The sequence below is a fragment of the Crotalus tigris genome, unplaced genomic scaffold (assembly GCF_016545835.1).
Source record: "Crotalus tigris isolate CLP2741 ecotype Arizona unplaced genomic scaffold, ASM1654583v1 scf7180000017753.6788120, whole genome shotgun sequence".
In the NCBI taxonomy this organism is placed as follows: domain Eukaryota; kingdom Metazoa; phylum Chordata; class Lepidosauria; order Squamata; family Viperidae; genus Crotalus; species Crotalus tigris.
In genome coordinates this window covers 2,683,433-2,825,000 of record NW_024096615.1, presented here as the reverse complement: position 1 = coordinate 2,825,000, position 141,568 = coordinate 2,683,433, and the positions used below count along the sequence as shown (strand labels likewise).

The 141,568-nt window shown below is 41.5% G+C and overlaps 2 protein-coding genes across 9 annotated transcripts in view; both read left to right on the top strand.

Moving 5' to 3' along the window:
• YAF2 (YY1 associated factor 2) overlaps positions 1-4,159 on the top strand; it is a 64,850-nt gene extending 60,691 nt beyond the window's left edge. For all 3 annotated transcript variants that reach the window (XM_039340687.1, XM_039340685.1, XM_039340686.1), the window contains exon 4: positions 1,249-4,159. In XM_039340687.1, the coding sequence (XP_039196621.1) occupies positions 1,249-1,486 (238 nt within the window). In that variant the 3' untranslated portion in view covers positions 1,487-4,159. The remainder of the gene's footprint in view (positions 1-1,248) is intronic.
• A 36,518-nt stretch (positions 4,160-40,677) lies between these two features.
• GXYLT1 (glucoside xylosyltransferase 1) lies at positions 40,678-104,813 on the top strand. Of its 6 annotated transcripts, none has more exons than XR_005556391.1 (10): positions 40,678-41,294; positions 41,584-41,658; positions 68,882-68,974; positions 77,738-77,912; positions 83,208-83,333; positions 97,790-98,041; positions 99,171-99,294; positions 100,787-100,959; positions 102,720-102,970; positions 104,150-104,813. XR_005556391.1 is itself a non-coding variant. In XM_039340680.1 (10 exons), the coding sequence occupies exons 1-10, from the start codon at positions 41,068-41,070 to the stop codon at positions 104,223-104,225; spliced, it is 1,479 nt and encodes a 492-aa protein (XP_039196614.1). In that variant the 5' UTR covers positions 40,682-41,067; the 3' UTR covers positions 104,226-104,813. The 6 variants fall into 6 exon arrangements, 5 of the variants coding, with proteins under 5 accessions (XP_039196614.1, XP_039196616.1, XP_039196615.1 ...); XM_039340680.1 differs by having other exon boundaries at positions 40,682-41,294; positions 102,720-102,877; XM_039340682.1 differs by lacking the exon at positions 68,882-68,974 and having other exon boundaries at positions 40,684-41,294; positions 102,720-102,877.
• The last annotated feature ends 36,755 nt before the right edge of the window (positions 104,814-141,568 follow it).

Sequence of the window (141,568 nt, the reverse complement as noted above, 5' to 3'; positions counted from 1 at the left end):
GGAGAAATCCCTCAATGGGCTGGAGGAATGAACCTCAATTCTAATATCACCACCACTTGAAAACTTTCTTGCTGGATTCTCCATTGACATTTTGGAAAAATGAGCAGAGAAGATTGCACACTTGACAACTGGTCATAAATGCCCAAATTGCGATCATATGGGTGGGTGGGGAAACAGTATGTTGCTTTATAATGCTGGAAGTGCTTTATGGGCTGTAAAGCCCATTCCAAGGTTGTCATGACTGTGAGCTGTCAGTTAAACAACAGGTGATAAATTAAGGATTACCTGTAATTTATCAATGCCTGGACCCAACCACATATCATCTCCCAGGAGGGACATAGATCTAATATACAGATTGCTGAGCTTATATCTGTCTACTTGTTTATGACCAACAGGCTGAAACTCTTGCCTAGTCAAACCATACTTCTATTCACTTCACAGGAACTGCCCATCCAGAGTTCAGATCAGAACAGTTCTGAACTACTTTATCTGTCAAATGCTTCAAATAGTCCTCATAGAAGTTTTGCATATGTTCTTCTGGCCTCTCCTTTCCCAGTGAAATTTTGCCTATATTGTATTCCATAGTATCAGTGAGCAGAATGGTTAAGGCATCAGGTTAGAAACCAGGAAACTCTGAGTTCTAATGCCACTTTAGGCATGACAGCTGGCTGGGTGACTTTGGGCCAGTCACTCTCTTTCAGCCAACTCACCTCACATGGTTACTGTTGTAGGAAAGATAAGAGGAAGGAGGAGTATTTGGTATGTTTGCCATCTTGAGTTATTTATATAAATAATAAAGGTGAAATATAAATAAACAGATCATAGGTCAGAAGCATAACACATACCTATTATATCTAAAATCTCAGATTTAATATTTAGCATTTTTATTTTAAATATTCAAGGATCAGTTCTCAACCTGTGGGTCGGGACCCCATTTGGGGTCGAACGACCATTTCACGGGGGTCGCCAAACAAGGCTGTCCGCCATTTTTTCCCCCTTTCCTTTGGCCACGCCCCTGGCACCCGGTGATGTATAAGTGGTTGGGGGTCACCACAACATGGGGAACTGTATTATGGGGTCGCGGCATTAGAAAGGTTGAGAACCACTGTTTTAGACGATCTTGCTAATGAATTGTATCATAATGTGGGAGGTTCAAGTACTCTTTGTGATTCCAGAAAAATCTTTGAAGTAAAAGACTGGAACATTTTCTGAGTTTCCTCTTTCATTTGATTATTTATATTATTTTAGGCCCAGATTGAAAAATGTGGATCGAAGTAGTGCTCAACATTTGGAAGTTACTGTTGGTGATCTGACAGTCATTATTACAGACTTTAAAGAAAAAACTAAGTCGCCACCTGCTTCTAGTGCAGCTTCTGCAGACCAGCACAGTCAAAGTGGTTCTAGTTCTGACAATACAGAGAGAGGAATGTCCAGGTCATCTTCACCTAGAGGAGAAGCCTCATCATTGAATGGAGAATCTCATTAAAGTTTATTTACTTCAGTTTATTTAGTCTTTCCTTTCAAAAAATTATATATATACAACTTCTGCTAACAGTTACCACATTTTCATGACTTATCACCGTGCATGATTACGTTTACTCAAATATGATTTATGCCGTTTTTTATAAGCAGTTCTGCAGTGCAATTAAATTGCACTGCAATCTACAAAACATTTTTAGATCAATTTTTTAATCTTCATATACAATAGTGCCATGAAAATGTGGTTTGAATGTTCTTGATGCAGTGTTAACTGGTAAGTCCATTTCCTCTCTTACTTTAGTGAATTTTAACAGAACTCAGATTCTGTGCTATTGGCATGTACTGAATGAATTAAAAAAATAGTTCAAGCTGCATAAATATGCATTATTTGAGAATTGTGAATCATAGTTATATATGTATGCAAGTCAAAGATCAACTTAATCAGCAATTGCTGCAAAAAACTTTTCGTAATGATTACCTTTAAAACACCTGCTGGTACTTGGTGTGGTTGAATAGGAAAATGTTATTAAATAAAACATTTGTATGAATTTTTGCCAATGTCCAACACATTTTACTGGATTATTGTAATTGAATAATGTTGCTAGCTTCTCCAAACTGTTAGAACATTTATTGTTAATGTTTACAAGCAAAAAAGTAAATCTGTTACAAACATTGTTTAGCTTTATAATTCAAATATAGTATTATCTTGTCCTTATACACTGGTATTCTCTGTTATAGAACATAAATTTATTCTGAAATTATTAATCATTTTCTGGTTTTCTTAATTCCATATCTTAAAATTACTGGTGATAGCTTTAAAATCCCAAACATGATGCCATCATAATTGGTATTGTCCACTTACTTTCTCCAAGATTTGCTCAGTGTTATAGTGATATACTGTTCAGGAGGCTGGAATCCAAAGAGGCTTTTAAGTTTGTGTATGAGTTTAGTGGTTTATTTTGTTTTTTAGCCATAGTTCTTTGCACTGCACCAGAGAGCATTCCCAAAGATCTCCCAAGAAAATGGGTAGCGCAGGGGACTGCAGTTGGAGGAGGTGAACTTTAAAAGCAATGGTGCCTGTGTATGTTTGTATGTATGGATGTGAAAAGAACCTGTGCAGCCTTTAGGATTCAGCCAGTGATATTAAATGTTGCACCAGAATAAATAACTAAGCAAATGTGGTATGTATTACATTTGTTCCTGTATCAGCCTTTTGCTTTTTTTAAAAAAAAAAGAACTTTTATTAAATAATATAGAGTAAATCATAGGAAAAATGCAATTCTTTGTTTTTGATATAGTGGTGGATATTTATGCATTTAGCAATATAGAAACACAGAACAAAAAGATTTATAGTCCCATTCAGTATTATGTAAACTTTTCAATAAAATATTTTTATGAGTATAGGTTTTGCAATTTTGTTTACAATCAGTTAAGTGTTTTAATGTACAAATTAATGATTAACTCTTTCACCTGTACTGTAGAATTAGAAATATAGTGGGAGGGAAGATGATTTATAACTTCTAAGGGTGTTTTTATATATGATTGTCCACTTAAATGAAGGACATTCACTGATCAGAATGTAAACCCAATCTAAAAAATATTTTAATTTAATAAGACAATTAGCAAATCAGAACTTATACATTATAATTGACAGCACAAAAGTCTATACATTTCTACTCAGAAATGTCTCATTGAGTTCATAGTTTATAGCACTACAGCATCCTTAATCCTTGCATTTTTACTCAGCAGCCCAAACATGAGTGGGGGAAGAAGGTTCATGACATGTGCACAATGATGTCATCATAATAATATCTTAAGCTGCTTATTTGTGTCACTTATCAGGTCACAAAGTACATCATGGTAACTTTTGTATGATGACATCACCAACCATATTATTTTGGTATCTTCATAATTTACTGCAAATGCTTCTGGGCCTGAGGCTGTTTCCCTACGGAATTAAGAGGCACTGTGCTATTTGGAATTTACTTCCAAATAAACATGCATAGAGTTGCATTGCACAAAGTAAACAGTAGTAAAAGCATTCTAATTCATTTTTCCAAATTTATTGTATTTTTCTGTTGCTTGGACTAGTTGCCAATATTAGCATTTTTGTACCCACAAACATCCTCATGAAAATGTCCTTCAGATGCAGAGTTACTAAAAATGAAGGTTCTCATAGTGATGGATTTTAAAATAATGAACTAGAAGAGAAAGTCTAGTCAATGTATATATTTGTGTTTTCTGTGTTAGATTAATCTTATGCACACTTACTTGGATAGATCTCACTGAATTCAATGAAACTTAACTCTGGGAAAATATACATAGAATCAGGCTGTTAATCTTATTTGTTTTGGTAAAAAGTCCAGTTGTGTATTGTTGAAGGGAACGCTTCACAAAGTAGCTAGGAATTAACTGTTTTTCACCTAAAATAAATATTTTAAGTGAACTATGAAAAATTAAATAGGATTTTGGTAATAATTCTAACCAAAAATATTAAATATGTATAATGACAGCCTTTCAGCTAGAATTGAATTTTGTAGCTCTGCTAATGGTGATGTTTGTTGGTCTCTTGCAGTATTGTATTTTTCTGTTTTTAACTCCAGTACTTCTACAGGCACAATAGTACTGTCTATTTTGTACCATGTTAGATGTGAAATACAGTCTGATGTGAAATGTAAAACTTGCATATGTCATTTCTTACTTTTGCTGTCTAACAAGTTAACGTTAACTCTGTTCCCTAAATGAATAAGAACTAAAAAGGCTGAAAATAGGATAATTATTTTATTGTATTTTTTATTTATCTCATTTTTGAACCACCCATCTCCCTCATAGACTACTTTTATGTTACAAAGTACTGCTTGGTCATTTATTGGCCTCTAAACAGAAATTAATGGGGAACAATGCAGTTAATTTCTCTGCAACCTTTAATATTTTTTTCCAATTTTTAAAATAAACTTCTAGAGGTAATTTCCCAATAAATAAACAATATAAAGGTGGTATCCACTTGGGGGGGGGCACTAAAATCTACAAGTGATATAACTACATAATTGGCATATCTGGTTATTCATTTTGTCACAAATATTTAGGAAGTTACAGTGGGGCAAAAAAGTATTTAGTCAGCCACCAATTGTGCAACTTCTCCCACTTAAAAAGATGAGAGAGGCCTGTAATTGTCATCATAGGTAGACCTCAACTATGAGAGACAAAATGAGAAAACAAATCCAGACAATCATATTGTCTGATTTGGAAATAATTTATTTGCAAATTATGGTGGAAAATAAGTATATGATCAATATCAAAAGTTCATCTCAATACTTTGTTATATAGCCTTTGTTGGCAATGACAGAGGTCAAACGTTTTCTGTAAGTCTTCACAAGGTTGGCGCACACTGTTGCTGGTATGTTGGCCCATTCCTCCATGCAGATCTCCTCTAGAGCAGTGATGTTTTGGGGCTGTCGCTGGGCAACATGGACTTTCAACTCCCTCCAAAGGTTTTCTATGGGGTTAGATCTGGAGACTGGCTAGGCCACTCCAGGACCTTGAAATGCTTCTTACGAAGCCACTCCTTCGTTGCCCGGGTGGTGTGTTTGGGATCATTGTCATGCTGAAAGACCGAGCCACGTTTCATCTTCAATGCCCTTGCTGATGGAAGGAGGTTTGCACTCAAAATCTCACGATACATGGCCCCATTCATTCTTTCCTGTACACGGATCAGTCGTCCTGGTCCCTTTGCAGAGAAACAGCCCCAAAGCATGATGTTGCCACCCCCATGCTTCACAGTAGGTATGGTGTTCTTTGGATGCAACTCAGCATTCTCTCTCCCCCAAACACGACGAGTTGTGTTTCTACCAAACAGTTCTACTTTGGTTTCATCTGACCATATGACATTTTCCCAATCCTCTTCTGGATCATCCAAATGCTCTGTAGCAAACTTCAGATGGGCCTGGACATGTACTGGCTTAAGCAGGGGGACACGTCTGGCACTGCAGGATCTGAGTCCCTGGCGGCGTAGTGTGTTACTGATGGTTGCCTTTGTTACATTGGTCCCAGCTCTCTGCAGGTCATTCACTAGGTCCCCCTGTGTGGTTCTGGGATTTTTGCTCACCGTTCTTTTGATCATGTTGACCCCACGGGGTGAGCTCTTGCGTGGAGCCTCAGATCGAGGGAGATTATCAATGGTCTTGTATGTCTTCCATTTTCTAATTATTGCTCCCACAGTTGATTTCTTCACACCAAGCTGCTTGCCTATTGCAGGTTCAGTCTTCCCAGCCTGGTGCAGGTCTACAATTTTGTTTCTGGTGTCCTTCGACAGCTCTTTGGTCTTCACCATAGTGGAGTTTGGAGTGTGACTGTTTAAGGTTGTGGACAGGTGTCTTTTATACTGATAACAAGTTCAAACAGGTGCCATTAATACAGGTAAATGAGTGGAGGACAGAGGAGCCTCTTAAAGAAGAAGTTACAAGTCTGTGAGAGCCAGAAATCTTGCTTGTTTGTAGGTGACCACATACATTTTCCACCATAATTTGCAAATACATTCTTTCCAAATCAGACAATGTGATTGTCTGGATTTGTTTTCTCATTTTGTCTCTCATAGTTGAGGTCTACCTATGATGACAATTACAGGCCTCTCTCATCTTTTTAAGTGGGAGAACTTGCACAATTGGTGGCTGACTAAATACTTTTTTGCCCCACTGTACTTTAAACACCCAATCAGTCCATATGATTCAGTCATCTTGACAGTGAGTGGCAGCAACTCTCAAGGGTTGCTGGCTCAGTTTGTGGATGGCAGGAACTGGATTCTTTCATGCAAAGTATGTGTTTCAAAACTTTTACATAATTTCTTTACAAGAATCCATCTTTAGAGTATTTTCTTTTGTAATATCCATCTTTATAAATGGATATAAATACATTTTATTTATAAATATCAGTAACATATTATTTAAGATGTATGACATCTGTATCAAATTAAGCTTGAAAATGATCATAAAACATCATTTCTTAGGAGTGCCTTTTCATTAAATCAGAATACAATCCTAAAAAATTCCATGGGCTATTCCAATGAGTTATTACTATATAGAAGCACTGGATTGCTTTGTTAATTACAGAAATGGATATACTATCTGATTTATTACAGATAGTATATTTGACTTAGGTCGAGAAAAGTAAATTAGAGAAATAAATTTCTCTTAACATATCTCAAATATCGCTATCAACAATTAAAAATTATGCAAACACTGTATAGAATAGTACCGTTTTTGCTGTTCTAAAACAGGGGTCCCCAACCCCTGGTCCGTGGACTAGTACCGGGCTGCAGCATGCCAGCAACCAGTCAGCACAAACAAGCAAAGCCCCATCCGTGGGATGAAGGCAGCACACAAAACCATGCATCCTCTGGTCCATGGAAAAACCTCCCTCCACGGAATTGGTCCCTGGTGCCAAAAAGGTTGGGGACCTCTGTTCTAAAAGTTAACAAGGGAGTGATCAACCTAATTTGGCGGGAGATACGGTGTAATGGAGAGCTGTCACAGCAAACACTATTTTCTGAGTTCCTATCCCATTGAATGAATTATGATCCAATACTGTGCCGTGTAAAAGTCTGTTGCTCTCCATGTAACCTAAGATACAAAATACATACAGAATATCATTTGAAAATGCAGGGGAGAAGAGACATTGTTTCCCTCCTGGTTGCAGAAAGAAAGCATTTCCATCACCGGAAAATTCCTGGATTTCCCTTGGGCTCTGGGAGGATAGGTAGGATATTAATCTCACAAACAAATACATTTCATTCTGTATCCCATGCATTCAGATTTCATGATCCAATTACAGCAGTTCTGAAAAAAAGCAACTTACAGCTGGTCCTCACACTTAGCAACTGTCCCACCCTTAGGAGGAAAATAATGGCAAATCACTTCCAAAATCTTTCCAAAAACACTGCAACGACTAGTTCAGGCTGTCACTAAAAGTCAACATTAACTCAAAAGGAACCAAAAATTAATGAATCATTTAAAATGATTATTTCAGGATCTAAATAATTTTATTATTAGAAATGAGTATATTTAAAATGGTTAACTGATATGGTAAGTACTGAGACTTATAAATGATCACTAATAATATCTGAAACATTTTGCTATATCAAAAAAAGTTGAATATAGCTGAGTCCATTTACTGTCAAGCTATGAACCTTATTGTCCTTATAACCACTGTAGTGCCGCTAGCTTGCCAACAAGTACGGGGGAGGAGGAAGGAAGAGTTTGGGATTCACAGATGCTCCCTATCAGCGTGAGAGCCGAAACAGTTGAGAGAATGTTTTGATGGAATAAAGTTTCTTCTCATAACAATTGCTGGAAGATTTATTGGACAATATGACCTGAACTGTTGGGGGGCAGATTTTACTCTTTTAATTATCTGTTTCCCACCATAGTTTCAGAGTTAGTTTTCATTCTATCTTGCCGGATTAATTATGCCTAATAAAGTTAACATTGGAGTTCATAATGTCTTTGGTGTTTTGCTTGGTTGGGTTTTTCAGCCAGAATATGACACTAAGCTAACTCACCAAAAATTCCTAAATTAATTAATTTAATTTAGGCCTCCAGAGGGGTGGTGAAACTCAGGGGAATATGCCTGAAATGAAGAGGCTGGCTGAAGCTGGGTTGGGATCAACCAGTAGGACTCCGGCTGGGGCCAAAAGCAGTTTCATAACCACACCGGCCTCAACAAGCCTAAGAAGTGAGTTGAACATAAGGAGACGACCCCGACCCTGGAATGGATGGGTGAAACAGTCGTGTTCAACCGGCCTGAGTTGGAAAAGTAGCAAGAAGAGTTACGGAGAGCTGCTGAAGCCGAATTCTTGTACTGCCCTCAGCCAGAAAGCTGGAGTGGTGGGAGCAAGGAACCTCAGAGTGGACAGCCCCCAAGGAGTGCTACTGGCCAAGGTACAGCAGCCAGTCAGTGGAGCAACTGAGGCAGAAGTTTAGCAGCCTAGAGGTTCATGGAGGAGAGCCAGTCCCACGGCTGGATCCTAGACCCCGAAGGGGTTTCGGGCCTGTTTCTGGCATCAGCACCAACCCTTTCACCCCAGCACTCAGCAGGAGCAGCAGCTGCGGTAGCTGGGAGATCTGTTAGACCACAGCCAGGGCCATTTCCCCAGTCCGTTCTCCAGGACTGGAGATGTAGAATCCACCAATGGGTTTAGACTGTATTCCTGCCCAATCAGATCAAGTCAGCCAAAGTTGCCACACCCGTCCTGGACCATAGAGATCCCAGTCTTGACTTGATCTTGCCCAGGACAGACGTGTGCAGGTTGGCTCTAGGCAGCTACAGTCTGCATTGGTGGATTTTCTTTTCCAGTAGCTGTGCAGGGTTGTAGTTAGCTAATTTGAATTTATTCCCATTTAAAATTTGATTGCCCTTACCAAATTCTCCACTCCTTCCCATTCAGGAACTTGGAGTTTGCTCTTAATTTCTTCTGATTGGGAGCTATACATCTAGCTCTTATTAAGGAAGGGGCTCCTTCCTCCCTTCCTTCCCCCCCCCCATCCAAATTTTCTCTACTCACTGGAGTGATTGGGACTAACGGCTGTTAGCCCTAGCCAGCTGAGGAGATTACTTGAATTCCAACGGAGCTTGCGGCTGCGGCTCCAGTGGCCATTTTCACAGAGCAGACTGCCAGGCCGAAAATACTCCTCACAGGCATTAGAACTCAGCTCGTTTGCAGTCCGTTGGAGCTCTACCGGCTGATCAAAGACAGCCGAGCAAATTTCAGCCCGTTTTTGCGCTATTCTAACGATTGCCGTTTTTCAGCCTGAGAGGGGGTATGCACGCACGGGAACAGTGCGAATCAGCTGGACTGCTGCTATTTGGTGGGCCTGATTCGGCCATTTATTTCTGCCTCTCGCCCACCATCTGTGCTCTCTTCCCAGGCTTGATTTCGGGTAGGCCTCGCTTCTAGGAATTGGCCCTCACGTGCAGCCGCCATTTTGGGACCGCATAGTCTCAGCGGGCCATCTCAAAGTGGGAGTCTGAGGAGGAAGGGGATCCTTCCTCTTCTCCACTGTAATTGACTTTGGAGCGAGGGCTCTCGCTGGGGGAGGGGGTGGTGTTCAAAGGCTCAATCTAGATTAGCAAGCTGCCATTTTGTAGACGGCCGCCATTTTGTCTGCAGGTTAGGCCATTAGAACTGAGGTCTAATTTCAGGACAAGGGCCTAGAGGCCCCCCAGAGCACATTTCTCTTGTCTCCAATCCTACAGGACTTCATTCCATCTGTATTTGATTGCATTATTCAGCAAATCCAGGTTTCCCTGGGTTCCCCCCTTTTCAGGTTCTGTTGTCTCCTGTTTTCCCTCATTGTCACCATTCACACAATTTGGCTCCATCCGGATTCCAGGCACCCCTTGTAGTGTGTCTGTCCTTATCCGTGTGATAACTATACTTGGATTCCAGGCGCCCCCAGTAGTATGCCTGTCCTTATCCATAGTACTTCAGGCCGGATTCCAGACCCCCCCAGTAGTGTGTCTGTCCTTATCCATGCACAGCCATAGTTGGGTTCCAGGTGTCCCCAGTCATGCGCCTGTCCTTATCCATGCAGAGGCTGTACCTGGGTTCCAGACGTCCCCTGTAGTATGTCTGTCCTTACCCAGCGTGTAATACTCTCCAGATACCAGGGGCCCCCCATTGTGTTCCTGTGATATCAGAGAATGGAGGAATCTACTCTTTCCTCGAAGGGAGCCTTGCCACCCTCATCGGGTACACCTGGTCTGGAAGGCATTGATAAAACGGCTGCCACCAAGGTCAGATCTACCAAATCTTCCAAAAGAACAGGCAAACAGGCCAACAGGAGACACCAAGCCTTAGAAAAGTTCTCCAAGGCTCAGAAAAGAGCCAGGTTGGAGACACCTCAGACCGGAGGGTTAGCCTTTGACTTACCCCTCAGGGCTTCAACCTTCCCTCTGGGGATCTGGTCTATGGGGGAATCCTCACATTCCCCAGCACAGTGCAGGACAGGCGAATTTCTTTCCGTTTCCCAATCCTCTACTGCACGGGTGCCTCAGGGGGCTCCCGAGGCCACATTCACCCCTACTGCAGCAGGGCTCCGCCCTAGCGAGCCGGTCGCCTTCCCTACGGAGGACCGCCTAGCCTTATTGATCGCATAAGCAGTAGACTGAGCTCTTGATGCTAGGGCTCAGGCTCCCAGACCAGTGACTACCATTCCCCGTCCTATTCAACAATCGGGGACTGAGGCCTATTACAATCCCTCCTCTCCATCTGGGTCATCAGTTTCTGAGGATTCATACCTCAACCAACCCGCCACAGAACAGGAGGTTCAAATGTCTGAGGAGGAGGAAATTCCTCCAGAGGCTCCTTCATTTAGTGGCCTCTTTAATCCTTCTTTCTTTATCACCTTACTACGTAAGGCTACATCCACTGCCCACCTTGGGCCAGGAACTTCATCGACAACAACTCCCATTCCCTCAGATTCGGAGGCAGACCCAAACTTCGTCAAACCGGTCGTGGCTCAACAACGCATCCCTTGCCCTTCTTTATTCCTGAATGCGATCTGGAAACAGTGGGCTTCCCCGGTTTCTCTTCCCCTACCAGGTAACACTGACAAGAGGTTGTACAATGTTGCCAAGGATCTGGAAGAGGCTCTGGAGATACCGGCCGTGGACGAGCCCTTAGGGCCCCTAGTATCGGCCACAGCCATCTCTGGGGATTTTTCTGAGGCCCTTAAGGCTGAGGATCGCAAGTGCGAGTCCACTTACCGCAGAACACACCAAGCGGCTCCATGGGCAATCAGGGCAGCAACCTCCGCCTCATTTTTCAACAGGGCCATCCTCTGCTGGCTCCGGCAACTTCAAGCCCGGGTTCCAGTGGAGGATATTCGCACACACCAGGACCTTAGTAAGATGGTGGCAGCCACTGAGTGTGCATCAGACGCAACCCTCCAGGCCGCCAGGTTTTCATCCAGAGCTATGGCGTCTAGTATCACTGGCTGCCGCATGCTTTAGTTGAAACACTGGCAAGCCAATGCTAAGTCGAAGTGGAAGCTGGCAGCAGCCCCATACCAGGGAACTAAATTATTTGGGGATGCCCTAAATCCCTACTTAACTGAAAATAAGGATAAACGCAAGGTTCTTAATCATCTCCTCAAAAAATCGGACAAACCCTCCAGTTATTTTCCACGAAGACAGTCCTTTCGTGCAGGAGCTAGATACAATTACACCCAGCCCTTCCACCCCTTCCCGGCAAGGCAAGATAGGCAGGAGAGACAGCCTGATAGGCAAACTCCCAGACCCAGACAACAATCGCAGGGCAAGTGGCTCTTTTGAGGGAATAGCAGGCCATTCCGCCATTCCAGGTGACTCCCCATCAGTACCTCCCATTGGGGGCAGACTCTCCCTATTTGCCCACCAGTGGGAGGCCACCACTACGGACGCATGGGTGCTCAACACCGTTCATCATGGTCTTTCTCTGGAGTTTATCTCCAACCCCCCAAATCGGTTCTCTCTTGTCCATACCCACAGAACCGAACAAAGAAAAGGCTAATGAACGAAGCCGTCCAACATTTATTACACATATGGGCCATAGAACTGGTACCACTGGACCAGAGAGGTCAGGGATTTTACTCCATCCTCTTCGTCATTCCCAAGGCGTCGGGGGTGGAGAGCCATTCTAGATCTCAAAGGCTTGAATTTTCATCTTGCATACCGCAAATTCAAGATGCAAACGCTCCGCTCCATCTTGGGAAGTGTAAGAAAGGGGGACCTCCTGACGTCTATCGACCTCACGAAGGCATACTTTCATATCCATATCTCTCTGGCCCACCACAGGTTTCTACGGTTCGCATACAAGGGACACCACTTCCAGTACAGGGCACTCCCTTTGGCCTATCATCGGCTCCCAGGGTGTTTACCAAGATCCTGGCAGTTCTGGCAGCTCATTTAAGGATGATACCAGTCAGAGTCCAATGCTATCTGGACGACATATTGATCTAGTCATCGTCCACCCAGTCTACCATGTCGGACCTCGAACTGATGGTAAAGCTGCTCCAGGACCACGGGTTCTCGGTAAACTTCCCCAAAAGCCACTTGGTCCCCACAACAAGGCTGTTACACCTCAGGGCAATCATAGACACGGTGGAGTGCCAGGTGTACCTATCTCAGGAACACCGGGACAGCATAAGAGAGTCAGTCCTCCAAATGTGCAGGGATCGGTCGGTAACATTGGCCAGCCTCTCCCAGTTATTAGGGAAGATGATTTCGGCCATAGCAATCATCCTGTGGTCCAGGCTCCACTCCAGGGAACTACAATGGTTCATCTTCCCTTTCAGAGGCAGAACCTCAGTGCCTCCAAACAAAGGGTAAGCTTCACACAACAGGTGTTGCACTCCCTCATATGGTGGCTATCACCAGCCATACTCAGAGGGCCATGCTTCAAGGAGCCGGACCGGATTGTGCTCACGACAGACGCCAGCCTGTTTGGCTGGGGAGCACACCTTCGGTCGCATTGGGCACAGGGCCGTTGGTCCAAATCAGACGTCCGGCACAAAATAGATTGGCTCGAACTGCAGGCCATCCATCTAGCCCTGTGTCAATTTCACAAACTGGTGGCACGGCGTTACGTACTGGTCCTCACGGACAATGTGGCAGCCAAGGCTCACGTAAACCGCCAAGGGGGTACCCGCTCTCAGACTCTTTTGACCGAGTCTCTCCTACTGGGATCCTGGGCAGAACACAATCTGGCCTCCATCAAGGCCGATCATTTTTCAGGGGAAGCGAATACCCAGGCCGACCTTCTCAGCAGACAACGGTAGATCACTCGGAATGGCGCTTTGTTGGAATATTCATGAACAGGAAGAGTCATGTGGTAACTCAGTCAGCCAATGTGAGGAAAGTGCTACTGAGTCTGTGCAAAAAGAGTATTGAGTTAGGAGCTGGATTTCCAGTCTCAAGGTTTTGTCTCTGGTCTGTCTCTGTAAGAAATCTTCATTAATCTATGTTGCTGTAAAGAAGAATGGTATTGTAAATATTTTTATATAAATATAAAGTTATTTGAATCAGCTAAATGCAGTCAACTGTGAGAACTTCTGATTTATTTTTTCACCAATAGAGAAATTAAAATTCTCTAACAGGTTATGGGCCCAGAGCTTACTAAGGACTGAATTGTAATTTAAAGCTGGAAGAAATTGCCTGTGTTTAGAAAGTGTAAAAACAAGGCAGAATTAGCAAAATGGCTGCAATGGAATTTAAGGAAAGCTGTGTGCCTTGTTTGGACCAGAAGAATTACATTGTGTGGGCTGCTAAAATGGAATGTTTGCTCAAAGCAAAAGAGCTGTGGTATATTGTTGAAAATCCACCACAAGTATTTGTAGCTGCTGATCAGAAAAGTCATGATCAAGCAATGGCTTATCTCATCTTGAATTTAGATGATGAACAATTTCCAAATGTTGCAAATTTAAAGACTGCAAAGGAGATTTGGTTGAAATTGAGAGCTGTGCACGTGAATGTTTCTGCATGCAATATAGTGCAATTGTCAAGAAAACTTTACAGGGCCTGTTTGCAACCAGGTGAATCTGTGGAACAGCATTTAAATAAAATGCAAAGTTTATTTTTGGACTTAGAACAACATGGGATTAAATTCCCTGAGTCCCAGAAGGTTTTATTGGTGTTGAACAGTTTAGATAAAACCTGGGACGCAGTTTCTGCAATATTTGAGTGCAAAGAAGAGCAAGACTTAAAGTTTGAGGCTTTAAAGGCATGTTTGCTTAATGAAGAGGAAAAACACCATTTTAGAAGCAGCCATGAGGAGGAGAAATTCCTGAGGAGGGGGTCCAGACTGCAAGTCTCCAGAGAAGAAACAAGCAGATCAGACCCGGACCAAATTGCAACAAAGGAGAGATTTTGTAAGCAGAGAGCTGCTCGGCGGGAAAAGACTTGCTACATTTGTGGAGCAAACAACCATCTGCAAAGGAACTGTTTGCAGAGGAACAATTTGCAGAAAAAGACACTTGTGCAACCAAAAAGAACTGCTTTGCAAAAGGAACATTTTGGTGTTGCAAAAGTTTGCTATAGCAACAACAGAGACAAGTGGCTAATAGATAGTGGGGCAAGTCAAACAATTGTTAATGACTCTGAATTATTTTGCAGGTTTGTTCCAGTAGCACAAGAAGCTGTGGCTTTGGCAAATGGCCAGAAAGCAAAAGTCATCGGAAGAGGCGATGTAAAAAGTCCATATTTGGAATCAAAGTTTACCAATGTGCTTTGTGTACCTGAGATGGAACATAATTTGTTAAGTGTGTCTAATTTAGACAAACAAGGTTTTGAGGTCATTTTTGTAAATGGGAAATGTCTCATCAAAAGTAATGGAAATATTTGTGCAGAAGGCATAAAGGAAGATAATCTATATGTATTGCAGGGACAAAAGGCTCAATGTTCCCATATATTTAAGAATGTTGCAGAACATGATTCATGTGTTCATCTTCTACATAGAAGACTTGGTCATGCAAGCTTTAAAGTTCTGCAGCAAATGCAAGATTTTGCAGAAGGGTTAAATTTGAAGGGATGCAAAACATATTTGGACTATGCAGTATGCAAAGCATCAAAGTGAAAGGCATTCCCAGTTAGTAAATGTAGCACAAGACAAACAAAAAGAGTTCTAGAGCTGGTCCATGGGACCTATGCCAGCCAGTTTGGGAGGAGCAAAATATGCACTGGTAATTGTTGATGATTATAGCAGGTATTCATTTTGCTACTTGCTTAGAGCAAAGACAGAGGTGCTACAACAATTCAAACAGTGGGTAAGTTTTGTAGAGAGAAGGTACAGACAACAAGTGTGTCAGTTGCAAACTGACAGAGGTACTGAATTTATGTCAATTAAATTCCAAACATGGTTGGGGCAGTTGGGGATAAGACACAGACGTACAAATCCTTACACAGCAGCAGAGAATGGTGTAGCTGAAAGAAGGAATGGTGTTTTGCAAACAATGAAAGATTCATTGTTAGAGGATTCTGGTATGAGCAGGTCATATTGGGGAGAAGCCATATTGACTGCTAATTATATAGTTAACAGGCTTTGGAGTTCCTCCATTAATAATACTCCATATGCCATTCTATATGGGAGAAAGCCATCACTGGCACATTTGAGAATTTTGGGAAGTACTGCATGGTACATATTCCAAAAGCAATTAGAAGAAAGGGACAGCAAAAGGCAAGAAAGCTCAGGTTTGTGGGCTATGAGCCAGGGTCAAAAGGATATCGCTTTAGCGATGGAAGTAAAAGAATTATAATTTCAAGGTCTGCTAATTTTGCAGAACAAAATTGGGACAGAATTAATGCAAATTCTGGGTATGTCTCACTTAATGACAGTGATCTATTTAATGACAATAACTCATCTAATGATGAAAAAATCATTATTGAAGATGTCAATGTTCAGGGAGCAGAGGCTGAACAAGACATGAAGCCAGAAATACTTGAGACACAGGAGCAGTTAATACCACGTAGGTCAGAGCGATGTAATAAAGGAATTCCGCCTGACAGGTATTCTGCCAGCAAGGTAAAGATTTGCAATGTGTGGTATGAGCCAAGAAGTTATAAAGAAGTGTTGGCATTACCAAAGTCTGAACAAGAAAAATGGAAGGAGGCCATGCATAAAGAGATGAAATCCATGGGGGACCATGAAGTATTTAAATCAGTGACTTTGCCACAGGGAACCAAAGCTGTGGGTTGTAAATGGGTATATAAGAAAAAGGTATTGCCAAATAATGATATACAGTATAAGGCCAGTTTAGTGGCACAAGGTTTTTCACAATTAAAGAATGTGCACTACGATGAAGTATTTGCGCCAACTGTGAAAAGTGAGAGTATAAGATTAGCACTGGCGTTGGCAGCGGCATATAAGCATAAAATCTGGCACTTTAATATCACAACTGCATTCCTCAATGCTGAGTTAGAGGAAGAAATTTATATGATCCAAGCACCAGGATATGAAATTGCAAAACCTAACATCATATATAAATTAAACAAGGCTATTTATGGGCTGAAGCAGTCAGCCAGAAACTGGAATATCTGTTTAGATACTGCTTTAAAGGATCTTGGATTTAAAAGTTGCAAAGCTGATAACTGTATATATACTGGACAGTTACAAGGATGGAATTGTCTACTGTTATCATTTGTGGATGATCTTTGCTTCATCGCAAAGGATGCATCACAAGTCAAAGAATTTGCTGATAAATTAGGAAAGAAATTTGAATTAAAGAATTTGGGAGAAATAAAAAATTATCTTGGTGTAGAGATACAGAAAAATGAAAAAGGTGGTTATATTCTCAGTCAAAGGAGAAAAATTGAGCAGTTATTGGAGAAATACAATATGAAGAATTGCAATACTGCTCCCACACCCATGAGTGCAGATTTTTATAATAGTTTAAGTGCCGACAAAGGTGAAACCTGTGATCAAGAGATATATCACTCAGCAATAGGGAGTTTGTTATATCTATCACAGTGGTCCAGACCAGACATAGCTTGCGCAGTAAGCATTTTGAGTCGTTTTACTGCTGCACCTACAAAGTTACATTGGATGGGTGTAAAAAGGGTTCTCAGATATTTAAAGGGAACTATAAATTTGGGTCTTCAAATACAGATTACTGAGGAATTGAAATTAAAGTGTTATGTCGATAATGACTATGCAAATGACATAAACACAAGAAAATCAAATTCTGGGATTATAATATTGTTTGGAGGGACTCTGATTGGATGGAAGTCCAGAAAACAAACAACTGTTGCTATTTCAACAGTGGAAGCAGAGTTTATTGCTTTATCTGAATTGTGTTCTGAAGTAACATGGTATGTACAGTTGTTGCAAGATTTAAATATTAATGTAAAAGAATCTGTAAAGGTATTTGAAGACAATGCTGCCTATATAAAAATGGCAACTAGTGACAGGGTGAAGAACAGAAGTAAACATGTAGACATTAAGTATTGTAATGTCAGGGAAGCTGTAAAAGGAAAATTGATTAGTTTACATCATTGCTCTTCTGAGGATAATTTGGCAGACATGATGACTAAACCACTGGGTAATGTTCACTATGGAAAATGTGTCAAGTCAATAGGTCTGATGTCTCTTCCTGTCATGAAGGGAGGAGTGTTGGAATATTCATGAACAGGAAGAGTCATGTGGTAACTCAGTCAGCCAATGTGAGGAAAGTGCTACTGAGTCTGTGCAAAAAGAGTATTGAGTTAGGAGCTGGATTTCCAGTCTCAAGGTTTTGTCTCTGGTCTGTCTCTGTAAGAAATCTTCATCAAGCTATGTTGCTGTAAAGAATGGTTTTGTAAATATTTTTATATAAATATAAAGTTATTTGAATCAGCTAAATGCAGTCAACTGTGAGAGCTTCTGATTTATTTTTTCACCAATAGAGAAATTAAAATTCTCTAACACGCCTCCACCCGAGGGTCTTCAGAGAAATTTGTCACCGTTTCGGTCTCCCACTTGTGGACCGCTTCGCATCCCCATCCAACGCCCAGCTAACTTGCTTCTTTTCCTGGTTCCCATCTGCAGGAGCAGAACAGATGGATGCCCTTCGGACCCCATGGCTGCAGTGTCTGCTTTACACCTTTCCCCCTCTCCCTCTTCTCCCGACGGTAATCCGCAAGCTTCTTCAGGAGCGAGTGGAGATAATCCTGGTGGCCCCTTACTGGCGAAGGAGACCTTGGTTCACCGATCTGATGAGCCTTTCCCTTGCAGACCCTTGGCGGATTCCTCCAGAATGGGTCTCTCTCAGCCAGGGGGCTATTGTCCATCCAGAATCCCAATAGCTCCAGTTAGCCATCTGGCACTTGAGCGCTCAATATTAACAAGGGAGCTTTGCTTGTCAGGCGTCATCACGGTAATCCAGGCCTCCCGCCGCCCTTCCACTAACTGTATATATGAGGCCACGTGGAAAAGCTTCTGATCATGGTGCTCCGGACATCAGTTGTCCCTCTCGGAACTTACAGTTCCACATATCTTGGACTACTTGTTAGACGGCCTGGAGAGGGGTTTGGCCCCAAACACATTGCACAGACAGGTTGCCGCTCTTTCCATGGTTCTCACATGCAACTCAGCGGGGTCATTGGGCCATCACCCCTTAATCTGCTCATTCCTTAAAGGGGCCGCTAACACCAGACCCCCTACCGTACATAGGTACCCTTCATGGGAATTGTCTCGGGTCCTGCGGGCTCTTACTAAGCCACCCTTTGAGCCCGAGGATGTGCGACATTCACTACCTGTCACACAAGGTGGCATTTCTAGTGGCAATTACGTCTGCATGACACATCTCCGAATTGGCAGCCCTCTCGATCCGGGATGACTTGTGTGTTTTCCACCAGGATCGGGTGATCCTTCAACTTGACCCTACCTTCGTTCCGAAGGTCAATTCCCTGTTCCATAGATCACAGGCGATTGTGCTGCTGGATTTTTGCCCTAATCCATCGCATGCGTTGGAATGGCAATTGCATAGTTTAGATGTCCGTAGAGCACTTCGGTATTATATTTCATGGACAGCGGAATTCCGCAAATCAGAAGCCCTCTTTATATCTTTCTACTCCTCCGCCAGAGGTTGGAAGGTTTCCTCTTCCACAGTTGGTAGGTGGATACGGGCATGCATCGCTGGAGCATATCAGGCTGAGTCATTGCCGGTTCCACGACGGATTACTGCCCACTCCACATGGAGTGCAGCTACTTCTGCGGCATGGGCCACCCAGGCTTCCAACGAAGGTCTGCAGGGCGGCCACATGGGCTTTGCCATCTCCTTTCATTTGGCACTACATAATTGATAGGTTTGCCTCAGCAGAGGCTTCCTTTGGTAGGAGAGTTCTCCAACAAGTTTTACATCAAAGTGCCACACCAGACCAGTCTACTACCCACCCTCAGGGACAGTAGGCTTTGGTATGTCCCATTGGTGGATTCTCCATCTCCAGTGCTGGAGAAGGGGCGTTGTCTTATCTGAACGGTTTGTCTCAGCATGGAGATGGAGAATCCACTCCCGCCCTTGTAGGTCATCAGGCCTAGGGTTAGTTAATTTTGTGAGCCACAATGTCTGCTGACAGTCAATGGCTATGCTTGCGTCAAGACTGGGATCTCTATGGTCCAGGACGGGCATGGCAACTTTGGCTGACTTGATCTGATTGGGCAGGAATACAGTCTAAACCCATTGGTGGATTCTCCATCTCCATGCTGAGAAAAGGTGTTCAGGTAAGACAACGCCCCATCTCAGTCCAGGACACAAAGCCCACAGTCCTCCACCGGTGCCTGCTCCTCAACCTGGAAGGGCAGATTGGAGACTGCCACCAGATCTCAGGAATGGAGTTCACCTGTGGAAGTACCCATATGGTGGGAGCTGGATGCTGAGACCCGGGCCAGCACCAAGACCACCTATGCCCCCACCGCTGAGGGCAACATTTGACAGGAACCCCAGGAAGCTGGTGTTCTTTCTCAATCAAGTCTAGACCCACCTTAACCGACATGGAGCAGAATAACCTGATGACGAGGCCCAAGTGGATGTCATAGTGGCCAACCTCACAGGAGAAGCGGAGTGGTGACAATTTTCCAGACCGAGACATATTTTTCTGTGGCGGCAGAGACGATTTGGGGACCCCACCCAGACCCAATGGGCGGAGGTGGAGGTTCAGAAGATGAAGCAGGGGAGTAGACCTGTGACCGAATACATTAGACACTTCAGGAGGATTGCAGGGAGGCTGAGGCACTGGCCAGAGCAGTTCTTGACCCAATACTTCCGAGAGGGTCTGAGCTGCAACCTATTTCACATGTGCCTGGCCTGAGGGATCCTGAATCGGCTTAGTGATTGATACCACTAGTCACCACATAGAGCTATACTTGGAGGTATACAAAGACCGGGAGAGCTTTGGACTGTGATCGAAGAGCCAGGAGAGGTGTGTGTTGGGGAGAAAACAGCCAGCAGCAGTATCCCCAGTTTATGCAGGGCTGTCCGACCACGTTCCCATCATGTGCTTTTGCTGTAGCCACAAAGGATACTGGGCAGCCCGGCACTGACTCTTCAGATGGCTGTCACGGTACTGACCCCCTATAAGCTGAAGCCACCGAAGGGGAAAGAGAAGTCACCCAGGTCATTGAGGTCTCCCCTCCAGAGCGCGAATGGGATGGAACTCCAACCAAAGAGGAGCCACTGATGACCCTTTCCGACAGCAAGTGCGAGGGAGAAGATGACCTGATGGCGAGTGGACCTGTCAACCACCTTGAAGTTAGGGTAGACATCAAGGCATCCTGTGAGGGGGCAAGGGGGATGGTTATGGCCCTCATATACTCTGGCTTCTCCCATTGCCTAATTAGTCAAGCCACAGTGCAGAGACTAGGACTACATTTGAGGAAGCTCAAGAAACCTGTGAAGTTTGAGACTTCCGGTGGTTAAAGCGGTGGAAATGGCGGCTACTTTGTAGCTGTCCTCCTGAGATGGTGTCAGATCCGCGGAGCACAGCGTTCATCAGCTGGCCCGCGGCTCGCAATCCCCTTCCCGGGCGAAGGGAAGGGGTAGAGATCGCATGAATAGAGGTAGAACCTCTTAACCCTCCCTGGATTTTTATTTTAGGGGGGTAGAAAGAGTGCTCCCTCGGAGTTCATTGCCTTCTCCGCCTCTCAGCTGTCTTTGTTTCTTTGGAAACAAAGCGAAACGCCGCTACCATCTCCGTATCTAAAGTAACTGTGAGTAATCTTAAACCGGACAGAACTGTTTAAAGGATTTTATTTATAGTTTAGTTTTATTTTATTTTTTTTAGTTTATTTAGTTTATTTAGCATGTGTTGATTTTTTCTTATTTTTTGAGCTTTCCCTTTTTTTTTTTTTTTCCCGGGCGGAAAAGTGAGAGTGAAAGTAAAATGGCGTTTTGAAAGTTTTTTTTTCTTTTGAAAGACGGACTGGCTGAACTGTTGTTTAATACTGCTTTCCTTTTTAAGTTTTTCTTTATCTTTTGGGAGCTTTTAAATTGATTCCATTTTATCCTATTTTACCTTATTTTTAACTTTTGGACTATTTATTTTTTATTGGTATTTTTATGAAGAAAGAAAGATAAATTGAAATGGCTTCAAAACGACAACCAGCTACTACAGCTCCTAAGGTAACTTCTTCTCCTGCTACCTCTACTGTGCAACAACAACTTAAAATAATACCCTCAGTGCAGCAACCTAAAACTACTCCACCCTCACCTCCCCCATCTGGCACATCAGCACAAGACATTAAAGAAATAATGGTAAGTGCTGTGTCACAGTTTAGGGAGGAAATGAAGCAACTTTTGGAACAGAATAAATCTGAAAGCAAGGAAGAAATGAAGAAAGAGATGAAGGAGCTTTTAGAACAGAATAATACTATATTGAGGGATGATATACTTCTAGCTTTATCTGGAGTGGCCTCAGTGGTTGTGAAGCTGGACTCTAGAGTGGAGGAAATTGAAGAAACAGTAGAACTTTTGGACTATAAATTCCAAGATATGGAGAAAAAAGTGGAAACTTCACAAGATGATATTCTTATGTTCCAGTATAGACAGATGGAATATGCTTTGAGAATAAGGGGCCTGAAAGAAGATAAAACTCAAGATCTGATGGAAATGGTGATTAATGATTTGGCTGTTATTTTGAATATAGACAAAGATGAGTTACGTGGGGAAGTGGAAAGAATTTATAGAGTTAATTCTTGGATTGCAAAACAGAGGAATCTGCCTAGAGATGTGGTGATATATTTTGCTAAGAAGTCCTTGCGAAATCAGATTCTGCAAACTTTTTACAATAAAAGATTCCAGATTGCTGCTCAAGATATTATTATTTTAAAGGAAATTCCACCTAAAATTTTAAGAAGCAGAAAAGATTTTGCTTTTCTAGCAAATGAACTTAAAGCAAGACAAATGCCATTTAGATGGGAGATTCCGATGGGCATTGTTTTGAGCCATGCGGGGACACGTTATAGACTTAATACAGTTGCTAAAGCTAAGGAATTTTATAAAACGGTCCTGGATGCAGGCTCACCCTTGCCCATGATGCACAAAGTCCTGAGTGATAAAGAGATGGAACAGAAATCTGAAGATACAGGTGCGATGACTGCTGGACAGGTGGTATGGATGTCTCAAGTAGAGGTTAAAGAACAGAGAATGACCCGTGCAGCACACAAACGTAAAGAAAAAGAACAACAGAAAAAAGAAAAAGAAATCAAAGAATCTACTCAGCAAATTGTTTCAGTGCCGGTGGGAGGAGCAAGACCCAAAAGCTCTGCAACATATTCTTCAGTAGCAGAATTTGAGGGGATCTTCTCCAGGCTTAAGGCCAAGGGAGATGGCAAAGCTCCTGACCTGGAATGTTAATGGATTAAATATTCCTCAAAAGAGAAAAAAAATCTACCATTATTTGAAACAACACAACAATGATGTTATCTGTTTGCAAGAAACTCATATTACATCTAAAGACCAAAAATACTTAAACAATCCTCGTTTGGGATCTCATTTTGTATCTCCCGCCCCTGGGAAAAAAGGGGGTGTGGTAATTTATGTTAAACAGAACTTATCTGCTACCCTGTTAGAATCAGATCCTCATGGAAGATATGTTATGCTTGAACTTGGTTTATATGGCAAGAAAATTCTTATTGTGGGGTTGTATGCACCAAACCAGCAACAGGAGCAATTCTATAGGTTGCTACATCAGAAAATAACTTTGTTGGACTATAGATCTGTGATTTTAATGGGAGACTGGAATGGTGTCTTAGACATACAAAAGGACAAAAAAGGCTCTTCTACCTTTTTTAAACAGGCTAAACTACCTAAAGCCTTCTTTGACATGAAAGAAGATTGGGAATTGAGGGATTATTGGCGTGAACGTAATCAAGAAGAAAGGGACTTTACCTTCTTCTCAGATAGACACCAATCTCTTTCAAGAATTGATTTCTTTTTGATTACAACAGACTTATACAACAGGGTGAAGAATGTAAAAATTTTTCCTAGGACATTGTCTGACCATAGTCCAGTATGGATGGAACTGTTTGCTGAGAAAGAAGACAGGAGATCCTGGAGGGTGAATGAGAATTTATTCAAACAAGAAAAAAATGTTCATAAATTAAAGGAATGTTTAAAGGAATATTTTGCTTTAAATATGAATAAGGGAACATCAATGTCAATGGTGTGGGATGCAAGTAAAGCTTTTATGCGTGGTATCTTGATAAAAATGAATAACTTGCATAGACAGAAACAGACTCAGAAACGTAAAGATTTAGAAGAGGAGATTAAATTAAAAGAGAAACTTTTAATTTCAAATCCTTTAGACGAAAAGGTGAAAGGAGCTTTAAAACTGTTAAAAACACAATTTAACATGTTGATGGCTGATCAAGCTGCAACCAATTTATTATTTATGAAACAAAATATATTTTGTAATGCTAATAAACCAGGGAGATGGCTGGCTTATCAGTTAAGAAAGAAACAGAAACAGAGGAATATAGATAAAATAAATTATAATGGTAAATTGGTTTATCAGAAAGAATTGATTAAGAAATCCTTTTTAGAATACTATCAAAAATTATATAAGAGTGCCAATATTCAAACTACAGATATAAACAATTATTTAGGTAAAGTTAACTTTCCTAAATTAACAGAAGATCAGGAAAAAGAGATTAATGGCTTAATTACTAAAGAAGAAATTGTTACAGCTATTAAACAATTGAAATTGGGCAAAGCGCCGGGTACGGATGGGTTGACATCTATTTATTACAAAACTTTAGTAGAAGAGATGACTCAACCATTGTGTGAATTGTTTAATAACTTATTACAGGGTTTAGAGATCCCTCCATCTTGGCGTAATGCATTTATATCATTGATTCCAAAAGATAATCAAGATCTTACATTGCCTAAAAATTACAGGCCTATATCTCTTTTAAACGTGGATTATAAAATCTTTGCAAAAATTTTAGCTAATAGGTTTATGGGGATCTTGCAGCAGTTTATACATAAGGATCAATCGGGTTTTATAACTGGAAGGTATATGAAAAATAATGTTAGACAAATTATTAACTTATTAGAGTATCTAGAAAAGAATAACCAAGTCTCTGCAGGCCTGATATTTTTGGATGCTGAAAAAGCCTTTGACCAAGTGAATTGGCAGTTTATGTTATGTTTAATTAAGGAGATGAATTTTGGACAAAATATATTACAAGTATTATCTAATATATATCAAAAACAGACTGCTCAACTTATTGTAAATGGGGGTTTGTCAGAGGCTTTTGTAATAGAAAAAGGAACAAGACAGGGATGCCCGTTATCTCCGTTATTGTTTGTTTTAACATTGGAAATTTTGTTGATTAAAATTCGGGAGTCTCAAGAAATAAAAGGAATAGAAATTAATAAAAAAGAATATAAATTAAGAGCCTTTGCAGATGACTTGGTTGTTACTCTGTCTCAACCTACCTGTTCGGTGGTAAAATTATTACAATTGATTCAACAATATGGATGTGTTTCTGGTTTTAAAATTAATAATAATAAGACCAAAATATTAGCTAAAAATATGACTAATGGTGATAAACAGGTTTTAGTTAACTTAACAGATTTTGAAATTGTTGATAAGGTAAAATATTTGGGGGTCACATTATCTGCTTCTAATGCAAAACTGTATAAAAATAATTATGAAAAGCTGTGGATGGAGGTACAGAAGGATTTAAAAAACTGGAACAATCTACAGTTATCCCTTATGGGTAGAATTGCAGTTATCAAAATGAATGTCCTGCCAAAGTTTATTTTTTTGTTTCAAATGTTACCTATTTTAAAGAATGAACGTAATTTAGATGAATGGCAAAAAGGTATTAATAAATTTGTTTGGGCAGGGAAAAAACCAAGGGTGAAACTTAAAATAATGCAAGATTTTCGTGAGAGAGGAGGACTCAAGGTACCAAATATGAAATTGTATTATGATGCTGTAGTATTAACATTGATCAGCGACTGGGTGAATTTAACAAATATAGAAATACTTCATTTGGAAGGTTGGGACTTACTTTTTGGATGGCATGCCTATTTAATATTTAATAAAAAAGTGGATTGGGTTTTTAAGTCTCATATTATAAGAATCTCTTTGCTTAGAGTGTGGAGAAAGTATTATAAAAGTGACTTCAAAATACCATTATGGGCTATACCTCGGCATGCCATAGAAGGCATAAGGAAAGGGGTTAATATGGATATGGTCTCTTATGCACAGTTACTTAGATGGGATGGCCAAGATTGGCAGTTAAAATCTTTGGAAGAATTAACGCATGAAAATTTAACTTATTCATGGTTCCAATACAGACAAATAGTGGACAGATGGAAGATGGATTGTAAAATGGGCTGGCTTAGAGAAGATGAAGCTCTTTTAAAACAAGTAAGAGATCAAAGGCCAACCCATATTAAGAGAGTTTATGGGGTTTTAGTGGAATTGGACTCAGAACCTGAATTAGTTAAAGATTGTATGATTAAATGGGCACAGAATATTGGTGAAACGATTTCAATGGATACCTGGGAACTTATTTGGATAAGAAATGTTAAATTCACACAAGCGCAAAATTTAAGAGAGAATTTTTATAAGATGTTTTATAGATGGCACCTTGACCCAAAGAAAATGTCCATTATGTACCCTAATCTGCAGCCGAAATGCTGGAGATGTGGACATTTGGATGCTACTTATTATCATACTTGGTGGACGTGTAAGCATATAAAAGCTTTTTGGATTAAGATATGGTGGAATATCCAAAGAATTTTTAAACGGAGGGTAAAATTTACTCCGCAATTATTTTTACTAGGTATTGTTACTGATTGTGATGCTAAGGAGGTTATATTGATGTTAAATTTGATTACAGCCGCTAGGCTGTTAATAGGGCAATATTGGAAGAAGGAATCCTTGCCTACTTTGCAAGAGTGGTTTCACAAAGTTTCGTATCTGGCAGAAATGGCAAAGATTTCGGCTTTTTTAAAGGAGCAATCTCAAGAGAAATTCTTTGCAGTATGGGAAAAATGGATAAATTTCATACAATATAATTTGGATATGGAAAAATACCATTTAGCTTTTTTATAATTTGTAATGATTGTTTTTTCCTTCTTTCTTTCTTCCTTTTTTCTTTACGTATTATTACTTATATATATATTTTTTATATATATGTTCTATTTTTCGTCTACTTTTTTCTTTTTTCTTTCTCTCTTTCTTTTCTTTTCCCTTTTTTTCTTTCTTTTTTAGTATATATTATTCATTTTAAAGTTTATGTTATGCATATTATTATTACATATATTATTATATATATTATTATTATGACCTTTATTATTTTTATTAATTACTTTATAAATTGTAAATGTTATTTTTTAAAATTTGTTAAATAATCCTATATTCAGTTCTGGGAAGTCGGGGGGGGAGGGTGGGGTGGTTTGGGAGGGGGGGGGATGTTTATTTGTAAAATTTTTGAAAAATTTCAATAAAAAAAAAAAAAAGAAAAAGAAACCTGTGAAGTTTGAACAGGTTGATGGCACGCTGATAGGAGGCAAGGCCGCTTCCCATCTGATGGAGCCGATGCAAAGAAGGCATTGAATAAGGCAGTAGAAAGCCAGAAAAAATAAGCTGATAAGAAACAAGCTCCACAGGAGATGCTCCATATAAGAGATAAATTGTATCTGTCTATTAAATATCTTACATTGAAACAAACTTGCAAAAAATTAGGGCTGAAGTTTGTAGGTCCTTTCCTTATCATAAAAATCATAAACCCAGTGACAGTAGAATTAAAACTACCGAGGTTATTAGGTAAAGTGCACCCAGTACTCCATTGCAGCTTACTGAAGCTATACGGGGGATCCACAATGAGACCAGTAGGGGAAGCAGCCCCAGCCCCAATAGTGGTAGAAGGGGAAATGCACTATGAGGTCAAGCAAATCCTTGATTCTAGAATCCACAAGGGAAAGCTGCAGTACTTAATCCAATGGCAGGGTTACCTGATATCAGAAACTAGATGGGTGAAAGCCCAGCATGTACAAGTGGATCATTTGGTGAAGCAATTCCACATTAGGTACCCCAGGAAGCAGGGGCCAATGCAAGGGGAAACTAACAAGTAATAATAAAACACATAGTTTTTCATTATTACAGAGAGAGGAAGAGAAAAACAGAAAGATGTTTAACAATTTTGTACAATAGGTGTCAGGTTCAACATATTTCAGAGACAGATGTTGATTGTAATCAGTAATCATCCTCTCCTTTAAAGTTTACTGTTAATGTTCAACAAAGGTTGCAACTTTCTACTTATCAGTTCTTGTAATGCCAAGGAAGCCAGTTTATGTAGCTCCCCTCCTTCCAAGGATTAAAGGTTTTCAAGCAAATTACTAATTTACAAAAAATAATTTAAGATATTGTAGTTTATAATTGTATGATAAAATGGGCTCAAAATTTTCAAGAGCCGATTTTATTAGATACATGGGAGGCAATTTGGGTTGGGAATGTGAAGTTTACTCAGGCTCAAAATTTACGAGAAAATTTTTATAAAATGTTTTATAGGTGGCATTTGGATCCACAAAAGTTGTCTCGCATGTATTCCAATTTACAGCCTAAGTGTTGGAGATGTGGATGCTTCGATGCAACTTATTATCATATTTGGTGGACGTGTAGAAATATAAAAGCCTTTTGGATTAAGATTTGGTGGAACATTCAGAAGATTTTTACTAGAAAGATAAAATTTTTCACCACGATTATTTTTGTTAGGTATTATTGTAGATTGTGATGTTAAAGAAACTATTTTAATGTTGAATCTTATTACGACGGCAAGGTTATTGGTTGGGCAATATTGGAAGAAAGACTCCTTGCCTACTATAGAAGATTGGTTGCTTAAAGTTTCTAATTTAGCAGGAATGGCTAAAATTTCTACTTATTTGAAGGATCATTCACAAGAAAGATACATCTTGGTGTGGAGAAGATGGATAAATTTTGTACAGAACAAATATGGGATTAGAAAGTATCATTTAGCTTTTGAATAATTTAAAGTTTAAAGTTAAAATTATTTATATTGTTATTTATGTTTCTGCTTGGAATTTTTTTTCTTTTTGTATTAGAGTTAAAGTATTTTAGGGATTTTATTATTTGTATAGTTGGATACGTTTAGTTAGAATTTGTTTATTTTTTTTAACCCTGTAATCAGCTCTGGGAAGTGAGGGGGGGAGGGTTGGGGTGAGGGGGGTGGGATGGGGGGATGTTGTATTAAAAAACTTGTATAAAACTTTTCAATAAAAAAAGATATTGTGGTTTATCATAAAATATAAAACAGCCATCCAGAGATGTTAGGCAGTGGCCTCATATTGTATTTTACTGTCTTTTGTTAACTTATGTTCTTATCTTCCAGATAGATTATGTGTGGCACAAGAGCATCTTGATAACAATAATTTTCTTCACAATTTTGTTTGGAGCATTTCTTATTGCCTGATGCATGTGTACAGAATATAAAAATGCCACAACATGTTAAAGTAAGACTTAGTTAGACAGGAGGTCCTATTTCAAGAGTACAGCACGTTTTGCATGCAAGCGATCTAAACTCAATCTTTGCCACCTGGAAAGAAAAAAATAATCCTACCAGAAATTCTAGAGCTGTTGCTGATCAGGTTGAAAATACTAGAACTAGATCAAAAGCAACCCACTATGAGACTTCCGGTTTTGCGTCATGGCAAGACAGGACAAAAGGAAGACAGAGCTTCGATTTCGCCCTGCTAGGGGCCCTGAAAAGGGCCTAAAGTCGCTCCAAAGAGGTGATGGAGGGGTGCCTTGTCGATCACAGAGAAACAGCAGTATCTTCATTCAATCTAAGGAAAGACCTCTAAACTGGCAGGGGAAAGACCGGACATACCTCTGCAGCCGGCCATTAGCTGCTGAGGACCGAAGAATAAAAGCTTTAATTAGCACACCGTAAACAGCATGTTTGGACTGGATGAGAATATTGATCCTTTCTTTACTATTTTACAACTGAATTTCCTGGGGGAGGGTCCCAAGAAGCTTAAAACCTCCGGATGTGAACGAAAGCAGTGTTTTAAATTTTTTATGGGGGACAAAAATACACAATACTGAAGTGAAAGTAATACAAAGCTATAATTTTGATGAATCTGAGAACTGAGATAATTGTTAAGATTTTTTGGAAAAAAAACTATTGAGGTGAAATATAAGAAATCAACCCTTTGTTTTAAGAATGGAAAATGGACTTTGAATGACATCTAGTAGTGGATTTGAGTACAGCACTACAACTAGCTCCTTGGCTGCTTGATGACTTTCAGCTTAAGGGAGAACAGCTGGCAATAAAGGAAAATATTTTGGGATATTTATCATCTTTTTTTAAAAAAAAATTTTTAAGTTTTACAAAAAAAATTTCCCTCCCCCACACCCTCCCACCCCTCCCCTACCCTCCCCCAATCTTCCCAGAGCTGAATACAGGCTTAATTAAAAAAAATTTAAAAGAATCTTAAAACACATATAAACCATAAACAAATCTAAATACATTAATTAAACAAATTATAAAATAATTAACAACAATATGTAAAAAAAATACAAGAAGAAAAGAAAAAACAGAAAAAGAAAAAATAAAAAAGATAAAAAAAATATCTATGAAATATCTTAAACTTTAATTATAAATTATTCAAAAACTAAATAATATTTTCTTATATCCAACTTATATTGTATAAAATCTATCCATCTTTTCCATACCAGGAGGTACTTCTCCTGCGATTGATCTTTCAAGAAAGCCGAAATCTTTGCCATTTCCACCAAATAAGAAACTTTAAAAAACCATTCTTGCAAAGTAGGCAAAGATTCCTTCTTCCAACATTGCCCTACTAACAACCTGGCCGCTGTAATTAAATTTAACATCAATATAGTCTCTTTACTGTTCCAATCAGAAACAATACCTAACAAAAACAATTGTGAGGTAAATTTTATCCTTCTTCTGAAAATTCTTTGAATATTCCACCAAATCTTAATCCAAAAAGCTTTTATATTTTTACATGACCACCAGATATGGTAATAAGTAGCATCCAAACATCCACATCTCCAACATTTAGGCTGCAAGTCAGGATACATACGAGACATTTTTTGTGGATCAAGGTGCCATCTGTAAAACATTTTATAAAAATTTTCCCTTAGATTTTGGGCTTGTGTAAATTTAACATTCCTCACCCAAATAATCTCCCAGGTATCTAATAAAACCGGTTCATCAAAATTTTGTGCCCATTTAACCATACATTCTTTAACTAATTCTGCTTCTGAATCCAATTCTACTAACACCCCATAGATTCTCTTAATGTGAGTTCGTCTTTGATCTTTTATTTGTTTTAACAAATTCTCATCTTCTCTAAGCAAACCCAAATTACGATCTATCTTCCACCTCTCAACTATTTGTCTATACTGAAACCATGAATAAATAATGTTTTCTTGTGTTAAATCTTCCAAAGATTTTAATTGTCAATTTTTAACATCCCATCTAAGTAATTGTGCATAAGAAACATTATCCATCTTGACTCCTCTCCTTATCCCTTCTATCGCATGCCATGGTATAGCCCATAATGGAATTTTAAAATCACTTCTATAATATTTCTTCCAAACCCAAAGTAAAGAAGTCCTTATAATATGAGATTTAAAAACCCTATCAACCTTTTTATTGAAAATTAAATAGGCATGCCATCCAAAAAGCAAATCCCAACCCTCTAAGAGGAGTACTTCTACATTTGTTAAATTAACCCAATCACTAATTAATGTTAAAGCCACAGCATCATAATACAATTTCAAATTCGGTACCTTGAGTCCACCTCTCTCACGAATATCTTGTATAATTTTAAGTTTTACTCTTGGTTTTTTCCCTGCCCAGATAAATTTATTGATACCTTTCTGCCATTCATTTAAATTAACCTCATTCTTTAAGATGGGTATCATTTGAAATAAAAAAGAAACTTTGGCAGAACATTCATTTTAATCGCTGCAATTCTCCCCAAAAGAGATAATTGCAGCTTCTCCCAATTTTCCAAATCTCTTTGTATTTTGACCCACAGCCTTTCATAATTATTTTTATACAATTTTGCATTAGAAACAGATAAAATAACCCCCAGATATTTTACCTTATTGACAACCTCAAAATCTGTCAACCTAACCAGGGTCTCCTTATCCAAGTTAGTCATGTTTTTAGGCAATATTTTAGTCTTATTATTATTAATTTTAAAACCTGAAACCTGTCCATACTGATATATCAATTGTAATAACTCTGTTACAGAATAAGTAGGTTGAGATAAAGTAACAACCAAGTCATCTGCAAAAGCCCTTAATTTATATTCTTTTTTATTAACTTCTATTCCTTTTATTTGCTGTGATTCTCGAATTTTAATCAACAAAATTTCCAAAGTTAAAACAAACAGCAATGGTGACAATGGACAACCCTGTCTAGTCCCCTTCTCTATTAAAAACACCTCTGACAAACCCCCATTAACTATAAGTTGTGCCGTTTGTTTTTGATAAATAACACAAAGAGCTTGTAAAATTTTTTCTCCAAAATTCATTTTCTCAATTAATCTTAACATAAATTGCCAGTTCAGCTGGTCAAAAGCTTTTTCAGCATCTAAAAATATCAATCCTGCCGAAACTTGATTGTTTTTGTCTAAATATTCTAATAAGTTAATAATTTGTCTAACATTATTCTTCATATACCTTCCAGTTATAAAACCCGTTTGATCCATATGTATTACATGATGCAAGACCCTCATAAGTCTATTAGCTAAAATTTTCGAAAAAATCTTATAATCTACATTTAAAAGAGATATAGGTCTATAATTCTTTGGTAAAGTGAGATCTTGGTCTTCTTTTGGAATCAAGGATATAAAAGCTCTGCCCCATGACGAGGGGATCTTTGAACCCTGTAATATATTATTAAAAAGCTCCCTTAAAGGTTGAATCATCTTTTGTACCAAAGTTTTATAATAAATAGATGTCAATCCATCAGTACCCGGTGCTTTACCTAATTTTAATTCTTTAATTACTATCTCAATTTCCTCACTAGTAATCAGACCATTAATTTCTTGTTTCTGATCTTCTGTTAGTTTAGGAAAATTAGCATCTTTTAAATAATTATCCATATCTAAAGCCTGTACTTTAGTACTCATATATAATTTTTGATAATAATCTAAAAAAGATTTCTTAATCAACTCCTTCTGATATACCAATTTACCATTATAATTTATTTTATCTATAGTTCTCTGTCTCTGCTTCTTTCTCAATTGATAAGCCAACCATCTCCCTGGTTTATTGGCATTACAAAATGTATTTTGTTTCATATACAATAAATTAGTTGCAGTTTGATCAGCCATCAACATATTAAATTGTGATTTAAGCAATTTTATAAATTCCTTAATCTTCTCATCTGTGGGGTTTAAGATCAGAGCTTTTTCTTTTAATTTAATCTCGTCTTCCAACTCCTTACGTTTCTGCACCTGCTTCTGTCTACGAACCTTATTCATTTGTATCAAAATCCCCTGCATATAAGCTTTACCTGCATCCCAAACCATTGACATTGAAGTTCCCTTATACATATTTAAAGCAAAATAATCCTTTAATTGCTCGTTTAATTTTTGAACATTCTTTTCTTGTCTAAATAAATTTTCATTCATCCTCCAAGATCTCTTCTCCTCTTTTTCATTAACCAATTCCATCCAAACTGGACTATGATCCGTCAATGTCCTAGGAAAAATCTTAACATTCTTTACCCTAAAATATAAATCCATTGTAATCAAGAAAAAGTCAATTCTTGAAAAAGATTGATGTCTGTCCGAAAAGAAGGTAAAGTCTCTCTCCTCCAAATTATGTTCACGCCAATAATCTCGCAGCTCCCAATCCTCTTTCAAGTCAAAAAAAGCTTTAGGTAATTTAGCCTGTTTAAAAGAAATAGAGGGTCCTTTTTTGTCTCTTTGTGTATCTAAAACACCATTCCAGTCTCCCATTAATATAACAGATCTATAATCCAACAAAGTTAGTTTTTGATGTAGGAATCTGTAAAATTGTTCCTGTTGTTGATTTGGTGCATACAATCCCACTATAAGTACTTTCTTACCATACAAACCCACTTCAATCATAACATATCTCCCTTGAGAATCAGATTCTACTAAACAGGCTGATAAATTTTGCTTAACATAAATAACTACTCCCCCTTTTTTCCCAGGAGCAGAAGATACAAAATGAGATCCCAGTCGAGCGTTAACTAGATATTTTTGATCCTTAGAAATAATGTGTGTTTCCTGCAAACAAATAATATCATTGTTACGTTGCTTTAAGTAATGAAATATTTTCTTTCTCTTTTGAGGGGAGTTGAGGCCATTAGCATTCCATGTCAGGAGCTTTACCATCTCCCTTGACCAAAAGCCTGGAGAAGACTGCTTGAAGATCTGCCATTGAAAGAATGTACTGCAGAGCTCTTAGGTCTTGCTCCTCCCACAGGCACCGAAGCAATTTCTTGTAAAACTTTAACATTTTTCTTCTGTTGCTCCTTTTCCTTACGTCTATGGGCTTCCCGGGTCATTCTTTGCTCTTTCATCTCTGCTTGTTGCAACCACCCAGCCTGTAATTTTCCACTATCCATTAATACTACTTCTTCAGACTGCTGTTCCGCCTCCTTACCATCCAAAACTTTCTGCATCATAGGTGGTGGTGAGCATGCTCCCAGGACCGACTTGTAAAACTCCTTTGCTTTAGAAACAGTATTAAGTCTATAACGTATCCCCGCATGACTCACCACGATGCCAATCGGAATCTCCCATCTGAATGGCATCAATCTTTTTTTAAGTTCATCGGCTAAGAAAGCAAACTCTTTTCTTCTTCTTAAAATTTTAGATGGAATCTCCTTTAAAATAATAACATCTTGAGCAGCAATCTGAAACCTCGTGTTATAAAAAGCTTGTATAATTTCATTACGCAGAGATCTCTTCCCAAAATAGATTACCACATCTCTTGGCAGATTTCTTTGCTTTGCAATCCAAGAATTGACTCTAAATATTTTTTCAATTTCTCTAAATATTTCCTCCTTCTCTCTATCCAAAATGACAGCAAAGTCATTTGCTACAATCTCTCTCAAATCTTGTTGCATGTCTTCTCTCAGCCCCGATTCTTAAAGCGAACTCCATTTCTCTATATTGAGACATAACAATATAATCTTGTGAAATTTCCATCTTTTTTTCCATACCTTCAAATCTATCTTCCAGAACCTCCACCTTGTCTGCAACTTCTTCCACTCTAGAGTCCAACTTCTCAACCACAGAAGCAAGTCCTGTTAAAGCCATAACTATATCTTGCCTCAAAATAATATTATTCTCCACTAAGAGCTCTTTCACTTCCCCTCTGATTTGAGATATAGCATTTCCCATTATATTTTGCATGTCTTTTACCGTTACTGCTGGCAAGGGGGGAGAGGGTGGTGGTGTAGCTTTAGGTTGTTGTGCTGGTAGAATCGCAGGAGAAGAAGCCACCTTAGGTACTGTAGATGTTGCTTGCCACTTTGAAGCCATTTTCAAAAAGAAAGTTTTGTTTCTTCTTTCCTCCTTCTTAAAAAAAAGGAAATGAAAAAAAAAATACAAAGAAAAAGTCCCTTAAAAAAGAAAAATAGCAAAAGAGAGTTTAGCAAAAAGGAATCTTCCTAAAACACAAATCCACCTTAAGAAAAAATTTAAAAAAAAAAACAGTTTAATCCATTACAATCCGTTCCACTCAGTTTTTTTTTTTAAAAAAAACAACTTTCCGATCGCCATTTTACTTTCACTCTCAGTACTTGGCGTAATTCAGTTTAGTTATGTGACCACTTTCCTTTCTCCACGCCCAAAATATTATCGCACCAACTTGACCTTTATAATATTTCTCAGACCACTTTATTTTGCAATCGATGTGGGACTCCCCCTCCCATTCCTTCCCCCAACGATTCTAAGAGGAAAAAATGGGGGCACATCCTGGCGGCGACAGCCTATGTCCCCCCTTGAACCTCGCGAGGAAGAGTGCTTGCAGTTTGGTGTGTAAAGTACAGCCTAAGAGCCTGGACCCTGGGGGCACCTTCCTTCTTAGCTCTGCCTTGTGTGCGTGTGTGTCTCGTCTCGTCTCTCTGTCTCTCTCTCTCCTCCCTCCCCAGCCTGTGTGTGAGCTGCGAGCACTGCCGCCGCCACTGCCCTTTGATCCCTGCATTAATGTTAGTTAGGGGCTTGGAGACACACAGGGAGCAGCCATAGACACCGCCGCACCAGCCCTCATTATTGACACCGCATATGAGCACACACTCTCCCTCGTCTATTAGATCCATTTCCATTGAGGAATATTGCAAATGGGGACAAACCAGGTGCACGACCGGGGGGCAGAGAAAGAAAAGGTGGGAGAGGGAGGGCAAGGAAAAGGGGAGCGGGGAATCCCTTTTCCTTGGCTCCAGGAAAAGCAGCTTTCTAACCACCTCCCCCCCACTTGCCCACGAGAAAAGCAACCTCTGTTGGGCAGTTTCCCTTGCCCCTTTCCTTCTCCTCTCTCCCTCTCTCTGTTTCTGTGTCTGAGTGCATCTGTGTGAGCTCGAGAGAGGGAGAGCATGTGTATGTGTGTGTGTGTCTTTCCCTCCTCTTTCTTCGCTCTTCTAGCTCTTTCCCCTCCTTTTTCTTTTGATTGTGCATTTGTGTGCATGAATGGGCGGCTTTCTCATTTTAGTTTGAAGGGGGTCTTTTTTTTATTGGGTGGGGAGTCGCAATTGGAAGGGTTTCTGGTGTCTTGTGCAGAATCGGTTGCGAGGTCCATCTCCGGCTAAAGGTTGCGGCTGGGCTGGTCGGCCTCGGAGCTGGGGAAGAGGCAGGAGAAGGTGAAGAGCAGCGGGGAGGGCGAGACAGCGGCCGGGTGAGGGAGGGATAGGAGGGACACGGGACTCCAGGTCTGCCGCTTTGCCGCCGCTGAGAAGTGCAGGGAGGGTGAGAGTGAGATCGTGGCATGTGAGTCCTTGCAGAACAGAGGAGGTGGCGGAGGCGGTGGCATAGCAGCGGCAGTGGCAGGCGAGCTGGAGTCTGCTTCGCCCCCTCGCTGCAATAAAATGAAGCCTCAGATGGAGCCTCAGATGGAGCCTCAGCGAGCCAAAGGTTTACGTGTCTCTGCCCCAGACCAGAAGGAAGGACTGAGGCAGGAAGGGCTGAAAGCGCGGATCACCCCCACGTCCCCCACCTGCTTTCGGGGTTTTTCTCGCCTGCGGCCGGGGAAAGAAGGCCGGCCCCAAGCCTGTCTGGAGGACTTTTTAGGCCCCGGATACCCCCCACCCCCTCCCCCGTCAGCCCAGGACCAGGCACTGCAGCTCCGCATCAGGAGGGAACCCTCCAGACCTTCGGTTTTCCCAGCTTGCCAACGAGGCTTGCAAACTCGGCTCCTGCAGGGAAGCTCCTTCCCCGAAGCATGCAATTGCTCAGAGCCCGTCCCAAAGGGTGCCGCTTCCCTGGCAGGAGCCAAGTTTGCAAGCCTCTGTCGAGGCAGAATTGGGGGAACACAAATCACAGCGGAGGTTTCATCTTGTGCTGTTGCCAAAGTGAAGCGGCAAAACCCCGCTTGGCCTCATCCTGCAATAAGTCTTCCCTGGGCGGCCCTTTATCCGTGTTCTGCGCTGGCAAGACTGTCAAGAGGGGATGAAGTACCATTCTGTGATTGTTGGGGAGGGAAGTGTCATTCATTTCCCATATTTTTACCTCACTTTTTGGTCAGTGCACTCAATTCAGAATCAAGCCCCGTTATGTGTGTGCGCATACATGTGCATGCGCACGCGCACATTTTGCGGCTCCCAGGTTTTTTTTTTGTGAGGGAAACGGGTCCAAGTGGCTCTTTCACTGTTTTAGGTTGCCGACCCCTGTACTAGAGGAGTTTCTAGGAATGATGCCCCAAGAAAAAATAAATACCTTTCAGAAGGAAATACTCCCTACGCTGCAGCAAATTCATCAAACAATTCTTGCACACAAAGAGGACATAAACAGAAACCATAATGAGACTAAAAATAATCTAGGTGATATAAAGGACCAAATCTCCAAATTGAAGCTACAACTGGAAAGCTCCCAGACAATGACTACAAATATAAACTAATAAACCAGAAATAAGAGAGTGAAGCAGAAGAAATGAACCTAGAGATGGAGGAGATAGAAGAAGGGAAATATGGACTGCCATACACAAATAAAATTCTCCAAGACCTATCTATAACAATGAAAATACAAAAGATCCTTTACTCCTTTCTCCAAAATACACCTGATGACAAGGAAGAAGATTCTAGAAAATGGAACATAGAGTGGGCAGGGAAAATGTCTAGGGAATGTGGATGGGCAGATTCCCCCCCCCCAATACTCTATCTAAATTGTCTTTCTCATGTCAAACAATTTTCACAAAAAAAGAAAGAATTTTTTTGGGGGTGATTTAATTGCCCTAGCCTGAAAAACTGTTTGGTGAAGAAAGAAAGCGAGTGTTAGAGTTAAAAAATAGAGAATTTGATCTATCAGAGGGGGCACTATCTGTTTAATATACTTGTTTGAATATGATTAAAAGAACAGATGGCCCTTAGATATAACTAGATTTTTATAATGGAAGATATGGTTTAGACTTTAAAATAGCATTTTTTTCTACTCTAGATATGGGAAATTTGAAAATAAGAGGAGGATTGGTATGAATAAAATTTTTAGCTATATAAATGTAATTAATATTGAGAAAATCATAACTGACAAAGATACTTTAAATATGGAAAATCAAACTTTAACAACAGCACAAGATAAGGTAAGTTGTAAGGTAAGATAAGGTAAGGTAAGATAAGATAGATAACTTTATTATTTTTTTTTACTGTGGGCACAACAGCACACATCAAAAATGAAATTTAGTTGCCCGCTCTCAAAGTGAAACATACATGACACACACCTAAAACACACTATATACAACATATGTATAGACCCACACCCCTACATGTACATAGCAAATAAATATTAAATACTGTCCATCTTGAGTCTATAACGGAAGGAGGAAGCTTGAGAGTTCACAAGGTTAATGCTGTATGGAATGAAACAGGATATTGACTTATGAATTGATATTATTATTACTTCGATAATAAATATGAAGATGTCTATATCTAATTTTGTATACATCTAAGAATTGTAATTGTTTAATAAGGGGAAAAGGGAAAAATATGGGGAAGAAAGAAAGATCAAGGAAAAAATACAGGATTGTGCAGTACTGAATAGATTTATATTGAAGTTAATGGTAAAAATGTGAACCCGAACAACATGTTGTTTACTAAGCTTTAAAGGTTGTAATTCTTAAAAATTAATAAAACCTATAACAAAAACAAAAGCAACCCACTATAAACGCTGTAATATAGCATCTCCCCTAATTTCAGGGCCTTTTTTGTCATAGAATGCACTGGAAGAGTTCCGGCACCTTTTTTCAATGTATTTTCCAGAGTTGCCTTCTTTTCCTATTGTTTCCCTTCCTATCCTCATTTGCTTTTGAAAATGCCCTGCTTGCGGTACAGTGCAAGGGGTCCCCTCCGACACTGTCTGCCTCCTCTAGGAGTCATGAGATGCCGGAGCACCACAGCCAGAGCATGGCTTGATTGGCTGAGTTGGACCATGTGGTGTGGAAGCCGATGGTGGCAGTGGGAGACACATAAACATGGAGGCCGTCTTTCATGAGAGGGTGAGTTGAACCTTTTGCCTTCCCTTACAGAAGGTGGGGTGTGAGGTTAAAAAAAGGCAAAGTGAGAGAAAAGAAAGGTGGCTAGTGTGGAAGCTTGCCCGACAGTGAAACTTTGCTGTTTCAGTTTCTTGGGTAGTTCAAAGGCTTGGATGTCTACAAAAATCTCTTTTTAGTCTTTTATAATTTATATTCAAACTGCAGAGGGGAAGAATAAAGCCAATGTCTTGTGATTTGGAGGTATTAATAATATATATTATGTATTGGTCAGATATAAAGGTTGACCTACAATATGAGGTTTAATCAGATCTATTTATTAAATTGGGTTTAAGTTAAAGGTAAATTAAAAGTAATCTGTTCACTGACAAAGTTTCCTCTTTAAAATGTTTCAAGTCAATATCCATCTTAAACTCCAAATGTAAATTTTTCCACTTTGTTTGACAACTTTTTAAAAATAATTCAATCTTTTACAAGCAACCAAATTTTGTTTTATTGGGCCAATTTCATTTCACATAGAAAGCTGACATTTCCACTCATTAAACTAAATGGGTACACCAATGGTAAATGTCCCAAAAGATTAATAAAATGCCTTCTTGTAATTTAAAGCCACACAGTGCTTGGTAACATTAATAGTATTAACTTACCTTGAACAAAATCCTATCTTTAGATACACTAAAAATTTAAGGGTTTTTTTTTCAACTACAAAGGTAAACCTTGTAGGGTAGACAAGGCAGGTTGTATGATGTGTGTGTTCCAGCACCTTTTTTCTTTAACACAAAAAAAGCCCCAGCCAACCCCGGTGCTCCCCCTGGGCGTCGGGCGTGGGGGGGGGCAGGCAATGGCCAGCAGCAGCTCGTTGGCCCCTCTGCCGCTCGTTGGCTGGCAGTGATGGGCAGCTGGATGTGAGCACGAGGCATCCAATAAGCCGCGCTCGGCCCTGTCCCACTTGCACCACACTTGCGCACCTCGGGGCTCCCCAGCCAGGCCACACTGCCCAGCCACCTGCCTCGCCCTACACACATTCCTACAACAGTGGTTCTCAACCTGTGGGTCGGGACCCCATTTGGGGTCGAGCAACCATTTAACGGGGGTCGCCAAACAATGCAGTCCGCCATTTCCCCCCCCCCCTTTTCCTTAGCTGTGCTACTCCCTTTTATTCTATTGGCTTTCAAAAGCCAACAGGAATTGTCCAGGCTACCTCTGCCCTGCTGAGCCCGCCAAAAGTCCCATTCTGCAAAGGGTGCTGCACCAGTTGAGTAGTCCTCGACTTACAACCAGTTGAGTAGTCCTCGACTTACGACCGGTTGGGGGTCGCGGCATTAAAAAGGTTGAGAACCACTGCCCTACAAAGACACAGCGCCGGAATTGGCAGCAACACCAGCCCCGTCCAGCAGGAGTCCTGCCGGCCCTCGGCTCTCCTCCAGCCACGCCCATCTGGCCCTTTGAGGGCAATCATAATGCTGATGCCGCCCTCAATGAAATTTGAGTTTCCTATCCCTGCTCTAGGTCAACGTCTCCGCTCCAGGAGGGGCCTTCGGCAGCCTTCCTGACTCTATTCAAGCAGCCAGACACAAGGCCCAGCGGACCCCACCCACTGCCACCGCCTCCAAACCACCTTAGGCGCTCGGTTCTCCTCGCTTATGTCGAGCCACCTAACTGGCGCCGCCATCCTCCATCACGGAGTGCTATCCACTCTTCCTCCTCCTCTAGCGTCGGGGAACGAAGTGGCGCCGTCGTCGTTCTTGCTGCGTCGGCCCCCTTTCCCGCGTTTCTCAAAGCGGCTGGCGACGCGCCGTCGCTCTGCGGCGGAACTCCCGCTGCCGGCCGCAGCTGGGATTGGCACTTCCTGGCGAGGCCCCGGCTGCAGCTGGCTGCTGGGGCCGCGGGAGAATGCGGCGGCTGGCGCGAGTGGTGTTGCTGTGTCTGGGCTGCGGTTTGTGCTCGCTGCTGTACGCGTTTAGCCAACTGGCTCTGTCGCTGGAACAGGAGGTGCATTGGCGCCATGGGGATTCTGCCTTTCCAGTCCGGAGACAACTAAGTGGCGGCGACACACGCTGGGGAGCTGTGGCGGAAAGCGCAGGCCGCGGCGAGAGAGAGCGGCGGTCGGGGCCGGAGAGGTATATAGCTCGGCTCTTAAGCTTGGGGAGGGAAGAAAGGATCTCTTCCCCCGAGAGGCTCTTCCTAAATGGGGGGTTTTCCCTCTTTTATGAGCGGTGGGCTGCTGGCTGGGTACCTAAGAAAAAGGAAAGCTCTTAAAGTGGTCCCTTACTAAGAGTTGCTATTACAGTAATAGATCCTAGCAAAGATGTCCTATCGACCCCTTCATGAAGATCCCCAAACATTATATGAAAATAATTTAATAAATACTACTATAACTAATAGAACTACGAATAATAATATTAACAGGAACATTATCAACTTTTGGGGTCTCCCATCGACCTTGGGAATCGATATTAAACATTTTGAGGAATCCTACCTAAGGTGAGCATTTGGCAGGGTTCTTGCTTGATTTGGTGGCATTGATAAAATGAGATAGAAATCTTCCTAGTCAGGATTTCATCATAACATTCTCCAATTTTTTTAATCTTATTTCCTCTTCCTCCTTAGTATTTTTTCCTTCTGAGCGCAATGAAAAGAGCCTCTTTTTTCGTCACTCTCAGCAGGAAATACTTTGTTCATAGTTCATAGTTCCATTTTGTCTATATAAGGATTTGCAAAAGGATCAATGGAAAATTGAGATAGGAATTAGTATAGGTGGCAAAATCATGAATGGCAAGTGTTCTGTACATTTCTATGTACACTTGGCAGATCTGCATGTATATGATTGTAGCTTTACTACAAACTCTTATGCAAAGAATAATTCCTCAGGTAATATGAAATGCCATAAAAGTCAGATATGTTTTTGACTCATTTGAAAAGCTAGGGAGGGGTCAGATGGATGGGAGGCCATTAGGAAACTTAAATTGAAACATGAAAAAACATGCTAGAAGAAGGCAGTGTCTATGGAGATAGTCATCCTGGTCATAGTTGTCCCATAGGTGCTTTTTTCAAAAGGCATCTGGACTTGGTTTTTTCTTGAAGACATTTTGCTTCTTGGATGAGAAGCAAAAGGTCTTCAAAGAAAAACAAAGTTCAGTTGCCTTTTGAAAAAGCACCTTTGGGAAGAAGGCAATGGGAAATTACCTTAAAAACTACTTCAGATTTGAAGCAGATTGTCTTTTTAATGTTTTACTTTTCTTTAAATAAACTTTATTTTGGTTTTGAACAAGCTTCACAAGTGATAAGTTGTGAGCAGAGTTGCTGAATTGCTACTTTTATTTATTGATGTTCCATGTTTAAAATAATATTCCAATCTAGCATCTTTGAATTACAATTTTGGTAGGAAAGAACTTGGCACCAGTTTCAGTAATTCTTTCATTAAAACCCGGGCAGTAGGATAGGATGGTATAAATAATTCAGCAAAGCCATTAGTTTTTGATCAATTCCTTGAAGCAACCTCAACCACTTGAATGTTTGTTTAGACTGCTTCAAGGCACACACCCCTCCCCCAGGTCTTCTGGGTAGACTGTCAGAATGCATACAGTGTTATCCAAAGCTGTAGTACACATATAGTGGCCACAAAACCACATGCATATTCTTCCAACTTGCTTTTAAAATGTAGCTTTAAATATGACTTAAAAGGACATTTTACAGTGATATAATCATATGTCCAAGGAAAATACATGATACCTGATCCCTCCCTTTGTGTGATTGCTGCTGCATTATATAAAAATCTCATATAGTCTTGTCTGAAAATAATTATGCTTCTTGATTTAATCAGTGAAAAAGATTACAGCCTTCCAAATTAAAGGATCCTAATACAGAAAAAATGTTTTTAATATTACACATTATCCCTTCTCCTGTGTATCTGTAAATTAATGCAAATATTCTTGTCTATGGTTGAAGTATAGTTTTGGTACTGTTGTAAAATGCAAAATGACTTTTGTTCATAATGTAAAATTAATAATATATGACAAGTGGGTTAGACAGTATTATCAAATATATGCCTCTCTTTTTTTCCAACACCATTTCTACTTCTCACACAAAAGTATTTCATGCTGAAGAAAAACACAGTCAGGTCATTAATGGCTAATTGTGAATTAATGCATGTTTTTTTGTTCTGTCAAAGTACATGCCAACCTAAGAAAACATATACTCAAAACCTTTTCTGTATGTTATGACTTGTGTCTAAAAAATTATTCCATCATTTTCATTCCTTTACTGAGCTGGATGCTGAACTCAAAGACCTAAATGCACTCCCTTTCAGATATAATTCAGTATACCTGAATCCATTCACAGTTTGTTCCTAGGTCCATTTTTGGTCAGGTTATTTATTAATATATAATCAATGATCAGATTTAACTAAGATATGTTTATAACATACTTATGACATAATAAATGTATTTTTTAACTTACAAAACAGTTGCTATGTGATCTGAATATGACTTTAGATGGTATAGTACAATACTAGAATCTCAAACTTGTAGCTGTCAACCTGAAGTTTGGAATCATTCAAAGGAGGTATTATGACACAATACTTTATTTGTAGTCTGGATTCTGCATTGCAGATAGCAGTTGGACTATTTACATCTTAAATTTCAATAATTATAAACAAGTTCTCATCATGTAACATGGGTCCCCAACCCCCGGTCCGTGAACCGGTACCGGGCCGCAGCATACCAGCAACCGGTCCACACAAACAAGCAAAGCCCCATCCATGGGATGCAGGCAGCACACAAGCCATGTACTCTCCAGTCCGTGAAAAAACCCTTCTCTGCAGAACCGGTCCCTGGTGCCCAAAAGATTGGAGACCTCTGATACAACAGGACAAGGAATAAGTGAACTGAAGAAACAGAAAATCAGGTTGAGACAGAACTCTAGTATAGTTTGGTCTAGTAGTTAAGACACCAAGCTGAGTTCAGGTTCCTCCTTAACCATGAAAGCCAGTTAAGTGTCACTCTCAGCCCAATCAACCTCATAGGGTTCTTGTGGGAAAATAGGAGGATATGTTGGATATGTTCACTGCTTTGAATTATTTTCTAAAAATAATAAAGGTGGGATACTAATAAATAAATGTATGTTGTTAAGTGGAATAAAGGACAGCATAATACAGGTAGTTCTTGACTTATGACCAGTCACTTAACAACTGTTTAATGTTATGACAGCCTTAAAAAAAGTTATTTATAACCCATCCTTGAAATTATGACTGCCACGCCACCCCTGCACTCATGGGATTGCATTTCAGGCGTTTGGCATTTACACCAGTTGCAGTGTCTGTTACTAAAATTTGCCCTGCTTTCTATTAATGTTGGAAAAACATTACAGGTAATCCCCAAGTTACGAGCATTCACTTAACACTCATTCAAAGTTACGTGATGAGCGCCCCTTAATGCTTGCGAGCAAGTCCCAAAGTTATCAATATTGCAGCACCACAGCAGTTCGCCCTTACGAGCGACCGCATTGGCTCTGCAACATTCATCTTGGTTATTCCCTCCCTCCCCACCCTCACCCCGGGTCTCCCTAGGCACCAAGCCTGCAATACTCACCCTACAAAGATCGAGATCCTTCACTTTCTTGGCTGCTCCAGGCCTTCGGTGTGTTCACAGAGAATGGAGGCCTAAAGTAACGCAAGATTATATGAGATCAGTGGGGCGAGATCTCACGCTACTGATCTTGCATGATCTCATGATACTTTAGGCCTCTGTTTTCTGCAACAGAGCATGGGGCCAAAGCTGGGGGATGGTTCCACGTCCCTCCAGAGGCTGGATCAGAGTTTGGAGGTCTTTTCCAGGCCACTGCCACTCGGATTTAAGGCTGGGGAACGCTTCTATGCCCCACAGTGGTCCAATCCGGGCGCTGGAGGCCTTTTCCAGGCCACTGCTGAGACCAGGGAATGCTTCCGTGCACCCCCAGGCAGACCAATCCGGGCTTCGGAGGTGTCTTTCAGGCCTGATTGAGCCGTGGGGGGGGGTTGTGGAAGCATTCTCCGGCCTCAGATCCAGGCGGCAGCGGCCTGGAAAAAGTCTCTAGAGACCGGATTGGGCTGCAGGGGGTGGGGCGCGGAAGCATCCTCCAGCCTCAGATCTGGGCAGCAACAGGAACCACAGCAGAGAGGAGACGGATCTTTTCCAGGTGAGTCTGGCGTGGCAGGAAGGGTGGGGAAGCATGCGGTATCTTAGTGGGTCAGAGAGGACTTGGGGGCCTGTTCCATCACTCAGCCCTCCATGGCCTTCCCCACCCTGAGATACCTCATGTTCGCTTAACGAGCTGTGTGCATTTTAACGAGCAAGGGAGTAATTTCGTTTGAGGTACGAGATTCACTCTACAAGTTTTTGAGTTACAAGTGCAATGGGCAGGCTCCATTACACTCGTAACTCAAGGACTACCTGTATTTTTATCTTTTCTATGACATGGGTTTCTGACATCTGAAAATGATAATTGTTCCTGATAGTAAAATCGAGCAGGATTGGCATGAATAACATTTAATTGATCATTTCTGCCTTAATTTATACATTTTGTAATACTTTCTTCTCACATATAAGACCAAATTGTGAAAGATATTGCTACCAAAATACAGTTGCTACCTTAATTTTTCCACCATAATTGCACCAAGACACAAAAGCAAAAATACATCTTTTTACAAAAAATTGGTAAAGCACACTAAATAAAGTAGCTGTGGCAAATTGGAAAAGAATCAACTTAATTATATTATCTAATCAAGACATAATAAATGTCAAGCATAATGAGTCTTAGTTTTTCGTAGTTCTTCCTAGCCCAATTTCAGTTATGTTGGAAATGGAATTAATGAAGATCCAGATACAATATCACATCTTTCTTATTTCTTGCAACATCCCAGGATCAAACTGTCCTATCTAGTAGTAGAAATGAATTTGGTATTCTGCCTTAATATTTGAAGTAGGACTTGTGTAGCATTTGTCCAGTGCTTTTAGCAATTTAGAATGCATTGATAATTATAATAACCCTCTAATTATAGAGTGGGAGAGAATGAAGGAGAAATACTTGCTTACGGCTACTGCCAGGTTGTTTGAACCAAGAGCTTCCTAGGCCCTCTCCTACATCAGTATGTCTTTTACAGTGGGGGAAAAAATTATTTGATCCCCTGATGACTTTGTACGTTTACCCACTGACAAAGAAATGATCAGTCTATAATTTTAATGGTAGATTTATTTTAACAGTGAGAGACACAATAGCAACAAAAAATCCAGAAAATGCATTTCAAAAAAGTTATAAATTGATTTGCATTTTAATGAGTGAAATAAGTATTTGACCCCTTCGCAAAACCCTTGTTGGCAATCACAGAGGTCAGACATTTCTTGTAGTTGACTACCAGGTTTGCACACATCTCAGGAGGGATTTTGTCCCACTCCTCTTTGCAGATCCTCTCCAAGTCATTAAGGTTTCAAGACTGACGTTGGCAGCTGGAACCTTCAGCTCCCTCCAGAGACTTTCTATGGGATTAAGATCTGAAGATTGGCTAGACCATTCCAGGACCTTAATGTGCTTCTTCCTGAGCCACTCCTTTGTTGCCTTGGCCGTGTGTTTTCAGTCACTGTCATGCTGGAATACCCATCCACAACCCATTTTCAATGCCCTGGCTGAGGGAAGGAGGTTCTCACCCAAGATTTGATGGTATACGGCCCTGTCCATCGTCCCTTTGATGTGTTGAAGTTGTCCTGTCCCCTTAGCAGAAAAACACCCCCAAAGTATAACGTTTCCACCTCCAGGTTTGACGGTGAGGATGGTGTTTTTGGGTCACAGGCAGCATTCCTCCTCCTCCTAACACGGCGAGTTGAGTTGATGCCAAAGAGCTCGCCCGGTCTCATCTGACCACAACACTTTCACCCAGTTCTCCTCTGAATCATTCAGACATTCATTGGCAAACTTCAGGCGGGCCTGTACATGTGCTTTCTTGAACAGAGATACCTTGCGGGCGCTGCAGGATTCCAGTCCTTGGCGGCGTAGTGTATTACCAATTGTTTTCTTGGTGACTATGGTCCCAGTTGCCTTGAGATCATTGACAAGATCCTCTTCTGTAGTTCTGGACTGATTCCTCACCGTTCTCATGATCATTGAAACTCCACGAGGTGAGATCTTGCATGGAGCCCCAGACCGAGGGAGATTGACAGTTATTTTGTGTTTCTTCCATTTACGAATAATCCCAGCAACTGTTGTCGCCTTCTCACCAAGCTGCTTAGTGATAATCTTGTAGCCCATTCCAGCCTTGTGTAGGTCTATAATCTTGTCCCTGACATCCTCGGACAGCTCTTTAGTCTTGGCCCTGGTGGAGAGTTTGGAATCTGATTGATTGATTGCTTCTGTGGACAGGTGTCTTTTATACAGGTAACAAACTGAGATTAGGAGCATTCTCTTTAAGAGAGTGCGCCTAATCTCTGCTCGTTATCTGAATAAAAGACACCTGGGAGCCAGAAATGTTGCCAATTGATAGGGGATCAAATACTTATTTCACTTATTAAAATGTAAATCAATGTATAACTTTTGAAATGTGTTTTTCTGGATTTTTTGTTGTTATTCTGTCTCTCACTGTTAAAATAAACCTACCATTAAAATTATAGACTGATTATTTCTTTGTCAGTGGGCAAATGTACAAAATCAGCATGGGATCAAATACTTTTCCCAAGTGTAATTGCCAATGTGCTCACAGTATTATCCCAAGCCAGTTAATTTATGTCCTATATTTCATATAAAGATTGTTTTATTAGAATTTACAGTTTTATCTGTAATTGTTAATCGGTACAATGTTATATCTTCCACAAATAATATTCAGTAGCATCATTGTCTATAGCAAAGTTGAATATGAAAAATACAAATGATTACAAATTTGTTCTGATTAATATGAAGAATTATCAGTAATCATTCTCTCGCCCTCTCTTGATCCCTTTATTTATTTATAGTTCATATGCCACCCATCTCACCAAAGCTTACTAGGCAGCTTACAATCAATAAAACATCAATATAAAACATTAAAACATTAAATCTGATTTAAAATTGACAGAACTGGGGAAGAAGAAAGCAAGATGCACGTGGAGAAAGGTGGAGTCTTATCTAGTTCTTAACTACTTCCCGAATGACACACCACCACCGGAGTCCTTGACCACTTGGCAGAGCCAAGTCTTCAGGCCTTTTTGCAAGGCTAAAAGGGTGGCTGCAGATCTTACATTGGGGGCACAATGTTCCAGTACAGGTAGCCCTTGATTTATAACTATTCATTTAGTGGCCATTTGAAGTTACAATGGCTTTGAAAAAAGTGATTTTACAACCGGTCCTCGTGCTTACAACATCACAGCATCCCCATGGTCAAGTAATCAAAACTCAAGTGCTTGGCAACCAACATATATTTATGACAGTTGCAGTCTCCCAGGGTCTTGTGATCCGCCATTTGGATCTTCCCAGCAGCTTTCAACGAACAAAGTCAATGGGGGAAGCCAGATATGACAGAAATACATTTTATTTGATTAAAGGGTTCCTGTGGATAAATGAAGCTTGGTGTCGCTACTTAAGTATAACTATATAATGGGAGGGAAAAAAACTCCATATAGATTTCTCAGCACTATTTCTTGTAGAGCAGTGGTGGCGAACCTATGGCACGGGTGCCAGAGGTGGCACTCAGAGCCGTCTCTGTGGGCACGCGCGCTGTCACCCCAGTCCTAGGCCTTCAGGTGAGATTTATAAAACCTTTTCGCTTTAGGCCTCCGCTGCCGTGTGCAAAAACAAAAAAGGTTCAATCAATCAGTCAATTTTAACTTCTCGCGGGGGAAAAAAAGATATTGCAAAGTTAGAATTGATTGATTGAACTTTTTAGTCCCACCCAATTTGCTGTTACACTGCAGCCACACCCACCCAATGGGCCACACCTACCCGGCACCTGACGATGCATAAGTGGGTTTGGGGTTGCAGTTTGGGCACTCGGTCTCTAAAAGGTTCGCCATCACTGTTGTAGAGTATGTAATTCTGGTATTAATTAGTGGAAGCACAGTTGTTTTACATCACAGAAATTGTCATCTATAATAAACCATATGCAGCTGCTTTCTGCTTACACAGGGATGAATTTTAAAATTCTCTGTGAAATACTGAGAATTTAAATTATATTTTTAGTGCCTGTGTTCCTGTTAGCATTTTTTATAAAGTACGGTTTGACAGTGTATAGTCTATTGCGACTGCATTTCTAAATATTTAAAATGCGTTTCGGAAGTGAATGTAGAAACCATCTGTAGAAAGCTACATTTCCTGATGAATTACACTACTAAAGATCAGCTTCACTGATTTTAATGCATATTACCAATTCCTAATGAATGTAGGGATTTTTTGTATGTCTCCATATTCCATGTGATTCACTTTTTAAAACTTTTTTATTAGTATCATATGATGTACTTTTGTATGAAAAGCACTAAGGAATTAAGTGTGTTGATCATAAAAACAAAATATATCTTTCTTTTAATAATTTGATTATGCTTCCCCTTTATGGATTACTGCCTTGTCGTGGCGAAGGGGCTTGCGTAACTCAATGAAGCTATAAGCTATGCCGTGCAGGGCCACCCAAGATGGACAGGTTATAGCAGAGAGTTCTGACAAAATGTGATCCACTGGAGAAGGAAATGGCAAACCACTCCAGTATCTTTGCCATGAAAACCCCATGGACAGTACTAAAAGGCAAAAAGATATGACGCTGGAAGATGAGCCCCTCAGGTCGGAAGGTGTCCAATATGCTACTGGGGAAGAGCAGAGGGCTAGTACTAGTAGCGCCAGAAAGAATGAAGCGACTGGGCCAAAGCCGAAAGGACGCTCAGCTGTGGATATATCTGGTGGTGAAAGGAAAGTCCGATGCTGTAAAGATTTTTTCTCCATAGGAACCTGGAATGTAAGATCCATGAATCAAGGCAAGCTAGACGTAGTCAAAAAAGAGATGACAAGACTGAACATCGACATCTTAGGAATCAGTGAACTAAAATGGACAGGAATGAGTGAATTTAACTCAGATGACCATCAGGTATACTACTGTGGGCAAGAATCCCTCAGACGAAATGGAGTAGCCTTCATAGTCAATAAAAGAATAGGAAAAGCAATACTGGGATACAATCCCCAAAATGACAGAATGATCTCAATTCGAATCCAAGGCAAACCATTCAATATCACAATAGTCCAAATCTATGCTCCAACCACTGGTGCTGAAGAGGATGAAATTAACCAGTTTTATGAAGCCCTACAGCACCTTATAGAATTAACACCAAAAAATGATGTCCTTATCATCATGGGGGATTGGAATGCTAAGGTAGGAAGCCAAAAGATAACCAGAATAACAGGCAAGTTTGGCCTTGGATTACAAAATGAAGCAGGGCACAGGCTAATAGAATTTTGTCAAGAGAATACGATGGTCATAACAAACACTCTTTTCCAACAACCCAAGAGACGGCTCTACACATGGACATCACCAGACGGTCAACATAGAAATCAGATTGAGTATGTGCTCTGCAGCCAAAGATGGAGAAGCTGTATACAGTCAGTAAAAACAAGACCAGGAGCTGACTGTGGCTCAGATCATGAGCTTCTCGTTGCAAAATTTAGGCTTAAATTGAAAAAAGTAGGGAAAAGCACTAGGCCACTCAAGTATGAACTAAATCATATTCTGATGAATATACAGTAGAGGTGACAAATAGATTTAAGGAATTAGATCTGATAGACAGAGTGCCTGAAGAACTATGGATGGAAGTTCGCAACATTGTACAAGAGGTAGCAACTAAAACCATCCCAAAGAAAAAGAAATGCAAGAAAGCAAAATGGCTGTCTGAGGAAGCTTTGCAAATAGCTGAGGAAAGAAGGGAAGCGAAAGGCAAAGGAGAAAGAGAAAGATACACCCAATTGAATGCAGAATTCCAGAGAGTATCTAGAAGAGATAAGAATGCCTTCTTAAATGAACAGTGCAAAGAAATAGAAGAAAACAACAGAATAGGGAGGACCAGAGATCTCTTCAAGAAAATTGGAGATATGAAGGGAACGTTTCATGCAAAGATGGGCATGATAAAGGACCAAAATGGCAGAGACCTAACAGAGGCAGAAGAGATTAAGAAGAGATGGCAAAACTACACAGAAGAACTATACAAGAATGAGCTTAACATCCCAGATAACCACAATGAGATGGTCACTGACCTCGAACCAGACATCCTAGAATGTGAAGTGAAATGGGCCTTAGAAAATCTGAGCAACAAGAAAGCTAGTGGAGGTGACAGTATTCCAGCTGAGCTATTCAAAATCTTAAAAGACGATGCAGTAAAAGTGCTACACTCAATTTGCCAGCAAATTTGGAAAACTCAACAGTGGCCACAGGATTGGAAAAGGCCAGTTTACATTCCAATTCCAAAGAAAGGCAATGCCAAAGAATGTTCAAACTATCGCACCATTGCACTCATTTCACATGCTAGTAAAGTTATGCTTAAAATCCTACAAGCTAGACTCCAGCAGTATGTGGATCGAGAACTACCAGAAGTACAGGCAGGATTTCGAAGAGGCAGAGGAACTAGAGATCAAATTGCCAACATACGCTGGATCATGGAGAAAGCTCGGGAGTTCCAGAAAAACATCTACTTCTGCTTCATTGACTATGCAAAAGCCTTTGATTGTGTGGATCACAACAAATTGTGGCAAGTTCTTAAAGAGATGGGAGTACCAGACCATCTCATTTGTCTCTTGAGAAACCTATATGCGGGTCAAGAAGCAACAGTGAGAACCGAACACGGAACCACTGATTGGTTCAAAATTGGAAAAGGAGTCCGGCAAGGCTGTATACTGTCGCCCTGCCTATTTAACTTATATGCAGAGCACATCATGAGAAAGGCAGGGCTAGATGAATCAAACGTTGGAATTAAGATTGCCGGGAGAAATATCAACAACCTAAGATATGCAGATGATACCACTCTAATGGCAGAAAGTGAAGAGGAATAAAGAGCCTCTTGATGCGGGTGAAGAAGGAGAGTGCAAAAGTTGGCTTGAAACTCAACATTAAGAAAACCAAAATCATGGCATCCGGCCCTCTCAATTCCTGGCAAATAGATGGGGAAGAAATGGAGGTAGTGACAGATTTTATTTTTCTGGGCTCCAAGATCACCTCAGATGGGGACTGCAGCCAAGAAATTCAAAGACGCTTGCTCCTGGGGAGAAAAGCTATGGCAAATCTAGACAGCATACTAAAAAGCAGAGACATCACCCTGCCAACAAAAGTGCGTATAGCCCAGGCCATGGTTTTCCCAGTTGCAATGTATGGCTGTGAAAGTTGGACCATAAGAAAGGCTGAGCGCCAAAGAATTGAGGCCTTTGAACTATGGTGCTGGAGAAGACTCCTGCGAGTCCCTTGGACTGCAAGGCGTTCAAACCGGTCAGTCCTAGAAGAGATCAACCCTGACTGTTCTTTAGAAGGCCAGATCCTGAAGTTGAAACTCAAATACTTTGGCCACCTAATGAGAAGAAGGACTCACTGGAGAAGGGCCTAATGCTGGGAAAGATTGAGGGCAATAGAAGGGGACGACAGAGAATGAGATGGCTGGATGGAGTCACTGAAGCAGTAGGTGTGAACTTAAATGGACTCCAGAAGATGGTAGAGGACAGGAAGACCTGGAGGAATGTTGTCCATGGGGTCGCGATGGGTCGGACACGACACAAGAAATAAATGCAAAAGAAAATAAAAATAGTAGAAAAATGAAGGACAGGGAAGAGAAAGATGTGTAGGGTAAAAAAAAAACCATTGACTTCCAACTCTTTTTAACACAGTAGAACAAGATAGCAACATCACAGCCTCAACTTTTTACTTTTAAACACTTAATATGTATTAGCTATTTCTATAACAACCAACTTAATCAGTAAAACCGAAAGTCAATGTTTCATTTTTTTTCCATCTCAAGCACAAAATCCAGAAGTGTTTTCCAAGTAAAAACAAAGCTGGATGAGTTATTTTCTTTGATTAAGGCAATTAATTTAGCCATCTCTACTAGTTCCATCAGTCTTTCCAGCCAGTCATTCATTGTGGGAGTTAAAGTATCTTTCCATTTTTGTGCATAAAAGCATTCTTGTGCTGTCAACATATATAACAGCAAAGTTCCAGACATTTTTAAAGTTCTTTGTCCATCAAGCCTAAGAGAAAAGTTTCTGGCTTGATTTTTATATTCATTTTAAGACCCTTCTGTATCAAAATATAAATCTTACCCCAGAATTTTTTTGCTTTGTCAATAGTCCATCAAAAGTTCCTTCTTTACATTTACATTTTCAATAGACATATGAAATACTTTCATACATCTTTGACAGTTTTATTGGGTGTTAAATACGCAATAAATGTTAAATGGCACATCATTCTCCAGCACTGGAGATGGATAATCCACCAATGGGTTGAGACTGTATTCCTGCCCAATCAGATCAGTCAGCCAAAGTTGCCACGCCCGTCCTGGACCACGAGATTCCCAGTCTTGACTGATCTCGCCCAGTGACCAGACGTACAACTTTGGCTCCTAGGCAGGTACAGTTTCATTCCCATTGGTGGATTATTTTGTTTCTAGCAGTTAAGGACCCTAGCAGAGATTAGTTGTTATCAATTGATTTCTTAACCTATTCTACTCTATATAGATTACAAAACTCTAAATTTAAACTCTCAAGTTAAAACTCTGAGAGTCAAATTCCCAGGGGAGAGCTCAAGTTCCCTGGGAAGGGGTCAGTCCCTTGCCTTCCCTTCCCCTCCTCCTCCCCCCACTCAAACCTCAGCCCCGGGGCATTCGCTGGTCAGCGAACCGTCTGAGGCAGACGGATCAATTGTTTAGCGGAGCTTGAAAGAAAGGAGATTCTTGCTACAGCTCCACGCTAGTTAAACCGGTTTTTCTGGCAACAGAGTGCATGCGGGGGGAGGGAAGGTAAACAATGGAGACTGCTCGGAGCGATGCGGATCAGCTGGTAGAGTGAATCTGCACTTTCACTCACCAGAGGATTCCTGAAGTATTTGAATCAGCTGCCATTAGCAGAGCAGTCCAGCGCACGCGTGGCTCCTTTGTCCCAGACCCACGTGGCTTGGCCAAGTAGAGGAAGCTCTTGCGCATGTGCGCCTGCTTATAACGCATGCGCAATAGCTTCCTGAGGGCAGCAGCCATATTAGACACAATAAGGACACAGGAGCAAGGCATATATAGGCAGACAGCCTCTACCACCTCTCTTTCAAGGACTTGGTGCCTCCACGCCTATAGTTAAGTACCAGATTAATTTTCAAATCAGATTAAATTCTACTATGTCTCTGGCTCCATCCGGATCTCAGGCCTTTCCGTTGGGGGGCCTGTAAGTATATGGCTTGTCAATTCTTGGATTCCAGGCGTCCCCGGTCGTGTGCCTGTCCTTACCCACAGCAATCTGAGCCGGATTCCAGGCATCCCCATTAGTGTACCTGTCCTTATCCGTGCACAGCCATTAATTTGAAATCTATCACAGAGGCTGTACCTGGGTTCCAGGCGTCCCCCTGTAGTGTGCCTGTCCTTATCCAGGAATATACTCTCTTACTACTGGGATTCCCCTATCGTGACCCTGCGCTAGTGGAGAATGGAGGAAGCTATCATTCCCTCTACTGGAGCCCTGCCTTCAACTTCAGGAGCTCCTGGTTCAGAGGGCTCTGAAGTTTCAACAGCCTCCAAGCTCAAGGCTGCCAAAAAGTCATCCAGGAAGGCAGACAAACAGGCAATCAGAAGGCACCAAGCCCTGGAAAAAGAATTCATCAGGGCCCAGAAAAGGGCCAGAATAGAAAAGAGCCAGAATGGGGGGCTAGTTCCCGAACTACCACTGGGGATCTCATCATCCCCACTGGGTGTTTGGTCAACTGGAGAATCATCTCAGTCTCCAGCGCGAGGTGGGACAGGTGAGTTCTCATCCCTATCCCGATCTCCCTCGCCACGTAGATCACAGGGACCCCCTGAGGCCACATTTACACCGGCAGCAGCAGGGAAGCAAATAATTCCGACCCCACCTTCTCTAACGGAGGACCGGCTAGCGGCCTTAATAGCGCAAGCTGTAGACCGCGCATTTGAGACCAGGGCCCAGACCATCAAGCCGACAATTCACAAGCATAAATCTGGGCACCAGGAGGAAGCAGAGGACCAACAGGGACACTCTTCCCCCTCAGATTCATCACTCTCCGATGACTCTTACCTTGACCAACCAGGCACGTCACAGGAGATCCAAATGTCTGAAGAGGAAGACAACTCACCTGAGGTGCCTTCCTTTAATGGCCTCTTTAACCCTTCTCTTTTTGTCACCATACTGCGTAAGGCAGAATCCACAGCTCATCTCGGTCAGGGGACCCCAGCAGAACCCATCCCACTCGATGCGGAGGCCGATCCCAGGTTCGCCGAAAAGGTAACCACTCAACACCGCATACCTTGCCCGACTCTGTTTCTAAACGCAATCCGGAAACAGTGGCCATCACCCGCCTCTCTCCCTCTTCCAAGCAATCTGGACAAGAGGCTATTTAATGTAGCCAAGGATCTGGAGGGAGCATTGGAAATACCAATGGTGGACGAGCCCATAGGGCCCCTGATATTGGACACGGCCATATCAGGGGATTTTTCAGAAGCCCTTAAGGCCGAAGACCGAAAGGGTGAGTCCACCTACGGAGAACACACCAGGCAATAGCATGGGCTACAAGAGCAGCTACCTCTGCCTCCTTCTTCACCAGAACCACACTTTGTTGGCTCCGAGAATTACAAGGCCGAGTACCTGTGGAGGACATCTGCACCCAACAGGAACTCAGCAAGATGGTAGCAGCCACGGAGTATGCGTCGGACGCAACACTCCAAGCAGCCAGATTCTCAGCCAGAGCAATAGCGTCAAACATTACGGGCAGACGCCTTCTCTGGTTAAAACATTGGCAAGCCAATGCCAAATCCAAATGGAAATTGGCTTCAGCCCCATATCAAGGAACCAGATTGTTTGGAGACGCGCTAACGCCTTACCTAACAGAGAACAAGGACAAGCGCAAGGTCCCCAAACACATTCTCAAAAAACAAGACAGACGACCCGGTTTCTTCGGAAGGAAACAGTCCTTTCGTACGGAAACCAGGTTCAACTATTTCCATCCATCGCAATCCTTTCAGTCTAGGCAGGATAGACAGGAAAGACAAACTGAGAGACAAAACACAAGACCTAGACAGCAGGCACAAGGAAGGCAGCCCTTTCGGGGGAACAACCGCCCCTTTTGCCGTGCCAGATGACTCCCCCTCAGTCCTTCCCATAGGGGGCAGACTCGCCCAGTTTGCCCACCAATGGGAGGAAACCACCACGGATGTATGGGTCAGGGACACCGTACGTCATGGACTCTCCCTAGAATTCCTCTCCAAACCCCCGAACCGCTTCCGCCCCTGTCCCTGTCCCTGAAACCCAACAAAGAGAAAACTCATGAACGAGGCCGTTCAACACCTACTAAGTATACATGCCATAGAACCGGTGCCTTCGGACCAGAGAGGTCAGGGATTCTACTCCATACTCTTTGTGGTTCCAAAACCATCGGGGGTGGAGAGCCATTCTGGATCTAAAGAGACTAAATTTTCACCTAACATACCACAAATTCAAAATGAAGACGCTGCGCTCCATTCTAGGAAGCGTAAGGAAAGGGGATTTCCTGACGTCTATCGACCTCACGGAGGCATACTTACATATCCCCATCTCTCTGGCCCACCGCCGGTTTCTACGGTTCGCCTACAGGGGGCATCATTTCCAATACAGAGCGCTCCCATTCGGCCTGTCATCAGCTCCCAGGGTGTTCACCAAGATACTGGTGGTTCTGGCAGCTCACCTAAGGACCATACCGGTCAGAGTCCAGTGTTACCTGGACGATATACTAATCCAGTCACCCTCCGCCTGTCACGCTCAGGCGGATCTAAAATTAGTAGTAAAATTGCTGCAGGATCACGGCTTCTCGGTGAACTTCCTCAAGAGCCACCTGATCCCGACAACGAGAATACTGCATCTCGGAGCCGTCATAGGCACAGTGGAGTGCAAGGTGTACCTCTCCCAGGAACGCCGCAACAACATAAGGGAGACAGTAAAACAGGTAAACCGCAGTCAGTCAGTAACACTAGTCTGCCTTTCCCAAATGTTAGGGAAGCTGATCTCGACCATAGCAATCGTCCCATGGGCAAGACTACATTCAAGGGAGTTGCAATGGTTCATGCTTCCGTTTCAGAGACAGAAACTCAGTGCATCCCGAAGAAGAGTAGGACTACCACTAAGAGTACGACACTCTCTCAAGTGGTGGCTATCACTGGCCCTGCTCAGAGGCTCACACTTCAGGGAGCCGGATAGAATAGTACTCACAACCGACGCAAGCCTGTTCGGCTGGGGAGCTCACCTGGGGACCAAGTGAACGCAGGGCTGCTGGTCCACAGCAGACCTCCGACACAACATAAACTGGCTCGAACTCCGAGCCATTCACCTAGCGCTAAAACATTTCCACGACATGCTGACACGTCGCCACGTATTAGTTCTAACAGTCGTGACAGCCAAGGCTCATATAAATCGCCAAGGGGGCACCCACTCTCGCTCCCTATTGTCTGAGGCACTCCTACTGGGGGCTTGGGTGGAACAAAACCTGGCCTCAATAAGGGCCGACCACATATCAGGGGAAACAAACACCCAGGCAGATCTGTTGAGCAGGACAATGGTAGATCACTTGGAGTGGCAACTCCACCTGAGGATTTTCAGGGAGATCTGCCACTGCTTCAGTCGCCCTCAGGTAGACCTATTTGCTTTACCATCCAACGCCCAGCTGATTCGCTTCTTCTCCCGATTTCCTTCCAGGGGAGCAGAACAGACAGATGCGTTACGGAGCCCATGGCCAAGGGAGCTCCTATATGCATTTCCCCCACCTCTTCTTCTGGCGGTAGTACGCAAACTCCTCCAGGAACGAGCCGAGGTAATCCTTGTGGCCCCATATTGGCCAAAGAGGCCTTGGTTCGCAGACCTGAGAAGTCTCTCTCTAGCGGATCCATGGCGGATTCCTCCAGAGAAGATCTCAGTCGGGGTGATCTCTCACCCGGAGCCACAATGGCTACAACTAGCCGTCTGGCACTTGAGCGGTCAATCCTAACTAGGGGACTTTGCTCACAAGGAGTAATCAGGGTTATACAGGCTTCCAGATGTCCATCCACGAACCGTATTTACGAGGCCACATGGAAAAGTTTCCAATCATGGTGCTCTGAACAGAGCCTGTCCCTCAGGGAGCTAACAATTCCCAACATTCTGGAATTCCTATTAGGCGGCCTAGAGAGAGGACTAGCGCCAAACACACTGCATAGACAGGTCACCGCCCTCTCAACAATACTTTTGGGCAACCCTGGGGAACCCTTGGGCCAGCATCCCCTACTCCGCTCCTTCCTCAAAGGGGCTGCAAACACTAGGCCACCAACCATACACAGATTCCCCTCGTGGGAGCTACCACGTGTTCTACAAGCTCTCACCAGGCCACCATTCGAACCACTAAAACATGCGACATTCACTACCTAACCCACAAGGTAGCATTCTTGGTAGCAATTACGTCGGCTCGTCGTATATCCGAGTTAGCCTCACTCTCAACAAGGAAAGACCTGTGTTGTTTTCACCGGGACAGGGTAGTCTTGCGACTAGACCCTTCATCCCAAAGGTCAATTCCCTTTTCCACAGGTCACAGGAAATAGTCCTTCCGGACTTTTGTCCAAATCCAACGCACGCCCTAGAACAACAATGGCACACATTAGACGTCCGCAGGGCACTAAGGTACTACATTTCGCGGACAGCGGAATTCCGCCGTTCAGAGGCGCTCTTTATATCTTTCCACCCCTCCTCTGGGGGCCAGAAGGTCTCTTCCTCCACCATTGGCAGGTGGATCAGGGCATGCATCGCCGGGGCATACCAGGCAGAGGCCTTGCCGGTCCCCAGACACGTCACGGCTCACTCCACAAGGAGTGCTGCCACCTCGGCAGCATGGGCCACGCAGGCTTCCATTGAGCAGGTTTGCAAGGCGGCCACTTGGGCATCGCCGTCTCCATTTATTCGCCATTACAAAATTGACAAATACTCCTCTGCAGAGGCCTCCTTCGGTAGGAGGGTTCTTCAGCAGGTGCTAAACCAAAGTTCCACACAGGACCAGTCTATTCCCCAACCCGAGGGACAATAGGCTTTGGTATGTCCCATTGGTCGATTCTCCATCTCCAGTGCTGGAGAAGGGGCGTTGTCTTACCTGAACGCCTTTTCTCAGCACGGAGATGGATAATCCACACCCACCCTTGCAGACCTTAATAGCTAGGGACAAAATAGTTGAGCCAAAACGTCTTGGTGTCAGTCAATGGCTTTGCTCGTGTCAAGACTGGGAATCTCGTGGTCCAGGACAGGCGTGGCAACTTTGGCTGACTGATCTGATTGGGCAGGAATACAGCCTCAACCCAATGGTGGATTATCCATCTCCGTGCTGAGAAAAGGCGTTCAGGTAAGACAACGCCCCTTTTATAAAAAAAATTCTTTTAAATTATAATTTAATGTAAATTTTAAATCCTTCACCCACACGTCCATATGTTTAAACCCTTTGTCCATTGTGCAATTATTATACTCAAAAATTTTTACCTATTGGATCATGCAATGCTTCAACATATTCATTCTCCAAGTTCAATTTCAATAACAATTTATAAACCTTGGCACTACCATACAATATAATTTCAAATTCATTTTTTTACAAAGTCAAACCTGTAACTTTGAGTTTTTGTATGTCTGTATATTCCATGCGATTCACTTTTTAAAACTATTTTGTTAGTACCATATTATATATGGTATGAAAAGTACTAAAGAATTAAGTGTGTTGATCATAAGAAAAAACATATTGAGGCATTACTATTTTTCATTTTTAATTATCCTACCAAATTTATGTAGCATAATTACTATGCACATAATTTGTTAAAACAATAATGTGCTGTATTTAATATGGGTTATACACAAGTATGATTGTCCCACAGTAATATTTCATCCAATTGTGCAATATCTTCATAATAATATCCCTTTCCACTTTCCCTTGAATCAGTTTCCTGTTGGTTCCGTTCCTCATCTCTTTCACCATAGTCAGCATGAATATTTATGTGGTGTTTTATCTTGGTGTTTTTATAAAAATGTTTCCTAAGTACTCTAGCATTTTATTTATCCATATAACAGTTTGTATAGTCTAAATATTAAAGAATTTGGGCTGTTTACCATCATAAAAGTATCAGCGTAAGTAATCAATATCTATATTAACCCATCTAGTTTTCATAAAAATATAATAAAGTATAATCTGTTAAAACTCAAGTTGTGATACTTCTCATCCATTATTAATCACCAAATGTTTATCCCCATATGCCTTTACGTGCATAGTATTCCACAGAGGAAAGATCCCAAAAAGCATAGATTCTGAGATCCAACCACTTGACTTCATTGGGAATCCTTAGCATCTCCTCTCATGAAGAATGCATTAAATGGGGAGTACCCATTCAGTACCCATTCAATGTTAGGTATAAACAATGCTGCTTTGGCTACATAGCAGTTCAAGCTCATTTTTAAAATTTAAAATTATTTACAATTTAAATACTATATATATTAATTTAGCCTGGTGAACATTCAAGAAGAAATAAGTGCTTCTTAGAAATATGTTTAGTTTTTGGCTTAGCAACTTGCAACCTATTGTCCTATGAAACACAGTGTAATACATGATTTTTAAAATGCAAAGTGGTTCTTGATAGAAAAAAATAGACACTAGCCAAAATGTTGTGCAAATAGAATATTAACAAGCAATAAATAGAGATGACTGCAAAAATAGCACTAAAACATAAATCCATGTTCATTAAGGTGTCTTTTAAAAGTTATTTTTTTTCTCTTTTGTATGTCACTGACTTTATTATTTATAGGCAGCATCTGTTCTGTACAAATATTTTAATATAAAAACAAGTTTAATAGCAAACATAGTAAATATTTGATATGGCAGATATTAAGAAATTGTTCATATTTCTCTATTAAGTACCACTGGATTTAATTTTTGTAAGATTTGGCATTACACTGATACTAGGCTTTTCGGTTAAACTTTTTACTCCCATCAGATTTATCTTGATACTACCATAGAGGAAGTTATGTGTCAACGCTGCTAACATTGGACGTTCTTGCTTTGATAAAATATGAAGAGGCAGCCGTTCTCTGTATAAGCTGTGTGGTATTTTTAGAGTTAAAGTAGATGATGCTGGGAGGGGAGGAGAAAGAATTTGTGTGGGGATTAGTTAAGATAAACCGCGGGCTACAGAATGGAAGGGAAACTTTGCCTTTCAAACTAATTGGAGAATGTTATTTATGACTGCAAATTAGAGGAGTGGAATATTATGTGCTCAGGGGAGGGGAATTCAGATCTTGGCATCCACCATGCTGTGCTGACACTTTGTTTCACGATTAAAGACTTTTTAGGATAAACAATGCCTGGAAGTCCTTTGAAGTGTTTCATTAGTCAGAACCTTGATATCACGCCAAGATCTACGTTCTTTTCAAACAACCTGGGGTCCTGAACTGTCTCTAGGCTTGAGAGAAGCTGGCAAAGATTCAGGAGGAAAATTTCATCATGGGAAAAGAGAACCTGCTTGAAGATAGTGACTGGCAGCTGCTGATACCCTAGAGGAGGAAGCAACAGACAGCATGCTGTGGGAAGATGAATTTTTGTAGATGGGGACAGAACCCAAGCAGCTAGAAGAACTGATCTGGGTGTCAGCCCGGGCCCAGCCCAGTGGAGACTCTAAAAGCCTAGAGACTGCCTTGCTGCCCTCAAAGACTTCAAAAGCTGACCGGTGGAGAGCTACCAGGTCGTCTGCCATTGAAGATTCGGGTGAGTTACTGGAAAGATTTGAAAAGCTAGAGATGAGAAGCAGAAATCAACTCCTGATGAGAGGAGCCTACAGCCCCTCCATTGCAGATCAGACAGCTTCCAGACCCTGTCTTCCCCTGCCAGGGCCTCCAGCTCTACAGAGAGAGGGAACCAAAGTTTGAGGCCTCTGCAGCAATGGGGAGTTTGGCATCCCCCGCAGGTGAATGGTCAGCAACCTCTGAGTTTGCCACAGCTAATATAGGCCTTGCAACAACTTGGGGTGGTGCAGAAGCCAGGAGATCAGCAGCTGGTGGGAGGACGACCACAGCAAGGAGATTGGTCACTGCCCCCAAACATACAGCAATCACTGAGGGGCTTACAGCAGCAGGGGGCGTGGCCACAGCCCCTGAACGTGCAACCCCTGGGCATGCAGCAGCAGTCAGGATGGGACCAGCAGCAACTGGGGGTGCAACAGAGACAGTGGGGGGCCCAGCAGCTATTAATTGCTCCACCATTCAGAGCAACCTTCGATGGGGAGCCAGAAAAGCTGATTTTCTTCCTCAACCAAGTGCGCTCTCATTTGAACTGCTGGGCCTATCTCTACCCAGACCCATGCACTATGGTCGATGTGATTGCATCCAGCTTAGAGGGAGAAGCATCCGAATGGCTGAATAATTTATGTAATGACCAAGCCCCTGAATTGGAGGACCCCCACCTCTTCCTCCTAGTGCTGAGAAATATTTGAAAACACATCCATTGGCCTCAAAGCAGGAGAACAAATCCACAAAATAAAACAAGCCAGCAGGCCTGCCCTGGAGTACATACGAAAGTTTCGCAAGATAGCCGGTCAGATAGAGAAGTGGCCTGAGCAATCCCTAATCCAGGGGTAGGCAACCCAAAACACTCAAAGAGCCACTTGGACACGTTTCCCACCGAAAAGAAAACACTGGGAGCCGCAAAACCCTTTTGATATCTAAAATGAAGATAACACTACATATATCCTTTTTTTTTTACTCTGTGTGTGTGTGTGTGTGTGTGTGTATGTGTGTGTAGGTCTTTGGTTATTCGGCTTTTCTCCCGCGTTAAATTTGGAAGTGTCTTGGCGACGTTTCGACAAAGTCTCATTCGTCATCTTCAGGCTGGTGTTTTCAGCTTCGTGCTTCTAGGAGCACGAAGCCGAAAACACCAGCCTGAAGATGACGAATGAGACTTTGTCGAAACGTCGCCAAGACACTTCCAAATTTGACACGGGAGAAAACCCGAATAACCAAAGACCTACATACAAACACCCTCGAAAACCTCAGAAAACACACACACACAAACATATATATATATATATATACACACACACATGTGTATGTATGTACGTATGTATGTATGTATATGTATTTGTATATATCTTCACCAGCCTGAAGATGACGAATGGGACTTCGTCGAAACGTCGCCAAGACACTTCCAATTTTACGCGGGAGAAAACCCGAACAACCAAAGACGTATATGTATTTGTGTATATATAAAATAAAGGTAAAGGATATATGCAGTGTTATCTTCATTTTAGATGTCAAAAGGGTCTCTCTCTGTGTCTCTTTCCCTCTTTCCTCTCTTTTTCTCTTTCCCCCTTTCTCTCTTTCCTCTCCCCCTCTTTTTCCTGTTTTCTCCCTCTTTCTCTCCCTCTTTCTCTTTACTTTTTCTTTCCTCTTTCTTTCCTCTCTTTCCTCTCTCTCTCTTTCTCTCTCTCTTTCCTCTCTCTCTCCAGGTGAGGAAAGAGAAAGAGAACGAAAGGCAGAAGGTGCCGAACGGGTGGGGAGGGGGAGCAGGACGGGAGGCAGCGGCTTCAGCGTGGCCTGGCCACCACTCCACCGTGTCCTCAGCCGAATGGACAGGGAGGGGGAGCAGGACGAGAGACAGTGGCTCCAGTGGCAGTGGTGCAGTCCAGCCGCCGTCCTCGCCGCGTCCTTAGCCAAATGGGCGGGAAGGGGGAGCAGGACGGGAGGCAGAGGCTCCAGTGTGGCCTGGCCGCCGCCCCATCGCGTCCTCAGCCAAATGGGCAAGGAGAGGGAGCAGGACGGGGGGCAGTGGCTCCGGTGGCGGCGGCGCAGCCCGGCTGCCGCCCCCGCCGTGTCCTCAGCCAAATGGGCGGGAAGGGGAACAGGACGGGAGGCAGCGGCTCCAGCGGGCCTGGCCGCTGCCCCGCTGCATCATCTGCCGAACGGGCGGGGAGGAGGAGCAGGATGGAGGCAATGGCTCTGGTGGCAGCAGTGCGGCCCTGCTGCTGCCCCCGCCGTGTCCTCAGCCAAACGGGTGGGAAGGGGGAGCAGGACGGGAGGCAGCAGCTCTGGTGGCAGCCACTGTAGCATCATCGGGGGTCCCTGCCACCTCCAGCTTGGCCACCGCCCCCGCCACATCCTCAGCCACTTTGACATCACAAGAGGAGGGCGCCAAGGCTGGGTGCACCATGGGCGCTCGCGCCAGCAACGGGGAATGCTGCTGCAGGGATGAGGGAGGTCCTGACCCGCCACCGCCCTCGCAGCCCAAGGTCTCCTGCAGCACCAAGGGCAGCGGCAGGACGGCAAAGGGGCACGGCTGCTCGCTCACTGCCACCTCTTCGAGCTCGCTCAGCTCAACTGGCAGCAGCGGGAGGACGGCCAAGAGGACCACGCAGCAGGTGGGGAAAGGGTCGGGTGTCAAACCCCGCAAGGCCGACCCATCCGGGCCAACAAATGGCGGGGCGCAGGTCCATTGCCGTTTTGCGGCCATCCCTCACATGTTATGGCTCCATCGCCACCCAGACGCCTTCCCTGAATCCTGACCTGCCTCCAGGCCTGTCGCTGCTGCCATAACACTCGCCTCATGGGGCCGATACTCACTGGTGGGGAGGAGGCTGTCAGCTATTGTCGTTCATTGCTGGAAGCCGACTGGGGTCGCACAACCAACGAATGTGGTGTCTAGATGGACACTCTGGGCTCAGCTGCTTTGTGTGAAGAACAAAGCAACCCTGCAAGGCAACAGAGAGCAACTGTACGGGACTAAGGGACGTAAATGCTCCAGCTTACTCTATTTTGTTTATTGATGCACCGGATGATGGCTTCAGGGGTGGGGTGGTTTAACAAGGGTGAGGCCGGTTTCCTGAGGGTGGGACAGGCGTGCGTTGCCTATGTAAGGCACTGGGAGCAATCCACTCCAAGTGCTGTCTTTTTTTTGTATGGAGTAAATTAAAACTACCATCAGTCTTTCATTCCTGCTTGTTGGCTTGTTATTCGGAGCATCAAAAAGGACGACTTTGACAGTAAGACAGCACTCATTATATTCTTTTGTTCGCATTATCTGGTTCCTCATGAGTGCGGGAGATGGCAGAGGGAACCCAAGGGATTGTGACAGAGCAGGAGGCTACTGAGCTGGTGGTTCAACCGCAGCAGACCGCAGCAGAGGCAGGGGGGGAGCAGCCAGTAGTATGGCCCAAGGAAAAAGGCCCAGCAGCCTGTGGAACCTGTGGGTGAGTCTCAGCAGACAGGCCCTATGGTGTCTTCTGGGGAATGGTGGCTAAGCCCTGCCCTGCATCGCCCAGAGTCTGGCCGGCTGCATGTGTCAGGACTTGGGGGAGGCCCTCTCTGGCTGGAGGGAGAGACGGGTGACTGGAGATGAGGAGGAGGAGCGGAGCTACTCTACAGCACCGGGCCAATATACTATGGACATCCTTCGGGACCAGTTTGGAGAGGCAGGCTATTCGGAGCCACCACCCCGGCCCAGGGGTCCCAGCCGACTCATCAAGGTTCCAGCTAGCCAGCCCAAAACTTCGTATACCTCCTCGCAGTGGCTCTCTCCAAGCAGGGGCGCCTGGGGTGGGTGTTTCAGCTGCACAGTCCCGGGCTCAAAGGCAGGACCTGATGGATGCTGCCTCAGGGACAGTGACTACTGGGCATCATGGGTTGGCTCCTGGTAGTGGTGGTTCTGCTCCCAGAGTCGGTGGTCAACCCAGGGTTCATGTGGGGTCCGCTGCCTATTGCAGTTCATTTTGACGGCAACCCAGACTGTATAGCAATGTTTATGAGCCACGTTATTAGCCACCCTGGACCGGTTTGCCTCTCTCTATCCGTCTAATTGAGCAATGGTGGTGGCCGTGCTAGCGAGCCTGCAGGGCGAGGCTGCAGCCTGGGCAGCGGACATGTATAGTGACCATGTCGGGGAATTAGCCGACGCTGGACTCTTTCTGGCTGCGTTGTGGGACAGATTTGAAGATCCCTCCTGGGTCCAGCGTGCGGAAGTGGAGGTAATGGGTCTGAAACAAAGGGGACGGCCCATACAGGAGTATGTGTGGGAATTCCAGCGAGCAGCGAGCCAGTTGCGTTCATGGCCAGAAGACTTATTGGTCCACCACTTCCGGATTGGTTTGGATAAAGACCTACGGCAAGCGTGTGTGGTAAGGGGTATACCAAACCACCTCCACGAATGGATTCGGGTGGTAATTGATTTGGACATGGGATTGCAGGAATTCCGGAGGGCCATAGAGGATCCACTCACCCCTAGATGAGCTGTGGAGCAGCCAAGGGATGACAGTTGGAAACCCCAGGGTCCTGGGCCTGCCTTTCGACCTGTGTTCAGATGTTTCAGGTGCAACCGACCCAGGCATCGGGCAGCAGTGTCCAGTCCTTGTGTCGCAGGGCAGTCAATACCGTCCAGCAAACCGAGCTCCACACCCAAGAAGACCCCGGAACGGTCACGGGTGGCTTGTCAAGCGGAGGGGGTTTCGCTCCAACGATCCCCGATTGAAGAGCTACCGGCCGCTGCTGAAGAACGGTTGACGGAGTATGGCAACATGGACCCCGCTGACGACCCCATGGTAAGCGAGCCAATCTGCCTCTTTGTAATCCCCATCACTTTAACAAGCCTACATATGGGCTGTACAGGCGAATACCAGGCCCTGATAGATTCTCGGTGTACCTGCTATCTCCTTAGTAAGGATGTAGTGGAGGGAATGGGTATCAAGGTTGTTTGCTTAGCTCAGCCGATTAGTTTCGAGCAGGTGGACGGGTCCCTTTTGGGCGGAGCCCCAGCCACTCTTATAACAGAACCAGTTAGAATGGACATGGGGAAGCATTGGGAAGTCCTTAGGTTTATTGTGGTCCCCTCAATGTCTGAGGCAGTAATCTTGGGACTTGCCTGGCTGGATAAATGGGGCCCCACTATCTGGTGGGAAGGTGGCTATCACCACCTACGACTTGGGGTTGGTCCCCGGTCACCGGGTACGGAGTCGGAGGGAGAGCGGGAGGGAGTGAAAGCATCCCAGGAGCGACCAGTATAAAAAACTGGCTTCCCAGAGGTGTATAGGGACATAGCGGAAGTTTTCAGTGAGCAGGAATGTGATAGTTTACCGCCCCACCGGTCAATGAACTGTGCTGTTGATATACTGCTGGGGGCCAAACTACCAAAACCCTGCATATATCCTATGACCCCTGTGAGTTGGACGATTTGCGGCGATACATCGATAAGAACCTCGCCCAAGGGTACATCCAGCCGGCCCAATCCCAGATAGCAGCGCCAGTTCTCTTTCAGGAAAAGAAAGATGGCGTTCTACGGCTATGCGTAGACTTCCGCGGTATCAATGCGGTATGTGTTGAGCATATGTACTCCCTTCCTCTGATGAAGGACCTTCTGGCTCACTTGTCCCAAGGCCAAGTGTTCACAAAGTTGGACCTCTGGGAAACATACTACCGGGTGCGAATAAAGAGGGGTGACAAATGGAAAACTGCCTTTAACTGCCCTTTGGGTAGTTACCAGTTCCGGGTGATGCCCTTTGGGTTGCAAGGGGCCCCCGCGGTGTTCATGCAACTGATTAATGAGATACTGCATGAGCACTTGTACCGCGGGGTACTTGTATACCTGGACGACATTCTTATATACACTAAGATCATGGAGGACCACATTAGGTTAGTGCACGACGTATTGCAAAAGCTGTTACAAGCCCGGTTGTACGTCAAATTGTAAAAATGTGAGTTCCATCAAGCACGCCTGGATTATTTGGGTTATCGGATTTCGGCAGAAGGGATCAAAATAGACCCCAATAAGATGAGGATCGTACTGGAGTGGCAGACACTGAAGACACGCCGCCAATTACAGAGTTTTCTGGGGTTTGCCAATTTTTATAGACATTTTATTCCTTCCTTCACCATGGTGGCATTACCCCTGATGGACTTGTTGCGTACTCGAAAAGCCACAACAAAACCATGTCCTGGACAACCGTTGGCCTGGACAACAGAGTGCCAACGCGCCTTTGAGGCATTGAAACTCCTGTTCGCGAGGGAGCCTGTGTTGCTACATCCAGACCTGGAAAAGCCGTTTGTGGTGCAGGCTGATGTGGCTGTAGGGGCAGTTTTACTCCAGCAAAATAGTTAGAGAGCATTTCAGCCATGTGTGTATACCTCCCGAAAGCTAATGGAAACCGAACGAGCATGGGCTATTTGGAAGAAAGAGGTGTTTGCAGTGAAGTGGGCCCTAGCAACATGGCGTTCATATGTTGGAGGGGGTGAGTGAGCCGTTTGAGGTCTGGACTGACCATAAAAACCTGGAGGTATTGCAGACTCCTCGACGGTTATCTCCCAAACATATCTTCAAGGAATGGAACAGATCATTTAGTAATCAATCAGTCAATTTTTATTACAGTCACAGACCAGCATTATCATTTAGTAATTACTGTTCTTTAAGGAGCAAGTAAAATATTCCACAGCAATCTCTAATGATAAAACATAATATTCATAAAGGATTGTTTCTATCTTACCCTGTTAGGTGTAAGAATATTTCTGTATCTTACTGGAATTCCTATTGGATGCTGCCCTCTGATGTTTGTGGAAAGAACTGCTTTTGGGAAGCTGCCCATAGGTAGGCTTTGGCACAATCTTAATTCCTCAATTAGCTAATTTTAGACATGCTAATAAGTATTGCAGAAGGTAGAAAAATGCTGGAGCAATTACCCAACTCTTTAGGTTTTTTTCTGTCACATTACGCTTAATAGACATGGAGGTTATTTTGATTTAATTTGTTTTAAAAAGGTTCCCATTTTTAAATTATGCATTTCTTTACATAATATATACTTTAAAACAGGGGTCCCCAACCTGTGGCCACGGCCCACCACCGGGCTGCTCCTACTTGGCCACCGGGCCACATGAAGGGATGGCCAGTGCATGCTCACATGAGTGCACACGCGAGCATCTCGCCAGTGCTAGCATTACCCCGCCCCAAGCGTCCCACTGATGCTAGCGCCACCCTGAGTATCCCGCTGGTGCTAGTGCCATCCTAACCCCAAGCATCTCACTGATGCTAGCGCTGCCCGGAGCATCCCGCCACTGCTAGCGCCACCCCACCCCAAGCATCCCATCGGCGCTAGCAATACCCTAAGCATTCCACTGGTGCTAGTGCCGCCCCAAGCATCCCACCTGCGCTAGTGCCGCCCTGAGCATCCCACCTGTGCTAGCGCTGCCCCGAGCATCCCACCTGCGCTAGTGCCACCCCGAGCATCCCACCGGTGCTACCGCTACCCCATTTGCAGCACTTGCGCCTGTGCAGCTTGGTTTGCATGTGTGCATGCGCTCGCATGCAGCCGTTTGCACATGTGCATGCACTCATGTGTGGCCCATTTATCCATGCACACGTAGTGAGGCCTGCCTCCCTTTCCGGGCCACCAAATCAAAAAGGTTGGAGACTTCTGCTTTAAAATATGCATACTAACTGGTTGTTGTAATAATTATAATCTAATCAGTCTAAGAAAGGGTCCCAAATTGGGGTGGAGGATTGTTTCTATAAATATATAATGTTACTAAGATCATTTCTTAAAGCAATAAAGTCTGTAATATATTTAGTTATGTAATTATACTTGTAATTATGTGGCTTTTTAATTTTTTAATTGAAAATTTACTGCTGATAACTTTAGTCAAAATTTAAAATAATGAAATATGTTTTTGAGGAAAAAATAGAATCCTTTGTTTTCTTCCCATTGGTTGGAGATCAACAGAAAGAGGTATAATTGAATAGACAAATGTTAGCCCTGGCAGAGCTGAACAACCCTTTTCTCTTTTCCCTGCAATACATTACATCTGTGTCTAATTTCTATTCCCTGTTCACGTTGAGTTTTTAGATTGAAATGGTAAAAATCTATCTTTGCTCTCATTTTGTGTTTATCTGGATTTTTAAAAACCAGATCTCAGACTAGGTCATTGCTTATTCCTTGTCTGCCTATGGAAAAACTGCCAGTATTAGTGTTGTGTTCGACCCATGGACAACGTTCCTCCAGGCCTTCCTGTCCTCTACCATCTTCTGGAGTCCATTTAAGTTCATGCCTACTGCTTCAGTGACTCCATCCAGCCACCTCATTCTCTGTCGTCCCCTTCTTCTACTGGCTCAATCTTTCCAGCATTAGGCTCTTCTCCAATGAGTCCTTCCTTCTCATTAGGTGGCCAAAGTATTTGAGTTTCAACTTCAGGATCTGGCCTTCTAAAGAGCAGTCAAGGTTGATCTCCTCTAGGACTGACCGGTTTGATTGCCTTGCAGTCCAGGGGACTCGCAGGAGTCTTCTCCAGCACCATAGTTCAAAGGCCTCAATTCTTTGACGCTCAGCCTTTCTTATATTCCAACTTTCACAGCCATACATTGCAACTGGGAAAACCATGGCCTTGACTCTACGTATTTTTGTTGGCAGGGTGATGTCTCTGCTTTTTAGTATGCTGTCTAGATTTGCCATAGCTTTCCTCCCCAGAAGCAAGCATCTTCTATTTTCTTGGCTGCAGTCCCTATCTGTGGTGATGTTGGAGCCCAGGAAGATAAAATCTGTCACTACCTCCATTTCTCCCCCAACTATTTGCCAGGAATTGAGAGGGCCGGATGCCATGATCTTGGTTTTCTTAATGTTGAGTTTCAAGCCAACTTTTGCACTCTCCTTCTTCACCGCATCAAGAGGCTCTTTAGTTCCTCTTCACTTTCTGCCATTAGAGTGGTATCATCTGCATATCTTAGATTGTTGGTATTTCTTCCAACAATCTTAATTCCAACTTTTGATTCATCTAGCCCTGCCTTTCTCATGAGGTGCTCTGCATATAAGTTAAATAGGCAGGGCGACAGAATACAGCCTTGCCGGACTCCTTTCCCAATTTTGAACCAATCAGTGTTTCCATGTCCAGTTCTCACTGTTGCTTCTTGACCCGCATATAGGTTTCTCAAGAGACAAATAAGATGGTTTCGTACTCTCATCTCTTTAAGAACTTGCCACAATTTGTTGTGATCCACACAATCAAAGGCTTTAGCATAGTCAATGAAGCAGAAGTAAATGTTTTTCTGGAACTCCGTAACTTTCTCCATGATCCAGCGTAAGTTGGCAATTTGATCTCTAGTTCCTCTGCCTCTTCGAAATCCTGCCTGTACTTCTGGAAGTTCTCGATCCACATACTGCTGGAGTCTAGCTTGTAGGATTTTAAGCATAACTTTACTAGCATGTGAAATGAGTGCAATGGTTTGATAGTTAGAACATTCTTTGGCATTGCCTTTCTTTGGAATTGGAATGTAAAAAGCTTCCTCAGGCAGCCATTTTGCTTTCTTGCATGTCTTTTTCTTTGCGATGGTTTTAGTTGCTACCTCTTGTACAATGTTGCGAACCTCCATCCATAGTTCTTCAGACACTCTGTCTATCAGATCTAATTCCTTAAATCTATTTGTCACCTCTACTATATATTCATCAGGGATATGATTGGGTTCATATCTGAGTGGCCTAGTGTTTTTCCCTACTTTCTTCAATTTAAGCCTAAATTTTGCAATGAGAAGCTCATGATCTGAACCACAGTCAGTTCCTGGTCTTGTTTTTACTGACTGTATAGAGCTTCTTCATCTTTGGCTGCAGAGCACATGGTAAATCTGATTTCTGTGTTGACTGTCTGATGATATCCATGTGTAGAGTCGTCCCTTGGTTTGTTGGAAAAGAGTGTTTGTTATGACCATCGTATTCTCTTGACAAAATTCTATTAGCCTGTGCCCTGCTTCATTTTGTACTCCAAGGCCAAACTTGCCTATTATTCCAGTTATCTTTTGGCTTCCTACTTTAGCATTCCAATCCCCCATGATAATAAGGACATCATTTTTTGGTGTTGATTCTATAAGGTGCTGTAGGGCTTCATAGAACCGGTCAATTTCATCCTCTTCAGCACCAGTGGTTGGGGCACAGACGTGGATGACTGTGATATTGAATGGTTTGCCTTGGATTCGCACTGAGATCATTCTGTCATTTTGGGGATTGTATCCCAGTATTGCTTTTCCTACTCTTTTATTGACTATGTAAGCTACTCCATTTCTTCTGAGGGATTCTTGCCCGCAGTAGTATACCTGATGGTCCTCTGAATTAAATTTACCCATTCCTGTCTGTTTTAGTTCGCTGATTCCTAAGATGTCGATGTTCAATCTTGTCATCTCTTGTTTGACCATGTCCAGCTTACCTTGATTCATGGATCTTACATTCCAGGTACCTATGGATAATAGATCTTTACAGCATCGGACTTTCCTTTCACCACCAGATGCATCCACAGCTGAGCATCCTTTCGGCTTTGGCCCAGTCGCTTCACTGTTTCTGGCACTACTAGTACTAGCCCTCTACTCTTCCTTAGTAGCATATTGGACACCTTCCGACCTGAGGGGCTCATCTTCCAGCATCATATCTTTTTGCCTTTTGGTACTGTCCATGGGGTTTTCATGGCAAAGATACTGGAGTGGGTTGCCATTTCCTTCTCCAGCGGATCACATTTTGTCAGAACTCTCTGCTATGACCTGTCCGTCTTGGGTGGCCCTGCATGGCATAGCTCAGGGCTTTTCAACCTTTTCACCCATTGTACTACTATTAGGATATGGCAACATCCGAGTACCACCAGTCGCGTAGCAAGGTGTCAAAAACCTGATGATCCCCCTCCCCCGAAAAAAGGAAAAAAGTGATAAAGTACAGGTAGTCCTCGACTTACAACAGTTCACTTAGTGACTGTTCGAAGTTACAATGGCACTGAAAAAGTGCCCCCCTCCAAGCACAGCCGAGCAAGGCACCTGCCTGACCGCCCGGCCGCACTCTTCCTCCTGTCCAAGGTTTTCATTGTTGTGAGCATTTCTGTTGAGGATTGGCAGTGGGGGTGGGGTGGGGGAGTGTTTGGTTTTTATTCCCCCCCATCTGCTGGGTAGTTGCAGCACGTTTTATTCCCCCCATCTGCTGGGTAGTTGCAGCACGTGGGACACTGTGACTGTCATAAATATGAATCAGTTGCCAAGCATCTGAATGTAAATCACAAGACCCTGAAGATGCCGCAACATTCCAGCTGATCGGCACTTCTTCTGGGCTCAGCAGAAGCGCCAGTATCAGTGCTGCTTTCCAGCTGATCGGCGCTTCTTCTGGGCTCAGCAGAAGCTCCAGGATCAGTGCCGAGCTCCAGCTGAATCCTGGTGCTGATCCTGGTACTTCCGCTGAGCCCTGACAGCCATCTCTCACTCAGGCTTGTGTGGTTCTGCCACCGGTTCAGTTCATTCCCCTCCCCCACTACCACTTTTCTAGGATGGTCATGTACCACCTGCCAGGTGCCAATGTACCACAGGTGGTACCCGTACCACTGGTTGAAAAGCCCTGGCATAGCTCATAGTGTCATGCCTCCATCCGAGCCTGACTCGACATGGAGTTCCCTGTTGAGGCCCAGGAGGGGGTGTCTGTGGCTTCGGAGGACTGTGGAGAGGAACAGGCTGAAGCAGGCCAGGGCCCTTCAAGTTTGGAACAGGGAAGGCAGAGCTCAGGTGAGGAGCAAGGCCCCTCCCCACCAGATCCCAGAGCAAGGAGAGCAGAGAGGAGGAGAGAACAATGGAGGCAGGCTCACTTGCTCGGGAGGAGAGTGTCATGCCCCACTCTACAAGGCACACCTGGAGAGTAGATATTTAAGGAGACGCTGTGGGGTGGGGCATTTGCCGGGAACAAACGTGAACTCTTGTGATGTGAGCTCTTGTATCTGGATTCTTTGTATTTTGGATCAAGTTTGTTTCCTGCTGAGTTCTCCTTGCTGTCCTCAGTTTTGCAATTTGCAGGTTACAGGCAAGCTGGGCGTGGAAAAGATCATACTTTATTATCCGTTTTACTTTAAAGAACTGTTTAACTCCGTTGACTGTTTTATTGAACTTGTGCCAGCATATGTGGGGGCTGTTGGGTGAACATTGGCAGTTGAACATTGTGCTTACAAAGACAATTATTCTGACCAGCTAAGTGCTTTGCCTCCGTTCGGGGCCCTGGGTCATCACACATAGCTTCACTGAATTACGCAAGCCCCTTCGCCATGACAAGGCAGTAATCCATGAAGGGTATTAGTACCCAGCTTCTAATAGACTCATATTGCATTATAATTAGAATAAGAAAATAAATAATAGGTATTTCTCTGTTTCATCCCCAAGTGACAGTGGACAGTTGTCTGGGCTGGTCATGAAAACAAATAGAGATTTGACTAATAAAATGGTATTTGAATTCTCTTTCCTCAGTTAAAAAAAAAAAGAATCATGCAGCATACCACGTAGTTCGGCTTTGAAGCTGTAATTCTGTACATGCTTACATAGGAACAAAAGTTTTTTAAAAGCAAACGAGGTATGCCTGTTGATAAGTATACAAAGTCTTTGGCTGTAAATGTAATGAATGTCCTTGAAGCAAAATTAATAGACAAAACTCAGAATTATATTTTTCTATAAAATATCACCATTTTTAGTTAGTGGAATAATAAAGATTTGTAAGTTTCAAAAATATTGTAGTAGCATTAAAATTACTGCGGTTTATTGTGATGTGTCCTTGTTTTAGGGATATGATGATTATTTCAACACTCATATTTATAGGCCACTTTGTACATCATATTAATCTGTGATTTGCACAATATGACTTCTGGTTAATTATATAACATTAGGTGTTTAATAGTGGAACTATGGTTTAGTTGTGTCATATATCCTTTATTTTCCTCCTTGCTCTAACAGAGTCATGAGGAATAGATCTTGGCAGTTAACAATATTTAAAATAGCATAAAAAACAGAAACAACAACATGTTGGGCTAAAAACAAATTCACCAATAACAGATCAGCACAATCATTGCACAGACTCACTCACACCCGCTGATTCCCATGCCCCGTGACAAAACCATGTCTGTAACTGTTGCAAAAGGACAACAGGATCAGGGCCAGTGGAAATGATATTTCAAAATGTGGGCACCACAACAGAAAGAGTTCTTTTCCTGGCCCCCATCAATTGGCACTCCTTAAAAAATCAAAACCAGAGAATTCATCTCCTTTTGGATCTAATGGTCAATCTCTCCTGAGAGGCAATCTCTCATATACCTGGATTAAGCCATGAAGCTTACAACCAGCACCAGAAACATACTGACAGCCAATGCAGCTCACAGAACAAAGGTGTAATGTACACTGATTAAGGAATGCACATAACTGCTGAGTTGTTATCTACTAGCTATAACTTCTGGATTCTGTTCAAGGGTAGCTCCATGTAAAGTATATGGCAGAAGTTCATTTGGGATTTGACTAAGGCATGAATTGCTGTGAGAAGGGCCTTGCTATCTAAGAAAGGGTTGAATTGGCAGAAACACAAAATTGTGGAAAGCGTCCCCCCAGCTGCTGCCTTTTCATTGAACAGGAGTTTGGAGTCCAGGTGGACCCCCAAATTGTGCAGTGTTTCTGCTTGAGGTAGTGTGGCCCCCAAACAGAACTAAAGATGGAAAATCCTTGAAGTGGCTGTAAAACCCAAAACCACTCAGTGTTGCTAGGATTGATTTGAAGCCAGTTCTTCCCCATCCAATCCCCACAACCTCCAGACACCAAGACAGAATCTCTGGTATCGCTTGGGTGGAAGATGTAAACCCAGATATTGTCAACATATTGATGATATCTTACATCATGCTGGCAGGAATACAGGAAGCCAAAAATGTTCCTTTCAAAATAACCCCAAAAAGTTTCACTGTATCTCAGATGTTTGCCTATTTAAGAGTAACCAACAATGCTCAAATACACTTAAAACAGTATGTATAAGATTTGTTGCTGCTAGGATTTCCTGTTTGTCCTGTTACATACATACAGTACATTACCCCTCCCCACACACACACACATTAGGAACCACATTTCTGGACAGCTCACCAAACAATAAAAGCAGTAAAAGCATTTTATTTTGGCTTTGTTTAAAATCTGATTCTAACAGAGTTGGGCCAAGACTAACAGAAAAGCCAGAAACTACATGAGTTACAAAGCTCTTTTATGAGAGTAAGTTAGGTTGGATCCTGTTCTTTACTGCATTCTTTGTAACCTTTTCCTCTATGGAGCCATGGTTCCACACTCTTTTAAGATTTATTATCAAGCTAAAGGGATTTGATTCATTCATTCATTCATTTAGCAGTTTGAAAGCTGCCTGACTCTTTGGACAGCTTACAGTTAAAAAGATGAGAACAATACAAAAATAAACACCACGAAGACATGAACAAAGAAGCCATATAATGAGTTACACCATCAACCTATCCCACAGTCTGGGAGATACAGCCAAGTCTTCAGTAGCCCTCTTAATGTCTACAGCTTGGGAGCTATCTAGATAACTCAGGAACTGAATTAACATTTTACCACAAGACAGAGTGCTTTATATTTGAATTCAATTCAGTGCAACAGTTAAGCATTCAGATTTTTAAAAGAAAAAGTATTTGAACTATTTTTATACCTCTGTTCTTATGTGTATAAATAGAAGATGCTAGAAATTAATGCTTAAATAAAAAACATTCTAATCCATAAAATACATGGTGAGGTGTTCATTAAAGTTTCAAGAATAAATCTAAGTTTAAAAAGAATGAAGTATTGAGTATCGAACTGATAAATTGCATCCAGGACTTTCTTATAGTATTCACATACTAATGAAATTTTGGTACTGGAATTTGACTACCTTTCAATTGATGATATATCTACTCAATTTAATAACACCTAATTATATATTTACTATTTACATCTTAAGGTTAATAATCTATTGTCTGAAACATTTTTATTTTTATTGGAATTTATTTTGATACGGGTATTACAGAGATTCATGTGTCTACAGTATGTACATTGACAATTTTTTTCTGGCTATTAGTATTGCAATTGATTTTACTTTTGCTTCTTGGTTTATTTACTTTACAGCAAAGCATTTATGTTACGAGCAGGAAATGAGATTGTTAGGTATAGGCTATAAAACATAGTAATAAAAGCTAATATAAGAAAATATTACAATTTGTTGTAAGATGGAAAAGTGGGCTGCATTCTCAACCAAATGTGTTTATTAAAATATTCTTTGACAAAAATGAGTTGCTTTTTTTAAATAAAAGTTTATGAGCAGATAAGGTAAGAAAATATATTTTTATAGTATATTTAGAATTAAAACTACAAAAAAATGACTTAAAAACTTTAATAAGTTAGGAAATACATCTTTGTCATTCTCTTGGTTGTCATAACTACTTTTTCTCAAATTGTGATAAGGTTAAGTAACATTAATGACTAACTTGAACAAAGAATCTTTGTTTCAAATGTAATATAGAATATTTACATTTAATATTGTCTCCATGGAAACGTTTATTGTATTTTTTGCATCAGATATGATTTTCCAAAGCCTCAGCTTTCTGAGAGGATGCATTTGGCGGTGGTAGCCTGTGGTGAAAGATTGGAGGAAACTGTTACTATGTTGAAATCAGCTATTATTTTCAGCATCAAAAGTCTTCAGTTTCATATTTTTGCTGAGGAATCATTACACAGTGACTTCAGAGAAATAGTAAGTATTCATAAAAGAATGTATGCTTGGATTAAGCTTGTATTGTTTGTATTTTTCCATTAAACTTAAGTCTGCTTGCTTTCAGTATCTAAATCTGCCAAGATCTATATTCTGTGAAGTATTTTTTTTTACTTTATAACTGGAAAACAATATATTTCCAAGAGCAAAAAGCATGTAATTTGGGTATACTGTGACCTTCTGATGAATGTGTTGAACCCCTGCTATCTTCTCAGTCATAAGTGGAGCTACACTATAGTATTCAGCAATTGCATGGTCTCCAGTTCTTTGAACTCTAAAGTTGAAAAGAAAATGAGTAATTAGAAATTGTTATAGAAGGTTATCAGGCTATCCAGTACAGATGGTCCTTGACTTACAACAGTTTTTTTAGTGACCATTTGAAGTTACAACGGCACTGAAAAAAAATGACTTATCACCATTTTTCACACTTAAACCTTTTGCAACATCCCCATGATCGTGTGATCAAAATTCAAACACTTGGTGACTCATATTTATGACAGTTGCAGTGTCCTGGGGTCAGATAATCACTGTTTGTGACCTTCTTACAAGCAGAGTCAATGGGAAAGATAGATTCACTTAACAACTGTGTTACTAACTAGCAACTGCAGTAATTCACTTAACTGTGGCAAGAAAAATGGGGCAAAATTCACTAACTATTTCTCTTTCTCTCTGCTTAACTCATACTTTGCATCAGTCTTCACACAAAAAGAAAGTGTAGCCCAACATATCAAAAAACCACTGCAAAAGACAAATTAGAAACAAAAATTAAAATAAGCAAGAAAATGGTAAGAGAACATCTATTCGACCTTGACGAATATAAATCACCGGGGCCTGACAGATTACATCCCAGAGTTCTGAAGGAGCTAGCAGATGTTATCTCAGAATCATTGCACCACATCTTTCAAAACTCCTGGAGCACCAAGGAGGTACCTGAGGATTGGAAAAGGGCTGATGTGGTTCCCATCTTCAAGAAAGGGGAAATAATGGGCCCAGGAAACTACAGACCAATCAGTTTAACATCAATACCTGGGAAGATTCTAGAAAAGATAATCAGAAAACAGATCTGAGAACAACTAGAAGCAAACAAAGTTATAACTAGTATGGGTTTGTTAAAAACCGATCATGTGAAACCAATCTTATTTCATTCCTCGACAAAGTGACTAAACTAATAGACCAGCAAAATACTGTGGACATAGTATACGCAGACTTCAGTAAGGCATTTGATAAAGTAGACCACAACCTACTCTTTGGTAAGCTAGAAAAAGGTGGAATAGACATCTTCACCACCAGATGGATCTGTAGCAGGCTGGCAAGCCAAACTCAACGAGTAGTCCTCAATGGCACTACATCCACATGGAGAGTAGTAAGCACTGGGGTATCACAAGGTTCCATCTTAGGCACAGTACTTTTCAATATCTTCATAAATGACTTAGATGAGGGAATTGAAGGGGAACTCATCAAATTCACAGATGACACTAAACTGGGAGGAGTAGCCAGCACCCCAGAAGACAAACTCAGGATCCAAAAAAATCTTGACAAACTTGAACAATGGGCCCTATCCAACAAAATGAGTTTCAATGTGGAGAAAAGCAAAGTTTTACATTTAGGCAGGAAAAATCAAAGGTACAAGTACAGATTGGTTTAAAGACAGTAATTGTGAGAGGGACCTTGGAGTCCTAGTGGATGATCACTTAACCATGAGCCAGCAGTGTACAGCAGCAGCCAAAAAAGCTAATACAATCCTGGGTTGTATAAGCAGGCATAGAATCAAGATCACACAAGGCATTAGTACCACTTTATAAAACCCTAGTAAGACCACTGAAATATTGCAGCCAATTTTGGTCCCAATATCACAAAAAAGATGATGAGAGTTTGAAAAATTTTTAGAGAAGAGCAGCTAAGATAATCAAAGGCCTGGAGACTAAAACATATGAAGAACTGCTGCGGGACTTGGGTTTGGCTAGTCTAAAGAAAAGAAGAAATAGGGGGGACATGATAGCAGTATTCCAATATTTGAGGAGCTGCCACAAAGAAGAGGGGATCACATTATTCTCCAAAGCACCAGAGGGCAGGACAAGAAATAATGGTTGGAAACTGATTAAAAAGAGAAAACCTGGAATTAAAGAGAAACTTCCTCAATAGCTTGCCTTCAGAAATTGTGTGCGCTCCATCACTGGAGATTTTTAAAAAGAAGCTAGACAATCACTTGTCTGAGATGGTATAGATCACAGGTCGGCAACCTGCGGCTCTGGAGCTGCATGTGGCTCTTTGAGCCTTCTCCATTTGCAGAGAGAGACAGAGGCACTTGCGCTTCCCTTCTCTCTCTCTCTCTCTCTCTCTCTCTCTCTCTCTCTCTCTCTCTCTGTGTGTGTGTGTGTGTGTGTGTGTGTGTGTAAAAAAAGAGAGTGGACTTACGATGTTCTCTGACGAGCTGAAAAGCTTACTGGGTGGGGCTCCTGCCTTGGCTGCGTCTCAGCAGGAAGGGCAGGAGAGAGGAATTCTGGGAGTTGAAGTCCATGAGTCATAAAAGAGCTGAGGTTGCCTACCCCTGAGCTTGTTGGAGAACAGCTTGAAGCCAGCTTGCCAGGTGAGCAGAAGATTGGAGAGAGGGGGAAGAGAGAAAGAAAGAGAGAGGGAGAGGAAAGAGAGAGAGAGAAAGAAAAAGTGGGCGAAGAGGACTGGCAGACCAAGGGCACAAAGAGAGAGAGGGAGAGAGAGAACCTTTTGACATCTAAAATGAAGATAATACTGCATATATCCTTTTTTTCCTTTATTTTGTGTGTGTGTGTGTGTGTGTGTGTGTGTGTGTGTGTGTGTGTCCTTGATAGCTGCAAAATGTGAATCCCGGGCATATTTGTTCAATAACACAACCTTCGATCTCTGGGAGAGGTATAAACCAGTTGTTTATTGCTAAAAAGATATTTAAAAACAATAAAAACAATGTTAAAAGAAACAGCTTTCTCTGGTCCGCTGCCAGCGTCCTAAGACTGAGGCTTGGGGTGGGGAGATTCTTTTTATACACCTTGCTGGTCTAACTGCTTACTCATTGCCTATGTGATAGGGCCATCCTTCCTGATTAACTGTAATTGCCTTGGTTGTCCTGCCTTCTCTTTTTTGCACTCCAATTCCACACTTTTCCCCTCTCTCATCCTTGTCAATCTCCTCCCTCCCAACATCTTTGCTGCCAGTGTGCTCTCTAATTGCTCCCTCCTGCTCATTCCAGGCTGCGCATTCAGACCCAGTGTTCCAAAAGGCTTGCCATCAGCGCTCCCTTTTTTTCTAACCCGTTGGTCTACACGCTGTTCCTGTCTTCCGTCATCCATTCCTGTCAGCCTTTTTTTCTCTGATTTCCCTCCACCCCTGGGTGTGCGCACGCTCCATCATGCCTCATCCTTCTGCTCCATCTGCCCATAGCCGGTGGAGATGCCTATAGGCTTGCTCTTAGGCTCAGCCCCTCTCGTCCTTGTTAGCCTTATCTCCCCCAATTTCCTTTCATACCTGGCTGTGCGTGGGCACGATTGTGTTCCGTCTCTCTGCCCTGTCTGCTACGGTCAGTTGGACTATCCGCCGGCTCCTCTCCAAGTCCAACCTCCCCCCTTTTTTATCTCTTTCCTCCTCCTTCCCCCTCTTGGCTAATCCTATCTTGTTTGGTATCCCTGTCCTACATGTTTTGGGTCATACGGTCAGGTCCGGCATTCCTAATGCCCCCTCATTGTCACCTCCCCCCTGCTGACACTGATCCGAACGCATCTCCAGCTTTATACACTCCGTCCTTACCAACCCTGTTGCTTCCAATTCCCCCTGACACATCCTACCACCCCATACTGTCTGTCCATGGTCAGCTGGTCTGCTCGCTAATCCACCCCCAGATTCATCCCTTCTCCTCCTTGTTGCCCCTATCCTTCCTAACATTGCTGTCGGAGGTTTGCCCCTCACTCGTCCTCCCTCTCCCTCAGTTGTTATGATAGATAGATAGATAGATAGATAGATAGATAGATAGATAGATAGATACACAAACAGTGCTTTTTTTCTAAAAAACCCCCAAAAGGTGCCGAAACTCACGTCATACAACCCGCCTTGCCTACCCTATGCAAAAGGTCTATGAGGAAAAAAGCCCTGTGTGTGTATGTTATGCATGTGTATACACACACACACACACACACACACATACACACACACACACAGTGCAGCCCCCCCCCCGCTCAAGCAGGAGAACCTATACCGGGGGTAGGCAACCCAAAACAGTCAAAGAGCCACTTGGACCCATTTCCCACTGAAAGGGTTTTGCGGCTCCCAGTGCTTTGTTTTCAATGGGAAGCGGGTCCAAGTGGCTCTTTGCCTGTTTTGGGTTGCCTACTCCTGGTATAGGTTCTCCTGCTTGAGTGGGGGGCTGCACTAGAAGACCTCCAAAGCCCTTTCCAGCTCTATTCTATTCTATTCTATTCTATTCTATTCCATTCCATTCCATTCCATTCCATTCTTAGCAACAGAAATTGTGGGGTTCAGTTGTGGTCATAAGTCAAGGACTACCTTTATCTATAAAATATTCATAACATTTTAACATTTGCACCATGATAGAAGTGTAGTCTTATAAGAAACACATAGCCTCTTAAATTTATGTAAAACTCAGAGCCAGTTTTGGTGTAGTGGTTAAAATGCTGGTCTAGAAACCAGGAGATTGTGATTTCTGGACTTGCCTTAAATATGAAGATATCTTTATCCTATGAATTGAATTTGTCTCAACCTCTGATATAACCTGAGTTTGGCAACATTAGTACCTGGCTGAACCATACATTTTTTACCTTAAATATACAAATACTAGCTGTCTTGTATGAAATTGAAAAACAGGCAAGGTGCTTTTTATAGAAAATGCATTTGTGATAAGCTGTGAGTTTGGTTATTTGGTATTCCCAATTATTTGCATAAAGAGTTTTTTTAAAACACTGTTTTCTAAAACACAAGTTATTTGCATTTAAGATACATTTTATGTTGATTTGTTTCTCTGTGTTTTTCATAAATTGCAAGTAGTGACTGAACCAAGATATTTTCACCCCTTTTGTAAAATATAATGAGTACTATTTGTTTTAGAAAGGTAGCATATAAATCCAATAAAATAGGGAAGAAATTGTTAGTATTATCTATTCTTTCACAAATCTTAATTTAATTTTATAGGCTTGAAAACATACTGTTTAATAACCAAAATGAGAAATAGAGTTGTTAGAAATTGGTTAATCTTGCTTTTGATACAAAAATACTAAAATATGTTGTTTTTTTCAGCTTGATAATTTGGCACATAATGAAAAATTTAATTATACTCTCTACCCCATCTCATTTCCAACTGAGAATGCAGCAGAATGGAAGAAATTATTCAAGCCCTGTGCTTCTCAAAGACTTTTCCTACCAGTAAGTAGCAATGGTAGTTGTTAAGCAAAATTGATAATTCTAGTCATAAGTAAAAAATAAGTTATTTTATTAAATCTATACATTTAAAGAACTGCCCTGAGTCATTGTTCAAAGTGAAATGGGCAGCATATAAATGTAATAAATAAATATGCTTCCAGGAAAAAGTGAGTTATTTGGTAAGCTATTGCTCTTTGAATGAACATAAAACCTAACCTCTTCAGTTATTTATTTGACATATTATGACAATGAAATAATGTGTAGAACTAGCTCTGCCCTTTCAAAAGGAAGCAGCACTACCAAGTTGAAGTATAATGTTGGAATATTCATGAGCAGGAAGAGTCATGTGGTAACTCAGTCAGCCAATGTGAAGAAAGTACTACTGAGTCTGTGCAAAAGGGTATTGAGTTAGAAGCTGAATTTTCAGTCTCAGGTTTGTCTCTGTATCTCTCTGTAAGAAGTCTTCAATTGAGTTATGTTGCTGTAAAGAAGAATGTATGGTATTGTAAATATTTTGATATAAATATAAAGAAGTTATTTTGAATCAGCTAAATGCAGTCAACTGTGAAAGCTTCTGATTTATTTTCACCAACAGAGAAATTAAAATTCTCTAACAGGTTATGGGCCCAGAGCTTACTAAGGACTGCATTGTAATTTAAAGCTGGAAGAAATTGCCTGTGTTTAGAAAGTATAAGAACAAGGCAGAATAAGCAGAATGGCTGCAATGGAATTTAAGGAAAGTGTGTCTCGTTGGGGCCAGAAGAATTACATTGTGTGGGCTGCTAAAATGGAATGTTTGCCGAAAGCTAAAGAGCTGTGGTATATCGTAAAAAATCCACCACAAGTATTTGTAGCTGCTGATCAGAAAAGTCATGATCAAGCAATGGCCTATCTCATCTTGAATTTAGATGATGAACAATTTCTAAATGTTGCAAATTTAAAGACTGCAAAGGAGATTTGGTTGAGGTTGAGAGCTGTGCACGTGAATGTTTCTGCATGCAATATAGTGCAATTGTCAAGAAAACTTTACAGGGCCTGTTTGCAACCAGGTGAATCTGTGGAAAGCATTTAAATAAAATGCAAAGTTTATTTTTGGACTTAGAACAACGTGGGATTAAATTCCCTGAGTCCCAGAAGGTTTTATTGGTGTTGAACAGTTTAGATAAAACCTGGGACACAGTTTCTGCAATATTTGAGTGCAAAGAAGAGCAAGACTTAAATTTTGAGGCTTTAAAGGCATGTTTGCTTAATGAAGAAGAAAAGTGCCATTTTAGAAGCAGCCACAAGGAGGTGAAATTCCTGAGGAGGGGGTCCAGACTGCAAGTCTCCAAAGAAGAAACATTTTGCAAGCAGAGGGCTCAACAAGAAAAGAATTGCTACATTTGTGGAGCAAAGACACATCTGAAAAAGAACTGTTTGCAGAGGAACAATTTGCAGCGAAGGACATTTGTGCAAGCAAAAAAGACTGATTTGCAAAAGGAACATTTTGGTGTTGCAAAAGTTTGCTATAGCAACAACAGAGAAAAGTGGCTAATAGATAGTGGAGCAAGTCAAACAATTGTTAATGAATCTGAATTATTTTGCAAGTTTCTTCCAGTAACACAAGAAGCTGTGGCTTTGGCAAATGGCCAGAAAGCAAAAGTCATCGGAAGAGGCGATGTAAAAAGTCCATATTTGGAATCAAAGTTTACCAATGTGCTTTGTGTACCTGAGATGGAACATAATTTGTTAAGTGTGTCTAATTTAGACAAACAAGGTTTTGAGATCATTTTTGTAAATGGGAAGTGTCTCATCAAAAGGAATGGAAATATTTGTGCAGAAGGCATAAAGGAAGATAATCTATATGTATTGCAGGGACAAAAGGTTCAATGTTCCCATATATTGAAGAATGTTGCAGAGCATGATTCCTGTGTTCATCTTCTACATAGAAGACTTGGCCATGCAAGCTTTAAGGTTTTGCAGCAAATGCAAGAGTTTGCAAAAGGGCTAAATTTGAAGGGATGCAAAACATATTTGGACTGTGCAGTATGCAAAGCATCGAAGTCAAAGGCATTCCCAGTTAGTAAATATAGCACAAGAGAAACAAAAAGAGCTCTAGAGCTGGTCCATGCAGATCTGGTGGGACCTATGCAAGCCAGTTTGGGAGGAGCAAAATATACACTGGTAATTGTTGATGATTATAGCAGGTATTCGTTTTGCTACTTGCTTAGAGCAAAGACAGAGGTACTACAACAATTCAAACAGTTGGTAAGTTTTGTAGAGAGAAGGTACAGACAATGTGTGTTAGTTGCAAACTGACAGAGGTACTGAATTTATGTCAATTAAATTCCAACAATGGTTGGGGCAGTTGGGGATAAGACACAGATGTACAAATACTTACACAGCAGCAGAGAATGGTGTAGCTGAAAGAAGGAATGGTGTTTTGCAAACAATGAAAGATTCATTGTTAGAGGATTCTGGTTTGAGCAGGTCATATTGGGGAGAAGCCATATTGACTGCTAATTATATAGTTAACAGGCTTTGGAGTTCCTCCATTAATAATACTCCATATGCCATTCTATATGGGAGAAAGCCATCAGTGGCACATTTGAGAATTTTTGGAAGTACTGCATAGGTACATATTCCAAAAGCAATTAGAAGAAAGGGACAGCAAAAGGCAAGAAAGCTCAGGTTTTGCTACTTGCTTAGAGGTAAGACAGAGGTGCTACAACAATTCAAACAGTAGGTAAGGTTTTTTAAAAAAAAAATTTATTATTTTATTTTCATTACAATCATAAGAAAAAAAATTCAGATACATAAAAAGTTAAAATACAACACACAAATTCCGACATTGCTCACCCATTTCCCCCCAGACCGTGTCCCCCTCTCATCTCTTCACTTCCCCCTTCCTTCTACCTCCTCCTCTCCTCCCCTCCCTCTCTCCTACATCTTTCTACTTACTTATCCCTCTCCTCTTCTTCTCAATCGGGTGCGGTCTGGAGGAAAATGCCCGAGCAATCCTCTATCACCAAAATCTGAACTATTGATGGGAGATTGGAATGGTGTTTTGGATCCAAGCAAAGATAAGAAGGGTTCTTTTAAAGTGTGTAACCAGGCTAGACTTCTGAAAACTTTTTTTGATTTAAAGGATGATTTGGAACTCAGAGATATTTGGAGAGAACGTAACCCTCAGGAAAAAGATTTCACCTTTTTTTCAGACAGGCATCAATCTTATTCTAGAATTGATTTTTTTTCTAGTTACTAATGACTTTTCTTTCAGAGTGAAGAATACTAAGATATTTTCCAGAATTTTTTTCAGATCATAGTCCTGTATGGTTGGAAATTTCTTTGGATAAAGGGTCTAGAAGGTCTTGGAGGTTAAATGAGAATAAATGAGAATTTATTTAGATATGAAGAGAATATACAGAAATGTAGAGGTTATTTAAAAGAATTTTTCTCTTGGAATATGAATAAGGGCACCTCGATGCCAATGGTTTGGGATTCCAGTAAAGCATACATACGAGGGATTTTGATCTCTATGAATAATGCTCATAGACATAAACAAACTGAGAAGCGTAAAGAGTTGGAAGATGAGATTAAATGTAAGGAAAATATTTTATTATCAAATCCAATGGATAATAATTTGAAAGCTTCTATAACTCTGCTTAAGGAACAATTTAACATGTTAATAGAGGATCAGATGGCAATTAATTTGAAGTACATGAAGTATAATACATTTTGTAATGCAAATAAACCTGGTAGATGGTTGGCTTATCAATTACGTAAGAAGCAGAAATCAAGGATTATAAACAAAATATGTTATAAAGGTAAAGAGGTGTATCAACAAAATTTGATTAAAAAGGCTTTTTTAGATTTTTATTCTAAGTTATATACTAGTGAAGTTATACAAATTTCAGATGTAGAAAACTATTTACAACAAGCCAATTTCCCCAGACTTACGACTGATCAGTGTGATGGAATTAATGCTTCAATTACTGCTGAAGAGATTACCTCTGCAATTAAACAATTAAAGGTTGGTAAGACGCCAGGTACTGATGGATTAACTGCAATTTATTACAAGATGCTATTGGAAGAAATGATAGAACCATTGAAGGAACTTTTTAATAACATTTTGCTGGGAGCAGAGTTACCTCCATCTTGGAAAAGGGCCTTCATATCATTGATTCCAAAGGATGATCAGGGCTTGTCCCAGCCTAGAAATTATAGGCCTATATCTTTGTTAAATACGGACTATAAGATTTTTGCAAAGATATTGGCAAATAGATTAATGCAGGTTTTGAAACAACTGATTCATACTGATCAGTCGGGATTTATAACGGGAAGATATATGAAAAATAATGTAAGACAATTGGTTAATATAATAGAATATTTGGATAAGAATAATCAAATTCCTGCTGCCTTAATATTTATAGATGCGGAGAAAGCGTTTGATCAATTAGATTGGAAATTTTTATTGAAAGTGGTAGAGGAAATGAATTTTGGAGATAAATTTTTGTGTGCTCTTAAAGCTGTATATCAGCAACAATCAGCACAAATTATAATTAATGGGGGATTAACAGAGCAATTTAAAATAGAAAAAGGTACTAGGCAGGGTTGTCCTCTATCCCCTTTGTTATTTGTATTAGCTATGGAAATCTTATTAAAATTCGAGAATCCTCTAGATTAAAAGGAATAAAAATAAATAAGATTGATTATAAGTTGAAAGCTTTTGCTGATGATTTGGTGGTGACATTATCTTATCCAACAGATTCGGTTAACGAATTGGTTGAAATTTTAGCGCAGTATGGATGAAGAGAAGGACAAGGGGGGATATGATAGCAGTATTCCAATATCTCAGGGGCTGCCATAAAGAATAGGGAATCAAGCTATTTTCCAAAGCACCTGAAGGCAGGACAAGAAGCAACAGGTGGAAACTAATCAAGGAGAGAAGCAACCTAGAACTAAGGAGAAACTTCCTGACAATGAGAACAATTAATCAGTAGAACAACCTTCCTCCAGAAGCAGTAAATGCTCCAACACTGAAAGTTTTTAAGAAGAGATTGGACAGCCATTTGTCCGAAATGGTGTAGGGTTTCCTGCCTGAGCAGGGGGTTGGACTAGATGACCTCCAAGGTCCCTTCCAACTTTACTACTATTATTATTATTATGTAAGAGGCATGACCCTAGATTGACATAGTTGCATAATGAAATTCATTGTCTGATAGAAAATTGCTTAAACCAGTATAATTTTTTTAAAACTGAAGCTGGAACACACAAAGGTATAAGACAGGTAGAGAATAGATTTTCCATTATCATATGATTCAGGAATACAAAAGTCTGTCACTTGTGTGACATTAGCTAATTGCACCCAAATATTATATTTCATCCGTGATTCTGAAGGATGAGTGGGAGAGCTTGAGCCCCCACTGTCAGAATCCAATTATATTTCGTCTCTAGTTATCAACTAAAGAAAACCCCACTTCTGCCTTCCCTGGATTCTGTCATATGATGAATGGAAGGGGGTGAACAAAGGGGCTTTATGGCTCTCACTTCCTTCAGTATACTTCAAGGAGATTGAATGTGGATAGCACCAAAAAGGCCTAATCATAACAAAGGGGGTTATTACCTTTCATGTAGTTTTCTCTGAAGTCTCCATCCAGCCGGCAGTAAGAAAAAGGGGGTGGGAATGTAATGCCTGAGACTGTCGCTGGAAGTAGGGGGTGATTGGGTGGGGCTACTAGGAAACCCCTTAAAACCTTGAATGGGAGAGCTTGGACCTCAAGTCCTATCTAGAATGCCTGCAACCATTTTCTCTTAATAAAGGATGCCTGTTGGAAGAATTATTCCAAGAGCTCTGTCTTCTTAAGATGCAAAGGGGTGGGTCCTTACATTAGACAGGGCTTGCAAAATTAATCCACCTGGAAGGGAGACCCTTGCCAGGGGATTTTGCAAAAAATTACCATGTCAGACAATGGAGCAAGAAAGGGGGAAAACTCCCTGGAAAGAGAGCCGCTGACCTAATTGGAACCTTGCCAGATGTTGGGATCCGAGAGGTCAGATTCCTCAGGAGAAGAAGTGGTGGAGACACGGGACCACAAGCCTCGCTGGTCAATGGGTGTTGGAAAGAAAAGTGAGTGGGGAAAGGAATCAAGAAAGGTGACCCTGAGACGGGGGATCAAGCAACCAGAATGGAAGCAGGAGATGGAGAAATACATGTACGCAAGTGGAGAGGGAGAAAGCTGGGCACCGTACTCAGACTGGATCCTAGAGAAAGCTATTGACCTAATGAAGAGAACTCTCAGCTCCCTAGGAGAGGAGAATCCTGAGCCCTATGGCCACCCCAGTTCCTGGAGCCGCAAAGGGGGAAGTGGAACCTGCAGCCCCGGGGACATCTGCTGATTCAGTAGTCCCCACCCCCTACTGAATCACAGATGGCGATCTGGACGGAAGACACTACTACCAACAACGGAGGCACCGATCCATTCCAAGACGTCCGCTGTTGGAGGTGAAATTCAAAGGGGAGCCAACATGCTTGGGGTTTTTCCTAACCCAAGTCCTCAGCTACATGGAGGAATACGGGCGGGACATCCCCAGCGACAAAGCCTGCATCCGGATCATGCAATCTGCCCTGGACAGACCGGCTGCAGATTGGGTGGTGAACTTGCACGACTCCAATGCCCCAGAACTCAACGACTTCAACCATTTCATGTCCTCTCTGAGAAGACGATTTGAAGACCCGCTGGCTGATCGCAAAGCCTGCGAAAGGATAAAAACGATGAGGCAAGGCAAACGCCCAGTGGCTGAATATACACAAGAATTCCAGGCCATTGCCAGCAAACTGAACTGGCCAGAAGACATCCTCCTTAGCCATTTCAAAGACGGACTAAATTATGATCTATATGACGCTTGCCTGTCCCGAGGGGACCCACACCAACTTGAGGAATGGTACATCTTGGCAGAGGAAGCAGAGATCGACATATTGAAGAGACACCGCCGAGGAAAACAATGGAGCCGCCCCCCCGCCTGAGTTGACACACGAACCAGTGAAAACATTAGCTACAGCCAAGAAGCAAATGGGGTGTTTCAAGTGCAGAAGAGAAGGGCATCGAGCTGTAGAATGCCGCTCCAAAGCCCCCCAGCACAACCCAGACAGATCCCCAATCAGCAAATCTGGAAAGTCTTCAGCTAAGCCAAAAGAAACTGCCATGAGAATGATGGAAATTGCGGAACCCTCCACCTCTGCTCATCAGGGGGAAAGAACTCCAGCCTACACCGCAGGGCGTGTGGACACCTCAGATGACAGCTCGGAGGGCGAACCCCTGGTAAGTGGATGCATCGCACCCATCTTCAAGACAGTGACTATATTAAGTCCCCCCATGGCCGAAGCCGTGAAGGTGAAAGCCTTAATAGACTCTGGCTGCACCCGCTGCCTCATTAGCCCGACACTAGTGGGGAATCTGGGCATTCCATCGAGGAGACTGGAACAACCAATCTCATTTGGCTAGTTAGATGGATCCATAGCAGGGGGGGGGTGCCAGCTACCCTAACCGCTCTACCAATACACCTCTCCCTGGGCAAACATGAGGAGGACATAACGTTTGTGGTGACCCCAGGCACGGAATTCCCAATGATCCTAGGGATGGAATGGTTAAAAAAATGGAACCTCTGGGTAAATTGGAGGACGACCAATTGCCCCACTGACCCACAGACTGTGCCATTGAATTCAAGCCTGGGGCAAAACTCCCGAAGCCCAGATTATACTCCATGAGCGCAAAGGAGAAGGAGGAAATGGAAAGATTCATTAAAAAAACCTAGAGAGAGGGTTCATTGAGCCAGCCAAGCCTAAAGTGGCTGCCCCGGTTCTCTTTAGAGAGAAGAAGGATGGCTCTTTACGCTTATGCGTGGATTATGGGGCCCTGAATACAGTCAGTGAAAGCAACTTATACCCTCTGCCCCTCATGAAAGACATGCTGTCACACCTCTCGAAAAGGAATTTTTTTTCTAAACTAGACCTAAGGGAAGCTTACTATCGCGTGAGAATTAAGGAAGGGGACGAATGGAAGACCGCATTTAACTGCCCCATGGGTTGCTATCAATTCAAAGTCTTGCCATTTGGATTACAAGGGGGCCCTGCAGTCTTTATGCAATTAATCAATGACGTTCTAAGGGAGCACCTGTTCAAGGGGGTCCTTGTTTACTTGGACGACATTCTTATCTTTACTGAAACAAAAGAGGAACATGTCAATCTTGTCAGAGCAGTTTTAAAGAAACTGCAATCCGCCCACCTATATGCCAAACTCTCAAAATGCGAATTCCACCAGGAAAGGATAGAATACTTAGGTTATTGCATATCCCCCCAGGGCATTGAAATGGACCCAGAGAAGGTCAGAGCAGTATTAGATTGGGCACCACCCTGCACAAGAAAGCAACTACAAAGTTTCCTGGGCTTTGCAAACTTTTACCGCCAATTCATCCCCTCATTTGCCCAGATAGCCTTGCCCCTCACTAACTTACTAAAAACGAAGGGAGCATCCTCAGTAAAACGTAGCCAGCCACTAACATGGACAATGGAGTGCCATGCAGCGTTTGAGAGACTAAAGAGACTTTTTTCTGCCAAACCAGTACTAAGGCATCCAGACATGGACAAGCCCTTAGTAATACAGGCAGATGCAAGTGATGTGGCAGTGGGGGCTGTTCTATTACAAGAAAACGATGATGGAGTATTGCAACCCTGTGCTTATACATCCAAGAAACTCACAGAAACAGAACAGCACTGGCCCATATGGGAGAAGGAGGCATATGGGATACATTGGGCATTACTCACGTGGCGACAGTTCCTGGAAGGCAACAAAATCCCTTCCAGGTGTGGACTGATCACAAAAAATTTCGAAGCCCTAAAAACGCCCAGGAAACTCAATCCCAAACAAGCCCGCTGGTCCCAGCATTTTCACCAGTTCCAATTTAAGCTCAAACATTTACCAACTCACATGCCGCAAAATAACAGCGCACGAGCCACAGACTCTAAACCAATAATGGCAGAGTCACAACTGGCAGCACCAGTAACCACAAGAACCCAAGCTAAATTAAAACCACAACTGGACAGCCAAACTGGAATTGAATTCAGAAAAAGTTTGGAAACAGACGAATGGTTCCAGAAAAACAAAAATGTGTGCACAATGAGAGATGGGTTGCCTTGGGTATGGGAAAAATTATATATACCAACAACCCAAAGAGTCACTTTCATGCAGCTTTGCCATGACACAAAATCAGCAAGGGCATTTTGGATTTGTAAAAACTTTACACTTAATTAAACAACAATTTTGGTGGCCATCAATAAAAAAGGACATAGAAAGTTATGTGGCCAGCTGCCCAAAATGTGCGTCTGCAAAGAGGTTGCAAGGGAAATCACCAGGACTATTACAACCAGTGGCAAATCCCTCAGCCCCCTGGAGAGAAATAGCCATGGATTTTATAGTGGAATTGCCAGAAAGTAATGGGAATACTGTTATCTGGATGGTCAGGGACTTGTTTTCCAAAGAGGTGCATTTTATCCCTTGCCAAAAGATTCCCACCGCAAAAGCCTTAGCAAAACTTTTCATCAAGCACATTTACAGATTGCATGGGGCACCCCAACACATCATCTCTGACAGGGGGGGTGCAATTTACATCTGCATTTTGGAATGAATTTTTATCCCTCTTAGGAACCACTCAGGGACTGACATCTAGCCATCATCCAGAATCAAATGGGGGGGTTGAAAAAATGAACTCCGTACTTAAGCAATATTTAAGATGTTTTGTTAGTTTCCAGCAGACCGAGTGGGCGGACTTACTCCCTTTTGCAGAAGTTGCCTACAATAATGCAGTCCACTCCAGCACAGGTTACACTCCTTTTCAAATAGCCAACGGTCCAAGTTTCAACCCCATCCCAGAATTAACCCCAAACGAACCAACGATCCCATCACTGAAAGAATGGATGGAAAAACTACAAAACACCTGGCCAATAGTTAGAAAAGCACTAGATGAAGCTAGGCAGGCTTACAAAGCACAAGCCGATAAGAAAAGGATTGAGCCTACACCATTCATTATAGGTGAAATGGTGTACCTATCTACAAAATACCTAAAGTCCCTACAACCCTGTAAAAAACTTGGACCAAAATATATAGGGCCGTTTCCAATTAAAAGAATCATAAACCCAGTAACAGTAGAATTAGGCAAAGAATGACTAAGGAATTTGCACTCAAAACCACAAATATGGCAGCACATAAATTCTCTGGTGTAAGTTCTTTTCCCTGTTGCCACAGAACCATCTGTGCTTTGGATGTTAGGTTTTTCACATCACCCCAGGTTGTTGGTCAACTGCAATGGCGAGAGCGAAAGGGACGTTGTGCTGCCTGAAGAGTCACCTGCTTCATTTCCAGTATTGGGTTCTGGACTTGATGCCATGACATCTTTGGCTGGTTGCACACACTGGGCTGGAATCCAGAGAGGGCCTGTAGGAGCAAGCACAGAGCATAGCCTCGCCCCCAAGTTAGTAAGGGAATTGGACCTAACCAGGTTTTTTCAGGCAATTGCCGATAACATACCAATGGATTAGGGAGCACAGCTTTCTGCTGAAAATGACGCTGGTAGGCAGTAGTTTTTTGAAAAGAAATATTTAGCTGATTTAAAGTTATTAGGACTTTATTGACTTGATGAGTTATCCATGCCAAATTAGGTACCCTTGATCCCTCCTTTTTTATTTGTTTGTGAAGGCAGTCCTTAAAGGACCGATGCGTATGTGAGAAACAAAGGATAGCTGCTGTAAAGTTAAAAACAAAGCCATAAGATTGGGGTCGATCCTGGGCATGATATAAGCACCTGGAAAATTAAAAATAAATTGGCACACATAATAAGAGTCAGATTAAGTTAAAAGTCTGTTGAGAAAAGGTGTGGAATGCTAAAATAGCAGCAGATAATTCTGAGCGTTGTGATGAGGATTGCACTGCAGTGTAAGACACTTTCCAGGTTGTTTTCCTTTGGTCAATAAGTCAAATTCCAAGGAGAACATTTATGGTTACTTCCAACTTATTCCAGCAACTTCAAAAGACATTGGGGAAAGACTAAAAGGAATATTGAAGGTGTGAAGGGTGAGGGAAAAGTAGCAGCCTCCTCTCCTCACATCTGACAAAGGGGAATTGAATAGAGCCAGATTAAAAGGGGAAAAAGGAAAAAAAAACTTGCTTTCAGTTCTTTGAATTTTCTTTTCTTTTTTTTCCGTGGCTTTACTTGTTACCAGATAAACTAGCCAACCGGAGGTTTACAAAGTTTTTCAATGTTGTCTTGTTAAAGATTATTTATACTTCTACACATCAACACAAAGCACTACCAGACATTGTCTACTACTTCAAGATTGTTCCTCTAATATTTTCCTTACAGGGGTGTATGGTGACCGTAAGGAGGCAAAAGAATTAGCCTCTTCAGAAAGAGCTGAAAATCCAATTAAAGATGCTTTCGGAGGCACAGTTTTTACTTTTATCCTAATCAGGTGTGAGGCTTGTAGTTAATTGTTGCCCTGCTGAAGCATCTGAGCCAATTTTTTCCACTGCTTGATGGCATTGATGCCATTGATGTAATACCTGTACTGGAGCCCAAGATTCAAGATGTAAAGTATGCCCTATTTTTTCCCAATCTCGTAACCTAAGCGTCCAGCGCTTAGGATATCAAGGGGAATGTTTCCCTACCTCATCCACCAGCTTCCTTTTGTCTGCATCAGGCGTTTTCATGCCTGATTTGTGTAACAGGAATCTGAGTTCCTTTGCTGGTGCTGAAATAGATTGCAACCCTTACTTACCACTGAGGGGTCCCGTAGGACGAAAGTGCACTTAGGAGTCTATTCCAGACGCTGGTAAGTAAGTTGGCTGTTGCTCCCTCGGAAGGGGGGGGCTGTCCCAGTTGCTCCATGGGGGGGGGCTGCCCCTGTTTTCAGGCGCCAGATGTAGGATGCTAAGAAAAAGACGCAGGCATGTCTTGAGCAGAGGTTTGAAGCTGCAGGACACAGCTTGACAAACTGAGTTTATTGCTTTTTATATACTTGTTACATACATAGGCTTTACCATTAAATGCTGACAAAGGATTCTTCACTGGAAAATGTCTTCATGTAAGCAACTATTTTCTAGTAACACATTACATGGTCAAAGATCAGGTAAGAACAAATACAGGTAGATGAAAACAGAAGGAACTAACAAAGACAGGAAGAGATAGGAGAAGGAACTAAGCATATTATTTATTTAGGTAGGTAAGGCATTAAGTCAAAAGGGTATGAACTTCTGGCTGCTTCATTAGGACAAAAGTTATCAAAAGGTTATGAGGTTTGTGGGGGGGAAAGCATGGCAGTTTGCTGCGCATGCATTTCCCCACAGTTATATTCTCAGTCAAAGGAGAATAATTGAGCAGTTATTGGAAAAATATAATATGAAAGATTGCAATACTGCTCCCACACCCATGAGTACGGATTTTTATAATAGTTTAAGTGCGGACAAAGGTGAAACCTGTGATCAAGAGATATATCACTCAGCAATAGGGTGTTTGTTATATCTATCACAGTGGTCCAGATCAGACATAGCTTGCGCAGTAAACATTTTGAGTCGTTTTACTGCTGCACCTACAAAATTACATTGGATGGGTGTAAAAAGGGTTCTCAGATATTTAAAGGGAACTATAAATTTGGGTCTTCAAATACAGATTACTGAGGAATTGAAATTAAAGTGTTATGTCGATAGTGATTATGCAAATGACATAAACACAAGGAAATCAAATTCTGGGATTATAATATTGTTTGGAGGGACTCTGGATGGAAATCCAGAAAACAAACAACTGTTGCTATTTCAACAGCAGAAGCAGAGTTTATTGCTTTATCTGAATTGTGTTCTGAAGTAACATGGTATGTATAGTTGTTGCAAGATTTAAATATTAATGTAAAATAATTTGTAAAGGTATTTGAAGCAATGCTGCCTGTATAAAAATGGCAACTGGTGACAGGGTGAAGAACAGAAATAAACATGTAGACATTAAGTATTGTAATGTCAGGGAAGCTGTAAAAGGAAAATTGATTAGTTTACATCATTGTTCTTCTGAGGATAATTTGGCAGACAAGATGACTAAACCGTTGGGTGGTGTTCACTATGGAGAATGTATTAAGTCAATAGGTCTGATGTCTCTTCCTGTCATGAAGGGAGAGTGTTGGAATATTCATGAGCAGGAAGAGTCATGTGGTAACTCAGTCAGCCAGTGTGAAGAAAGTGCTACTGAGTCTGTGCAAAAGGGTATTGAGTTAGAAGCTGAATTTTCAGTCTTAGGTTTGTCTCTATATCTCTCTGTTAGAAGTCTTCAATTGAGCTATGTTGCTGTAAAGAAGAATGTATGGTATTGTAAATATTTTGATATAAATATAAAGAAGTTATTTTGAATCAGTTAAATGCAGTCAACTGTGAGAGCTTCTGATTTATTTTCACCAACAGAGAAATTAAAATTCTCTAACATATAATCAGATTGAATATGAAGAGGTAGGTTGAGATTCCTTGTAGGTTGAGATTCCTGTTTCAGTATTATGTTCCAGTTACTCCACACTAAAGATGATTGCTTTGGCTTGGAAGTATTACTGGAATTCTGATTGGTAGAGTTGCACCGCCTTGCAGTTTCCTCTCCCACTGGCAATTAGTTCGCAGGCTTTCTCAAACATAATTTGTAAAAGTTCAGCTAGATAATTAGCAAGTTCTTTTAATACCATCTCATGCAATTGTTCTGGCTTTTTGAAATTAAGCTCATTTACAGTAAATGTATATTCCCTGATCTATATTTCTGTCAGTTCATCCTCTTCTTTACAATTTATTATTATTGTTGTTATTGTTATTTTGTCATCTTCATTTAGCAGCTAATTTGTTTTTTTTTCCTTCTGTCTTTTGTGAAGAATTTATCGTTTTTAATATACTTCATCAACTTCAGCGGCATTAGCCCACCTTAGTCTATTCTTTTGGGCTTCTTCCTGTATAGAATCTTCCTTGGAGACACTCCTTTTTTGCCATGTCTTATCAACCTAGAATTCATGCCTAGGACTATAATTTTTATTCTTTTTTATTGGAACATTCAGATAAACAAAGTTTAGGCTTTTTTGAGCCTTATATTGAATGGAAAACACAGATTAAGCAACTTTTTTATAAGTGTGCTCTAACAGCTTCCAGTATTAAAAGCAGGAAAACACTGCAAAAATAAATTGAATGCTAATGTAACAGCTTATTTTAAAAAAAAAATAAATTCAGCCTGTAGGGAATCATAGTTAATGTGCTTTTATTCTTCATCAGAATAAAAAATAGATAATTTAAAAAACAGATGTTTAAATGCCTACTTTTGTAGTTCAGTAATCATAAATAAAACCTTTACAATAGCTATTGAATAAAATGTCACAGTTTGATGTTAATTTTGTTTCATTTTTTTTTCTTTTACAGTTAATCCTCAGTAATGTGGATTCTCTACTGTATGTTGACACAGACATCTTGCTCTTAAGACCTGTTGATGATATCTGGTCTTTCCTGAAAAAATTCAACTCTACTCAGATTGCTGCTATGGCACCAGAGCATGAAGAACCTCGTATTGGGTGGTATAATCGCTTTGCTAGGCACCCATATTATGGAAAAACTGGAATCAATTCTGGAGTAATGTTAATGAACATGACCCGCATTAGAAGAAAATATTTCAAGGTAGGGTGCTTTGGTTCTTTTTCATTTTAGGTACTATTCTGTAAATTAAAACAGCATGTTTTTTTAGTATTATCACAAAATGGATTCTAATTAATCCCATATAAACATCATATACCCTTGATTCTCAATTAATGTTTTTTTTAATGAAATACTTTTTGTCATTTATTTTTTCATTTTTCTTCTGCTTCCTACCTACTCATTTCTCATTGTTCTTTTATCTTGAAACTTCATGTTATACTCACTCAGTAATTTGTACTATGCAATCTAACCAGAAGGTGGTGCTAATAGACTATTGACTTAAAACTATAGAATGATTATAAACACACTGCATTTAAGATTATGTTTATGTACAATCATTTTAAGACATTTGTTTCATTCTCACAATCTGTCCAAAATGTCCTCTGTAAGGACATTGTTCATAAGTGATAAATTCATGAAATAATTCATTCCAATGTAAAAAAGTGTAGTCTAGTTTTTTACTCTTTATATTAACTCCAAATCAGGATGCGGAAATACAACATTTACTACCCTTTCCAATTTTTAATTTTAGAATGTTTGAACTGAAAATATGACTTTCAGGTGCCTTCTAGCATGCTTTTGGATTCCATATGTAATTTGTGCCCTGAAAGATTTTATTAAAGAAAGAAAAAGCAATAGGAAAAGCCAGGTTTTAACCTTGTATTTGAAAATTGAAACTATTCTTTAGACTCATGTGTGCTATTTTCAAATTTAGGTATTTTAGGTTAGTTGAACATTATTTTGTTTAGTCTAGTAATGTTTTGTGCATTGTTAGACAACACTAAAATACATAAATCTCTGTTTTTGGATATACTTTCTTACTCATTTTTGGAAAGTACTTTATATTGAGCCTTGTGTATATTTCTTGTTTTTGTAGAAGTTTGTAGTTTAATCTGGTAGAATCTAAACTGAATAAGCTTTTGGTTTTATTTTTTTTATAAATATTTAATAATTAAAAAACATTGCCTATTTAAATCAGAAAGACTTATTACCATGACATAATACGATGTAAAAATGAGGCATTGTATGATAAAGATTAAAGAAGCATATATTTTATCATAAGTAGGATTTAGATCCTCTTACTTCTAATTCTGGTATTTTGATTTTGAAGAATGATATGACATCAGTAGAATTACGTTGGGAAGATATTCTCATGCCGCTGCTGAAAAAATACAAGTTGAATATAACATGGGGAGATCAGGATCTTTTGAACATTATGTTTTTTCATAATCCTGGTAAGTTGCTTTTAAAAATGCAATTTTAATTCTGAATCTTAAAATGATATTGCTATTTATGTTATACAAATGTACTCTGTTTTAAAGTGCTCCCATGCTAATCATATACAGTTATACCTCGGCACTTGACTGCTTCAAAACTTGTCAAATTCGGTATTCAACGCATTTTGAAGCAGAAATCTTGCCCTGGTGCTCGTTTTTCTCCTGATAGTTAACATGCAAGGAAAAACTTGCTTGTATTTGCTGCCTTATAACTCGCTATTTCTTCTGGCCGAAATAGCAGGTCATATAGTAAGTCACATGATTTTCTCAGTACCCGTCAGTTTTAGTATTTGGCGCATCTTCCAGAACAAATTAATGATGAGCACTGAGGTACCACTGTATTGGTTTGATTAAACTACCGTATCAGTTGAATTTTAATTGTCCACAAGGCCCATATTTTAAAGTTTTATAAAAGTTGTAACAGTGATTGGGTAACTGCATTATTAGGGGAAGGCAGGCCATTACATTAATAAAAATATAATTGGGAATTATACTTTTCAAATCCAGATAATTGGGAATAGTTCTGATGCACCTCACCTTGTTACTGTGTTGAGTTTAGACAAACAGACAAGTAAAAAGAAGAGCAAGAAGAATGGTTAGGGGATTAGACAGTTAAGTCCTATAAAAACCTCAAGGAGGCAGGGTGTTTTTTGCTTTAAAAGAAAATGGCTGACACAAGGAAATAAAGCTCTCTTCAAGTAGTACAAAGGAAAGCCATTACGTTTTCTTTAATATCCTATAGTGCCAGACACAGAATAATGGTATTAAGTTGGAGGAAAACATTTCAGTTGAGTGTTAGGGAAATTTTTGTAATGGTCACACATTTCAACAGTTGAACCAGTTATCAAATGAGGGTGTAAGTTTCACTTTGTTGTATGTATTCAGGTATAGCAGGGACAGCAATCTGTTAGACATACGTTAATTTTAATTTTTCCATTGAATAAGGGCTTGGACTTTATAGCCTAAGTCAGTGGTGGTGAACCTATGGCACAGGTGCCAGAGGCGGCACTCAGAGCCCTCTCTGTGGGCACACATACTGTTGCCCCAGCCTTGCCTCCCCCGCGACCCCCTCCTCACCAGCAGCGCCCCTGAGGAGAGTCGCCCCCGAGTGTGGCCCACGTGGAGCAGTACAGCCAAGGACATGGCAGCCAGGTAGCATAGACAAGACTCTGCCCTCACGCCCGATTACGCACAGTTGATGCTGCGGGGCACGGCAGAGGGCGTGGCCGCCATGGCACTGCTGGGTTGCCTGAGTGATCTGCGGCGGGCCCTGGAGGCAGTGAATGGTCCCACAGGCAGGCAGGGTGGGGGCAGGGCAGGGGTGGAACAGGGGTGGAGCCAGTTTTTGGGCACTCGGTCTCTAAAAGGTTCGTCATCACTGGCCTAAGTCCTTCAATGAACAGTCTGCCTCGAAACATTATAATGGAGGATTTTTTGTTGTTCACTATAGAAAGCCTTTTTGTTTTTCCTTGCCAATGGAATTATCGGCCTGACCATTGTATTTATGGGAGCAATTGCCAGGAAGCAGAAAAGGAAGGAATATTCATTCTTCATGGAAATAGAGGAGTTTACCATGATGATAAGCAGCCAACATTTCGTGCTGTTTATGATGCAATTAAAAATGTAAGTAAACATTTTAATCTGAACTTTTAAAATTAAAAATAATTCTGAGAACTCTACTTCAAGCCTTCAAATAAATCTATTACCATCAATTATACAATAAATTTTATTTATTTTATTTTTAAAAATAAATAAAGACATTGAAAGTGCACATTCCAGAATCTGTTCTGAAATATTCAAGAATAAAATAAACTTTGAAAGAAGTAAAGCTTTGGCCTATACAGAAGGGCAGAAGTGACATAATCACAATATTGATTTCAGTGAGACACTGAAAAACTTGATAGTATTAAGCTTTTTAATTTTAAATTCATCAAGACCTGGGGAGATAGATTATTTTGACTCAGGAGCCCAATACTATGCTTAAGAAATTCCATGCAATATGTTGCTTCTATAAATGGTTGTAATTAGTAATTAATATTAGTAATTAGTATTAGTAATTTGCACTAATGAATCAAAGTAACAATTTCTGCAGAGGAATATGACAATTCCTTGCTTCCTTTTTATTGCTAAAATTATATATGATGCTTTGTTATTGAAAATTTTTATTTCAATGTCATAGTTATATAATTTTCTTATTTTATTTTGTACCTTTTTAATATTATAGATTGGGGTCTTCAAACTTAGCCCTTTTATGACTTGTGGACTTCAATTCCCAGAATTCCTCAGCCAGGCATGCTGGCTGAGGAATTCTGGGAGTTGAAGTCCACAAGTCATAAAAGGGCAAAGTTTGAAGACCCCTGTTACAGATGCTTAGCATAACTATTCAGTTTTCCAGTTCTGCAAAATAAGATTTCTAATAAACTATCAGTCTTTCAGTATATTCACTGAAGAGCTATAAATGCAGCAATATTGCTTATTTTAATGTTCATCCTATCTTATATATAATCTTCAAAAATCAATAGTATATTTTAATGGTGCTTTGTGGCATTTGCCATATAGGTATAAAAATGAAAAAAGTACTATTGGGGGCCTTAGAATCCATTACACCAAAAGAAAATGTGGTCTCATAAAAATGTAATTTCTTAATTCCTTTAAGTAACACCAAAAAATATTAAGAGAAGAAAACTGTTGGCTTTATTTATGATCAGATTTTGTTTATGCAAAACAATTGCATAAACATAAGTTATGCAGAACAATTCCAGCAAACTAGCAGTTATTTTATTTGTAATGTTGTGTTTGCATATATTACTTCATTTATAATATATTAAACAAACTTATAACTGAAGAGTATAAAACCCTTTACTTCACGTTTGCATTATATACTGTCTGTGTGTGTTTATAATTCAGTTTAATGAAAGTACCCTTTCTATAGATTGCTATTTTTATGCTATTTCTACTCAATATATTATATATTAATATATCACTTGAATACCCTGGGGGAAGTTATATATATTTCAGAGTAAAATCACTTTATCAGAACAATATGCTCTACAAAAATTAATGCATTAATTTAAGTGCTAATATGATTTTTATGTATCTTGGGTGAATATTTGTGGTTTGTACATGTTTTTAAATTTCATTTAAAATGATAGTAACAGGACATTATGAATTATTAGGTGATATTGCTGCCTTGCCTAATGAGGATTAAGAATATCAAAAATAGGGGCAGGTTTTTCACTGGACCTAGATTATTTTACTTAGAAAAACATATTTATAAAATGCAGTATAACAGTAGTTTCAGAACCTCATCAGAAAACCTGGCATTGTTGAAATGGCATTGGCAAATCTGGCTTATCAATACAATGTTTCTAATACTTTTCCAGTATTCATTTGAAGACGACCTTCTACATGCATTGCTTCTACCTCTTGAACAGGAATTACAAAAGACACAACATACGTACTGTGGAAGAATATACAAAGTGTTCATAAAACAACTCACAAAAAGTATAAGGGACCTTAGTATCAGAAAAACTAAGGAAAGGTGATTATTGCAAGCTCTGCTCTCCAGACATTCATATTGAACAGACCATTGTAGGAGAATATTTGATGCTCGAAGGTCATTCCTAAAGAAATGGTATGCTCTAATATGCTGTTATTTGAAGTCTGCATTATCTTCCATTGAGGACAAAATGAAGATAGTGATCATCTTAGGCAACTACAAGTTGAGGGTTGGGAATAATGATGAAACATGACTTATGAAACCACATGTATCATACATGAGCAGTCCCCAACCTTTCTACCTTGGTAGCCTGGTAGAGAAGGGGAAGTATGAGTGGCAGGCACATTCACATAGCTCCATTGGTGTGAGCGACAGGCATTCAGGCCTTCCACGTGCAAATGGAGCTTTGTGCACAAGCAGAGGGCAATTGAGCAGAGGGTGCTTGTGCTTACGTGTGAAGCTCCACTTGCATGAGCAGAGACTGCTCATGCGCAAAGCTCCATTCATGCAAATGGAGCTTTGTGCTTGAATGCAAGGGCCCATCGCTTGCACAAGTGCAGTTTTGCCTGCGCTTGTCTGCCACTTGTATGAGTGCTGCTTCGCACAGCCTAGTTTCGAATAGGCCATGACCCAGTAATAGGCCACAGCCCGGGGGTTGGGGACCCCTGTCTAACATAGTTGCATCTGACATTAGGCTACAAGTTCAAAAAGGTTAGGATTAGCATAGTGATGTTAACAGTGGATGGGTGGGTTGGTTATTATATTTTGTACCAGATTTTTATGGTTTTATCTTGAATTATTCTTTATAGAACTTTTCTTAGTAGGGATCTTTGAAGTTGAATTAGTACACATTACTGCAGTGAATTAGAGATATATTTGTATTCAGGTTTATTATTCATTATTCAGTTGCTGAAAAGAACCATAAATATGAAGGCATTTATGTTTTAGGAATGGCAAAATATATTGTCATCGCTACTCTCAATGAAGGAATAATTAAGTCAGCACTGTCTTCACTTTAAAAGTGTAAGAATACATTGTTTACAAAGCTCACAAGCTACTTTGTTTCAAAGAAATATGTGATAATTGACAATCTATGTGCCTTTGTTTTTATGTCTTATATTTTAGATTTGACAATCATGTTTTACATATATTTAATTGTAAACTGCACATGACAAATAGAATATTCACTCTATGCAAGATTACTTAATGGAAATAAATTTAAGATTTTCAGTATTTTTATTATATATTGCTATAAATAATTCATTAATCTGATATACTATAACAGTTCTGAATTGTAATTTTTCTCAATTCCAGCCAGCATGGCCATACTGGAGAACATCGGGTACTAATATGCAACAACATACAACTAAGGAACTTCATGGCAGAATAAAAAGTTTGGAATGGTCATGTTCAATAGATCTTCATATATTTCCCCTATATTTCAATAATGGACCATTAAATTAAAGTGAATTGTTATGTCATGAATGTGTTTTCAAATTTCCCACAGTTCTGAGCACATTTTGCTATGTATCATAGAGAACATAAAGCCTAAAGTATCTTAGATGCAAAAAAACATCCTATAATAATAAAGTGGCAAAACGTGGCTGGATTTTTATGTTTACCTGAGGTTCAATTTGATACACATAACTCTCAATACAACTTTGATGATTGATTTAGTTATTAAATCGCTGCAAAATATGTGCTTATGAACTATTATCTTAGAATTCTTACAGTTCACTAAAATCTACTTACATCCTAGCCTTATTTAGGCATTATGATATTTAGAGTGCTTAACACTGAGCTCCCCATTGTAACTCACATAGATCTAAGATGTCAGTTTCTGGACATGCTAGCTTTTCTTTCCTGTAATGGAAATGTATAGTGTCTGCATGGAAACTACATAATGGGCAGTCTGGGTACTTTACCAGTGGGTAATAGTGGAATACTAAATAAAGAATTAGAACTGAACTTCATTTTACATTTTCTAGCATACTTTGGTATTTATTGCAAATTAGGCAACAAGTTTTAAAACGTTTGGCCAGAATGTATATTTAAAAAAAATCTCTGATTTCATAGGAACTAAATTAGCTATAGAAAATAATGTTCTAAAATAGCAATTACTAGCAAATGTTGAATTGCATATTTTTTATTATAATAGTTGAAATATGCATGTACAAAATGTTGAAAATATGTGAAAAGTTTACAAAAAGTGGATGGAACTTTGTTAGAAGCCTTAACAGTTTAATTGCAATCTTTTTGAACTTCTGGAAATTTGGAATCCAAAGCTATAATGCAGTGGTTCTCAACCTTTTTAATGCCGCGACCCCCCCCAACCCCCAAGTCGAGGACTACTCAACCGGTCGTAAGTCGAGGACTACTCAATGGTGCAGCACCGTTTGCAGAATGGGACTTTTGGCGGGCTCAGCAGGGCAGAGACAGCCTGGACAATTCCTATTGGCTTTTGAAAGCCAATAGAATTAGACTCTATTCAAGAGAGTCTATTCTATTGACTTTCAAAAGCCAATAGAATAAAAGGGAATAGCACACCTAAGGAAAAGGGGGAAAAAATGGCAGACTGCATTGTTTGGCGACCCCCGTGTGTAAGGACCCACCCCACTTTGCATCTTAAGAAGACAGAACTCTTGGAATAATTCTTCCAACAGGAATCCTTTATTAAGAAGAAGTGGTTGCAGGCGTGCTAGACAGGACTTGGGGTCCAAGCCCTCCCATTCAAGTTTTTAAGGGGTTCCCCAGTAGTCCCACCCAATCAACCCCCCTTCCAGTGATAGTTTCAGGTATCACAATTCCACCCCCTTTTTTCTTTCTTCCGTCTGGATGGAGACTTCAGATAACTACATGAAAGGCAAATACCCTTCTTTGTTATGGTAAGGTTCTTTGGTGCTAACGCTTTGAGGTTTACAATAAACACACATTCAGCATTCAGCTCCTTGAAGTATACTGAAGGAAGTGAGGGCCATAAAGCCCCTTTGTTCTCCCCCTTCTCTCCCTCTTATGGCAGAATCCAGAAAAGGCAGAATTGGGAGTTTCTATATTTGATAATTAAAGATGAAATATAATTGGATTCTGACATCCAGCCCCTCTTAAAAATAAGAGAGATCCACCTGAAAGAAAACACAAGTATAAAATTTAGTCAGGCTTGTTAGGATACTCTGTGTGAAACTTCTTCAATAGCTTCGGGGCTCTGACATGACGTTTATGGACCCACTCGTTTTGTGAGGGAGGGAGGTGTTTCCAGTCAACTAGGTACTGAGTTGCTCCATGATATCTCCTAGAATCAAGGATTTCCTTTATTTCGAAGTGTTGTTCACCCTCCACCATGAGTGGAGGTGGTGGTGGGGGAATTTTTGGCCGTAGATGTGACTGATGCTCTCTTTTCAGCAAGCTGCAATGAAAAATTGGGTGTATTTGCCTGAGGTTTTTGGGTAATTCTAATTCTACTGTTACTGGATTTATGATTCTTTTAATTGGCAAAGGTCCTATATATTTTGGTCCAAGTTTTTTACAGGGCTGTAGGGACTTTAGGTATTTTGTAGATAAGTACACCATTTCTCCTATAATGAATGGTGTACTCTTTTTTTATCGGCTTGTGTTTTGTATGCCTGCCTAGCTTCATCTAGTGCTTTTCTGACTATTGGCCAGGTGTTTTGTAGTTTCTCCATCCATTCTTTCAGCGAAGGGGTTGTTGGTTCGTTTGGGGTTAATTCTGGCATGGGGTTGAAACTTTGACCGGTGGCTATTTGAAAAGGAGTGTAACCTGTGCTGGAGTGGACTGCATTATTGTAGGCAACTTCTGCAAAAGGGAGTAAGTCCGCCCACTCGGTCTGCTGGAAACTAACAAAACATCTTAAATATTGCTTAAGTACGGAGTTCATTTTTTCATCCGATCCATTTCCTTGAGGGTGGTGGCTAGATGTCAGTCCCTGAGTGGTTCCTAAGAGGGATAAAAATTCCTTCCAAAATGCAGACGTAAATTGCACCCCCCTTTTCATCCAACACATTTACAGATTGCATGGGGCACCCCAACGCAATCTGTAAATGTGTTGGATGAAAAGTTTTGCTAAGGCTTTTGCAGTGGGAATCTTTTGGCAAGGGATAAAGTGCACCTGTTTGGAAAACAAGTCCGTGACCGTCCAGACCACAGTATTCCCATTGCTTTCTGGCAATTCCACTATAAAATCCATGGCTATTTCTCTCCAGGGGCTGAGGGACTTGCCACTGTTTGCAATAGTCCTGGCACTTTCCCTTGCAACCTCTTTGCCGTGGCACATTTTGGACAACTGGCTATATAACTTTCAATGTCCTTTTTCATGGATGGCCACCAAAATTGCCGGTTAATTAAATGTAAAGTTTTTACAAATCCAAAATGCCCTGCTGATTTTGTGTCATGGCAAAGGTGCATGAAAGTTACTCTTTGAGTTGTTGGTATATATAACTTTTCCCCTACCCAAGGCAACCCTTCTCTCATTGTGCACACATTTTTGTTTTTCTGGAACCATTCATCTGTTTCCAAACTTTTTCTGAATTCAATTCCAGTTTGGCTGTCCAGCTGTGGTTTTAATTTGGCTTGGGTTCTTGTGGTTACTGGTGCTGCCAGTTGTGACTCTGCCATTTTTGGTCTAGAGTCTGTGGTTCGTGCGCTGTTATATTGGCGGCATTCTTCCTGGTAAATGTTTGAGCTTAAATTGGAATTGGTGAAAATGCTGGACCAGCGGGCTTGTTTGGGATTGAGTTTCCTGGACGTTTTCAGGGCTTCTAAATTTTTGTGATCAGTCCACACCTGGAAGGGGATTTTGTTGCCTTCCAGGAACTGTCGCCACGTGAGTAATGCCCAACGTATCCCATAAGCCTCCTTCTCCCATACGGGCCAGCGCTGTTCTGTTTCCGTGAGTTTCTTGGATGTATATGCACAGGGTTGCAATACTGCATCATCATTTTCTTGTAATAGCACAGCCCCCACTGCCACATCACTTGCATCTGCCTGTATTATGAAGGGCTTGTCCATGTCTGGGTGCCTTAGTACTGGTTCGGCAGAAAAAAGTCTCTTTAGTCTCTCAAACGCTGCTTGGCACTCCATTGTCCATGTTAGTGGCTGGCTAGGTTTTACTGAGGATGCTCCCTTCGTTTTTAGTAAGTTAGTGAGGGGCAAGGCTATCTGGGCAAATGAGGGGATGATGAATTGGTGGTAAAAGTTTGCAAAGCCCAGGAAACTTTGTAGTTGCTTTCTTGTGCGGGGTGGCGCCCAATCTAATACTGCTTTGACCTTCTCTGGGTCCATTTCAATGCCCTGTGGGGATATGCGATAGCCTAGGTAGTCTATCCTTTCCTGGTGGAATTCGCATTTTGAGAGTTTGGCATATAAGTGGGCGGCTCGCAGCTTCTTTAAAACCGCCCTGACAAGGTTGACGTGTTCCTCTTTTGTTTCAGTAAAGATAAGAATGTCGTCCAAGTACACAAGGACCCCCTTAAACAGGTGCTCCCTTAGAACGTCATTGATTAATTGCATAAAGACTGCAGGGCCCCCTTGTAATCCAAATGGCAAGACTTTGAATTGATAGCACCCCATGGGGCAGTTAAATGCAGTCTTCCATTCGTCCCCTTCCTTAATTCTCACGCGATAGTAAGCTTCCCTTAGGTCTAGTTTAGAAAAAAATTTCCCTTTCGATAGGTGTGACAGCATGTCTTTCATGAGGGGCAGAGGGTATAGGTTGCTTTCACTGATTGTATTCAGGGCCCTATAATCCACGCATAAACGTAAGGAGCCATCCTTCTTCTCTCTAAAAAGGACCGGGGCAGCCACTTTAGAGCAGAGGTGGAGGGTTCCGCAATTTCCATCATTCTCATGGCAGTTTCTTTTGGCTTAGCTGAAGACTTTCCAGATTGGCTGATTGGGGATCTGTCTGGGTTGTGCTGGGGGGCCTTTGAGCGGCATTCTACAGCTCGATGCCCTTCTCTTCCGCACTTGAAACACCCCATTTGCTTCTTGGCTGTATCCGATGATTTCACCAGTTGGTGTGTCAGCTCAGGCGGGGGGCGGCTCCATTGTTTTCCTTGGCGGTGCCTCTTCAATATGTCGATCTCTGCTTCCTCTGCCAAGACGTACCATTCCTCAAGTCGATGTGGGTCCCCTCGGGGCAGGCAGGCATCATATAGATCATAGTTTAGTCCGTCTTTGAAATGGCCAAGGAGGATGTCTTCTGGCCAATTCAGTTTGCTGGCAATGGCCCGGAATTCTTGTGTATATTCAGCCACTTTCCTCACACCCTCCCTCTCATTCTAATCCCCTTCCTTCCTTCCTTCCTTCCTTCCTTCCTTCCTTCCTTCCTTCCTTCCCTCCCTCCCTCCCTCCCTCCCTCCCTCTTTATTCTTCTTCCTTCCCCTCTTTCCTTCTTTTTCTTTCCTGACTCTTCCCTATTTCCTTCTTTTTTCTTTGTCTTTCCTCTTTCCCTTTCCCCTTTCCTGTCCCTTCTTGGATGCTCAAATCCAAAAGGGGAAACATTTCTCAATGCCTTCTTGCCTTGTGCCACTTTTGCTAGTGGTTTATGGCCATTTAAAAGACTGAGAACAAACTAGGTTCAATTTATCTCGTCCTTTTAGTGGACGCATCCACAGACAACAGTACAGCAAAACTGTCAAAATGGTGGCTGTGATAGTTAATCAGAGCTGCTCTGTTTTTTTATGTACAAGAGCTTTAGCTTTTATGAGCAGAGGTAGGTTAGCTGTTTTTCTATTAATACATAATCCTTAAAAGGGCTCTTCTGCCTTGGTCTAATTCAGACGGGAAATATACCAAAGGAAAATATTGTTCCCCACTCTGCTTTGTCCTGTTTTCCCCACTGGAAATGGCTATTTGCAACATACAAGGAGGGGATACTTTCCTAAGAGCTCACAATTCAAGAATACCGGTGTTAACTTGGATTGCCAACAGTTCCGTCTGTGACAACACAAAATTACTTTCGCCTTTGAACTGGGGTATTTCCAACCGAATTGCCTCTCCCTCCCTCCCTCCCTCCCTTCTTTCCTTTTTTTTTTAAGCTGCCAGAGGCTCCAGTGGCAACAGGCAGCCAGCGGTGAGCAAAAGCTTCCCCTCCCCCTGTCGTTGCCTCTGCGTGGCTCAGCTCACCTATCCCAGACCCGCACACGTTGTTTGTGTGTGTGTGTGTGTGTGTGTGAGAGAGAGAGAGAGAGAGAGAGAGAGAGAGAGAGAGAGAGCAGTGTCTGTCTCTCACCCCTTGCAACCCGGCGCCCTCTACAGAGACCTCCTGCGATGGCAGGCTGCAAACTAATGAAAGCTATTTTTTTTAATTACTTATTTCTTTTTCTCAACATGCTGCTGATCACATCATGCCCTGTCCCCCCTCAGCTCCCACCCACCCCCCTCAGCTCCTGCCTCCAGTCCTGTGGAAGGCTGCAAGAAGCTCCCATCACAGCTTCTCATATCTCTCCCATTCTTTTCCTCCCCAATGTCACAGCATGGGGTGCAGGAGGTAAGAGCCCCCCCCCAAGTGCGCACACACACAAACGTGCTGGTTTTGGGAGAGGTAAGCTGAGAGCCACAGATCAGGAGGAAACGATATGGGAAGGGGTCAATAGTCAATAGTTCTAAGATAGTACCTGGATCAGCTGCGGCTGCATTGACTCTCGAAGGTGAAAAGTTTTGGGAGGGATATTAAAGGGTATAGGCCACATGATCAGGAAGGTTTTAATGTGTTTGAGCAACGTGGTGGAACTAAGGTAACATATGACATACGACTGACAATCTTTGCTGGCGTGGCGAGTTTCTACCTGTTTCAGAACTGTTGGTGAGACCGTTAAAAGTCGTTGGCACTTTGAAATTGTTCTGCTGGCAGCAAGATCTGACTACTGGCCCAGCAACAGATTCTATTGCAAATCAGGGCTGTTTCCAAAGGAAGGCAGAGGAGGAGAGGTCCCGGGCCTTATGGAGCAAAGGAACTGAATGAGGCTGTTAGTAGGCCCAGAGGATGGGAGAGAGGCTTTTGGAGGAGTTGGTGGCAGGGCAGCATGCTCCAGGGGCGAAAAGAAGTAAGGCCTCTTTAAGGAAAAGGTGGAAGAGACAGGATCAGAAAAAGGAAAGGAGGTGAGGTTGTCGTGCAGGAATACAAGCTAATTTGAGGGCTAATCCACATGGAGTACCGTTTCCATCTGTCCTGTTTGCCATCCTTTGCTCCCTAGAGATTAAAATGGAAGATTTGTAACTTGAGCTGGCCACAAACAAGGGGTGTATATCAGAGGTGGTGACCCTTTGAGAGCTGTGTGCAACAAAATTTCATTTTGATGTATGGATACATCTGGCTAAACTAGTCCAGGTGCAACCACACCTAGTTCAGCAAGAAAGCCAGCTTCTCTGGGTTTCTGTTGAAGGTTGCTTTTAACCATGGAGCCTGCTGGGCTTCAGGCACAGGCCTCTTGCGGAAAAATAAAAGCCTTTAAAAAAAGGACTTTTACGAATTCCAAGGGTGAAAGAGAGGTTTTTATTTTTGCGCAAAAGGTTCAGAAGTGATCTACAATCAGCAAATTTCTGAACAAGGGGGAGGGTCTAAACTAAAGCTTTATAGGTTTCTTTTTCTCAGGAACAAAGGAAGCATAGATGGAATTTTACATTGTATATGGAATCTACTTTGTGTAACATTCAGATAGTTTTCTCACACGTTAGGTCCATTTCTCATGGGAATACAATGAAGGCAGTTTTTACTTTTAAACAATGTTTCTAAATATGCATTAGGTCATTCACATACTGTTAATACAGCTTCTGGCTAACACAGCTTTCTTTCATAAATTATGCAGACACATGATTTTTGCTTTTAGTGATTTTTCATTCTTATTCTTATTCTTTATTATTCTTTATTCTATGTTATTCTATTTCTTTCCCACATTACTCCCCCCTTTGGAAGTTTTCCAGCTTAAACTTCCATTATTCTACCTCTGATTCAGGATCTCTTGAGAGTACCATTTTATATTCCCATAAGGCTAACATTGTTTCATGTTTTGCTGTTAATTGGACTGTACTTTCTGAGATCCTCTGAATCATGGCTATAAGACAGGGGAGCAAGCAAGGAATTAAAATACATCCTAGAATTAACAATGCTGCTATAACTATGATGGTTTGTAGGCCTGGTAACTTTGGCCACCATCCTGAAAATACGTCTTCCAAGTTAAATCCGTTCCAGGTTTGCACCGGAACATGTGCTAACTTGATCATTTGGTCCATTATGCCTTTCAATACTTTTCCACTTTCATCTACTTCAATGCAACAGTTTGTTAGGTTGAATTTTCCACATACCCCTCCTTCTTTGGCTAAAAGATAGTCCAGGGCTAACCTATTTTGCATGATATATGTTCTGGATTTCACATTTTCTTTAGCCAATTCAGTTAGTCCCTTCACAGTCTCATTGGTGATTAACTCTAGTTTTGCAGAAATGGCAAAAAATTCTGCTTATTTAAAGGATCATACACAAGAAAGATATATTACTGTATGGAGAAGATGGATAGATTATATTCAGCAAAAGTATGGAACTAAAAAGTTTCATTTATTTTATGAATGAATTTTATAGTAAATATTATAGAGAATTGTTTAGAGGTTATTGGAGTTAAAGGTTAAGTATGATATTTTCCTTTTCCTTTTTTTCTTTTTTCTGTGGGTTTTTTTTCTTTTCTTTCATTGTAAATTTTGTTATTATTAACCCTGTATTCTGCTCTGGGAAGTGAAGGGAGGGGGGTTGGGGGTGGGAGGGTGGAAGAGTGGGGGGGTTAAGGGTAATATAGATAATGGTTGCTTATAGAAGGGGGTGGCCTGGGCAGTTCCCCTATGCAGCGTTCATGGGTTTGATAGGTATGAGAGGAGAAGAAGGTGTAGAGAGGAAGTAGGATAGTAAGAGGAGAGGGGGAGGGGAAGAGAGTAGGAGGGGAGGAGAGAAAGAGGAGGGAAGTAGGGAAAGTTTTAAAAGAGGGTGGACGCTGCCTGGGGGAATGGGCAGGTCGTACCAATGGTTAAGAATTTATGTTATTTTAAAATTGTATCTCTTACAATGTATAACTGGAAAAAATAAAAAAAATTAATAATAAAAAAAAACCAAAACAGTAGAAGTTTGAGAAACTATTGCATAACCAGAGTGTCTACATCCTTTATCCCAGTGGTTCTCAACCTTTTTAATGCCGCGACCGCCAACCGGTCATAAGTTGAGGACTACTCAACCGGTCGTAAGTCTAGGACTACTCAACTGGTGCAGCACCGTTTGCAGAATGGGACTTTTGGCGGGCTCAGCAGGGCAGAGACAGCCTGGACAATTCCTATTGGCTTTTGAAAGCCAATAGAATTAGACTCTATTCAAGAGAGTCTATTCGATTGGCTTTCAAAAGCCAATAGAATAAAAGGGAGTAGCACAGCTAAGGAAAAGGGGGGGGAAATGGTGGACTGGGTTGTTTGGTTGTTTGAAATGGTCGTTCGACCAAATGGGGTCCCGACCCACAGGTTGAGAACCACTGCTTTATCCATAAAGCTAGAACCATCAGTAAACCATTGATAGTCTGGATTATTCAAGGGTTGGTCTGTAAGGTCAGGTCTGCAAGAATATTGTAGTTCTATTGTTTGCATGCAGTCATGAACAGGCATGGTTGAATCAGGAATTGGCATTAGAGTTGCTGGGTTTAAAGTTGAGCATTGTTGCAGTGTAACTTGTGGATTTTCTAATAAAAGAGCCTGTATTTTATGCATTCATTGATTACTTATCCATAAATGTCCTTTATTGTCAATGATTGTCTGCAAGGCATGACTAGTATAAACAGTCACTGGAGCTGAAAAGGTTAACTTGTTTGCCTCCTGCAGTAATAGCATAACTGCTGCTAGAATTTTTAAACATTGGGGCCAGCCCTGGGAAGAAATGTCCATGTGTTTTGACAGATAAGCGACAGGGCGGTTCCAACTTCCCTGTTTTTGGGTAAGGACCCCTAAAGCTACATTTTGTCTTACATCCAGTGAAAATGGCTTAGATATATCAGGTAGTCCTAGGGCGGGGGCTGTGGTGAGAGCCTATTGCAACTGTCTCATTGCTTGGGTTTGTTCCTCTTGCCACAAAAGAGGTTCTTTTTCTGGTCCCCTTAAAACTTGGTACAATGGTTTAGCTGTGAGAGCAAAGTTAGAAATCCAAATTCTACAGAAGCCTGTAATTCCCAAAAAGGCTCTAACTTCCTGTTTTGTTTGTGGGATGGGAATCTGTAACACAGCTTGCTTTCTCTGGGGGCCCAAAGTTCTTTGTCCTTGTGAAAGTTCATAGCCTAAATACATTACAGTCTCTTAAACTAATTGTGCTTTCTTTTTGGATGCTCTATAACCACAGTCTTGTAACAATTGGAGCAGTCTGGATGTGTTTTCAAAGCAATCCTCCCTGCTTTGGCCAGTTACTAAGACATCATTGACATATTGAAGGCAACAATCCTCTTGTCTGACTAACTTCAGATAAGCAAGATCTTGGGCTAGAGCTTGACTAAAGCAAGTTGGTGAATTTTTTTTTTTTCAAAGATAATTTTTATTAAATTTTTGAGATTTTACAAAAACAAAACAATCTTCCCCCCAACCTTCCCAACCCTCCCATTCCCTCCCCCGACCTTCCCAGAGCTGAATATAGGCTTAATTAAAATTTCATCAAAAAATCTTAAAAAAAGATATAAACCATAAATGAATCTAACATTAGTTAGAAATCTAAATACATTAATTAGAAAAATTATAAAATAATTAACAATAGTATATATATAAAAAAAACATGAATACAAAAAAATGTTTAGAAAGGAAAAGAATAAAAAAAAGGAAAAAGAAGAACAAAAAAAGAAAAAAAACCAAAATATTCCATTTTAAATATAAATTGTTAAAAAACTAAATAATATTTTTTTATATCCAACTTATGTTGTATAAAATCTATCCATTTTTTCCATACCGCAAGATACTTCTCTTGCGATTGATCATTCAAGAAAGCCGAAATCTTTGCCATTTCCGCCAAATAAGAAACTTTGAGAAACCACTCTTGCAAAGTAGGCAAAGATTCCTTCTTCCAACATTGCCCTACTAACAACCTTGCGGCTGTAATTAAATTTAACATCAATGTAATCTCCTTAGTATCACAATCAATAATGATACCTAACAAAAACAATTGTGGGGTAAATTTTACCCTCCTTCTAAAAATTCTTTGAATATTCCACCATATCTTAATCCAAAAGGCTTTTATATTTTTACACGACCACCAGATATGATAGTAAGTAGCATCCAAACATCCACATCTCCAACATTTAGGCTGTAAGTCAGGATACATACGAGACATTTTTTGTGGATCAAGGTGCCATCTGTAAAACATTTTATAAAAATTCTCCCTTAAATTCTGGGCTTGTGTAAATTTAACATTTCTCACCCAAATAGTTTCCCAAGTATCTAATAAAACTGGTTCACCAAAATTTTGTGCCCATTTAATCATACATTCTTTAACTAATTCTGCTTCTGAATCCAATTCTACTAACACCCCATAAATTCTCTTAATGTGAGTTCGTCTTTGATCTTTTACTTGTTTAAAAAAATTCTCATCTTCTCTAAGCAAACCCACATTACAATCTACCTTCCATCTATCCACAATTTGTCTGTACTGAAACCATGAATATATAATATTTTCTTGTGCTAAATCTTCCAAAGATTTTAACTGCCAATTTTTACCATCCCATCTAAGTAATTGTGCATAAGAAACATTATCCATCTTAACTCCTCTCCTTATCCCCTCTATCGCATGCCATGGTATGGCCCATAATGGAATTTTAGAATCAGTTCTATAATATTTCCTCCAGACCCGAAGTAAAGAAATCCTTACAATATGAGATTTAAAAACCCTGTCAACTTTTTTATTAAAAATTAAATAGGCATGCCATCCAAAAAGTAAATCCCAACCCTCCAAGAGGAGTATTTCTACATTTGTTAAGTTAACCCAATCACTAATTAATGTTAAAACCACAGCATCATAATACAATTTCAAGTTCGGTACCTTGAGTCCACCTCTCTCACGAGTATCTTGTATAATTTTAAGTTTTACTCTTGGTTTTTTCCCTGCCCAGATAAATTTGTTGATACCTTTCTGCCATTCATTTAAATTAACCTCGTTCTTTAAAATAGGTATCATTTGAAATAAAAAAAGAAACTTTGGCAGAACATTCATTTTAATCGCTGCAATTCTTCCCAGAAGAGATAATTGCAATTTCTCCCAATTTTTCAAATCTCTTTGTATCTTAACCCACAGCTTTTCATAATTATTTTTATACAGTTTTGCATTAGAGACAGATAAAGTAACCCCCAAATATTTTACCTTATCAACAACCTCAAAATCTGTCAAATTAACCAAAGTCTGCTTATCAAGATTGGTCATATTTTTGGATAATATTTTAGTCTTATTATTGTTGATTTTAAAACCCAAAACCCGTCCATATTGATGTATCAATTGTAGTAACTCTACTACAGAATGAATAGGTTGTGATAAGGTAACCACCAAGTCATCTGCAAAGATTAATTGAGAAAATGAATTTTGGAGGAAAAATTTTACAAGCTCTTGGTGTTATTTATCAAAAACAAACGGCACAACTTATAGTCAATGGGGGTTTGTCAGAGGTTTTTACAATAGAAAAAGGGACTAGACAGGGATGTCCATTGTCACCACTGCTGTTTGTTTTAACTTTGGAAATATTGCTGATTAAAATTCAAGAATCACAGCAAATAAAAGGAATAGAAGTCAATAAAAAAGAATATAAATTAAGAGCCTTTGCAAGTTGGCAAATTTTTAAATATACAGCTACCACAAGGCTTTGATTGCTTGCCAATAGATTTATTTAGGACAGATCTGGTGGCTCCCGTGTCAACTAGCATCGGGACAACCTGTCCTCCCACCCGTATTTTAACAATGGGCTCTGGGGGTGGGGCGATAGAACCCTGTCCTCTTCAGTCTTCCCATTCCATGTCAGCTAAGCCGATCATGTTTTCTTCTCTTTCCTCTGTCTGATTGGGATAAACTGGATGCCCTCTTCCTTTGAAGCTCTTTCTGAAGCCTCTCTGGAAAGTCCCTCTAAATCCTCTTCCTCTTTCTTTTCCATACTGGCGAGATTGTCCCCTGGGTTGGCCATTCCTCTGGGGGCACTCCCTTTGCCAGTGTCCTTCTTGTTTACAGATGGCACACTGATTGGGTCTTAGGCATATTCCTCCCAATGCCATGGCTAACATCTCAACTTTCTTTTTTTCTTTTTGATCTGATTTGCGTTCCTCCTCCTTGTCACGGTTACGGAACACTTGCGATTTCCATAATCTCTGCTATATTTTTCCTTAAGGCACCTTCTGTCCACTGTAGTTTTCTTCGTATATCTGGGGCACTCTGGGTAATAAATCTTTCAATTAGGAGCGGGCGGTTTTCAGCCATCCCTATATCAAGACCTGTATTTACTTTGTAAGCTTCTATTAATCTGCTAAGGAAAGCAGTTGGGGATTCATTTTTCTCCTGCCAAACATTGGTTACGGCAGAATAATTAATTAGGCAGATGGCTGCTTCCCTTAAAGCTTCTAAACATAACATCTGATAAGCTTTTAGCAAAGTCTGATGTTGTACATTATTGGAATTCCAGTCTGGTCTCTGTTCCACAGCGTCTGTATTTCTGTGTATCTCGTAATTAACTCCTCCTTCTGGATGCCTTCTGGCTAAAACTTTGATTTTTCCTAATTTATACTTCTCTCTGCCTTCAACATCTAGTAAAGTAGTGATAAGCTGTTGGAAATCATCCCAATTAGGATTATGAGTTTGAATGATATTTGCAAATAAATCAATTATCTCTTGGGGTTTTTCTGAAAATGGCCCAAATTGAAATTTCCAATTTAAAAGATCCGTGGTTATAAAAGGAACATATTGAAGCATTGAAATATTAGTGTTATCTGGTCCAGAGACCAACACCTCTCTTAGAGGGGCTATATTTTCTTCTGTTTTTATTTCTAACTTGCTCCTGGTTCGGCTAGAAACTGATGTATTGTTTTCAAAGTTATTCAAGCTTTTATCTGTCTCTTGAAGGGATCCAGCTGTTGCTAATTTTCCTTCCTCACCGGCTTCTGGCTGAAATTGGGCTTCTCTTTCAGGCAGAGGGGGTGGAATTTGCTGATTTATTCTCCCTTCTTCTTTTCTAGGAATGTAGGGGGGTGGTTGTCTGGGCATTTCCTCCCTATCTTCCTGGCTGAAAATCTTAGCTTTTGTTTGAGGCTTGGCTTTTTGGCTTGCCAAATATATCTTTGCACATTCTATCTGACATTTTGCTAACCATCTGGGTCTCTCTGCAATGTTGATTTTCCACTGGTCAATATAGGGATACTGTCCCAATAACCATTTCCAGTCACAATTTGATGAACCTGTGCAATGAGTTCGGGATTCGCCGATCCCATTTTTGGCCACCCTACGCCCAGGGCAGTCCACTCAGATTCACAGAATCTTTTTAACATGGCTGGATTTGGTTTTGGATCTCCATAATCCCTAGAAAAACCCTTTTTGAAATTCTTTAACATGCATTGGAGTGGCGTCTCGTCAACGCTCTCCTTTGACTTTTTCCCACCCATCTCTCTAATACACTACCATCGATCACTCAGCATGAGCTACAATGGTTTAACCTCCCCACACAATCCTGCCTGTTGAAGGCTTAAGGATGACACCTTTGCCTTCTCAGGCGGTGATCAGTCCCCTCTTCCGATCCAAAAGGGATCAGGTTCACCCTGTTTTACAATACTTGCCTGCAGGCGTTTTCCAGACTCCTTTGTTGATTTAAGACCTGTCTGTCACCCTTACGGATCCTTAGACTGGAATGCTTCACTGATGGGTTAATTCCCTTTCCTCCCATCGAGGTCTCCCCGCAGTCAAGAGCTACGGAGCCAGCTTGGAGTTGTCGTCGTTTAGGAGAGAGGCCCCCACCAGGGCAGTCTGTCTTGAAAGGTTAAATTCCTTTTCTTAAAAGCCCTTAAAAATGTCCCTGTGGAGAAGTCGCCATAAATCTTGTGGAAAAATAAAAGCCTTAAAAAAATAAAGGACTTTTACGAATTCCAAGGGTGAAAAAGAGGTTTTTATTTTTGCACAAAAGGTTCAGAAGTGATCTACAATCAGCAAATTTCTGAACAAGGGGAGGGTCTAAACTAAAGCTTTATAGGTTTCTTTTTCTCAGGAAGCATAGATGGAATCTTACATTGTATATGGAATCTACTTTGTGTAACATTCAGATAGTTTTCTCACACGTTAGGTCCATTTCTCATGGGAATACAATGAAGGCAGTTTTTACTTTTAAACAATGTTTCTAAATATGCATTAGGTTATTCACGTACAGCTTTTGGCTAACACAGCTTTCTTTCAGAAATTATGCAGGCACATGTTTTTTGCTTTTAGTGATTTTTCATTATTATTCTTATTATTCTTCTTTATTCTATGTTATTATATTTCTTTCCCACATTAGGCCAATATCCCAGAGCCCATTCCCCTGCACAGGGGAAAGGCCCCAGCTAGTATTGGCAGTTGCAGCCATGGCTGGCCAGCCATTCGGGGCGGTTGGGTGGTTGTTGGCTGAGGATCAGCAGCCCCAAGTCCTAGACTCGCACCAGACTAAGGAGGGGGTAACCCTCTGGGGGCTGGCTGACCCTCCCAGTCTCAGTGCTCACTGTCCTCAGGTTACATCAAGATGACAGGCTCAGCATGATTGCCACGAGTTGGCTGGATCTTGTTCCCAGCTTCCATCCCCTCACTTCCAGGTTGCACAATATCTTCCATGGCTGCTCAACCATCTAACTGCAGCCTACTGTCAAATATCTCCAGCCCACCTACCCTTTCCATTTCGAAGTTTTCCTCTTCCTTCTTTCAAAAATCTTTCCCTGAGTCTTCACAGCCATTCTGGAGATAACTGGATAGGTTGTAGGGCCGTGGTGATGAACCTATGACATGTGTGCCAGAGGCGGCACTCAGAGCCCTCTCTATGGGCACGTGTGCCATTGCCCCTGAGGGACGCGGGGCCAAGCTGCTCCCCTCCCACTCTCCATGCATGCGGAGTCCGGGAATAGCTGCGAGAGCTGGGCTGGGAGAGGGAAACCTATAAAAGGAGCAGGTTTTGGTGAGAGAGTGAGTGAGTATTATTTGAAAGCAATGGTGCAGACAGTGAGTGAGCAAGCGAGTAAGTATGTGGTCTTTGGAAGTTTCAGCGGCTGCTGCTCCGAGCCCCTCAACCAGCCAGCTACACAGAGGAGGAGGAAGAGGAAGAGGGGTGGCCAGGTGTCTAGAGCTGTTTGGATGCTTGCTGGCCGCAGCTGGCCCCAACGAGGCAGCGGAGCTCAAAACTGGCTGCCCAGCCATGTGAGGCAACACATGGGGCTGGGCAGGAGGCAGTGGTGGTGGTAGCAATCCCTGCATCAGGCCAGCTGGCAGCAGCTCCAGACGCAAAACTGTGCCACCCATCCTTGCAGGTCCTTACATTAGGCAGCATCTTCAGTAGTCGGTCAGCCCAGAAGGAAGACCCTTACCTCGGGGACCATGCAAATTATATTGGATTTAGGCATGGAGAAGGAAGAAGGCACCATGGGGCGGGGGTTCCCTCCAGGTTGGCCCAAGCAGATTGAATTTGCATTCCTCCAGCTCCTCCAATGAAGCCATAGCCACTGAACACCGAGACAAACTGAGGTGGTCGATGGGCATTGGGAAGAAGGAGGACTGGGGCTGGAAACCAAGAAAGGTGTTTCTCAACCGGGCAGTCACCAAGAAATGGAAACAAGAAATGGAGAGGTTGCTCAACCTCAGCGGGGACAAGGATGAGAGACCGGCCGGTTCCTTGAGCAAGCAATCAACATGCTGACAGTCGCCTTCGACCCCCTCAAAGAGGAGAAGATTGACCCATGTCGGGGCACCGTAAATCCAGGGCTGGCTGAAGGAGAAGACAGTGCAGAAACTGAGACGGCAGTCCCAGTTCCTTTCACCAGCACTTCAGAGGCTGTGACCACAACAGTGGCAACTGCCACCCCCACCCAAGTTGCACCAGCTGATGGAGATGGACACTGAGCCAGCTGGAAATTCCCACAATGGGGTAAAGTACAGCAGGGAACCACAAAAATTGGGCTTCTTCCTAGCTCACATCTTGAGCTACATGGAAGAGTATGGCTGAGACATCCCCAGAGACCACAGGCTGGTGAGGATCATGACCATGGCACTAGAGGGGGCGGGAGCCGAGTGGATGTAACCCTGCACGATGCAGATGCTCTGGAACTACGGAACTTCAATCACTTCATGGCAGCCCTGAGAAGGAGATTTGAAGACCCTTTGGCTGATCAGAAGGCCAGAGAACACTTAAAAACTGTGAGGCAGGAACGTTGCCCCATAGCAGAATACATGGAGGAATTCCGAGCTCTAGCCAGCCGGCTCAACTGGCCTGAAGAAGTCCTTGTGGGTCATTTTAAAGATGGACTGACTGATGACCTGTATTATGCCTGCATATTTCGGGGCGTGGGGATACTGATTGGCTCCATGACTGGTACATTTTAGCAGAAGAAGTTGAAATCGATTGGACCCGGAGACAACGATATCTGGGAAGATCCTGTGGACAATCTCCAGTGGAGGGAACCTAGGAGCCACCGAAGCAAACCCCCACCACTCTGAGACCATCAGGCTGCTTCAAATAAAGGAAGGAAGGACACCATGCAGCCGAATGTCACTCAAAGACCCCAGTGCGGAAACCTGACCGAGTCGCAGGAGGGAAGCCTGAGAAAACCCCGCCAAAGCCAGGTTACTACCAGGTGTCCTTGATTTCAAAATGCTGCTCTCCTTCTACCATAATTGGAGGAGAGGGAGCTGCAGCTGACCGTAAGGGCGAGTTTAGTTCTCATTTTAGTAGACTGCAGTGAAACACCGGGTGAACCCATCTAAGCATCTTAGGGAGTTCCAATTCTACTGTCACTGGATTGATTATTCATTTAATGGGGAAAGGCCCCACAAATTTTGGTGCTAATTTTTTTAGATGGCTGCAAGGATTTTAGGTATTTAGTGGACAGGTGTACTTTCTCGCCTATTTGGAACAGCTTGGGCTCTGTTCGTTTCTTATCTGCCTGGACTTTATATCCTCCCTAGCCTCACCTAAAGTTTTTCTCACAACTGGCCAGGTGTTTTGGATTTGTGTGATTCATTCCTTCAAGGAGGGGATGGTCGGCTCATTAGAAGGTATCTTAGCAACGGGTTGAAACTTTGTCCCATCACAACTTGGAACGGAGTATAACCAGTGCTGGAGTGCACAGTGTTATTACAAGCAACTTCTGTGAATGGAAGCAGGTCGGTCCAGTTGCCTTGCTGGTAATTTATAAAGCACCTCAAATATTGCTCCAGTACTGAGTTCGAATGTCCCATTCCATCATTCATTTGTGGGTGATGACTAGATGACAGTTGTGTTGTCCCCAAAAGTTCCATAAAAGCTCTCCAAAACTCCAAAATGAATTGCACCCCCTATCGGATATGTGCTGCACGAATAATTTTGCTAGTGTTTTGGCCGTGGGGATTTTCTGGCATGGAATAAAATGTACCTGTTTTGAAAATAAATCTGTTAGGACCCAAATTACCATATTTTCCCTACTTTCTGGCAACTCCACAATAAAGTCCATAGAGATTTCCCTCCAGGGTGTTGAAGGGGTGGCCACTGTCTGTAATAATCCTGGGGTCTTCCCTTGTCTCCGTTTGGTTGCTGAACAGACGGGGCAGTTAGCTACATAACTTTCAATGTCCTTTTTTATTGAGGGCCACCAAAACTGCCACTTCACTAGGTGGATGGTTTTCACGAACCAAAAGTGTCCAGCTGACTTGGAGTCATGGCATAGTCGCAAGAATATTAGTCTATGGCTTTTCCCCCCATCCATGGTAGTCCATCATTCATTGTGCACAAGTTCTTATGGCTTGAGAACCATTCGTCTTTCTCTAATGCTTGCCTAATTTCCACCCCTGCCTGTCTTACTAACGGTTTTGGGGTTTTTGCTTGTGCTTGAGTAGTGACTGGTGCTGCTAATTGCTTTGATGACATGAGTAGGTCTGTTATCTCGGTTTTTGTGCTACTGTATTGTGGTAATCATGATGGTGCGTCTGCTAGGAAATTCTTTCCCCCCAGCAAATGCTTAATGGTGAAATTGAACTGATGAAAATGTTGGGACCATCTTGCCTGCTTGGGGGATAGTTTCCTGGGTGTTTTTAAAGCTTCTAGGTTTTTATAGTCAGTCCATACTTGGAAGGTTCTTCGATGAAGTATCACCAAGTTAGCAGAACCCATTGGACTGCATAAGCTTCCTTTTCCCATACCACCCATCTTTGCTCTATTTCTTTAAGTTTCCTCAATTTGTATGCACAGGGTTGCAATTTCCCTTCATTATTCTCCTGAAGCAACACTGCCCCCACTGCCACATCACTGGCATCCGCCTGAATAATGAAAGGTCTTTCTGGGTTCAGGTGTTTTAGAACTGGTTCCGCTGAGAATAGTCTTTTTAATTTCTCAAAAGCGGTTTGACATTCCACAGTGCACTTTAAAGGTTGACTAGGCTTTGGCTTGCCCTCCCCTTTAGTCTTCAGGAGATTTGTGATGGGCAGTGCAATTTGAGTGAAAGAGGGGATGAACTGGTGGTAAAAATTTGCGAACCCCAGAAAGCTTTGCAGCTGTCTTCGGGTGCAGGCAGAGACCACTTTAACACTACCTGGACCTTTTCGGGGTCCATTTCTATACCGTTCAAAGAGATGTGATATCCCAGGTAATTGATTCTGTCTTTGTGGAATTCACACTTAGACAGCTTGGCATACAAGCGAGCTGCCCGTAACTTATTTAGCACTGCTCTGACCAATTTGATATGTTCCTCTTTAGTCTCTGTGAATATCAGGATATCGTCAAAGTAGACAAGCACCCCCTTATAAAGATGCTCCTGGAGGACTTCGTTTATTAGTTGCATAAACACTGTGGGTGTCCCATGTAGTCCAAATGGCAGGACCCTAAATTGAAAACAGCCTAAGGAGCAATTGAACACCGTTTTCCACTCGTTTCCCTCCTTAATTCTGACTCGATAACAAGCCTCCCTCAAGTCCAGTTTTGAGAAGATCTTTCCTTTGGCCAAATGTATAATACCTGCTGAAACCAAGTAAGAACTTTTTGAAATTTGACAGGCTGACTCCCCTAAAACTTGGGAGAACCCTGTAACTATTATATACACATTACTTCTCTTGTGAGAGTCCTGGCTTCTGGGGATACTTAGTATGGAACTGTTTTACCAAACAATCTGATTTTATGTACAAGCTTTTACCCATCTGGCCTCTGACATCAGATAGCCCTTCCATTGGATTAGATGCTGCAATTTCCCTTCGTGAATTCTGGAGTCAAGAATCTGTTCAACTTCATAATGTGTCTCACCTTCTATTACTATAGGTGCAGGAGCTGCTTTTCCCACTGGCCTCATAGTGGACCCCTGAAATGGCTTCAATAGGCTACAATGGAACACCAGATGCACTCTCCTCAGTGTTCTAGAAAACCTGAGCTCTACTATCACCAGCTTTATAATTTCACAATGGGGAAAGGGCCTATGAACCTTGGACCTAGCTTATAGAAAGTTTGCTTCAACTTGAAATACTTAGTGGAAATATATACTTTATCTCCTACATGGAGCGTACCTAAGGAGCTTGCTTCTTATGTGCTTGTTTTTTCTGACTCTCAGCTGCTTTGTCTAACACTTTCCTCACCTCGCTCCAAACACGTTGGAACAAATCGACCCATTCAGTTATTGTGCTTGAGGAGGGAGACTCCTGTGGGCACTCTGGCATTGGCACAAACTTCATTCCCATTCCCATTCCCATCTTTTGACAGGAGCCCTGAGAAATTGGCATTTTTCCTGAATCAGGTCTAGTCCCACCTTGATCACCATGGGAATTATTACCCAGGTGAGGTGGCCCGAGTAGATGTCATCGTGGCTAACCTTGAAATCTAAGCAACAGAGTGGGTGACCATCCTCCATGGTGAGGATGCCCTTGAGCTAGCCACTCCAGACGCATTACTGGGGAGTCTTCAGACATGTTTTGGAGACCCCGCGCAGAACCAGCGGATGGAGATCAAAGTCAGAAGACTCAGGCAAGGGACCAGATCAGTGATCGAGTACATTCATGAATTTCACAGGATTGTGGTGAGATTGAGACATTGGCCAGAGCAGCTCCTGACTCAGTTCTTTTGGGAAGGATCTAAGTCTGACCGAAAAGGTGCCTTGAATGGTCCTCTACAACAGTGAGAGCGAGGGAGAAGATGATCCAATGGTGAGTGGACCTGTAAATCACTTTGAGGTCAAAGTAAACATCAAAGCTTTAGGTTTTACCAGGTAGATGGCTCACTAATTGGGGGAGAGGCTGCCTCTCTCCTAACTGAACCAGTACAGCTAGAGATGGGGAGACATAGGGAAACTATCCATTTTGTGGTCCTCCCGAAGATGGTTGAAGAGATTATCCTAGGCTTAGCCTGGTTAGCAAAATGGGGCCCCAGAATTTATTGGGAGAAATCCGTAGAACAAATGGTCATGAGAAAGTGAATCCAGAGGAAGCCCAGCAGGGAAGGAAAGCAACTCAATGAAGTAAAATCAGCTGAGTGCAGCAAGATAGCATTGGAGAGAGGGGAGGAGGAGCGCACTGTTCCCAGAGACTACAAAGACCTCATGGAGGTATACAGTGAGAAGAAATGTGACATCCTCCCCTCCATCACTCCACAGACTGTGCCACTGAAATCTTGGCTGGGACAAAGCTGCCCAAATCGAAATTGTACTTCATGACTCCAAAGGGGATGAAGGAGTTAAGACCCTATATTGATAAGAATCTGGCAAGGGATTTCATCCAAGCTGCAAAATCAAGAGTTGCCACCCCGGTTCTATTTAAAGAAAAGAAAGATGGGTCGCTGAGATTGTTGATTTTCACAGGATTAACGGGGTGTGCGTGGAAAATATGTACCCCCTACCCCTGATGAAGGACATGCTGGGTCCCCTAGCAAGGAAAAGATGTTCACCAAGCTGGATTTAAGAGAGGCATATTACCGAGTGAGGATTAAGGAGGGTGATGAGTAGAAGACTACTTTGAACTGTCCATTGGGGAGTTTCCAGTTCAAAATGATGCCATTTGGACTGCAAGGAGCCCCTGCAGTGTTCATGCAACTCATAAATGACAAAGGGGTTTAGTGTATCTTGATGACATACTTATTTACACCAAAACCATGGAGTAACATGTGAAACTTGTATGTCAAATACTGAAAAATCTATTGAATGCTAAGCTGTATATTAAGTTGTCGAAATTGAGTTTCACAAATCCAAATTGGACTATTTGGGCTACTGCATCTCAAGCAAAGGGATAGAAATGGACCTGGTGAAAGTTAGAGCTATATTGGAGTGGCAAGCCCCCTGGACTTGGAAGCAACTACAAAGCTTCCTGGGGTTTGCAAATTTCTATTGTCAGTTCATCTCCTCCTTTGCCAAGACTGCCTTGCCAATTACCAAGTTATTGAAAACTGGAAGTGGGGGGGAGAAGTCCAAGGCAAGCCAATCCTTGAACTGGACAATGGGCTGCAAACAGCATTTGAGAAATTAAAAAGGCTGTTCACTGCGGAGCTGGTTTTAAAATACCTGGATCCTGATCAGCCTTTTGTCATCCAGGCAGATGCTAGTGATGTGGCAGTGGGAGCTGTGCTCCTTCAACACAACAAGGAAACCTGCAGCCGTTCGTGTACACGTCTCGCAAGCTGAATGAGATAGAGTGGAGATGGGCAGTGTGGGAGAAAGAGGCTTTTGGAGTATGATGGGCATTACTAACCTGGCGACAGTTGCTGGAGGTGGGAGTGAAACTACCCTTTTGAGGTATGGACTGATCATAAGAACTTGGAAGCCTGAAAATCCGCCATAAACTTTCCCCTAATCAAGTCAGGTGGGCACAATACTTCAAAGGATTTAACTTTGAACTGAAATATATTTTGGGGGGAGGGACTTCCTAGCCTATGCCCTACCCCTCATGCCTCAGTACAAGAGCTTGAGGCAGGAGGTGGTGAGCTCTGTCATCCCTGACCAACAGCTAGCAGCGCAAGTGACAACCAGGCAGCAGAAGAAAAGAGGGAGCTTAAGCCCCACTGATGAATTTACCCAGCAGCTGAAGCAGGAACTACAGACAGATGCATGGTTCAAAGTTCACCAGGCAGAGTTGACTATGAGAGATGAATTGGCATGGAATGGGAGCAAATTGTATGTCCCAGACAGCTTTCGGTTGCAGGTCCTGCAACGGGGCCATGATGCCAAGCTAGCAGGCCACTGTGGTTTCCTGAAGATTCTGCACTTTGTCAATCATCAATTCTGGTGGCCAAAGATGAAGAAAGACATTAAGGACTATGTAGGGAGTTGTGCGATGTGTGCAGCCAGTAAAAGGTTGCCAGTAAAAAGTCCAGGACTATTGCAGAAGGTGGCTGACCCATTCAAATGGTGGGAGGAGACAGCCATGGATTTTATTGTGGAGCTGTCCAAGAATGGGGGAAATACATAATTTGGATGGTGGTTGACTTGTTCTCCAAGCAAGTTCATTTCATCACTTGTACTGGATTCCTTCAGTTCAGAAACTGGCGAAGTTATTCTTATAACACATCTACCGAAGATTATGTGCCGAAGTGCATAATTTCAGACCAGGGGGAGGGTTCAATTCACTGCTAAGTTTTGGAAGGAATTTGTAAGGCTAATAGGGTCTTCTCAGGGCCTCTCCTCAGCTTTTCATCCAAGTACTAATGGATTGGCAGAATGATCCAATGCAATAGTACTATGATACCTGCAATTGCTTTATTAATTATCAGCAAATGAATTGGGCAGAATTACTGATATTTGCACAAGTAATGAACAACAACGCAGTACACAATAGTACTGGATTTACTCCATTCAAGTAGGCTACTGGAGCAGAGTTCATGCCAATGCCTGAATGCCTCCAGGAAGCCCCCTCTTCGAGCATCCTGAGTGACTGGGTGAATTCATTCCAGCAAGTGTGGAATGATGCAAAGAGAGCCCTAACTAAAGCAGCTGAAAAAACAAGCAGATAAGAAACAAGCCCTGCAGGAGACATTTCGGGTGGGAGACAAAGTATATCTGTTTACAAAGTATCTAAACCTTAAGACAAAGTTGCAAGGAAATTAGGACCGAAGTACATAGGTCCATTTCCCATAGTGAAAGTGATAAACCTGGTAATGGTGGAACTGAAACTAAGTAGTTGGGGAAAGTACATCCTGTAGTTCATTGTAGTTTGTTAAAACCCTATAAAGAATCCACGTTGCGGCCAGTTGGGACGGCAGTTCCTGCCCCAATAGTGAAAGGGGGGGGGAATGCATTATGAGGTTAAGCAGATTCTAGGATGTATAGAGGGAAACTGCAGTATTTAATTCAATGGAAGGGGTGCCAGATGGGTGATGGCACAACATGTACACACAAATCATTTAGTAAAACAGTTCCATGCTAGATATCCCCAGATACCGGGCCCGAATGAAGGAGCAAATAATGGACTTTGATGAATATGTTTTACTTTCCAGGTTACCTTTCCCCTGTCAAGCTATGAACCCAGCGGCTTTTAAGACCACTGTGTGCCTTTAGCTTGCTTACAGAGCAGGGTGTGTGTGTGTGGAGAAACAGTGGAATCCACAGGTTTCTTCTCTGCTTGTGAGAAAGCAGAGAAGTAAAGGATCTGTTTTGGTGAACAGAATGCTTCTCACAACAAACAGTTGTGATTCAATTGGACATTCACTTGTACCAGTCAGAGGAGAGAGGAGTAGAATGATTCATTTAATTCAGAGTTTTTCAACCTTTTCACCAATTGTACCACTTTTAGGATATGGCAATATTCGAGTATCACCAGTTGCCTAGCAAGGTGTCAAAAACCTGATGACCAAAAAAAAAAAAGAAAGAAAAAAGTGATAAAGTACAGGTAGTCCTCAACTTACAACAGTTGGCTTAGTGACTGTTCAAAGTTACAACAGCACTGAAAAAAGTGACTTATGACCATTTTTCACTCTTATGACCATTGCAGCATCCCCAGGATCATGTGATTTACATTTGCATGCTTGGCAGCTGATTCATATTTATGATGGTTGCAGTGTCCTGGGATCATGTGAACCCCTTTTGCAAACTTTTGACAAGCAAAGTCAATGGGGAAACCAGATTCACTTAACAACTGTGGTACTAATTTAACCACTGCATTGATTCACCTAACAAATGTGAAAGAAAAGTTGTAAAATGGGACAAATCTAATTTAACAAATTTCTCATTCCTTCTCCTTTTATATCCTCTCCTCTCTCCCCTCCTTTTATATCCTCTCCTCTCCCTCCCTCATCCTTTTATGTCAGGGGTGTCAAACTTGATTTCATTGAGGGCCACATCAGCATTGTGGTTACTGTCAGGGGGAGTGGGGCTTTTTGGTCAGCTCTATGTCACACAGGTTGGGCGGTGCCTGTGGGGGGGATCCAGGGATCTCCAGCAGAGGGGGTTAGGGTTAGGCTCCTTCCCTCCCTCCCTCTTTCTCATTTGCATCTCCTTCCTTCTCTTCTCCCTTTCTCATGGCTTCTGTCACAAAAAGCCTTTTCTCTCTCACACACACATCCCTCCAAATCCTCCCCATTTCACACGCATGCCTCTCCAAAATCCTCCCCATTATCACGCACACGTCCCTCCAAAATCTCCCCATGCACACATCCCTCCAAAATTCTCCCCATATCACACACACGTCCCTCCAAAATCCTCCCCATTTCAAGCACACGCCTCTCCAAAATCTTCCCCATTCTCACACATACGTCTCTCCAAAATCCTCCCTATTCTCACACACACATCCCTTCAAAATCCCCCCATTCTCACGCACACATCCCTCCAAAATCCTCTCCATTCTCATGCACACACCCCTCCAAAATCCTCCCCATTCTCATGCACGTCCTTCCAAAATCTCCCATTCTCACGCACACATCCCTCCAAAATCTTTCCCATTCTCATGCACATGTCCTTCCAAAATCTCCCATTCTCACGCACACATCCCTCCAAAATCTTTCCATTCTCATGCACACGTCCCTCCAAAATCTTTCCCATTCTCATGCACATGTCCCTCCAAAAGCCTTTCCTCTCTCTCTCTCTGTCACACACACACACACACACATACACACACACACACACACTGCTTCTCTGACAAAAGCCTTTTCTCTTCTGCCTCTTTGTCCTGCATCTTTTTCTCTTCCTCGCCTGCCAAAACTGCCTCCTTTTATATCCCTTCCTATCTCCCCCTCCTCCTTCCTCTTCCTGGTGAGTTGGAAGTGCTGATCCTGGGGCCTTGCAGCTCCTGAGGACTCTCTCACAGCAAGTCCTGCGCTGCACCTCTTTGGCTCGTTCTCTCCCCTCTTACATTTGGCTAGGCTAGGCAGGGCTGCATATCACCTGCCAGGTGCCAAAGTACCAACGGTGGTACACATACCATCGGTTGAAAAGCCCTGATTTAATTAACCACTTCCCACATTTTCGTTAGAGCCAGCTTTTGCTTTCTAACTTGCCGCTATGATTCAACCCATTAAAGACAATACTAGAGGACATTTCAACTCCGGTGTGTTTCTTGGTGGGGATTCCAATTGAAGGTTGCCAGTCAGGGGAAAGGGAATTTCTATGCTTTTAATTTATGGTTCTGGCACCAAAACACCAGAGCAGTTTTTCATCTTGTTAAGTACTGAATGCATAGCCTAATAAAGAATTATATTAGAGATTGACATGTCTCCAGTGTGCTTACTTTGTTGGGATTTTCAGCCTTAACCATACAACCATAGATATCACTTCAGTGGGAAAGTAACAGCATTCCGTGACATCATGCTGGCCACATGACTACGGAAATGCCTTTGGACAGCTCTGGCTCAATAGCCTTGAACATCCCCTATAGTCAGCAATGACTAGAAGAATAAAATCCTTACAGACTCCTTTACGTTTACTAGCACCTCTTGACCTCTTCTTGAGCACTGTTGTACTGTGGCATTCAGGAGAGAGCATCTGCCAAGAAATTTTGCCCTCCCGGTAGGTAGCAGAAAGTGAAGTTAAAGCAGTTGAAGTGCTTGATCCACCCAACCTGTTTGGGAGACAGCTTTCAATGCTTCAAGTTTTTTTGTGGTCCGTCCACACCTTGAAAGGGATTTTACAGCCTTCCAGAAATTGCCTCCTGGTTAGGAGAGCCCAAAAGACCATGTAAGCTTGCTTCTCCCAGATAGCCCATCAACTCTCAGTCTCAGGAAGCTTGTAGGACATGTAGGCGCATGGCTGCAATTCTCCTTTTGCTTTCTCCTGGAGCAGCACCACCCTCATGGTCACATCACTGGTGTCTGCTTGTATTATAAAGGGGTCATCTGGGTCAGGGTATTTCCGGACTGGCTCAGGGGCAAAAAGGTGTTTTAGCTTTTCAAATGCAGCTTGGCATTCGAGTGATCAGTTCAGTGGCTGAGTGGGCCTGGGCTTAGCTTCCCCTTTTGCTTTCAACAAATTTGTGATTGGCAGGGCGATTTGAGCAAACGCATGGATGAATTGACGATAAAGGTTTGTGAAGCCAAGGAAATTGTGCAGTTGCCTCCTGATTCACTGAAGTTTCTATTGTAAGATCACTCAGACTTTCCCAGAATCCATCTCGATCCATCTTTTGAAATCCAGTACCCCAGGTAGTCCAAGCTGGTCTTGTGGAAATCACACTTTGTGAAAAGCTGAGCCCAGCGTCATTTCTCAAGCACCCCTCCTTGCAGTCCAAATGGCATTCACATACTCTTCCTTGAGTTTTGTATAGTTCAATATATCGTTCAGATACACCAGGATGCCCTTGTACAAATGCTCATGATGGACTTCATTTATTAGTTGCATGAATACTTCAGAGGCCCGCTGTAGCCCAAACAGCATCACCCAGAACTGGTAGCAACCCAGAGGGCAGTTGAACGCTTTTTTCCATTCATCCCCCTCAATTCTCACTCAGTAGTATGCCTCCCTCAAGTCCAATTTTGTGAAAATCCTCCCCTTTGCAAAGTGGCCCAACATGTCCTTCATTAGAGGGAGGGGTACATATTTTCCATGCATACACAGTTTGGCCCTCTATGGTCAATGCAAAGTCTAAGGACTCATCTTTCTTTTCTTTGAAAAGCACTGGGGCTACCATCCTCAACTTAGCCGGTTGAATGAAGCCCCTGGCTAAATTTTTGGTCTATGAATGTATGGAGCTCTTCTATCTCCCTAGGTGTCATTGAGTATAAATTTGGCAGTTTAGCCCCAGGCACAATTTCAATTGCAGTCTGTGGGGTGATGGGGTGGAAGTGTGTCAGATTCCTTCTCGTCAAAGACCTCAGCCAGGTCACAATATTCTTTGGAAATCAGTGGTTCTAAGCTACCATTTCCCTCTAGTTTATTGGCAGGTTACACTTTCATTTTCTTAGCTGCAGGCACATGGTGGCTTCTTAGTACTTTGCCTAACTCTTGCTGGTTGGATACTTTCCTTTGCATCTGCCACTATCCCAATTGACAGATGGGCTCCATTTTTTCCCCATCACACTAGGCCTAGGACCATGGCCTCTGTCATCCTGGGGCCACAAAAAATCGAATAATCTCTGTTTGGATCCTGGTTTTTAGCTTCACAGGCTAGGTTAGGCAGGTTGCTGACACTCTGCCTGTTATCGAACTATCTAGCTGGGAAAATGCTATGGGCTTCCTTAGCTTCATTCCTAGTTCCTCTACTACTTAGGGGTTGACCAAATTACTCCTGAGGAGGACACCAAAATCTCCAACCTAGCAGTCATGGGGATGGTGGTGCCACTTACCATAGGGTTGTCTTCTCCTTCACTGTCACTCTCATAGAAGACTGGTCCTGTCTTGACAGAGACCAGAGTTCCCTCTCCTTCACTGGCCAGAGCAGAGAACTCTACAACCTTCTCCCTGCATGTGTTTTCTCTTTTGGCTTCAGCAGAGCATTTTTCGCCTTTGGTTGGCTTGGAAGGGGGGAACCAGTCATTAGCTGTGATACAAGGCATTCAGCAGCAAGGCTTTGGCAGGGTTTGCCATCTCTGGGTGGAGCGCGCTCCATCTTCCTTAGGAGCTGCTTGCCTCTCTGCTGGCCAGCAGGACCGATTTTCTTGCCCAGTGTGCTCGTGGAACTCCATCAGGTTAATCTCTATCTCTGTGGCCACACGGTACCACACTCGCAGGTCATGCACACACCCCCAGGGTAGGCAATTCCGGTACAGTTTCTTGTTCAGCCCTCTCAGAAATGGTAGACCAGCAAATTCTCAGGCCAGTCTCCCAGGTTGCTGTTTAGGCAGCAGAAGTCTTAGATGTACTCTGTCACCAGTCTTTTGCTTTAGGGCACGGATATGGGCTTCCGTACATTGGGCCAACGTGAGGTCCTCAATCTGTTTATAGGGCTTGCATAAAAGCTTCACGGTCATCTACCTTGGGGTGCCCTCATCATGAAGTGACACTAGCCACTCTGAAGCACTATCTTCCAGGTTGACTGCAATGACATGGGCCTGTGCCACATCATATGAATACATTGCTCCATAGCATTCCATGTGGTGACAGGCTTGAGCCAAGAAATGGGCTAAATGGCTTGAGTGCCCATAGAAGTGGATCACCAAGGGAGGTGGCTGTAATTCCTCCCTCACTAGGATGTATCCCAGGGGCAAAATGTGAGTTGCCACTACCAATACGGGTGCTGAGAACCTGGCTGCAACTACTGGTGCCATGGCCCTGACCATGACCAACACCACCAATATTGCTGGATGCAACAGAGGAGGAGATGTGGTGAAGGCTGCTGCCACTTGCATCGGGGCTCCAACTGCAGCCACAGCTGCTGGTCCTGCTGGCTGAAAGATAGGAGAGGGAATTTTCCAGGGGGCCTGGGATTTCCACAACTCCTAGGAGAATGGGGTCTTTGGCCTCCACTGCCTTGCCCATATTCGTCACCCAGCAGGTTTTTGGTCCCTGGTAATGGGCATCTCTCACTCATTCCTTCATGGCAGTGGGTGGCTGCTCAGACTTCTTGGATCTTGTTTTTGGGCACTCACCAGCAGCCTGCACCTGGCTCCAGCCTGAAGCAGCTCCAGTTCTTCCTGAGCTGGGATCTTTTCTGGCTTCTTTCTTCCCTGTCTTTTGCCATAGCTGATATCTCGAGGTTGACCTCCTGGTGGAATCCAGGTAGGCTGTTACTGTGAGAACTGGCTTGATGTCATCCAACCCATTGCATTAAAGAGCAATAGAAACTCCTGGGACATTTTTTCTCCAAGTGTATAACTTTACTGAAAAGCCATATGGGTACAGATATAGAAAAGCCAGAATTCTATAGAGAAAGTGAAACAACTAAATGCTATGACAGAAGATTTAGATACTCAACAAATATAGACAATGGAAAACACAAAAAAGAAACTGATAATAGAGAACAAGGAAAGGGCTTTTCTTATAAACCAGAAGGAATTTGAAGATAAAAAAGAAAAACAGATGAAAGAGAAGATAAATACTTCAGGACAACTGCATCAAACTGGAAAAACAAAGAGACTACCAGCTAAATCAACTAGTCCTCTTAAGAAAACATCAACTGGACACTCTTACCAACACCAAACAATAGCCACAACAATACAAGGAGAATTTTTTGATGATTTAAAGGCAAAGATATGAAAAATGATCTGGCAGAGAAAAAAAGCTAGAATAAGATTGAAAAAGATTGAGGTTTTGATCTATACATGAGATCTAAAATAGAATATACCTAAATGGATAGAATATGTATTCTGAACACAAGATATTGTAACGACTTGAGATAAAGAAAATTTTGGTCACATAAAATCTTGAAATATATTGAAATAAGAATATTATACTGTCTTATTAGATTGGTAAGATAGATGGTAGAATTTATATACAAGGTGTGCATTTTAAATACTAGAATGTATGAGGAATTGTGATAAAGGATTGTGTTTAATTAAAAATCTGGAAAAATAAATATTAAATGTTAAATTAAAATATTAAGGGAAAATTAACCATCAGGTTACTGACTGGCTAAAAGTTTGAATGTTTACAAATAACTAAGATTTGAATTTAAGATATTGTTATGAGTTGAGACAAAGGTTAAGTAAAACTCAGAAGTATAAATACAAATAATTAAATTTGTATATGGGTTTATGGTACAAATGTTGGTGGTTTATTTTTATTTTTTTATTTTTTCCCCTCTTTTTGGAAAGGAAGAAAGAAAGGAAGTAGAAGGAAGAAAAGAAAAAAAATTAGCCTCAAATGTGAGATACGAGACTTAGAAATTGGGATCATTTAAAATCTGGAAATGATAAAGATTAAACATTAAACTTAAATATCAATGGGAAATTAAAGTTAAGAAAAACTTACTAGGTTATTGTCTAAAAAGTGGAATGTCAAATTAATTAAGATATATATAGACTGAAGATTATTGATGACTATTAGAAAGGTACTTTTTGTTTGATTGATAGAATAAGAATTGTATTGGTTCGAATATGACAGTAGATATTATGGGGGAAAGAGAGGGAATTAGTTCTTGTAATACTTTGAGATTTGTACTGATGATATTCAAATGTAATGGAATCACTGTGTTCAGCCACCACGCTACTTTTCAAATATGTAAATGTAATATTGTAAAATTAATAAAAAACTTGGAAAAAAAAAGAAAAGAAAAGCCAGTTCTTTTTTTAATTGAGTATTTTATTGGGTTTTATAAGGATCGGAAAGGGATGAGATCAATAGGGGTATAGGAAAGGGTAAATGCAAGGGAATTGGGGGTGGGTATGACAAAAAATCCATGCTTAACAAGCAAGGTATCGTCCAGGTACCAAAATCAAATAAACATCACTTATATAATACTAAACATTTATAATAAACAGGGTTAACAATAACCATAAGAATAAAAGATATAAATAATATTCATCTTACTAAATAACCATAATTAATAAAATATTAATAAGTTATAATCACTAATGCTTAGAATCACATTCAACCAAATTAATTTCAAAATCTTTTCTCATTCTATCGTATTGCTAACCATTGATAAAAATTTTCCCATGTTTTAAAGTAGATAGAGTCTTCTTTCTCTTTGATCTCTAAAGTTAATATATCAATTTCTGCACATTCTAAAATTTTAGTAATTATAGTCTGATCAGATGGTAAATCTTCATTTTTCCAAAACTGGGCAAATACTATTCTCGCCGCTGTCAATACATGTAGTATTAAATATTCATTTTCTTTTCCATAATTAGCTCCTGATAATGCTAACAAAAACAATTCAGGCTTAAATTCTATTTGTATTTTAGTCATTTTTCCAGCCATCAATGGATCCTAAACCAAAATTTTTTTGCGCTAGGACATACCCACTAGATATGATAGTAGGTACCTGGTTTTTGTTTACATTTCCAACAATTATTTGAAACATTTTTAAACATTTTCGCTAATCTAACTGTCATATGCCATCTATAAAACATTTTATATAAGTTTTCTTTATATGAGGCTGCTTTAGTAAGTTTAATATTACTATCCCAAAGTTTTTGCCAATCTTCTAAATTTATAGAGTGTCCAAAGTTCTTTGCCCATACTATCATTGTTTCTTTTACTTGTTCTTCCATCTTCCAACTTAACAGAAATTTATAAAGTTTTTAAATCAAATTTTCATCTGTTGTTAGGAATATTTTATCAATTGGTATCTGTTCTTTATAAAATCCCATTAATTTTACATCTTTTTCATATCTTGTTTGAATTTGCAAATACAACCACCATGTTAAATCAATACCTTGTTGTTGCAAAACTTGTCTGTCTTTAAGTTTTCCATCCTTATCCAGTACATCTTTATAAGTAACGAGTTTATCATAATTAATTAAATTTGGGTAAGCAAACACTTCCATTGTAGAAAGCCACTGAGGTATTTTCATGTAGATTTGGTGTTTAATTCTCTCCCACTCTGAAAGCAATACATTCCTTATAGCATGGTTTTAAAAGTATTTATGTACTTTATTTTTCTCATATCACATAAATGCATGCCAGCCTAATTGCAAAGAAGACACTGATTGCACACAAATTAAAAACTATAGACCAATATCTCTACTAAACGTGGACTATAAAATTTTCACTGCAATAATGGCAGAAAGAATGAAGAAATTTTTGAATTTATTCACTCAGACCAAAATGGCTTTTTGCCCAAAAGGCAGATAAAGAATAACCTAAGGATCATCTTAAATGTTTTGAAATATTATGAAAATCATTCTGGGAAACAGATGCTGTTTCCAATGGCTCTTCCAGAATAAAAACCAAATCATCTGCAAATGCCTGTAATTTATATTTCTGATCTTTTATCTCCAGTCCTTTGATTCCCATATCCTGCCTAATATTCCTAGCCAACACTTCCAGTGTACGAATAAATAACAAAGGTGACAATGGACATCCCTGTCTTGTGCCTTTCTTAATATCAAAACCATCTGCATAGTCTCCATTTAAAAGTATCCTTGCTGTTTGTTTCTTATAAATTGTTTGAATAGCATTTATAAAGTTTTCACCAAAATCCATTTCCTTCAACTGTTGAAACATAAATTGCCAATTTAAATTATCAAAGGCTTTTTGTGCGTCAAGAAATATAAGTGCCGGAGCTTCCGGTAGTCAGCGACGATGATGGCGGCTACTTCATAGCCGTCCTCCTGGGACGGCGTTAGATCTGCGGAGCACAGCGGACATCAGCTGGCCCGTGGCTCGAAATCCCCTTCCTGGGCGAAGGGAAGGGGTAGAGACTACACGAATAGAGGTAGAACCTCTTAACCCCCCCTGGATTTTTTTTGGGGGGGGGTAGAAAGAGTGCTCCCTCGGAGTTCGTGCTTTCTCCGCCTCCCAGCTGTTTTTGTTTCTTCGGAAACAAAGTGAAACGCCGCTACCATCTCCGTGCTTAAAGTGTTCTGGTGAGTGACTTCTAAAGCGGACAGAGCTGTCTAAAGGATTTTATTTGGAATGTAGTGTTTTATTTCTCTTTTAGTTCATGTTGATTTTTTTCTTTTTTGTTTTTTACTGGTCTGGAGAGTGAAAGTAAGATGGCGTTTTGAAAGTGCTTTGCTTTTTTTTTTTCCGGAAAGAAAGAACGGACTTAAATGAAACGTATGGACTGCTTTTAAGCTTTTCTTTTCTTTTGAAAGTGTTTTGGAGGTTTTGAATTTCTTTTCTTGCACTCTCCCTGGTTTTTTCTTTTAAACCTTAAGGATTTTAGTATTTTCTTTTTCTTTTTTTAAGAAGAAAGAAGGAGAGAATAAGATTTTGAAAAATGGCTTCAAAGAGGCAACCAGCCTCTATAGTTTCTAAGGTGGTCTCCTCTCCTGCAATTCTAACAGTACAACAACAACTCAAAGCTACACCACCAGTACTGCAACCTAAAGTTACACCTCCACCTTCTCCTTCTTTGCCAGGCTTATCTGCACAAGACATTAAAGATATAATGGGTAATGCTGTATCTCAAATCAGAGAGGAAATGAAGCAACTTCTTGAACAGAACAAGTCTGAAAGTAAAGAGGAAATGAAAGACCTTCTTAAACAGAATAAATCTGAAAGTAAAGAGGAAATGAAGGAGCTTTTAGAGGAGAATAATACTATCTTGAGGCAAGACATAGTAACAGCTTTATCAGGCCTGGCTTCTGTGGTCGAGAAGCTGGACTCCAGAGTGGAAGAGGTTGCAGATAAAGTAGACCTCCTTGAAGATAAATTCCAAGATATGGAAAAAAAGATGGAAACCTCACAAGAGGATATTCTTATCTCTCAGTATAGGGAAATGGAGTGTGCTTTGAGAATTAGGGGTCTGAAAGAAGATATGAATCAAGATTTGACAGAGATGGTGCTTAATGATCTAGCTGTTGTTCTGAATAGGGACAAAGATGGACTACGAAGAGAAGTGGAAAAAATTTACAGAGTTAATTCCTGGATTGCGAAACAAAAGAATTTGCCAAGAGATGTGGTGATCTACTTTGCAAAGAGATCTCTGCGTAACGAAATCATACAAGCTTTTTATAATAAGAGATTCCAGATTGCTGCCCAAGATGTCATTATTTTAAAGGAAATCCCATCCAAAATCTTAAGAAATAGAAAAGACTTTGCCTTTCTTGCTAATGAACTTAAAACAAGACTGATGCCATTCAGATGGGAGATTCCGATGGGTATTGTTTTGAGCCATGCGGGGACACGTTACAGACTTAATACGGTTGTTAAAGCTAAAGAGTTTTATAATACGGTCCTGGGAGCAGGCTCATCCTCATCCATGAATCAGAAAGCTCTGGGCGGCAAAGAGGTGGAACAGCAGTCTGAAGGATTAGGTCTGATGGCTGCTGGAAAATTACAGGTGGAATGGTCGCACCAAGCAGAGGTCAAAGAGCAGAGAATGACTCGTGCAGCACATAGACGTAAGGAAAAGGAACAACAGAAGAAAGAAGTTAAAGAATCTTCTCATGAAAGTGTCTCGTTGCCGGTGGGAGGAGCAAGACCCAAGAGTTCTGCAACACATTCTTCAATGGCAGATCTTCAGGCAGTCTTCTCCAGGCTCCTGGTCAAGGGAGATGGCAAAGTTCCTGACCTGGAATGTTAACGGCCTTAACTCCCCTCAGAAAAGAAAGAAAATTTTTTATTACCTAAAGCAACATAATAATGATATTATTTGCTTGCAGGAAACTCATATTCTACTCAAAGATCAAAAATATTTAGCTAATGCTCGTCTGGGTTCTCATTTTGTATCTCCTGCCCCTGGGGAAAAAGGGGGTGTGGTTATTTACGTTAAGCAAAGTCTACCAGTTTGTCTGGTAGAATCAGATCCTCAAGGAAGATATGTTATGATTGAACTTGGTTTATATGGTAAGAAAATACTTATAGTGGGACTGTATGCACCAAACCAGCAACAGGAACAATTTTATAGATTGTTACATCAGAAAATAACTTCGCTGGACTATAGATCTGTGATATTAATGGGAGACTGGAATGGTGTCTTAGATACACAAAGGGACAGGCCAAATTACCTAAAGCATTTTTTGATCTGAAAGATGACTGGGAGCTGAGGGATTATTGGCGTGAACGTAATCAAGAGGAGAGAGACTTCACCTTTTTCTCAGATAGACATCAATCTTTTTCAAGAATTGACTTTTTCTTGATTACAACTGACTTATATAATAGGGTAAAGAATGTAAAAAATTTTCCTAGGTCATTGACGGATCATAGTCCAGTTTGGATGGAAATGGCTGATGAAAAAGAGGAGAGGAGATCCTGGAGGGTGAATGAGAACTTATTTAGACAAGAAAGGAATGTTCAAAAATTAAAGGAGTACTTAAAGGATTATTTTGCTTTAAATAAGGGAACATTAATATCAATGGTCTGGGACGCAGGTAAAGCTTTCATGCATGGGATTTTGATAAAAATGAATAACGTCTATAGACAAAAGCAGATCCAGAAACGTAAGGAACTGGAAGATGAGATTAAATTAAAAGAAAAGTCTTTGATTCTAAATCCTTCAGATGAAAAGGTTAAAGAATCTATAAAGTTGCTAAAACCACAATTTAATATGTTGATGGCTGATCAAACTGCAACTAACTTATTGTTTATGAAACAAAATACATTTTGTAATGCTAATAAACCAGGGAGATGGTTGGCCTATCAATTAAGAAAGAAACAGAGACAGAGAATTATAGATAAAATAAATTATAATGGTAAATTAGTTTATCAGAAGGAGTTGATTAAGAAATCTTTTTAGATTATTATCAAAAATTATATAAGAGTACCAATGTACAAATTTTAGATATAAATAATTATCTAAGTGAGGCTAATTTTCCTAAACTAACAGAAGATCAGAAACAAGAAATTAATGGTTTAATTACCAATGAGGAAATTGTGACAGTTATTAAGCAATTAAAATTAGGTAAAGCGCCGGGTACCGATGGTTTGACATCCATTTATTATAAAACCTTAGTAGAAGAGATGATTCAGCCTTTATGTGAGCTTTTTAATAATATATTACAGGGCTCAGAGATTCTTCCGTCATGGCGCAGTGCTTTTATATCCTTGATTCCAAAAGAGGATCAAGATCTTACTTTACCAAAGAATTATAGGCCTATATCTCTCTTAAATGTAGATTATAAGATCTTTGCAAAAATTTTAGCTAATAGGCTTATGAGGGTTATGCATCAGCTTATACATAAGGATCAATCGGGTTTTATAACTGGTAGGTATATGAAAAATAATGCTAGACAAATTATTAATTTATTAGAATATTTAGATAAGAATAACCAAATCTCTGCAGGGCTGATATTTTTAGATGCTGAAAAAGCTTTTGATCAATTGAATTGGCAGTTTATGTTAAGAGTAGTTGAGGAGATGAATTTTGGAGAAAAAATATTACAAGCTTTTGGTGCTATATATCAAAAACAAACGGCACAACTTATTGTTAATGGGGGTTTGTCAGAGGTTTTTACAATAGAAAAAGGTACAAGACAGGGATGTCCATTGTCACCGTTATTGTTTGTTTTAACATTGGAAATTTTGTTGATTAAAATTCGAGAGTCGCAGGAAATAAAAGGAATAGAAGTTAACAAAAAAGAATATAAGTTAAGAGCTTTTGCAGATGACTTGGTGGT

Coding starts and splice junctions, on each gene's coding strand:
- GXYLT1 (XM_039340680.1), top strand. CDS start 41,068: ATGCGGCGGCTGGCGCGAGTGGTGTTGCTGTGTCTGGGCTGCGGTTTG. Junction 41,659..68,881: donor TTTGAGGAATCCTACCTAAG/GTGAGCATTTGG, acceptor TTACCCTGTTAG/GTGTAAGAATATTTCTGTAT. Junction 83,334..97,789: donor CTCAAAGACTTTTCCTACCA/GTAAGTAGCAAT, acceptor TTTCTTTTACAG/TTAATCCTCAGTAATGTGGA.